General features: G+C 42.8%; 1 protein-coding gene across 1 annotated transcript; it reads right to left on the reverse strand.

The window, feature by feature from the left end:
• Positions 1–17,441: 17,441 nt before the first annotated feature.
• Positions 17,442–118,075, reverse strand: LOC129696502 (transient receptor potential cation channel subfamily A member 1-like). Its single transcript, XM_055634477.1, has 28 exons — positions 117,988–118,075; positions 99,446–99,621; positions 99,112–99,274; positions 86,842–87,017; positions 85,087–85,194; positions 79,170–79,278; positions 78,925–79,070; positions 73,952–74,091; positions 73,783–73,831; positions 72,177–72,276; positions 64,714–64,814; positions 64,318–64,487; positions 63,448–63,612; positions 60,799–60,913; positions 59,465–59,631; positions 54,111–54,201; positions 51,951–52,010; positions 51,765–51,863; positions 47,759–47,829; positions 30,125–30,293; positions 29,040–29,129; positions 27,600–27,769; positions 26,340–26,469; positions 24,218–24,400; positions 21,866–21,934; positions 21,652–21,762; positions 19,624–19,736; positions 17,442–19,535 (listed from the first exon to the last, which is right to left on the reverse strand). Exons 2-28 carry the CDS (start codon positions 99,548–99,550, stop codon positions 19,277–19,279), a joined length of 3,429 nt encoding a protein of 1,142 aa, XP_055490452.1. The 5' UTR covers positions 99,551–99,621; positions 117,988–118,075; the 3' UTR covers positions 17,442–19,276.
• Positions 118,076–144,179: the final 26,104 nt, after the last annotated feature.

Genomic DNA, 144,179 nt, shown 5'->3' on the forward strand with positions numbered 1-144,179 from the left:
GGAAATCAATAACTGTAATGAGAAAATATGGCCCAGCTAATTTAATTTACATTTTGTTACCTCCATATGCAGTAATAAGAATAGATTATTCTAACTTCAAGTGGCCCTTGTTTTCCCTCTCTCTCCATCCTCTCCCCATTCCCAGTTCTCCCACTAGTCTCACTGTCTCCGACTACATTTTATCTCTGTACCGCACACTCCTCTGAAGAAGGGTCTCGACCTGAAACATCACCCATTCCTTTTGCTATGAAAGCCAACATACCATTCGCTTTCATTACTGCCTGCTGCACCTGCATGCCTACCTTCAATGACTGGTGTACCATGACACCCAGGTCTCGCTGCATCTCCCCCTTTCCCAATTGGCCACCATTTAGATAATAGTCCGCTTTCCCGTTTTTGCCACCAAAATGGATAACCTCACCTTTATCCACATTATACTGCATTTATCCACATTATACTGCATGATATATTAGAATCTAATATATTATTCATATATTATAATCTAAACTATCTTTTCCTCTAAGAATCGTTATTGTTTCTAAGAAATTATGTTATCTGTTTCCACAAATTTCCTAGATTCCATACATAGCAATGGTGTTCACCAAAACACTCTCCCCAAAACCTTTTTCATATCGCTTCTGTTACAGAAATGTCCAATGAGGGCCAGTGCTGTCAAAAAGGAGACATGTTTAACATGTATCCACAATAGATACATATAGACTCAATGAAGCACCTGAGCTACTTAGTTGGGAGTCCCACATGGATGAATGTATTCTATTATGACAAGGTATGCTTTAAACTGAAGGTTACACAGAAAAGCTGGAGAAACTCAGCGGGTGCAGCAGCATCTATGGAGCGAAGGAAATAGGCAACGTTTCGGGCCGAAACCCTTCTTCATGCTTTAAACTGAGCTTGGCAATAGCATACTCCAGTAGAGGGCGCACTTCTCCAGCTCAGTGTTTGATCTGCATAAACAGAATGAATGCACGATGGACAAGTGTTCAAAATGATAGGAAATATATGATCACATATCCTTGGAAAATATAACTTGCTACGATTGATCAGTTTTAATACTTAGAAGTGAATGAATTAACATTCCGAAATTCTTAATATTCAACCATATAAAATCATTTCAAAAATGTAGCAAGCCCCTTTGTTTAAGATTTGTATCTAAGGAATCTTTGGAGTACACATTTATATTGCAATATATATCCAATATCACTGTCAAAGGCATTGTAGCTTAATATAAATATCATTGTGAGTGTGTTTACACAACTGAAATACATTTTCAGATTCACATCGTTTATTAAATCTTTGAAGGCAGAGGGTTCTTTAATAGTTAGGATTTATGACTACCCAGGATTAGCTGAGAAAAGTTAATGCCTTTTTGAAATACATATTTCTGTGATTCGACAGAAATGTAAGTTATGATGACAATATAGCTCAGTGGATCTTGAGGTCAGATGAAGGTAAAGTTATTAGGATGGAAATAATTCCCGGACCAAAGAATTCACTTATAGTACAGAATTAATTACCAGGATTACCAAAAATAAATGCTATGAGTTCAACAAACATTTGTGGATCTAGGATGTAATGAGAACCATCCAAACTAGCCAAGTGGCTTTGTTAGTGCTCTAGATTTAATCCTTGTCAAAGAGGCTATAAGTTCAGATGACTTAAACAAAACAGATAGTTTGTTAGTGGCACAGCATCTGGTAATGTCCCTCAGCACAGCTGTGTTAATAAAACATTTTCAAATGCAAGATAAGCAGTTTATTTTTTTAATATTTTGATGTCCTTTCTTGGGAAAATTAAATTAAACATAAGAAATGGGATATTCAGACAGATGCTCAGTGGATGGAGCTTGTCCATATGATGGTGTTAGGTCAACCAAGGCTCTGCTTCTGTAAGCACCTTCACAACAATGGATCACCAAGAGACATTCAATAATATTGAAAAATCTTTAAAAGGAATGAAACTAAAATTATCTTTAAAATTATTGAAATTATTAAAAAGTTTGTAAGGCTTTTGTGGAATTAAAAATATCGAAGCAAACTCAAATAATGCAAGTAGCTTGCTACAAGCAGTAAGTTCTGAATTAGAAGATAGTACCACGGTTGCAAATTAGCCACTGTTAACAAACTGCTTGCTAACTTTCTGAAACAAAATAAAACAGTAAATTGAATCTTATGGTTTATTGCAGAAGAGTTTCCAGAACAAGTTATGTGGCCCCCAAAGAAACCAGAGGCAGATGTGTAAATTAAGGTCATGGTAGGTAGTAGGTAGCTAAGGCACACTATTAGGCACTACAGTTCCTCCTGAACCATGTCCTGATCCTGGCCATGTCTTATGACAAAGCAGTCTCAGGGGGAGATGTAAAAAGGCATTAGCCACCTTATTTGTCTGTGCAAAGGAAGTTCGACTGTTTCAAAACATAGACATTGCATACTAATATTTTAACATCAATATTGTTTGGCAGCACACTGTTGCTTGAAATGCTCAATAACAGACTACACACCCCACTGAAGAATATTATTCCAAAATAGGAGGTTAACAGGTACAAATAAGCCGAGGATGATTAGTCATGTCTTGAGGATTTGTTTTGGTAAATTAGATATTTCGGCTCTGAATTTGTATTGTTTCTTGACTTTATAATGAGGTGAGGCCAAGCTCCATGGGCTTGAGTAATGATTAACAGATGTAAGAATACTAGAACTAGGTGACATGAGGACAAAAGAGACTGCAGCTGCTGGAAACTGGAACAAAAACAGAACACCAGAAGAACTTTGGGGCTCAACCCAAAACATTGACTTGCACATTTTGCACTCTGATTTCTGTTCCTCCGGAATGTGACATAACTCAGCGACAACTTTGTGATAGAACTAAAATATTCTGTACATCGTTTCTCGGTGAAGTTGAGGCAGAGGAGGGAGGGAAGGGGGTACCTTCATGGCCCTCAATGAATAAGATCTCCTGTTCAATCTTCTTTTTCTTTTTCATTTGATAGATTATTTCACTCTATAGATGCTTCATTGCTGCTTGCTTGGTTCCTTGCTGCTTGCTTCCTTGCTGCTTCTCCTTATCCCTTACCTTCTAATCCATAATCCTGCTAACATAACAGAATTGCTCTAAGGGAAGGCTGCGCTAGCAGAAGAACTATATTTCCATTTAGACATTATAATAGCACATTTTTGGACAAAAAAGATAACACAACAGTTATTTGAATCAATAGCAGGGGATTTTGTCTTGCTGTTCCAACCAATACATATCCTTCAGTAAACACCTTTAAAAATCAGATTGTCTGATCATTATCACGTGTAGTTTAGTATAGTTTATTGTCAGGTGTATCAAGGTACAGTGAAATGCGTTTGTTGCGTTCTAACCAGTCAGCAGAAAAACAATACATGATTACAATTGAGCCATTTACAACGTAAAAATAGAGATTTAGGAGTGTGGAGCGATTGTCATATGTAATTGTAGATCTACTTCTGTGGTTAGCATGCAAATAGTCACCTGGGTTAGGCGCCATTGTAGAAGCAGTTCTCTAACACGTTGCTGTTAGAGGTTCGCAACTCTAAACTAATTGCCTGCCATCATGGGAGCATTGCATTGCACATGAAGTGCTTTGCTTTATCTTGAGGTTGTGAATGTTATTTTTTTGTCTTTCCTTCTTTCTTTCTTTGCGTTCTATTGCTCTTTATTCCTTGTCTAAAATGTTATTTTTCTCTTTTACCAAGCAATCTTTCCATTGCCTTCAAGTGTCAAAGAAGCTTTAGGAACTCTTCAATATCAGAGCATATCCTGCTCCTTCGTCCATTTTACTTTTCTCTTATCCACATCCCATTATCCAACATCACTCTTTGTTACATTTCTGTTGTGGAATGGATGGAACTAGGTGGCTTGAATATTGTTAGTACTCAGGGGTTGGAGAGTCCATAGACTTAAACATACAAAGTTATGTGATAGTGAGATGATCCCGATCAATGACTTGAGAAAGGGAATTGTATCAGCTGAGATTCTGTCACAAAGTCACACATGTTATTTGTATTATCCCATGCAGAATCAGAGAGGATATGCACATTGGATGAGTGGATATCCTTGGGATTCATGAGTGTTCCCTTACGGTGGGTAACAGCATTTACCAACAGTTTGTATTTTATAGCTCCTTTACATTATAGCTCCTCTACATTATATAAATATATGTCTTCATGAAAAGCAATAAAATATCCCAGAAGTGTTTTCAAACACAGTTTAATACAAAGCCATGTATGGAGAAATCAGTGCAGAATGAGTTTCACACCGTTTCGGAGCTTGGTAACTGCACATTCACTGGTGAACTGATTGACATCAAGGATGTGGAAGATAGACACAAAATGTTGGAGTAACTCAGCGGGACAGGCAGTATCTCTGGCCAGAAGGAATGGGTGACGTTTCAGGTCGAGACCCTTCTTCAGGATGAGGAAGGTTAGAATTGGAAAATATGGCCAGAAGAAATGACAGAGATATGAAGAAGCAAGAATTTGAAAAATAAGTAGCAGAATTTTACAACTGTATAAGATGATTGAATAGACTCAGTAAGAAGATGTGGAAAAAAATGTCAAATGATCTATTTTTCAAGTAAATGCCACACATCAGTGTGTTGGAATAGTAGTCCAGTGTCAACAAAGGAATGGATAGCTAGTTCATGAAACATTGAGAGATACAGCATGCAAACAGGTCCTTTGACTCATCGAGTCTACACCCATCATTGATCACTCATTCATATTAATTCTGTTACCCCACTGTTTCATTCATTCCCTACACACCAAGGGCAATTTACAGAGGCCAATTAACCTACAAAACCTGCGAGTCTTTGGGGGGAATCCAGAGCACCCAGAAGAAACCCATGCAGTCACAAGGAGAAAGTGCAAACTCCACAGATAGCACCTGAAGTCAGGATCAAACTGAGGTCTCTGGTGCAATGATGCAACCAGCTGCACCTTTGGTGCCGAACTAAATTATGCACCATTGTGCTATCTCTATTATGAATAAAATATTCTGCAGTGCTCAGTAAACAATCCCACTGTTATTCACGTGATGCAAAGGTTATGTTTTCAGCCAAGAGCAAAGATGGGGTAAAGGACAAGGACAGGATAATGAAGATGATAACACCTATATACACCCCCCAACTATGCTGGGGAGCCAGGAGCACAAAAAAATTAACTTTCATTTTCTGTCAGGCCACGTCCACTCCAGGCAAACCCGAACACAGCAGATCCAGTGCTTGTAGATACTAGGCTGGTTGTCAACATTGGGCACACCCCAATTTTTATTTGAAACTTAGAACAAGCACTGCATTGGAATAGGCCCTTCGCCCCGTGATATCTGTGCAGACTGCAATGCCCATTTAAATTGCACATCAGTCTCCACGATGTTGATATCTCTTTATTCCGTCTGCTCATGTTTTAAGTGCCTTTAAAGCTACAATCTGATATGAGGCTACAACATGACACCAGGATTTAGAAGTCACCTCTTATCTAATTTGCTACCAGTTAACTGGATTGGATGAATAATGTAATCATACAACAGAGTTTTAGTCACATTATACCTCATGGCTATTGTCTGTCTATATTCACTTCGTGTCATTGAATAGCATATTTCAAAATACTTTTTGCACAATCTCATGTTTGCCAGTATAGAGTGATAATAAATATTTAAAAACAAGATTATAGCATTCCATGAAACTTAATTAACACGTCACTGTGTGAAATTTCTAAAAGCAAAGTACATTTCTGTGAATGCAAGGAAAATATGTTCTATTTTGAATGACCAAATTATCACATTCAGGGACATATATTGCTTCTCATAAACTAGACACATGCTCGATAAAATGCCATTATTCCTAATTTTCTCCTGTGTTGGGTGCATGTTCAGCAATTCTGCAAGAATTAATGTGACATTTATATGAGTAACTTACCTTTGGAGAAAATGGGCTCTGTGTGAGGTCAGGACTGGGATGAACATTATGAACTCCATTTGTACAGTCTGCCATTAATAACATCTAGAATCAATACAGGATTTGGGTGGATCTGCAACATATCAATATTGACTTCCAAGCTTTTGAGATTATTCAGGAGTCTAATATTCAATGTATATTTTGCACACTCAGAAGCCAAACTGCAAAAGCCATGAAATAGTGAATAAACCATAAAGCAACACTACTCAAACTTGATTACATAAAATAAGGTCGCACACAGAGTAAATTTAAACATGTAATTATATTTTAATAATTTCAGGTTATTTACCACTGATTTGATCCACAATGGTAAAGCCACATAAAAGTTAGGAAATAAAATTTAACACAAACTAAAATGAAGACAACTGAATTAAAACAAAAGTTCTTTGTGGATGGGAAGACCCCATTCATAAATTCCTCTCCACATGCCAAGCCATTTTAGTGACGAAGACGCCAGTGTATAAAGCTAAATTATAATGATGCTTGGCGGCCCTGGAATAAAATAGAAACATTGGTTTTGTTTAGTTTAGTTTATAGATACAGCGTGGAAACACTGAGTCCGCATCAACCATCGATCCCCACACACTAATACTAGTCTACACACACTAGGGATAATTCTTTTTAAATTAATTCCAAGCCAATTAACCTACAAACCCGTACGCCTTTGGAGTGTGGGAGGAAACTGACGATCTCAGAGAAAACCTACACAGGTCACAGGGAGTACGTACACGCAGCAACCGTAGTCAGGATTAAACCCGGGTCTCTGGCGCTGTAAGGCAGTAGCTCCACTGATGTGCACGGTGCCGCCCAATTGGTCTGTGGACGAAATCTGGCCTGCAGCAACTATTGAACTGTCTTGTTAAAGAGCAATAACCGTGAGTCATTGGATTAAATGGGCCATTCGGGTCTCTGGCGCTGTAAGGCAGTAGCTCCATGCTGATGTGCACGAAGTGTCAATGTGAAAGGTTGGCTGCAGACAACAGCAGCAAGGTGGAGTGCAAGCAGTAAGGAAGTTGGAGTAGACAGATAACTGGAGGAAGATGGACTCCTCTCATTCTCTGAAGGTGGCAAAGAAAACGGGAAGTTAATGCTGAAGCAACCATTATTTTTTTGGTTAAGGGCCATCTCACTGTTCAAAGTCTGTCATGTGTGTGCCAGATATTTTGTGGAATTAGTGAGAAAGTACCATAACTTATCATTTGTCACCCCTGCACCTATCCTATCTATTACACATACCTGCTTGTGACGCCCAGAGAGATGGCAGCAATAAATTTGGCTCATAGTTTATACTCCAACATAAAAATAGCATCCATGCGCAATTGATGCAGAACATAGAGGATAAAACAGTACAGCATAATACAGGTCCTTCAACCGACAACATCTGTGCCGAACATAATGCCATAGACCAACTCTTATTTGCTCCACATAATCCATAACCCTCCATTCCCTGCATATTCATATGCCTTTCCAAATGACTCATAAAAGCCACTATCGTATCTGCCTCAACCACAACCCTGGCAGTGCGTTCTAGGCACTCACCACCATCTGTGTAAAAAACTTGCCCAGTATATCTCTTTTAAACTTTGCCCCACTCACCTTCAAGCGATATCCGACAGTATTTGATTTTTCCATCCTGAGAAAAAGGTTCTGAGTGTCTAATCTATCTATACCTCTCATAATTTTATATATTTTTATCAGGTCTCCCCACAACCTCCAGCATTTCAGTGAAAACAATCCACATCTGTCCAACCTCTCCCTGTAATAAGCGAGTTCCGTATCACGATAAACGCAAGGAATCATAGGATTTGTCAGTCATTCGGGATTAAAAATAAGTGAACACAGCCCTGTATAAACTGTGTATAAATTGCTAACTATTCTACCAATGAATTAATCTTGAATTCTGTCAACCCAATAGCTTCCTTTCTTGTTCTGCTGCTCACACACTTCTTACACAGTCCCAGTTCCAGTTCAGTTCATTAATCTGCAATTATGAGATAATCAAAAAGTTAAAGAAATTATTATTATGGAATAAGAAAATATTACTTGTGTTTGAAACATTTTTTAATCTTTATGCACAATTTATGTGTAAAAATATATTTAATCTGAGGCAGGCATCGACTGTGTCACTGTGATGTGGGCTGATACTTTACCTACAGGCGGTGTGAATGTGCCGTTAAGGCAAAGATTCATCTCTGAGGAAAACTGAGTACAGGATTGGCCCTGTGAAGGAGCCGCCAATCCGATATGACATTTAATTGTGAAATGCCTGCCCTTTAGTATTGGGTAGATTGAGTGGAGGGTCTGTGCTGTTCCAAGTTTGCAGTGGTTGCGGTGCGTTTCCCCCCAGTTGCGGTGCCACCTCGCCCAGTGCACATTGGCCAGCACAGTTCACCAGCCCTTGTTAGCAGAGGCCCTTTGTGTAGGTGGAGGTTCTGCGTTAGGATCGGGTATGCAACAAGCTAGCGAGAGGGCTGTCAGATCAGATCAGCCTAGGTTGCCGAGTGACCGAAGGGCGGATTTTAATAGGTCGTTATTAAACTGTTTCTTCTGTGTGGTATCGCCAGCTCTCTCTCTCCCTGAACCCCCACCCCAACTGTCGCCAAAGTCTGACTGAGAAAATGCTCCCACTCATATTACGAGTTGGCTCTGCGTAAGCCCACTCGCTGGGGTGGGCGGCGCCTCCTTCAAAGAGAGTGAGAACAGGTCCCAGCAGCTGGGGAGCTGCGACCCACTCCTGAGTGAAGCCTCTAGTTTGGCTGTGGTTCAAATGACTGCAAATTCTCATAATTATCACCGCTCGGTCACCCAACTGTGTGCCCTGACAGACTGGAACCAAACCCAGAGGTTCAAGCAACAGCATCTTTATTTAAGCCAACCCACCTCGAAAGTTTAACCAGTCTGTTCGAATCCAATCTGAACTTTCCAACCTACCCCCCACACAGCACATTCTTCTCTTTTCCCCCAATCTAGGAAGGTTGTTTAGATAGGAATGTAAGGACTGTCTCAAATTGGTTGACCACACAACTTGTAATTCGTGTAAATCAATATCGAATTTGAATGGCTGTGACTCGGGCTAATGCCAGGGATTTGATAATTGACAGGTTCGTTCCAGACATTCTTGCGTATTCAAGGCTGGTGCTGTATTTAGTCAATAATTTAAATAGATACAATTATGGATTTGTGCAGCTTGCAGTACGATGTGGCCTACTGCTGACATATTTGATGGATACATTTATTTATAATTCTCATTGAAATGAATATGCAGGTCCGTACGCACACAGCGGTTCAGCTGGCGAGAATGTTTATCCCGAATGACCCATGACCTGGGCATGCGCAGTTGTAATACCAAACTCGCTTATTAATACCCCCTAGTCCAGGCATCATTCTGGTAAACATCCTCTACACCCTTTCCAAAACCTCCACATCCTTCCTGTAATGGGATAACCAGAACTGCTCACAATACTCCAAATATGGACGAATCGAAGTTCTATCAAGCTGCATCACAACTTCCTGACTCTTATACCTAATGCCCCGATCTATGAAAACACACATACCAGATGCCTGTTTTACCACTCTACCTACTTGTGCTGCCACTTTCAGGGAGTTACGAACCTGGACCTCAAGATCCCTCTGTATATCAATGCTATCAAATGTCATGTTATCAATTTTAGATTTTCCCATACATATGACCTTGCAAAGTGCAACATCTTACACTTGCTCAGATTAAACATCATCTGCCATTTCTCCAGGGCCAGATAGGCTGCATCCCAGAGTACTTAAGGAAGTAGCCCCTGAAATAGTGGAAGCATCAGTGATAATTTTTCAAAACTCTTTAGATTCTGGAGCAGTCCCTGTGGATTGGAAGGCAGCTAATGTAACCCCACTTTTTAAAAAGGGAGGGAGAGAGAAAAAATAGTATTACAGATCAGTAAGTCTAACATCGGTAGTGGGGAAAATGCGAGAGTCAGTTATTAAAGATGGGATAGCAGCACATTTGGAAAGTGGTGAAATCATTGGATAAAGTCAGCATGGATTTATGGAAGGTAAATCATGTCTGACGAATCTTATAGAATTTTTAGAGGATGTAACTAGTAGAGTGGATAAGGGAGAACCAGTGGATGTGTTATATCTTGACTTTCAGAAGGCTTTCGACAAGGTCCCACATAAGAGATCAGTATGCAAACTTAAGCACACTGTATTGGGGGTTCAGTATTGATGTGGATAGAGAACTGGCTGGCAGACAGGAAGTAAAGAGTAGGAGTAAACGGGTCCTTTTCAGAATGGCTGGCAGTGACTAGTGGGGTACCGCAAGGCTCAGTGCTGGGACCCCAGCTATTTACAATATATATTAATGATTTGGATGAGGGAATTGAATGCAACATCTCCAAGTTTGCAATTGACACGAAGCTGGGGGGCAGTGTTAGCTGTGAGGAGGATGCTAGGAGGCTGCAAGGTGACTTGGGTAGGTTGGGTGAGTGGGCAAATGTTTGGCAGATGCAGGATAATGTGGATAAATGTGAGGTTATCCCCTTTATTGGCAAGATCAGGAAAGTAGACCATTATCTGATTGGTGGCCGATTAGGAAAAGGGGAGATGCAACGAGACCTGGGTGTCCTGGTACACCAATCATTGAAAGTAGGCATGCAGGTGCAGCAGGCAGTGAGGAAAGCGAATGGTATGTTAGCATTCATAGCAAAAAGATTTGAGTATGGGAGCAGGGAGGTTCTTCTGCAGTTGTACAGGGCCTTGGTGAGACCACACCTGGAGTATTGTGTACAGTTTTGGTCTCCTAATCTGAGGAAAGACATTCTTGCCATAGAGGGAGTACAGAGAAGGTTCACCAGACTGATTCCTGGGATGGTAGGACTTTCATATGAAGAAAGACTGGATAGACTCAGCTTGTACTCGCTAGAATTTAGAAGATTGAGGGGGGATCTTATTGAAACTTACAAAATTCTTAAGGGGTTGGACAGGCTAGATGCAGGAAGATTGTTCCTGATGTTGGGGAAGTCTAGAACAAGGGGTCACAGTTTAAGGATAAGGGGAAAGTATTTTAGGACCGAGATGAGAAAAAAAAAATTCACACAGAGAGTGGTAAATCTGTGGAATTCTCTGCCGCCTTCCTCCCTCGGAACATGGATCCGTTGCAGTTCGCATACCGTCCGAACAGAACCACGGACAATGCGGTCTCCCAGGTCTTGCACACCTGCTCTCTCCCATCTGGACAGCCAGAAGGGGGGCTACGTGAGGATGCTGTTCGTAGACTACAGTTCAGCCTTCAACACGATAGTCCCCACCAGACTGGCCGGAAAGCTAATGGAATTGGGGCTCAACACCTCCCTGTGTGCCTGGGTCCTGGACTTTCTCACCGCCAGGTCCCAGGTAGTCAAGATGGGAGGGAATACATCGAAGTCCCTTACCCTGAGCACAGGATCGCCCCAGGGTTGCGTCCTCAACCCCCTATTGTACTCCCTGTACACACATGACTGTGTGGCTAGGTTCAGCTCCAACTCAATAATTAAGTTTGCTGATGACACTGTGGTGGTGGGCCTGACCTCAGACAATGACGAGAAGGCCTACCGGGAGGAGGTGGCTGATCTAGCACTCTGGTGCCAGGATAACAGCCTCTTCTTGAACATCAAAAAAACGAAGGAGCTGATCATGGACTTTAGGAGGGCACATCATCCGAGGACGTACACTCCTTTGAGGATAAATGGGGATCCTGTGGATAGGGTGAACTGTTTTAAATATCTGGGAGTCCACATCTCCGAGGATATGACATGGGCATCACACGCCTCAGCGCTCGTGAGTAAGGCAATTGAGGAAATTCAGAGTGTCTCCGAGGATCCTCCAGTGCTTCTACGCAGCGGCGGTGGAAAGCATCTTGTCCGGGAACATTACCATCTGGTTTGGGAATTGCTCTGCCAAGGACAAGAAGACTCTGAGAGAGTACATGGCAAACGCACTATGAGAGTCACTCGCCCCCCTGCGAACTATACAAACAGGCCGCAACGCAAATAAACTATGGGGAACACCCCTGCAACGGACTGTTCCAGCTGCTACGGTCAGGCAAACGCCCCGTTGCCATGCGGTGAGAACGGAGACTAGAAGGAGTTTCTTCCAACAGGCCATTCGGACTGTAAACGCCTATCTCACCAGGGACTACGCTACTGACGTTTTTCCTTCCATTATTTATTATGTAAAAAGAAGTTGATTGTGTTTATATTTAAGAGGGAGTTTGGTAAGTTGTCTTTTGGGTCCAAATCCTCCACTGCAATCTCGTATCATGGAAGAACTCGGATAAGGACATGGACATTTTAAAAAGACAAATATGCTGGCTGCAACGGAAAAACCCCCAATCCACAAAGAAAGAATCAGTTTCAAGTTTCAAACCTGTCTGGCCTGTGGACTTGGGCATCACACAACTGTGCGAATGGTGTGGGCAGGAAAGGCTGAGACGGAGATAATGAGATTATCTTGGATAAACAAAGGAAGGAACAGAGCCTCAGCAGACGGTGGTAAACAGGCCAGCAGCAAGCACAATCACCATCGTGGATGACCCATCCATCAGGACAATGGGAGCCCATGTAGGCGATGGGATAACGATCAGGCTGAGGGATCATGACATCAGCAAACTCCTTATCATCGGAAGCCTATTGTTCATGCCAGATCGAAACTGGGAATCATCAAAAGAACCCTTTTATCCAGAGGACCACCTGGGGGTTTCAAAGGAAGCTCAGGTATAAAAGCCGGAGCCAAGCCAGAACTCGCTCTCTTTCTGCTCTGCTGGACGGCTCGTGAGCTCAACTGTAAGTATCCCAGTGACCTGGTGAAATTCACGAAATAGGATAGTTGAGAGACGAAAGGGAAAAGGGGGGTAAAATTGTGTAAAGTAAGTTTTACGATGTGCCCGATAGTTTTCCGTCCATAGTCTTAGTTTAAAGCATAAGTTTAGCCACGTATTATGTAGTGTTGGTGAGATTCGATTTCTCATTGTTTAATAAAGCCTGTAAATTTTAGACATGTTTTGAGTGCATCTTGGTTTCTGACCAAGGTTCCCACCATAATTCCGAGGTCTAGAACCTAGGGGAATCCCTTTTGTTGTATTCTCTCTCTTGGGAACCGCTCGAGTGGAGTGGTGCCCGTTTGACCCTCCGACAAGGGAGAGAATAACTCGGGCAGTTGGGCCCGAAGTGGAGTAAAGGGAAACGAAACCCCTACAGAATGGCGACCATGGCAGGACCTCAGTGGTTTGGGATATGTGATTTGCCAGAGGGGGTGAGAGACCGTAGCAAGATGGAGGAGAGAATCTCCTCGTATCTGTTTAAAAAGATCAATCTCACCAAACAATGGGTGATAGCATTGTTGACAGCACAGCAGCCCGCAGCAGCTGCAGCTCAATGGACGGAAATCAAAGCATATAATAAAGGGCAGGAAATGGCAGTTTGGCTAGCATGCCTATCACAGCAGGTAGCCAAAATACAGAGACAGGTAGATAGTCTGGAAGAGCAACTGAGAGAAGCTAGGGCCAGCGCTGACGAAAGCGCTAGAGAAGGGGAAGGGCTATATGAGGAACTCAGTGGAGCCAGGCAGTGTATCTTGCAGGCGAGGGAGTCCCACAGAAATGCCCAGGAATTCCTCCAATGCCAGGGGGTAGAGGCAAAGGAGAGGGAACGGAACGCCCAGGAACTCCTGGCTCAGAGTACACAGAGGTACACGGAGCTGGAGGGAAAGTTCCAAGATATCGAAGCAGCATACAGGGTGGCCCGTAGCGAGCTAGTGGATAGTGATTACGGGCCTTGCCAGGCAAGGATAGTGCAGTTGGAGGAGACCCTGTCCAAGACTAGGGGACGGGTTCACCTGGTAGGACAAGGGGGGTCCCCCGGGGGGCAGAGGGCTTCCCTCAGCAGATGATTCCCCAGGGGCAAAGGGGAATAGACCGCCTCCTGAGGCGCCGGGAATAGGTCCGGGTCGGCAGGTGGGGTTCAGGTTGTCCGGGGAGGGACAGGCCCAAGGAGGGGCGGGAGAGCACCCTCAGTTAGTGGCGTCTGCGCCATGTGTAGCACACCACGAGGTGGTGGGGTTACCGATCATGGTGGGAGAGCCGCGGGTAAATGGGCAACAGCCCCAGGTAGGGCAGATGTGCCCGGTACGGCAAAGGAAATATGGTCCCCCAAAAGGGCAGGCAGATAGGGGGCCCATAGAGAGTGATATCATCATTCCCCATGGGGCACACGTGCTGAGGGGGATGGTGGCTCACGTTCCCAAGTTAACCAGGGCGGGAGACCCGTCATTGCATTTTATGGAGGTGCAGCAGGCAGCTGACATAAACGATTGCGATGAGGTAGAACGGGTAAAGCTGCTACTGATGACCCTGGATTCATACCTATGCAAGGCGGTGACCTCCAGGAGAAAATATAACTGACTTATTTAACTATGTTGCCCATTTTGGGTATGGTATTCCCCCAGTGAATGAAAAATTAAAGGAGTTGCTGGTGGCGGTCGAGTTGTCGCACAAACACTTCTTCTCCCTGGAACAAAAGACACTGGATATCGTCAGGGAGATCGAAGAAATCAAGTCTCCGTTGGTGGGAACTGGAGTCCTGGATCATAGTTCCAGCATGGGTCCGCATCATGTCCCATGTTCTGATCATCTGCCAGATGATAATTGTGATGTATTTGCTATGCATTAATTGCAAATTTAAAAGGCGGAGGAGGATGGCCAAATTACAACAGCTGGTAAATCGAGCCGCCCGACGTCACCGTAACGACACCCCGTCACTGTAAAATGACTGTACTCTAGTGCATTTTTTTAACAGCCATCCCTTTTGTTGTATTCTCTCTCTTGGAAACCGCTCGAGTGGAGTGGTGGCCGTTTGACTCTCTGACAAGGGAGAGAATAACTTGGGCAGTTGGGCCCGAAGTGGAGTAAAGGGAAACAAAACCCCTACAGGAGTTAGATGTGGCCCTTGTGGCAAAATGGATCAGGGGGTATGGAGAGAAGGCAGGTGCAGGATACTGAGTTGGATGATCAGCCATGATCATATTGAATGGCGGGTCAGGCTCGAAGAGCCGAATGGCCTACTCCTGCACCTATTTTCTATGTTTCTATGTTTCCACCCATTTCTGTAGTTGAACTATATCCCACTGTATACTTTGATAGCTTTTCTCAGTTTGTGATCCCAGCAATCTTGGTGTCATCTGCAAACTTACTATCTAACCCATCTATGTTTATGTCAAAGTCATTTCTATATATTACAAACAGCAGAATTCCCAGCATGGACCTCTGCATAATTCCATTGGTCACCGACGTCCAGCCTGAATATTGTTCTTTCGTCACAACCCTCTGTCTTCTAACAATCAGCCAGTTCTGAATCCAAATGACCAAATCACTGTTAATCCCCTGTTAATCTTCTGGACCTGCCTCCCATGGGGGACTTTGTAAGGTTTTGGGGAGAATTGAATAACAGAGGTATCTCGGTGTGCAGTCCAAAGATCCCTGAAGGTGGCAGTGCTAGTTCACAGCATGGTTAAGAAATTATAGGACATGCTGGCTTGCATTAGTCAAGGCTTTGAATACAAGAGCTAGGTTTGTATAAAACATTGGTCAAAAATCAGCTGCAGTATGAAGGATGGGCCCCAACCAGAAATGCTACCTTGACATTCCCTCCACGGATGGTGCTTGACTCACTGACTTCATTTAGCACGTTATATTTTGTTCAATATACCAGCATCTGGCGTTTCTTGTGTCTCTGTGAGTACTATGTGCAATTGTGGTCACCAATGTATGGGAAATATGTGATAGCACTGTCAAAGATGTAGAGTAGATTTACCAGGATATTACATAGGATGGAGTATTTTATTGAATAGGAGAGACTGGAAAGGCTAGGTATATTTTCCCTGGAGTGGTAGAGATTAGGAGAAAATGTTTAAATTATACATAGTTCTGAGGGGTATAAATTGTGTAAACTCAAATAATCTTTTCCAGTTAACAGAGGAGGATAAAACTAAAGGGCATAGAGGGCAACTGAAGGGCAACTAAATGAGGGTAAGTCTGAGGTCATCCTTCTCGGCCCCTTGGATTCAATCAAAATGATAGCAGGCAGCCTTGGAAGCCTTACCTCATTACTCAAACCTCACGTCAAACTCCTTACCGTGATATTTGACTCAGCGTTGAAATTTGACAAACAAGTCAATGCCGTGGGAAAAGCTAGCTTCTTCCAGCTTCGGATGATAGCTAAAATAAAACAATTCCTCCAGTTTGATGACCTCGAAAAGATCATCCACACATTTATCTCCTCCCGCCTAGATTACTGCAACTCCCTTTACACTGGCATCAGCCAATCTTCACTGTCCCACCTGCAACTGGTCCAAAACGCTGCAGCGAGACTCCTGACGAGCACCCGAAAAAGGGACCACATCACCCCGATTCTGGCCTCTCTCCACTGGCTCCCAGTGCGGTACCGAATAAATTTCAAGATCCTTCTTTATGTTTACAAAGCCCTTAACGGGCTTGCCCCCACCTACATCAAAGGTCTGCTTACCCACCACACCACCTCCAGGTCCCTCAGATCGGCTGACTTGGGGTTACTGAACATCCTAGGCATCCTAGCGGTCTAGGCATAAGCTCAGGGGCGACCAGATTCCATGCTGTGTGACTCTAATAATATGGGCACTCATTGAGTCGGTACAGGCCCTTCAGCCCAACTCAACCATGCCGACCAAGATGCCTCATCTAAGCTAGTCCCATTTGCTTGTATTTGGCTCATTTTCCTCCAAACCTTTCCTATCCGTGTACCTGCCTAAGTGTATTTTAAATGTTGTTATTGGACCTGCCTCGACTACCTCCTCTGTAAACTAATTATATACACCCACCACCTCTGAATGAAGAGGCCACTCCTCAGGGTCCTATTAAATCCATCTCACCTTGAACTTTTGTGTTGTGGTTCCTGATACTGCTAATGTGGGTAAAAGACTGCGCATTCACCCAACAATTCTCCTCGTGATTTTAAACACATCTGTAAGATCACCCCTTAGCCTCTTGCGCTCCAAGGAATAAAGTCCTAGCTTGCCCAACCTCTTCTTATAGCCCTCATGTTCTGGCAACATCCTCGTGGATCTTCCTTGTACTCTTTCCAGCTTAATGAATCTTTCCTCAGCAGAGTGACGGAAACAAAACATTCTCATCCTAATCGTTGATACACACCACAAACAGCAATGGGCCCTGCACCAATCTCGGAGGCACCACTAGTCACAGGCTTCAAATCTGAGAATCAACCTTTTACCACCACTCTCTGCTGCATTCCATGAAGCCTATTCTGTATCCAGGCAGTGGTTCTCCCTGGATGCCAAGCGATTTAACCTTCCAGAGAAACCTACCATGTGGAACTCACGTACAAAACCATCTTTACTATCCCTAAACAGCCTCTGTCTATCCAAATGCATATACATTTTATCCTCCCCAGTTTCTTACCTATCACAGATGTTAGGCTCACTGGCTTTTCCTGCAGCCCTTCTTAAGTAGAGGCACAATATTAGCTACCCTCCAGGCACCATACCGGTGTCTAAAAATGATTCATATATCTCAGTTAGGCTCCTGCAATTTCTTCTCTAGCTTCCAGTGTCCTTGGATGCACCTTATCAGTCCCAGGAGATTTATCTACACGCCTTAAGACAACCATAGTAAAGATTGTCCTCATGACATCTCCATTTCCTATCCCAAGTGTCAGAGTAACTCAGCAGGTCAGGTAGATTCTCTGGAGAACATGGGTCGGTGATGTTTTGGTCTTGACCCAAGCTATCCATGCTCTCCAGAGATGCTGCCTGGTCTGCTGAGTTACTCCAGCATTTTGTGTCCTTATTGGCTGTTAAAAAAATGGCTGTTAAAAATATGTAAGAAAAACACATTTCCATTAGTGAGAAAATCTAGAAAAAAAAGAGGCAATCTTAAAGTTAGAATTGGTGCAAAACATTGAATAACTTTTCTGCACATGTTAAGCAGGTACAGGAATTTGGATTAATTGAAATCTGTAGGACCAAAGTCAACACATTTTTGTTGTATTAAAGGACCAAGTGACACCGACTCAAAACAGACAAATAGAGTTTCAGTTAAAGATCAAACTGTGATTTAATAGGTCAACAGTACATTCAATAGCTAACTCAATGAGTAACTCAACGGGTCAGGCGCCATCTCTGGAGAAAGATAATGGGTGGAGTTTCGGTTTGGGACCCATCTTCAGACTGAACATAGTCAATACATTTCAGTACCTGTTTCACATTGGACAACTCCAAAGTTCATTCAAGAACTTGCTGCACCAAATAAGCCAAATGTATTCAGATATATTATTGTGTTAACTTAACATAATGAAACAATTTCCTAATTTAAAGATAATTGTATCTTGTGATGGTCAACTTCCCCTGAGTTGACCTCATCAGATCAATGAACTGCTAGCTACTTTGAACATTTTCTCACAACATTAATTTTGTCTAATTAGTTAATAATCTGTTGCAGTGAAAGTCCCATAATTCTTTTCCACAATGATTCTGTTACTCAAGGAATCAATTTCAGTCAAAGCTGTTTTGTCAAGGTTATGCAGCTTGTGCTGTGAAGCTATAGCCAACAACCTTGGTGGAAAATTATCCCACTGGTCCAGATTTCTTCTCTTTAAATGTCTTCTAAATATCAGTAGCCACAGTATAGAGAGGCCAAATTAGAGTTCATACCAGGCACATATAATATCCATATTCAGAATAGATTAATACTGATAATCTTTAGCATATTGGAATGAATCAATGGAATGAAACTTTATTGTCGTGACATGTCACATTGATATTCTTTGTTCTGCATACCTAAGATATGCAAAGTCGCCACGTTGACTAAGTTACGAAGTATTCCATTTTACACAAGCCATTTTTAACACATTCCATTTGTGGTCCCCCTTAGTTCTCGGAGGTTCCACCATGCCAGGTCCTCCTTTTGGCAATTCTGTTCCTTTTAATTGTTATTTTTAGATGACCTCTTTTACTTGGATGGTTATAATCCCTGAAACTAAATGCATAAAACTGCATGCAGATGCATTAAATATTGTTTACACATTTAAATTGAATATAATAAATAAAATGTATAGATTTAGTATCCTATATCTACCATCAATGCTATTGCATTTTAAGCTTCCTACTTTGATTTTTACTCAAGATGTAAAACACTAAGCAGTTAAATGTAAATTGAAAGACAGAACAGTTGCTGTTCTCTTTCAACTAAAATGTTATTGCACCGCCATCCTACAAAGTGCTGTTGTTGTCAGGTTCATTAGAGTGAGTGAATGAACAAGGTGATATTTGCTTCTGTCTACATTGCATGCTCTTCAATGCAAGATCCCACTTGCTTCTAGCTTTCTTGAATTGCTGCCTTTTGGCTTTGACATAGCTAGAATGTTCATCTTGGTCATGGTCTTCTCCCTCAGAAGGGATTCCCAGTTTCCGAATGACGAGCATCAGCAGCTCATGCTGTTTCTGCATTCCTGCAGAAATGTCCTTCAACCTGCAGGTTTAACAAATGGAAAGGAATAAGCATGACAGAAAATTGTGTAAAGAGACAGAATCTGAATTATTAAAAAATAATTACAGACCTATACTTCTGTTTCTCCATTTGTAATTCAAGCTTCTTCAGATCAGTTGCCTGATTGTTCATTTCACAGTGCGTTTCAGAGTTTTGCGATTCTGTAAAACTGAGGAGCATATCCTACAATAACAATAATGAGTTTGACCAATGGATTTTCTTTGCCCTTCCTGTTTCAGTAACTGCATTGACAGCAAAGTTGCATTACCACTTGATCTGAGAGTCATTAAACATTTCAGCTAAGGTAGACAGAAAATGTTGGAGTAACTCATCGGTACAAGCAGCATCTCTGGATAGAGCGAATAGGTGACGTTTCGGGTCGAGACCCTTTTTCGGACTGTGAGTGGGAGACATAGAGTTATGGAAGGATAAGGTGAAAATGAGAGATCAAAGGGACAAAGGTCAAGGACAAAGATCAAGCCTTTCAGCTCGATGAATGGAACAATATCAAGAGTGTTTATTATGGTACTTTATCTAAGCAGAACGATATACCACTATTTGGACTATTAGGCTCTGAAATTGTATTAAATTGGATTGCAAATGGGCAAAAATGTTGAAGACTAGCATATTCACATGAAGATCAGGCGATAATACATAACTGTTAGTGTAGAGAAACTTTTCCATAAACATATTTCTTTCACACTATGTGGCAGCTTTTGCTTCGAGGAAGTTGGAATCCCTGCTATGGCTCCACAGAGTAATAGGAGATAAATATATACGCTGACAACCCAAAATGATCTTGCTGACGATTTAGTTCTAATGCAATCTTTGCTCTTAAGAACAAAGATATGATACCATAACAACTATCAAGTACAAAGTGCATTTAACATCACAAAAGGTGCTTGAGGGAGCCTCATCAAAGCCTTGACAAACTGTTTGTGAAAAGTTCCCCTTAGAGACCACTGACAAACTCTCAGGGGCATCATCAAGGAGAACATCAACATCCCAGTCTCACAACTATGTTGTCAGCAGGAGTTTCAGCAAGATGATGATGACACATGAACTGTTGTGCAAATGAGAATTGGCTTGGTTTGCAACCTTTTGAATGTTTCATTAAGCTCTGCACAAAACAACACTATCAATTTATTTAATGCAGTTATTTTTTTCTTGATAAGTTTGAAATATGTAGTGTCCAAAAATAATGAGGAATATATTTTGCCTTCTTCTCTTCTTCTAATTTGCAATGCCATTTGCCACTATCCAACATTCAGCATAGTGTGACCAAAATCAGTCCTCTTTTGCCTCCCTCAAAATGTGGTACATGTTCCATTTTCAGTCTATATCAACCTGCAGAGACTTTTTCAATAGTGGGTGTGAATTGCCACAACAAATAATTGCCGGTGATTCACACACTTAAAATCAATGTGCAGGATGTTAATGGTACCCAGATCAGAACAGTTTTACTTTTTTCCATCTTTGAAAGAACAGAGAGAGCAACATGTGCATGTTCATCTGTATGCATCCATCTTAATTTTTTCTCTCCCCCCCCCCATCAATCCCCCCCCCCCCCCCCCCCATTGACACCCTGTGGTTATTAACTGTTGTTAAGTCAACACTATTGAAAGCCACCCCAATGAATAAATAACTCGGTATACCACAGTATTAGTTCACTATGGTGTAGCCATCAAGATTAATTTTTTCAGGCAGTCTCGTAGGATTGACGACATATTGATAAGAGAAAAAAAAAACATTTGATGGTTTTGGTTCTGTGTAACTAACAGTGTGATAATCCGATATTCAGATCATGTACTGCTTAGTGGAATATAAAATACAGCAAATTAAAAAAACCCTGATTTTCTTTCCTAGTTAGTTCACACAGAGGGAATTCAATGGTCAGAAACTCGAATGACTTTCTAAATGATTGAGAAATGTATTCCTCGAGATGAACATCAATGAAGATGCAACAATGATAATTAAAATTCTTGCATTTTCAAAATCAGAAGTAAATCCATTTAGGCATCATTACACTACACCCTTACTTATTTGTCCTGCCAAGTGCAATTATCACCAACTTTGTAGCCATTATTTGCTTACTTACATTTATCATACCAGATTTTCGCTTGTTCGGATATACTGTTATTTTTATTTCATCAACTTTAGTAAGGAACCAATAGGGGAGCTTCTCCTCTAGACTGGTATGAAGATAAATCTGTGGCAACAGAATTGAAACATTGGAAATGTGTTTAAGATAATTCTGAATTTCTTCCCTTTTCAGAAAGGTTGAACATCCTCACTGAACCATGAAGACTAACCTGCATTGCCATTCTCTTTAAGGATGCAGTTCTCTGGACCTCGGCAATATCTCCCACTGCCAAACCAATCTAAATCAGAAAGAGGTCTTGTCAGAAAGTATTTACACCAATAAAGTCATATGAGCAGACACTATCAAAGTCTGCCTTCCAAACACATGCCTTTAATCAACGTTTCCATTTCTGTTGATATTGGATATGAAATTACAGCTTTGCTTTCTCCTTGACTGGACAATTTCTCTATTCTTGCTCCAGGAATTAAAAACAGAAAAAAAGGCACTAAATGTTAGAGAAACTCAGCGAGTCAGACAGCATCTCTGGAGAACATAGATGGGTAATGTTTCTTCAAGTCTGAAGAAGGGTTCTGAACTGAATCATCACTTATCTATGGTTACACAAAAAAGCTGGAGAAACTCAGCGGGTGCAGCAGCATCTATGGAGCGAAGGAAATAGGCAACGTTTCGGGCCGAAACCCTTCTTCAGACTGATCGGGGGCGGGGGTGGGCAGGGACAAGAAAGGGAAAAGGAGGAGGAGCCCGAAGGCTGGGGGATGGGAGGAGACAGCAGGGGGGCTGAGGAAGGGGAGGAGACAGCAAGGACTAACAAAATTGGGAGAATTCGATGTTCATGCCCCCGGGATGCAGACTTCCCAAACGGAATATGAGGTGCTGTTCCTCCAATTTCCGGTGCTGCTCGCTGTGGCCATGGAGGAGACCCAGGACAGAGAGGTCGGAGACGGAGTGGGAGGGGGAGTTGAAGTGCTGAGCCCCCGGGAGGTCAGCTTGGTTATTGCGGACCGAGCGGAGGTGTTCGGCGAAACGATCGCCCAACCTCCGCTTGGTCTCACCGATATAGATCTGCTGACATCTAGAGCAGCGGATGCAATAGATGAGGTTGGAAGAGATGCAGGTAAACCTCTGTCGCACCTGGAACGATTGCTTGGGTCCTTGAACGGAGTCGAGGGGGGAGGTAAAGGGACAAGAGATGCAACACAAAAAGTGCAGCAAGCAACAGCTTCATGAAGAGGAGCTTGTCTACAGTCCCACTCTTTTTGCCATGTTTCTGATCAAAAAGGCCCTCGCATGGTTTAAAAAACTATTGCCTGCAAGCTGTGGATCAGCCTGTTGGGATAGAAAGGCTAGGGCAGAAACAGTCATGGTGGGGGTAAGAAAGCAGGAGAAGGGATGTGCAAGGATGGGACCCACTGGAGCATTTCAGTTTATCCTCGTCCAACAGGAACTTTTAAAGACAACTCTAACTTTGGATTCTAATTCTGGTCCTAATTCCTGAAGTGGCCTGGTGTGGAACATACAAATTATATTATTAGCCCAATATGCATATTTACAAAGAGTCCTGCCAGTTCTCATGATGCTCTGATGCAGGTTTGTCAATCTAAAACATTTATTCCACTCTCCTTGCAGATACCGGCTGACTTCCTGAGTATGTCAAACATCTTATATTTTTTGGCAAAAACAAAGTGCTGGAGAAACTCGGTGGATCACTCAGGAGAAAGGCCACAACTTGAAACACTGTCTGCCCATTCCCTCCACAGAGGCAAAGCACTTTGACACTAAAAATAGCCCTTTATTTTTTGCTCAAGACTCCAGCGTCTGCAGCTCCTTACATCTCTATCTTATATTTTTATTTTGGCATTCTACATGTTTGCTCATGAACCAGACGGGCATTCATCATCTACCTAATTCTATAGTTCTGTGCTATTACTTTCCTGTAAGTTGAGGTGCACTTCTTTAGTGCAATTTCAACATTCCAGTTCCTAAAAACAATGAATTCATCTGGCATTAAAAGCAATGGTGAAAATGTTTAAAACTGAACTACTCCAACTACTGCTGAGGGTATGAACATTTCCAGGAAACAAAAATGAAAAACGAAGAGAAAATTGATTAAATAAAGAGGATAGATGGAAAATAAAAGTCAAAATATATATATGGATGCATAGGCTGAAATGAGCCCATAGACTCACTTCATTTGTTCTCACTTCCTTTGTACAAAAACAGCTTCACGTAAATTTTAACGAAAGTCAGAAAAATATGCAGATGCCAGAAATCTAAAATTAAAATTTAGGAATACTGGAAACAATCAGCATTTGTGGAAAAAGAAACAGAGTTAACATTTCAAATCGAATAACAAATCTTGAATTTGAAACATTATGTTTGTTTCTTTGGCCACAGATGCTGCCTGAGCTACTAATGTGTCCACCATTTTCTGTTTTTTAAATGAAATAAATTTCAATTACATTAATTAAAACTTTGTCCTATCTCTGAGCAGAATCACATATGAAAATGACTTTTTAAGATTTGATGAAATAATTACACTAATTCTGGCAAATATACTTACCAGTAAATTCATGAGGAGGATTGGTATGAACAGCATGAAAGAGGTCAGCATGGTAAATGTCAGAAGCGGGAATGGCATCCTATTTTCATAATACGGGACAAGAAAGTTATCATTGTAGTTAATATCCCCCTGCATCATTGCAAGTATCCTCATCAAAGAAAGAAATGGATTTCTGAATGCTCTCTGAAAAGATAAAATACATCATCAGTATTTTTTCGACTTACTGTACATCTCCTTACATCTCTGAAATTAATAGGGATGGGTTGGATATTAGGGGAATTATATATTCAGTCTGAAGAAGGGTCCCAACCCGAAACGTCACCTATCCATGTTCTCCTGAGATGTTGCCTTATCCGTTGAGTTAATTCCAGCACTATGTGTCTTCTTACATAAATGTCCAAGTTGTTTTAATCTAATAAATATTATGTAATCTATATTTGCCTGATTTCCAGGGAGACACACACATTCTATAACAATCTGCAGTTGAAAACAATTGTTTGCCAAACGGTACAAATGTACATTGTTTCTGAACGTGAGGCTGCATATTTTTTAATACTTATGGATGTATTCATTAATGATTAGTTATGAAAACTAATGTACTAAGGAAGTTGATGCAAGGCGTCAGACTCGTATAAATTAGGGTTATTTTTGAAAATAATATATGTACTATGTACAGCATATATATACTTGACTGCCAGAAAATGTAATATAAATATTTAATTTTATTTAGAATTAGAGCTTTAGGACACAGATAATCAGGAGTTGCTCGTCGCTTGAACTTCATATTGCTTCATGATGTCTAGCCATTGAAAAAAATCATTTAAATTTAATTTCTACTAAAAAGGCATTATTTCCACATGCCAGCATCAGTACAGGTTACCCACGCATTACAGGGTAGAGGATTTCTGGCAAATTTGTATCCCTTTTTCCCCATAACGTGAAGCAGTGGCATTTGTGCAGATGTACTTCAGCGGGTCAGAATCTCTGGAGAGGATAGGTGACATTGAAACCCTTCCTCAGACTGATTCAGTCAGCTTAGTTACTCCAGCCCATCTTCACCGGTTCACATGCTGTTTAGTTTAGTTTAGTTTTGAGATATAACGTGGAAACAGGCCCTTCAGCTCACTGAGTCCGCACCGACCAGCGATCCATGCACATTAAACCTATCCTACACACACTAGGGACAATTTGCAGTTATACCAAGCCAATTAACCTACAAGCCTGTACGTCTTTAGAGTGTGGAAGGAAACCAAAGATCTCAGAGAAAACCTATGCGGTCACAGGGAGAACGTACCAACTCCCTACAGACAGCACCCATAGTCAGGATTGAACCCGGGTCTCTGATGCTGCAAGTCAGCAACTCTACCACTGTGCCACCATGCTGTCCTGTTGTCATGGCTCATGTTATTAGCCCTTGGTTGTCACCCCCTCCTCTTTACTCTCACCCAGTCCCTGTCCCCTCATTCTCTGCCCCACTACCACCGCATGCTCCTTCTCCCCCGCAGTCATCAAAATACTCGACCATAGTTGGAAGCGACGGAGGGCGCACACGGAAGAATGCATTGTACACAGGGGCTACAATGTGAGCAGCAACAACAGCCATGTGAACCGCTGCAAACCTGTGGCATTTTAACTGACACAAAGTGCTGGAGTAACTCAGCACATTGAATCAGTCTGAGGAAGGGTCCTGATGTCACCTATCTGTGTTCTCCAGAGATCCTGACCAGCTGAATTACTCCAGGACAGGTGACGAAGGGCTTACTGGTGCACCTTATGAGTCGGGAGTGGGGTCGGAAGCCAATGCTCTAAATGGCCGGGTAGACGGTGCGAACCGGGGATGGGTTGGCAGGTCCGTCCACTATATCCGGGGGTCATTAAAACAAGAGTTCACTGTATTGTCTTTGCGAAACAGTTAGGAGAGAAGATTCGGAAATTAGTTGATTCTTTCATGATGGAGGGATCGGAAAGAGCACTCGCCACTCGCAATGCCATCTATGGCCACTCAGGGAATTTCAACTGAGCTCTTGTAATTTGGTCCGAAATATAGAGGTGGGCGGACAATCAGTTGCCGGAAAATCGGTGTTCAACCTGTACTTCACTAAGAACCTGACCAGTCACTTACCTGCTCATATAAAAGAATGTAGAATGCCAATCCAAAAGCAAAGATGAGAAAGAAAAATATGCTCATAATATGAAGCAAGGTTTTCAGAATCTCTGCAAACATCACCACATAGATCCCACAAATATCGAATCTGAAAGAAACAGGGACAATCACAGAACTTGCACCAAGTCAATTGCTATTGTGTATATTCATTGCAAATCATCATTGATAGACACAAAATGCTGGAGTAACTCAGTTCTTTGTAACTTTGGTGGCACCCTTTAAAGACCTGGTGACTCTTTGCGTACCTTGGATATGCAAAACAAAGAACATCACTGTGACTTGTCACATGTGACAATAAAGTATTAATTTATTCATTCATTCAGGCAGCATCTCCAGAGAAAATGGATATGTGACGTTTCAGGCCGGGATGCCAATATCATTGTTTGTTGTAGTTCAAAACAATGTTATACCGCCTGGAAATACTGAGTTCCAAGTTTCATGGATTCAGTGCTGAGCTGACTGAAGACCAATGGCCCCATAGGAAAATGTTGGCTTTTAACTGTTTTTGGCTCAATTTACCTTGGACTTCCTCTGAAGTTAATTGTTAGTATAACTCAGAGAAGCCAAGCTAGGCAGAGGATACATCACTTGTAAATTTACTGTCATCATATCCACCTTACACTAATGAAATGAACACCACAAAGTTAATTTCTACTCAATAGTTGTACATACTCCTATGCACTCTGGCTTCACGCCCAGAGCTTTCTACTACAGCAGTGGCCAGATCAACTCTGGAAGCTCTCATGCATTGCCCAAGTTTAGAGATACAGATACAGAGATACAGCGCGGAAACAGGCCCTTCGGCCCACCGGGTTCGCTCCGCCCAACGATCCCTGCACATTAACACTATCCTACACCAACTATGGACAATTTTTACATTTAACAAGCCAATTAACATACAAACCTGTATGTCTTTGGAGTGTGGGAGGAAACCGAAACTCTGGGAGAAAACCCACGCAGGTCAAGGGGAGAGCGTACAAACTCCATACAGACAGCACCCGTAGTCAGGATCGAACCGGGGTCTCCAGCGCTGCATTTGCTGTAAGGCAGCAACTACACCGCTGCGCCACCATGACCGCCTTTAACCATGTTCTCAGAGATTTCTGAATTTACAGGGAAGTACTGAAACATAGACTATAATTTCTTCTGTTATTTCCTAGGAGAAAAGATTTACTAATAAGATCTGATATTTTTGCAAAAACGTAAAATGAGCGATACCTTTGAAGATAAAGTAGGAAGTTCACCCACGACGTATATGCAGAGATCATACCACACTGCCATTGCAGCGGGTGAGAGGCATCGAAAACCCAGGGAATTACAAACAGAATGGATGCCACATACATCGTCCCATCTAGAAGATTAGATGAATCATGGAAGTATTGCCATCGCTGTTTATTAAGACAACAACAAAAAAATTGTTCAGCAGCAATTATTGAGGTCAAAGTAACTTATACTTTATTCTTAACTCAATTAATTACTGTGGGGATTGATCAGTTTGGAGTGTCCGCAATTCACCATCTTCTAGATGTGTAACTTTTCCATTGCAGACTAAATGTCAAATGTCTTAACTTTTCAGATACTTTTTCTTATTTTGCATAATATTCAGACATCTTGGATTATATCTTATTAGGAGTAAGTGAAAAAGACAATATTTTAATACTTTATTTTTTCTATGTTAACACGCTACCCTCAATACTGTGGGCACTTTTAATCTAATCTTGATGTGGCACCTATTAAAATGTTTTTTTGGAAAATACGCCATATTCGCTGGTTCTCATCGATCAACTTTGCTCATTGTATTCTCGAAGAACTCTAGCAAATTTGTCAAACATGGGATCCCTTTTATAAAACTGTCTCGACTTAGTTCGATTGCATTAAGGCATTATAATAGACAAGCCAATTCTTCCTGGATTATAGATTCCAGCATCTTCCCAATAATAGATGTTAAGTTAACGGCCTTATAATTTATTGTTTTTTGGGCAAAAAAAATCATATTCACAGTTTTCTATCCTACAGTTACTCTCCCAGAACACAATCGGTTTAGAGAAACATCAACCAATGGGTCTATTATCTTTGCAGCAGCTTCCTTTAAAACCCTTGGATGCAGGTTATTGGATTCTGACAACTTGTCTGTGGTTGGTCCTGTTAACCTTTCTGATACCTCATCCCTTAAGACTAAGATTGTTACAAGTTATTTCCACTTATTTGACAATAATACATCGACTATCCTTGGGGCAAATGCAATGAAAACTGTTGCAAAATATTGTTTTAAATTAACTCTTCATTTTCTTTCCCATTCACCCTCCCCACAACCATTTTAAAACCACTGGTGCTACCACAGATAATCAAAATGGGGAGTTTCTCTCCTCCTAAAGTCCATCACTAAGTCTTATCGATGTTGAGCTGGAGATGATTCAGACCACACCACTCAACAAAGTAATTGATTACACCTCTGTATTCAGCTTCCCTCTCCTCACTGATGCAGCCCACAATTGCAGTCATCTGAAATATTAGGGCAATCATAGGCCAAGCATGCCATCCTGAAGAACTCTGGCCATGATATCCTTTGACTTCAATGATTGTTTTTTAAAACCCACAGCAGCCTTTCTTGGTATCAGGTTTCTGTTACAATTACTTTACATTTTGTGCACAGCTTACCTGTTGTACAATTTGGAAAGCCTCTTTGCATATGCCTAGGATGCACATGGCAAATACAATTATTGTGCATATTGTGTGGAATGAAATGCTCTGTGGAAGGAAGAATAAATTAAAATAGACAACAATTCAATCCTGTCAATATCCTATCTAACACAAGTAAAAGATAATAATAATTTCACTTTGGGTACAAACTTTGCATAAAGTTGGAATTGAAAAGATTTAGCTACAACCTGTTTATGCTACTATTTTGAAATATTCTAATTGCCTCTAGAGACACAGAACAAGAACAGAATGAGTTGCATACAAAATTGAGCTGAGAACTCCAGGGGTCTACTTCTGTTAAAATACCGCTTCACGATAACCATTCCAGTAATGTTGCATATGATCTGTAGCGGTATTGCCCTTTTCTATATGTTGCTCTAGTAGAATAGAATCTCAGTGTCTCAGTTAATTGTTTGAATAAGGTTTCCAGAAATCTGGGGCTGTTATTAGATAGATTCATTCATTCCCTTGGACCCTCTGTATTTTTCAGAGTAAAGGGCCTGCCCCACTGTACGAGGTAATTCAAGAGTTCTCCCAAGTTTCCCCTGATTCGAATTCGGAGAATTACAGTAATAGCCGCTCGTAGGTACTCGAGGCTCTCGTGGACATTTTTCAACTTGTTGAAAAATCTTCACGAGCTTACCGTGTTTCTCGAGTACCTGCCGTTAGCGTTACAAGGCGCTAAGAGACGTCCCGAGCTCTGACGTACTCGCTACGTACATTCTACGTACTTACCACGAGTTTGATTTTTTTTTTAAACTCGGGTGAGCTCTTGAATTACCTCGTACAGTGGGACAGGCCCTATAGGCTCACTTTCAAACTAAGCAGATTTAGAGAGGTAATGCAAAGTGGTTATATTTGATGATGATACCAAATCAGGAGGAGCTACTAAATCAAGGTGGCAATGAAGAAAGTAAAAAAGGAGATGGAAAAATATTCATAGTCCAATTGCGTGATATTATTGTGTCATAAAAATCTGGACAAAATGAGGTAAAGGGCTCATTCCTATCTGGAACCTGAGAACAGCCATACTGTGCACATACCTGATTTTCTTTCTCAAGCACCACCAGTTCCTCCGTAGCATTGAGGGCATTCTGTGTTTCATTGATGAAAGCAAAGGGTCGTGAAGTAATAACAATGTATGTTATTGGTAGCAGTAGTAATGAAAAGAGAGCCATGTTAAAAACATGTGCTTGTAGTCCGTAGGCTCGCCTAGAAAAGAGAAATACATTGAATTAAGATATAAACAGAATCATCTTACCCCTCCCATATAGATATTCTCTTCCTGTGATAATTAGATAACACATTTTTGTTAGTGAATGAAAAATTAAGTAGTTTGCAGATTGTTATGTAATTAATCATCACTTGCAATTTAAAAAGAACATTCAAGTTTAATAATAAGATTAAACGAGAACTTACCAGTTCGAAGTTTGATCGTTATTTTATGAGGAGTAACGTTGAGGGATTACGTGAAGAACCCGCCAGGACGCATGCGTGTCATTCTTCAAAGCAACGGTGTGAAATCACAGATAACAGTAATGACCTGAACATAGTAAGATTAGAGAAAAAAGGATACCAGTTGAACTTTATGATCGAGGGTGGGAGCTGAGGGCACGTAATCCCTCAACGTTACTCCTCATAAAATAACGATCAAACTTCGAACTGGTAAGTTCTCGTTTAATCTTACTATTTTACTTCGGAGTCACGTGAGTTACTACATGAAGATTTCAAAGCTCTGTGATTTCATGCCGTGGAAACAAGTCCATGCCTCACAACTGCCTTAATTGACTAAGGGAGGAAATAGTGTTAACGTATTCAAACATGAATCCGACATTGAAATTCCATGATGAACCTCCGCCCCAGAGTATTTTGCAGACTCTAACAAGTTTTCTTCCAAGATTGCCCTGTATTTGGCTCCATCCATCTTCCCATCAACTCTGACCAGCTTCCCTGTCCCTCAGTAATGTTGGACTATACTCATATACCATATAAGGAAACTAGTCCTTTGGGGATAATATTAAAAATTCCCCTCATGAGTTTAGTCACCAGGGGGTGAGAGAAAAACATCCCCACAGCATGATGCTGCCACCACCATATTTCACAGTGGGGATGGTGTGTTCAGGGTGATGTGCAGTGTTAGTTTTCCGCCACACATAGCATTTTGCATTTAGGCCAAAAACTTCTATTTTGGTCTCATCTGACCAGAGCACCTTCCTCCACATGTTTGCTGTGTCCCCCACATGGCTTGTGGGAAACTGCAAAAGGGACTTCTTATGACTTTTTTTCAACAATTGTGGAGTGCATGACTAATAGTTGTCCTGTGGACAGATTCCCCCACCTGAGCTGTGGATCTCTGCAGCTCCTCCAGAGTTACCATGGGCCTCATGGGTCTTTTTATCCCTGACCTGTCTGGTGTGTTCCTTGGGCTTCATGATGCTGTTTGTTCACTAATGTTCTCTAACAAACCTCCGAGGTCTTCACAGAACAGCTGTATTTATACTGAGATTAGATTACACACAAGTGGACTCTATTTACTAATTAGGTGACTTCTGAAGGCAATTGGTTGCACTGGATTTTATTTAGGGGTATCAGAGTAAAGGGGGCCGAATACTTTTGCACACCACACTTTTCAGTTTTTTATTTGTAAAAAAAATTGAAAACCATGTATCATTTTCCTTCCACTTCACAATTATGCGCCACTTTGTGTTGGCCTATCACATAAAATCCCAATAAAATACATTTACGTTTGTGGCTGTAACGTGACAAAATGTGGAAAATGTGGAAAAGTTCAAGAGGTATGAATACTTTTGCAAGCCACTGTATGTTCATTCCCGAAACGTCACCTATTTCCTTCGCTGAAGAAGGGTTTCGGCCCGAAACGTCACCTATTTCCTTCGCTGAAGAAGGGTTTCGGCCCGAAACGTCACCTATTTCCTTCGCTGAAGAAGGGTTTCGGCCCGAAACGTCACCTATTTCCTTCGCTGAAGAAGGGGTTCTGCCCGAAACGTCACCTATTTCCTTCACGATCAGTCTGAAGAAGGGTTTCAGCCCTAAACGTCACCTATTTCCTTCGCTCCATAGATGCTGCTGCACCCGCTGAGTGTCTCCAGCATTTTTGTGTACCTACTGTATGTTCATTGTTCGGTTCATTAGTCCCAGGTCCGGAAATGGTTACTTAAGATTCTGCTGACGGACACTTTTGTCCTATTATGGTATGGATGATTTTCCTGCCTGTTACGGGATGAACCAACAATCTGGTTATTTCGGAACGGAGAGCCATGTTTAGTTGTATTTTGCGTAATACTCGACTGATGAGGCAGAAAGGAGGGAATGCATAGAAAGAACAATCCCCCCCCCCCCCCCAATGCAGCGAGAAGGCATCCATCGCTGATGTACCAGTCTGATTCCCAAGAAACACAGATAGGCAACTGGTGATTAAGCCGAGATGCAATAGATCAATCTCTGGTGTTTCATGTCATGCTACAATATCAGCAAACACTTTGCAGTCCAACATCCATTCGATGTTTGTCATGAATTTGCGTGACCTGGTGTCTGCCACTAAATTTGAGATTACCTGGTAGGTAACTAGCTGATATTTAAATTTTTTCTGAATACACCATTGCCAAATTGTGTTAGCCGGATTATCACATGATACCGATTTGATTCCACCCATGTAGTTAGTATATGTCACCATGGTGGTGTTATCAATCTGTAGTCTAACATGCAGGTGATGCATTTCTGAACAGTCTGATTTTAGTCCATAGAACGCACCCAACATTTCCAAGTAGTTTATGACATGTATCTGAAGCAATGATGCTTCTTGTGCATCCCATCTATATCCACAACTAGAGATGGGGTTAGTAACATGCCAACCATGAACACTGGCATCAGTTTGTAGCACCACTGAATGGTTGCTGACAATGATAGGGTTTGAACAATGCCCAATATTTCCCCTATCATTGTAATTCCGTGATTGCTTAGATTGGTAGCCTCATTGGTCTCTACACATGACCAGTATTGATTTTAAATGCTTATACCTTTGTCCTTGTAATTACTGGTAATACAAAGGTCAAACAGTGTGGCTGGAAAGGCCACAGCATTGCCAATTACCCTTGCTAGCAGTCGAATAGGTGGTTTACTGATGTCAATGAGGTTGTTGGCCTCAGTTAAGTCTGTACCTTCCTTTGATAAGTTACCCACATGTAGACTAAATCAAAGGTGAACCCCAAGTAGTCCTTAGTGGTGGAAGGTGTTAGCTTAGAATTAATAACGTCTATAATCCTTCCGCATAGGCACCGTATAGTAAGCATCTTTTAATGGATGCAATCCATAAAGTAGCCTATGGAATTAATTGTTTGGCAGTAACAAAGGTTTCCAATTTTGAATGAATTTACTGCACAATGTATTCAGGTTTGTCAGACCTGAATGATTGGTAACCACATCTTTTTGTTTTTCGTAAAGATATTGACACGAATTCCAAAGAGTCGTGTAGGGATTTCCCCATGATTCCCTAGCATCTAGCCTCTCCAGTTCAGCATGCGCTTCCAGTTTTTCTTATCGTGAAGGCACGAACGTTCAGTTCGGTACATGCTGAATCGGGAAATTTTGTGCACAAATTCAATTGTATATCCCTGAACACTAGGTAGAAAATAAGTGTTAGTAGTTATTGCACTGCATGCCTCCCAAAAAAATGTAATCTACACACAAATTTGTGTTATTTACACCACCTGTTTTTTGAGACCAGACCCCCCTACTTCCATGGTGACCAGTGGAAAGTTTGTTTTCTTCCTTGCAGTCGCCGTAGAGGTTGTGGCGTCGGTTTTTGGATTTGGGATTTGGGGTTGCACGTCTTCCACGAAGGCCGGCCTGGGCCAGGCCTAAAAGACCTCTGTCCTGTAGCCCGGCCTTTGAGCTGTCACCAGCTTCTGTGTGTCTTCCTGCTGGTGGGTGCGTGGAGGTGCTGTTGTCGTGTGTAGGAGATCCTGCCTGTTGCCGCCTTTATGAGCCCCAGGGTATTGGCCTCCTTATTGAGCTCTTTTACCTGTTTTGACAGGTTGCCCCCAAGTAGTAATATTGGTGGTTTTATCCCTCCAGGTCTGCACAGCTCTGCAAACCTAGGGTTTAAAGCTGGGCGGATGGCGTTCTCCTGAGACTATTAATCTCATACTCCGTATTGCAGAATAATGCCACAGCGTCTTAGCTAAACATCCTGCCTTCTGACTCCCGTTCCAATGTGTTTTCAGATGTAACTGTTCACCGTGGGAAATTTTTGAGGGATACCCATTTTCCGGTGCCAAATATTTGGCAGTAGTGTCTATTACAGCCATGTTCCTGTAGTTGTTTTTAGATGTACAAACTTGGACTCCTTTTCCAGGAGGTTTCCTTGTTCTTGCACCCCTTGCACACTGATTTCTTCCTTCAGCAAAACGCCTCTTCAGAGCCAGCCCAGAATTGGTTCCCAGTACTCCCCTCTGTCGAGGGAGATGCACTGTGCAGCCCTGATAAGGTGCTGCCATGGGTGTATTATATACCCATTGTGACCAGACTCCATCTCCCAGAGTCTGTCACAGTGGAGCATGTGCTCCATAAGCCGCTCCATTTGACCCCAGTAACGCTGGTCCCCACGGCATTTCTTTGCAGTTCAACTTATCAGCCAAGTCGGGCACAGCTGATCCCACTAACGGTGATCTGGTGCCTTCAGCCGCTGCTGGCTGTCCACAACTCCGTAGTTCTTCCCAGCCAGTGCAGCCCTTGTGGACTCCTGTCCGTAGTTTCCCCCTGTGAAAAACAGCACGGGAAACAAAGCATGACCGCAGTAATTCCCTTACCTGTCGGTCTTGGTTTTAAAAAACTTGCCTCTGCAGGGGAATACTCCCCCCTGCCTGCCGTTTTGACTTGTCAGAGTCAACGGCTCTGTCTGTGTAGTCTTCCCGCCCGGCCGTGGTGTTGTTCTGGCCAGCATGGGTGCTAAGTCGGGCACAGCTGATCCCATTCATGGTGATCTGGTGTCTTTAGCTGCTGCTGGCTGCCCGCAACGTTGCGGTTTTTCCCAGCCAGTGCAGCCCTTGTGGACTCCTGTCCATATTTTCCCCCTGTAAGAAACAGACACGGGAAACAAACACGACCGCAGTAATTCCCTTACCTGTCGGTCTTGGTTTTAAAAACTTGCCGCTGCAGGGGAATGCTCCCCCCCGCTTGCCATTTCAACTTGTCAGAGTCAACAGCTCTGATCTGTGTAGCCTTCCCTTCTGGCCGTGGTGTTGATCTGGCCGGCGCGGGTGCTAAGTCGGGCACAGCTGATCCCATTCATGGTGATGCTGGTGCCTTCAGCTGCTGCTGGCTGCCCGCAACTCCGCGGTCCTCCCCAGCCAGCTTTAGATGCAGCCCTTGTGGACTCTATTTTTGTCCAGTTTCCCCCTGTAAAAAACAGCGCGGGAAACAAAAAATGACCGCAGAGTAATTCACTTACCTGTCGGTCGCGGTTTCAAATTTACCGCTGTGGGGGAACGTCGTTCCACCCCGTCTGTCGTTTCGCAATGTGTGAAGCGATATGACACGCATGCGTCCTGGCGGGTTCTTCACGTAGTCACTCACGTGACTCCGAAGTAAAATTGATGCTGATGTCATCAATAGATTCATATTTACCTTAGACTAAGCATGCTGGATCTTTCTGGGTGGGACAATGGTCTGTTAATATGTTATTAACAGATCTCCAGTTATATTAACAGATAACTGAAGGTGGCGCCTTCAGTGATGGCAGCCTCGCCAACGGTCTATCTGTCTTTTAATCCTTTTTGTTATTTTTCACGTGTTTTAAAAAGTCTGTGTTAATATTCTCTGCTTTGTTTTATATAGGGTGAGGGGTGGGGGTCGGGGGAAACTTTTTTTCACTCTTACCTTGCTGGAGAAACGATTGTTTTCCGGATCATATCTCCGGTCACTCTGCGGCCTAACGTCATGGACCTGGCATCCTTGCTCGACACTGACTTTGAGCCCCAGCGCGGGGCCATGGACTTACCATCGGAGCCTGCGATCCCTTGCCTGGGATCGACGCTCTAACCGTGGCCTGCGGATTTCAACATCGTGGGGCTCGCAGTCTCGGGTATAGACTGATGTGGGTAGCTGCAAAGTCGCAAGAGGTTTGACTAACCCCGACCCGGGGTCTGATCACCCGGCGCGGGGGAGCTGAGGTCCCCCCAATGTGGGAACTTGATCGCCCCGATGCAGAGGGCTCGACCGTCGGCTACAGGAGCCAAGATCATCCCGTCAACGGAAGGCTCGAGGCCCCTGACCACAGCAGGACAAAGAAGGGAAGAGATTGAACTTTTTTTTTGCCTTCCATCATGTGGAGTGTGGAGGAGTCACAGTGGTGGATGTTTATTTTAAAATATATTTTTTGTGTCTTGTTGCTTTTTATTGGTATGACTGTATGGCAAATCAAATTCCTCGTATGTTGCAAAACCTACTTGGCTAATAAAATATGACTATAATTATGATTATGATTATGATTCATAATCTCTAGAGGAGCCACAAATGTAACAGCTACAAATCTCACAAACATACTGGCATTTGTATACCATTTTATAGTTTGCTTTAAACAGACATCACCTTGCTCTATCCTCACATTACTTCCAAAGGATATTCATTTACACTTTCCATTAAACTTGCCTACAGTAAATGACATGGTAATTAACAGTGTAAACCTTTTATTAAAGCAATGTGGCCATTAATACTGTAGCATTCAATATTTTTGGCTCAGAATTAGAATGTTTTAATCCGTGGAGTCACTATCCTTCCGACAAATTGGTGATAGGGATTTCAAAAAGGATCAACTTAAATATATTACATTTATATCACGCTTTTCCTTTCAGGTCAATTTTCTTTCTCTTTAAATCTTATCCTGTAACTAAATTAAGTCTAATGCATTGAATTCACGCGTTGCCATTCTTTCAATTATTTTATACGATCTCACTGGTTAATGAGATACACAGTCGGGCTTTCCAGTGCCTGAGGTTCCAGATATCTTCATATACAGCATTATAAGCTTGATCCCCCAGTGAACTACAGCTAAGAGCTTTATAAAACAAATTAGCTGACAGAGCCTTCTGGTGATGTCAGGGTCTAAGTAGGCATTTCTTAACAAGGCAATGCATTTACTGCAGTATTAAAGAGTGCAATAAATTGGATAATGGCACTATGATTCTACACAGCTCTTGATAAACAAAACTGCAAGGAATATAAGCAGGAATCTATCGCCTGACCCTTCAAGCCTATGCTGGCATTCAACAAGATCATGGCTGGCCTACCCAGCCAGAACTCCTCTTTGTGCCAGTTTCACATAGCACTCAAATACTTGATCCTTCAAAAGATTACCTCCCTCCTTTACATATCTTTAATTATTAAGCCTCCACAATACTCAGTGGTCGAGTATTCAAGATATTCGCCACCCACTGCAAGAAAACATTTCTATGTACCTCAGTATGAAATTAAACACCTCATCAACAACCCCAGCACCCCACCCCATAGAGTAACTATGTCCCTTTATTCAAGACTTTCCCAATAGTGGGTGACACCATACAATGGCAGCCTCGCCAACAGTCTGTCTTGTCCTTTTCTTTCTTTTGTTGTTTTTAGTCTGTTGTTAAATGTACATATTAGTGTACCTTTAGTGTTGTATTATGTGGGGGGGGGTGGAGGGAAAACATTTTTTTTTCTCTTTCCTCCTTGGAGATGCGACTCTTTCCGTATCGTATCTCCGTCCGCACTGCGGCCTAACGTCATGGAGCTGGCGGTCCCTTTGCTGGGGATTGACTTTGGGAGCTCCAACCACGGGAGCTGGCGGGACTTAACATCTTGGAGCTCGCGGTCCGTTGGTTAGGGAATGACTTTGGGAGCTCCAGGACGCAGGAGCTTTGACTGCCCTGATTGGGGAGCTTTGATCGCTCCGACGCGGGAGCTTCAATCACTAGCTGTAGCAGCTTCGATCGCCCCGACAGCGGATGGTTTGACTGCCCCGACTGCGGGAGTATAGGAGGGACAAAGATAATATGCTATCTCCTTCCATCACAGTCCGCTGTGGTGGATGTTTATGTTACTATTTATGTAGTTGTGTGTCTTGTTGCTTTTTTGGTATGACTGTATGGCAAATCAAATTCTTTGTATGTTCTTCCATACTTGGCTAATAAATCAATTACTATTACAATTACGATTGCAACATCTCAATATTGAACTGGTGATCTTCTTGTGCAGGAATGAACTGCTGATGATAGTTTATAACAAAAATGTTCCTTACTGACCTCCAGTGTTTCAAAAAAATGATCTTTCATTTCTATAAAATCCAAAGAACATAGAACCAATTTGATGAAGATTTGTTAAATTGTTTCAAGGACTGATATGCATGTTGGAATTTTATCCAGCTGGATTTGGTGATATTTAACTTCAGAGTTTGTCACCCACCATTGCACTCCAGGACAAGTGATAAAATTTCATCCTATCTTGGCAGAGAAGAGGCAGTCTGAGTTTGTGGCTGCGTGAGGATTTTAGTTTTCTGCATGGGTATTTATACACACACTGAACTTTTTTTTCTTTCTCGTTTATTACATCGTTTACAATGTAATAAACAAGAAAGCTTCAATATTTTGTTGTGCTGCTGCAAGTAAGAATTTAATTGTTCTATCTGGGATATATGACAATAAAACATTCTTGAGTTGGGTTCAGGGTGCCACTAACGTTCACACCTGATACTTTTAATTTAGTTTAGAGATACAACGCGGAAACAGGCCCTTTCCGCACACCGGGTCCGCGCCGACCAGTGATCCCCATACATTAACACTATCCTAAACCCACTAGTGACAATTTTTACATTTACCAAGGCAATTAACCTACATACCTTTATGTCTTTTTAGATGGGAAAACAAGGAACTGCAGGCGCTGGTTTACGAAAAAAGGCACAAAGTGCTGGACTAACTCAGTAGGCCAGGCTACATCCCTGGAGAACATAGATGGGTGACGTTTCGGGTCAGGACCCTTCTTCAGATTTTGTAAATGGGGCCTGTCAACTGAAATGTATCCCATTTCCTCGCCAAAAAGCTGGCGTGTGACAAGATGCAATGTGAAATGGAAATCAGTGCCCGATAACCAGATAACATTTTACAGAATTACCATTGTTGCTGCTATTGTACCATCTGTATTTGAACTATAAGACTGGGGTGGCTTCAGGTAACAAGATAGTAAACTGATAATATGGCTCAGAATTATACTTTAAATGACATGTTGCCATGTCCAGACACAATAATCCAGTTCCTTGGACCTCTCTGGATGATCATTGCAGCCTCGTGTGGTGAGTGTTTAGATTTGCGGTGATCTGTTATATGGGATGCAATTTTGCCATAAGAATAGTACAAATCAGCCATTAGCTGTAACAAACACATAGGAGGTGCAGGGGCAGGAGGAGGAAGGGAGGAGGGAGCAGGCAATTTCGACAGTTCTTTCTGCCCATGTCAACTTTAAGCAACTCATGCTGCTGATGATATTGGTTGATACACTTGCAATTAACTGTTACATACACTGCAACTTCCTTTTGCTGCTGACCAAATAATGAACATTCCTCCGAGATTCTCATTCACTGCTCCATTTCTGGAAGGTTTTCTGAGTTTTTTTAATTGAAAAATGAATAATTTCTCTTTCATTTCCTTATTCACAAGTACCATTTTTTGGAACAGACTGACTTTAGTCATTCTTTTCTTCTCCACACATTTGCAGTAGCTCTTATCAGCCAATGTTATCTTTCTTGCTAGACTATTTCACTATTCTATGTGCTTTTACTAATTAATGTCTAGATCTTTTTTTTGCTGAATTCTGAAAAGTTCCTAATCTTACGTTTTGCTGCTTCTTTGGCAACTTTGTGTGTCTTTTCATTTGAAATAAACTAATCTTTAATTTTTATTAATAACTACAGTTAGATTGTTTTTATTATCGTATTATTTCTTTAAAATATTTGCCATTGCTCAATTATTTTCATACCTCTTAAAATAGTTTTCCAATCTACCATAGCAAATTCATTCCTTATACCTCCATAATTTATTTAATTCAGATTTAGCACTCCGGTTGAACTAAATAGTTTTCAATTTTCATATAGAATTCTATCATATTATGATCTGATCATTAAAGACCTCTTAACTACTAGATCATTAATCAACACCTTCTCATTACATAATACTAAGACTAAAATAGCCTTTTCCCTCAGTGGTTCCTAACCTATTGATCATGACAATCACACACGCTCCATGAATTCATCCTGGGCAAATTAAATTTACCAATGCTATGTAGATTAACGTCTCATGATTAGCATTGACTTTCTTAACTTGCACTTTCCTCCACATTTCCAATACTACTTCAGATTTTATGGACACCGATGTTTTCTATCCCTTGTCATTTCATAACTCCATCCATACATCTGCTTTACGGCTTTTCTGAAGTGAATTGCTTTCTTTAAATTGCTTGCTTACTGTCTTTATCAAATCTTTATTTTCAGGGCTAAACTTTAGGGCGGCACAGTGACGCAGTGGTAGAGTTGCTGCCTTACAGTGCCAGAGAAGCAGGTTCGATCCCGACTACAGGTGCCTGGCGATACAGAGTTTATACGTTCTCCCCATGACCCATGTGAGTTTTCTCCCATACATCAAAGATGTACTTATTTGTAGGTTAATTGACATGGTAGTAATAGTAAATTGTCCTTAGTGTGTGTAGGATAATGTTAGTGTACGGGGATTGCTGGACAGCGCAAACTTGTTGGGCCAAAAGGTGTGTCGCAGCGTTGCATCTCTAAACTAAACTAAACTTTTGCACCTTTCATTTTGTCCCTCTTTTCCAAAATAAGTCTTGAAATATTTAATTTGCACTCTTGGCCACTTTGTAGCTACATCTCGATATTGGCTGTTAGGTGGTGCCCATTAAGTTCTATTTATGCTATTAATGCTATATCTGCTTTATGATCAATATTTTGTAGTGCATCAATGTGAATGTTGGGTCTTAATTCTGTTCTCCAGACCTGGAGTATACTGTCCCTTTGGCCACTGAGGACATTCACCTCCATCTCTGTCAGTGGTCTCCCTTCCACTCCAAGCTAATGCTTGGAGTGGAAGGGATCATCTGTCCGTACTGCTCCTGCTTCTTATAGACAGGGATTGAAGCGCAAGGTATCGACACACTGAGCAATATGGCAGGACCTCAGGACTGTCTTGTGACTGTGAACTGGAACCACTTCATCCAGCCTGAGTGAATACTCCTCACGTCACCGGTTTCATTAAGAAATACTTTGAAGACTTGTTCCAACAAAGACAATCGGGGTCCATCCTATCTAGAAACCTTGGATAAACAAGGAGATTTACTCTCAACTGATGTCAGCTCCAAGACTTTCAAGAAGATGATCCTGCACTGTACAAGAAGGCCAAATATGAGTAGGAATGACCTACAGATGCTAGTTTAAACCGAAGATAGAGACAAAAAGCTAGAGTAACTCAGCGGGTCAAGCAGCATCTCTGGAGAAAAGGAATAGGTGACGTTTCAGGTCAAGACCCTTCTTCAGACTGGAGTCTGCTTGCACTTTCGCCCCTCCACACTTGAGCTTTAGCCACATTACCCAAAAAATGTGTATTCCACTCTCCTGTGTAGTATCAAGTATTAACATTAGGCTGCATTCAGCACCGTCATGGCACCAAATCAAATGAAATGTGCGAGTTTTAATTATGTATTGTGATCCCAGCACCTCATTTTCTGAACCACCTAAATAAAGTTTCTGCTGCCTCTTGGTTGCAAGGATAAACCCTTACAAATCTCATGGCACTGTTGGACAACAAGAACCCCCCCCCCACCTCTAAATATTCTGGCCCTACCACTATACCCCAACTAATACCATTAAGCCAAATCACTTGATAATTTTTCTAATCTCTCTTCATGGGACCTTGTTTTGCGCAAACTTGATGATTAATTTCTAGCATCACAGGATAATGATATTTCTAAAGAACTTGTGACTGTAAATTTTATTGTAATGTGTTAATAATTCCTATATTGTAGTTCCCAATTTTATTATGAACATCTCAGTTTTTTTGTCTAGTATCCTAGATAGGAATGTATTCTAATTGTTTATTGCTTTTGTCAGTAAAGAGATACATTACTTTATGTAAGTTATTTTATCATTTTTCATTCTCCGCCTAACTTTGACATTGAGTGCAAAAATTGAGTACAATAGTTGGGACATCATGTTGCAGCTGTCCAAATCGTTGGTGAAACCACACTTGGAGTACCGTATGCGGTTCTGGTTGCCTAGCTACAGGACGGGTGTGTCATTATTGTGGAAAGGGTGCAGATCAGAATCATCAGGATATTATCCAGGCTTGTGGACTTGAATTGTAGGGAGAAATTGGATAGGCTAGGTCTTTATTTGTTGTACGGTAGGACCCTGAGAGGTGACTTTATGGGTTGTTCAAGATCATGGGGGACATAGAGAAAGTGAATGCTCACAGTCAATTTCCCTGGGCAGAGGATTTTAAAACTAAAAAGCATAGGCTTAAGCTGAAAGGGGAGAGATTTAAGAGAGACCTCACGAGCAACTTGTTAACTCAAAGAATAGTTCACATCTGGAATGAGCTGCCAGAGAAAGTTATAGAAGTGGATTCAAATATAACATTTATAACACATCTGGACAGATATATGTATTGGACCAGTTTAGAATATTAAGGGACAAATGCAGACATATTGGACTTGCGCAGTATGTAAACCATATGAGTTTCCATTTTGTATACGACTCCATGACTCTAAAACTAAATGTTGAAGCATTTCTTTTGAATACAAATACATACTTAGACTTATGTGGACAAAATCTATCCATTATTGTTTCTGTCAAGAGTTTAGGACATGAAATTATTTTATATCTTCTCAGAGATTTAAATTTCAGATGATCTTTATTTCCACTCTTACCATGAACCTGGGGAAAGGTCACCAAAAATAGTAAGATTAAACGAGAACTTACCAGTTTGAAGTTTGATCTGTATTTTATGAGGAGTTACGATGAGGGATTACGTGAACAAGCCCACCAGGCGCATGTGTGTCATTCTTCAAAGCAGCGGTGTGGAATCACAGATAACTGTAATGACTATACATAGTAAGATTAGAGAAGAGGTACCAGTTAAGTATATGATCAGGGTGGGAGCGGAGGGCACGTAATCCCTCATCGTAACTCCTCATAAAATACAGATCAAACTTCAAACTGGTAAGTTCTTGTTTAATCTTACTATTTTACTTCGGAGTCATGTGAGTGACTACGTGAAGATTTTAAAGCTCTGTGATTTCATGCCGTGGAACGAGTCCATGCATAACGTCTGCCTTGACTGTTGGGAGGAATTGTGTTAACATAATTTGGATATGAATTCGACATTGAAATAATAAAATATTTAACACAAGTTTATAACCCCTTTATATGGGTTTAAATTAATTTACAGAACTTAAATTGATTCTGCAAATGTTCCAGGTTTCATTACTGGTTTATTACAATTGGAATGTTTTCCCCTCCAGACCATCCTGCTGCCTTGAGGGTTTGGTCCATTGGTACATCCAACTGTATCGCTGCCGACGTAGCTGCAGCCCTGGTGGAAAGAGATTTTTAAATTTTAGTATCCACCCCAGCCTGTGTTTAGCAACTGTTTCAGCCATCTTGAGATGGTCTGGACCATCACTCTTGGTGTGGTTTCTAGTGGCTGATAAAAATGTGCCTTTTCATTGCCTCTTAGGATATTCGTTTTCTCCATGTGTAACGACAGATGTTTATTATACACAGACGGTCATCTGTTGGGTATGACCTAATTGTATATTGAGGCCTGCTGATCCCTTTTTCTGTTCTGCTTACTATCTCATAAATATGAACGTAATATTTTCTGTTGAGAAAGTCATGTTGTCCAGTCTAGATTTTTGCAGTAACTGTATCCTCTGTGCCATGACCAATACCATTAGCATGACCGTTTTAATGTCAGTCTTTGTAAGGACAAAACTGTAGCTGGAGACCAATTCCTGAGCATCTTCAGGATTATACTCACATCCCATATATGGGTGTATCTGGTTCTCCTCATAGGTTTTGTACCAGTGGGTCAGTCCCAACAGTGTAATGATCTGCCCCCTGCCATAGGTAAGTCGATAGAGCACTTCTGGCGCAGTTGATGGCACTGTAACTAAGCCCCTCATCATAGTGGAGGCCTGCCAGATATTCCAGCACACATGGGATGTTCATGTCTCTGATTCCATGTTTGATACCACTGGGAACCATGGTTGAGTAGGCCAATCGGGTACTACCAATTCCAGATGCAGAGTCTAGTTGTATTTCTTTGTCTGCCACTGAATTTAGTCTTCCTGGTAAATAAGTGGTTGATATCCAAACATCTCTCGGGATACACCATTGCCAATTTGTATAGCCAGATTGTCACAGATGTCAATTTGTTTCCACCCTGTGGTTAATGTATGCTACCACGGTGGTATTGGTTGCTCCGCACCCAAGGGTACTGGCATCAGTTTGCAGTACCATGGAAAAGGTTACTGACAATGTTTGTATAGGAACAAGGCCAGATGTTATCTATCCACCATTTTAGTTCCATTTTAACCTGATTGGTAGTTTCACAGATCTGTCAAGTGACCTGCATAATTTAGAGTGCTGGTAATGTAGAGGTCCAAATTTGTGTGGCTGGAAAGGCAGCCATCATAATGCCAATTACTTTAGCTACCAATCTGATGGATGGTTTGCTGATGTCAGTGAGGTTATTATAAGCCTATATTAAACTTGTAGCCTTTTCCTTAGGCAGAGTCACCGACATGTGAACTTAGTCAATGGTGAAACCCCAGGCAGTCCATAGTAGTGGAAGACGTTAGTTTAGATTTAACTGGATGAAATTAATCCCAGTTCCCCAAATAACTTTTTTGTGGCTGTTACAGTTTGTTTGGCCAAATCCAAAGTTTTTGCCCATAATGAGTATGTCATCTAAATATGCCATGACCATGTGTATACGTTTCCGTAGAAACGCTTGGGCTGGTTTCAAATTTTTTGTGAACAGCCTGGGCTAATGATAACCCATTTGGCAGTGCTTTGTACTGCTAGTTGTTCCATCCAGTTGAATTTAAGTAACATCTGTGGTCACCTCATATAGGCACTGAATAGCAAGCATCTTTTAAAATTGATGCTGGCCATTGAAGTGACCTTTGGGAATTAATAGTTGAGCAGTAGCAAGGGTATCTATTTTGTCAGATCTATGATGATGCGATGACCATCATCTTTTTGTTTTTGATAGATATATTGGACACGAATTTTAATGGCTCGTGTTGAGTTTTCTCAATTACACCTTTTATGTAAAGCCGTTTCAGTTCAGCTTGCGCTTTTGATTTCCTTTATCAGAAAGCACGAACATTCGGTTCAGTATATGCTGAACTGGAGGGCTGTACTTGTGTATAAACTCCGTTGTATATCCCTGGATACCGCTTAAGATGTAGGTATTGGTTGTTATCATGCTCCATGCATTCAGAAGAGAGTGTAATCTCCACCCCCTGTTTGTAGGGAACCAGACCCACCTACCTCCATGTTACTTGTGGCAGGTTTACCTTTTTGTAGGTTCTTCGCTGTTGTTGTAGCGCTGGGTCTGGATTTACGGTTTGGTTGGCGTTGGAGGTCCCGCATCTTCTAGGAAGGCCGGCCTGGGCCATGGCCTTTAAAAGACTCATGTTTTGAGTACCGGTCCTTCGAGCTTTCACCAGTTCTGCTGGTGGGTGCTTGGGGGTGCCAGTAGGTTCTCTTGTTCCTGCACCCCCTGCACTCTTTCTTCTGTGGACCCCTCTTCCAGGTCAGCCCAGAACTGACCCGCAGTGCTCCCTTCTGATGGGGTAGAAGCACTGTGCAGCCCTGAAAGAGGTACTGCTGTGGGTTTATCATAGGCCCACAGTGACCCGACTCCATCTCCCGGAGTCTGTCTCATTGGAGCAAGGCTCCATACATCGCTTCTTCCCGCTCCAGCGCTCTCGGGCGCTGGCCGCCGGCGGTTATGCAAAGTCGGACTCCTCTGAGTCCACGACCTTGTTTGTTTTGTGTCTAGCCTTTACCGCCCGGCCGCATGGATCTGGCCGGTGCGGAGGCGACATCGGGCACAGCTGATCCCACTACGGGTGATCCAAGTGCCGCTGGCTGCTGCTGGCTGCCCGCTGTTCCACGGTCTTCCTTCTCCAGCTTTGTCCTTCCTTCCGTGGAGTGGATATGGCCGGTGTGGAGGACATCTGGCACAGCTGATTCCATCTAGCCCACCAGCTTTGTCACAGCCTGTTGTTTCTGCACCTGCAATCAGCATAGAAATGCAAAAAAGACCGCAGCTCTTACCTGCAGGTCCAAGTTGTTGCTAGGGGTGAGCGTCATTCCAACCCGTCTGCTGCCGTTATTGACTTGTCAAATCAACGGCCCTATTTGAATGGTCTCCCGCCCGGCTGTGGTGTTCTGGCCGGTGCGGGACCAGGTCAGCACTGCTCTCCTTATAATGGGAGTTAACGTGCCTATGGCGGCTGCTGCTGCCGGCTGCCTGCGACTCCGCTGTCTTCCCCAGCCAGCTTTACTAGCAGCACTATGGAAAGTCCTTTGTCCAGCTTCCCCTCCTGTCCAGACCCAGTGTGGGGAAACATTAGTTTTTGCTCCCTCTCCCACCCGTTGCGGGAGCGAGTCGGGAGCGAAAGTTGGGCACAGCTATTCCTATTACGGGAGCCGACTCCGGTCGCAGCTGTTGTCCCCTGTTGCGCTTACTCCACCTGGCTTAGCCACAGCATGAGCGCGATCTCATTTTGTCCCCTAATTTTAAAAAGGGGGCAGAGCACTAATACAACCCACTGTTTTGTAGGTTGTTGGCTCCGTTTTGCTCCACCCGTATGGGGTGAAGTTGGCACTCGCTCCCGTTATGGGAGATAGTGGTGCCGACTTCCGTTGCTGGCTGCCTGCTGCTGTTCAGCGGCAGCTCGGCAGCCTTCCTGCAAACAAGAAGAAAGGTAATGAAATCTCTTACCTATTCCGCAGCCCCAGACCCATGTAGCGTCGGTCCTTGGGGCTGTTGTCCGAGTTGTCGGACTGTCGGCTCCGGAGTACTCCCTTGTCGGCGTTTTCTCCCGGAGCTGAAGTCGCACAAACTCCCGCTAAGGGAGACTGTCGTGCCACCGGACGTTGCTGGCTGCCTGCTGCTTGCAGACTCCTCCCCCGCCAGCTTTCAACATCATTCTGTAGAAAAAAGGTAAGTATGGAACGATGTTCCCTTACCTTACTGTTGCAGGTTCGAAACCCTGCCGTTCGGGAGGAACGTCCTTCCTCCCGGCAATGACGAGTTGCAATGCGTGTAGCGCAAAATGACACGCATGCGCCTGGCGGGCTTCTTCACGTAGTCACTCACGTGACTCCGAAGTAAAATGATAAATTACTCCAGTTTAAGATTTCAGCAGGCAATATAAATAAATGCATGTATGGCAACATGGTAAAGATTACTTAAGTGCATCTAGAATAGGCATATAATTGTATATATCACAGTAGCATACTAGCATTAAATTTCAGTTATGAATTGAATATGCAGATTATCCATGACATTTTGATAACCAGTTTGCTTAATCTACTAACTGCATACCATTTCATTTTCAGAAACTCTTTGCAAACGGGATGATTCAAAAGTTCAACTTGATTGAAGTGTATCATGGCCTTAACAAAAAGGATAAAATCAATTTTAAAGTGAGGTAAAGAATGGTATGCAAAATTTGTATTTATGTACAAAGAAATAACAAAATTATCTGTTTGCACATTCTCCATGTGACCTCGTGGGTTTCCTCCAGGTGCTTCAGTTTCCTCACGCATCCCAAAGACATGTCGGCCTGTAGGTTAATTGGCCAATGTAAAATTGCCCCTAGTGTGTAGGAAGTGGGTGCAAAGGTGGGATAATAGAGAACTAGTGTGAATGGGTGATTGATGGTCGGCATGGACTTGGTGGGCTGAAGAACCTGTTTCATGCCGTATAAGCTAAACTAAACTAAACTGCTGAAGTCTAATACTATACAAACTTTAATACACACTATTCCAGAGGTGCAGTGCACAGGTGCTTTACAACTTCAGGAATTGGCAGCATCTCAATAGTTTATGAAATGATCTCAGATTGGAAACACATTCCAGTTATTTACAATGCATGCTGAGATGTTGTCTCAGAATTTCCATGATGCCAGTAGGACTGTTGCCACACCACTGTCGTGGTTGAAAATACAGCAACCTAAATATTTTGTTGCATCTTTGGTATCACCTGCTTGTGGACATTTTATGTCTTCCACACAACTCACTTTCTTATGTAGCGTAAAGTCATTCTCTGCTTATATTTGTTGGAGTTCCTGGGCCTTAGCACACAGCTGCTGCGACTCTTCCTCCATTACGATTGCAAAGAGCTTTCTAAATATCAATATAAATGTTGATGTGTGGGTGCAAAAAATTAAGAGTTCCCCAAAACACGATTAATAACTTCAGAAATATATGTGGGAATTTGACAGGCAGATGTTTATTGCCATAATGGGAAAAATGTGAGTAGAATATATGAAAATGGGAAGGCTGCGGCCCAGCGTTTGGAAGTAGATAGGAAAAGCAGATTGGCACATCGTCGGCACAAACAAGAGTTTTAGTTATATAGAGATGACGGGCGAATAAGCAAGTCATGCGTCGTGAATCAAAGAGATCTTTATTGTCAAAGTAAAGAGAACAACACTTAAGCGAATGGGGGAAGGTTGATGCGGGGCTCATACTTATACTAGGGCACATCCCTATACCTCGTGACAACTCCTCCCCGCTATTACCCAGTCACGTGACCCTACCCCCGACTGCCGATAGGTTGCATAGTAAGTGTCCTAACCATTGGGTGGCACCATAGGACTCCCCCCCCCCCCCCCCCCCCCCCAGAACCTGAGGCATGAAACTGAAAGGGTAGACGAACGAGGCGGCCGGACCTTGTGCACACATCCCCCCCCCCCACAGGGGACACTCCCGAGGAAGGCGAAGGCAGGAGTGGGCGGGACCATGGACGCCCCAGACGACGAGGCTGGCTCATCAGTACAGGTTGACTCGGGTCGACATGAGTAGGCTTCAACCAAGCCACTGACACAGTCTAACGCCGACTCCGCCTGTCAAAAAAAAAAGTTGTAAGTCCCCGCTGCAGCACCCAGAAGGGCTCCTCGTATGGCCGCTGCAGCGGCGTGCAATGGACGTCATGGCACAGGAACACACGGAACAGACCTGGAGAGCAGATGGAATGTGGGAAGGTACCACCCCATGGCGAGACATTGGAACAGGAGCAAGTGTGCCCACCTTCTCCCGTAAATGGACCAACACAGAGGAGGGCGGCTCCTGCGACCCACGCGCCGCCGGAACGAAATCCCCAGTAACCATACACCAATAGGGATTGGGCCCGGAGGAAATCTGCACCCAGCAACGGCTGGGAAACGTCGGCCACTGTAAAGATCCAGGTAAAATGGCTGGGGCCAAGGGAGAGTGGGATCAAGCGAACCCCAACGTCCGTATGGAGCAGCCACTGACTACATTCAGAGAAGGTCCCCGCTTTCCAAAACGAGTGTCGACTCCAGACGGGGGATAAAACGCTAACATCTGTGCCCGTATTAACCTAGAACCGTCGTCCTGAGTGTCGATCCCAAGTGTAGAGGCGATGTTTCAGACCGACCGCCGCAGCGACTACTGATGGCCGATCCCGACATTTCCCGGGTACGAGCAGGGTGAGTGGCACTGACGGGCTGCGGGACCCCAGCGCTGGTGGTAGTAGCAGCACTTCCCCTTACAGGAGTTGTTTCGGGACAGGCAGTGCAGCTGAACTCCCGATGGACGCAGGGCCTGGTGTCTGGGCCCTCCAAGGCACCTCCAAGGCACCAAGGCTGAACCCAAAGGTCCGCAAGAGCATGGCTTTCAGGCCATCATATTTGTCCTGATCCGGTGGCATGCATAGGTGAGTGACCAGACGATCGGCTATCTCCAGATCCAGCGCGCCAACCATATAGTAATACAAGGTGTCATCAGCCGTGATGCGTCGAACTTGAAACTGGGCCTCGGCTTTTTGGAACCACACCTGGGGTTGCAATCTCCAGAACACAGGCAGCTTCAGGGAGACAGCATTCTGCTGGGCTGCATTTTCAGCGACCTTGGGCTGTTAAGGTTAATCGTTGGCTGCAAATATCGTTTAAATCCAAAATGCAATGATCCCCAATTGGATCATTGGGGTCACCAATATGGCAGGTGAATAAGCAAACCATGCATGGTGAATCAAAGAGATCTTTATTGTCAAAGCAAAGAGAACAGCACACACGCAAATGGGGGAAGGTTGACCTGGGGCTCATACTTATATTAGGGCACACCCCTATACCTCGTGAAACCTCCTGCTTTCACCTCATGTGACCCTACCCCCGACTGCTGAGGGTTTGCATAGTAAGTGGCCTAACCACCAGGTGGCGCCACAATACACACACACACACAAAAATAAACAATACCAGGGCAATAATATCAATAATAGTCTATGTAGTTCAGAGGTTATTTGAATTTGTAGTGTTTAATAGCTAAATGGCTGTAGGGAAGAAGCTGTTCCTGAACATGGACTTAAAGTTTTCAGGTTCCTGTACCTCTTTCCCCTGGACTCAGAGCTTTAAGGTGAGAAATTTGAAAGTTTAAAGGAGATGTGTGGGGCAAGTATTTTTAATACAGAGACTGGCGGGCACCTTGAACATGCTACAAGGAGGTGGCGGGAGTAGGTATAGATTGTGCCATTTACGTGGCTTTTATTTGGCCAATGGATAAGGAGGAATATTGATCCTGTGCAAGCAAAGGAGATCACGTTAAATTGGCATCATATTTGGCACAGACATTGTGGGCTGACGTGCTAGTTCCTGTACTGTACTGTTCTAAGTACTAAGTTCTATATGCCTGGTTTTGCATACAAAATCTGAAAGGCTTTGCCCACCATGACACTGGCAACGTTTAACAGATCAGAGTATTCAAGAGATAGTTAGATTTAGCTCTGAGGGCTAACGGAATCAAGGGATATGGGGTGAAAGCAGGAACGTGGTACTGATTTTGGATGATCAGCCATGATCATATTGAATGGTGGTGCTGGCTCAAAGGGGCGAATGGCCTACTCCTGCAACTATTTACCATGTTTCTATATTTCTATGTTTCTTAAGTACTATTCCTTGATTGTGGAGGCCAAGTCATTGTGTATTTTTAAGGCAGAAATTGACAGATACTTGTTTGGTAAGGGTGTCAAGGGTTATAGGAAAGCAGGAGAATGTGGTTGAGAGGGAAAGATTGATCAACCAGGATTAAATGGCAGAGTAGACTCAATGCGCTGAATGGCCTACTTCTTCTCCTATGATTTATGAACTTATAAACCACAACAAATGATAACAATCAGATCCCAAGTAAATCCAGAATATTTTCTTTACTATGTATGGAATTAACTATTATATCAACGCAGCTACTTTCCTATTAATTCCATGTTTTTGAAGAGAAACTTATGGTTGAGTAGTATAGAAAGACTTTCTATATATCGAAATCCGTAGAATATTATACTTAGCTACAAAATATCAAATCTAAAATGTACTTACATTTAAAGCTGCAAGTGGTGTATACACAATTTGCTTGTCCTCTTTTACAAGTTTCTTATACGTAAGTGGACATTGTAGATATTTGAAGTTATATTCAATCTGAATGGTAGAAATATATAGTTAGGGCTACAGTATGTCATCATTATAACAAAGCCGATCCCAGATGTAGATAAAATATTCACTTACCGAGAAGTCAGTACTTTTCTTGTCTTCTGAGGATTCTGTCATACATATGTCCAAAAGACCCTTAAAATAAACAGAAAATGTTCCTAACGAAAGCTGTACTTTTTTTCAGGGTAGCACCATACCATTATCACAAAAACGGTAACTTACAAAAAACGTTTTAAAATAATGTAAATAAAAACAATGAAATACAAAGGAATTTAGATAAGTGTGATGTGAGGGGGTAAATAGAACAATAAACTAGGAGTGTTAGGGAAACCTTATGTTAAGAAAGAAAGAAAGATTCTACACAGGCATCTTATGAAACAGTTGACCATTAATGTTAAATCTGTAACATTACAGACTGTGTTGTAACATAGGAAATGAGCGGAATAAGAGGGAAGGGAAAGTATGGGATCAATTACGGCAATGTCACAAAATCCCAAGGTATGTTCATTATCAATTTGTATACAATTTTAAATGTGTTATCAATTTAAAATGCAGAAAAGTATTAAGAGGCTAAAGTTATCTTTAAAATTAGCTGTGCTGTATATCTTCCAAAGTCGCCTTGCAGTAAACATGCATAAAGAAAAAGCTTCTGGCAGATTAGACTTAGTGTGGAGCACATTTTTCTATCCAGCAATCGTATATGAATAGAAAGACAGAGCACATTCTAAAGCAAGAAGATGGTGTTTTCATTCATCAAGGTCACCTCTCTGACCTTCTTTGGTCTAACTTTACCTCTCCATTTAATATTCACATCATTGCTCAGATTCCTCAACATCCTTGTTTCTCTCCATCTCTCGAAGGGTTCTGAGCATGGAGTGAATCGCAAACTCTCTGAAACTCTTCCTCTAACCTTGGCCATGTCCAGGCTCTAATTTCAGGACCTTGTTTTATAAACCTTTTTGACTTTATCTCAAACTCTTCCTTTAAAATATTTCTTCAATTCTACCTCATGATCAACTTTTCGACATCTGCTTTAAAGTGGCTCTATGGAATTTGGTGCAATTTAACAATACCATTAGAATTCAGGTGGTATACAAAAGCAACTTGTTGTTGTTGCTCTCTGCAAGATTCTTGCCAAATGTATCGCTGCTGAGAGCTCAACCCATTTTCCTGTGTTAGGGCAAATTAAATATACAGACTATGTAGTCAGTGGTATCACAGCCTGCTGCAACAGTCTCACTGTAACAGCTTACATTCTTCAGCAACTTCCTTACACAGTTAAGCATTGACGTTGTAGAGATAATAAAATTGAAACGTCTTTTGAAACCCTAACAAGGGAAGTAAGTGGAGCAGCAAAAAGCTGATGTTAATATTGCCCAATAATCAATAGTGAAACGTTTAATAATTTCTCTATCAAACCAGTGATTTTGTGTTGATAAAGTTTACCAAGACCTACTCACTTGCTGTCAAATATATTTGGAGGAGACCGACAGAATGTTATACAATGGTGGCTGATGAATAAGTGAAACATTGCAAAAATGAAAAGTCAGTGGTCACTGTATGTCGTCAGCCTTCATTTTATGTCCACTAACATCAGAAAATGAAGATAAAAACACATTCAAATCTTGACCTCATCGTTGCTTTTGTAGAGTTGATGACTATTCTCATTGGGTATTAAACATCTTCATTGATTTTGCCCTGAACACAATAGATTGTTAAACTTTAATAACACAACTTTATGGATAGATTTTCAATTTGCCATCTGGAATAAAATTGACACTATAGATTTGAGCCTATTATATAAAAAATGGCTAGAAATAATTTATGGTGATCACTGAAATCACCTGCAATTATCCAGAAGAGTCATTATTTAACATCACCTTTATAACAACGAATTGACAAGGAACCTACTCCTTGAACAAACACTCATTTACTAGACTTGTGTATTTGCTAGAAATGGTATTCAGCATACACATACCTCAAAAAACTGTACTCTTTGCTTTTAATTTATAAACAAAGGATTCTGTGCACTAGGTAGAAGATGGTATTTTACCATAGGGAAACTAAAGGTAAACCTATAGCAAAAACATTTAAATGGTTTGATAAAATCAGTGAACAGTCTAACTAATAATACTGCATCACATGTTCATAAGCTTTAAGAGCAGAATTGGGCCATTCGGCCCATCGAGTCTACTGTGCCATCCAATCTCAAGATAAGTGCAGAAATGGACTTACAGCAAAGGATTCTGGCAGGTGTTCAATCATTTCCAATAATGGGCACTGCATTGCAGAGCCATGTATAAAGGCTTGTACAGATTCATCAAATCTAAACAGGAAATGTAAATTTAAAAAAAAATCAAACTGTGAATCCCATGGAAAATATATGGATTGTGACATGCATCTTTGAAGGAGTTATTCTGTACTTGGTCAGAATAATTCACTCTAAAGAAGGGTTCCGACTTGAAATGACATCTATCCATGTTCTCCGGAGATGTTGCTTGACCCACTGAGTTACTCTAGCATGCTGTGCCTTGTTTTATAAACCAGCATCTGCAGGTCCTTGTTTCCACATTCTGATCTTGGTATTCACCCATAGAGAATTACCTATCAAAACCCTCCTCACCCATATCAACCTATCACCTGCCAGCCTTTGTCCTGACCCTCCTCTCCTCCAGCTTTCATCCCCCACCCCTACCCCACCACCCCAAGAAGGGTCGCAACCTAAAACGTTATATAAATGTTCTCCCGAGATGCTCCAGCAATTTGTGTCTTTTTTGTAAACCAGTATCTGCAGTTCCTAGTTTCTACTTAATGTTAATGCAAGTCTCATCCACTCATTCTTGCAGGACCTTAGTTTAGCCAACATTTCCAAATCATCTCTCAATTAATTTTACTTCCTTTGCTTTCACTCAACATCACCTGCATTCAATTTACTACACACAGTAGATCTTACCACCCAGAACTTTCTTTAAGTTTCTATAAAGGTCATAATTTGGACCTGCTGTGGAGGAAAATCTGGCTCAATATCTTGTTTTATCAATGATGACATTTTGGCATACTGCTGCAACATTTAAATTTGTTTTAAACATTTAGGGATGATATTTAACTAAATAAGTGATAAAACGTAGAAACAAGGTAAAGGATCCCGACCCAAAATGTCACTGATCCATGTTTTCCATAGATGCTGCCTGACCTGGAGAGTTAATCCAGCACTTTGTGTCTTTTAATAATAATAATAATAATAATAATAAATTTTATTTATGGGCGCCTTTCAAGAGTCTCAAGGACACCTTACAAAAATTTAGCAAGTAGAGGAAAAACATGTATGCGGAATGAAATAAATAGTAGAGACATGACTAGTACATAAATTAAAGACAGAATTCAATTCAAAACACAATATGAGGCAATTAATGCACAGATGAAAAGGAAGGGGGACGTGGGGCTAAGGATAGGCAGAGGTGAAGAGATGGGTCTTGAGGCGGGACTGGAAGATAGTGAGGGACACGGAATTGCGGATCAGTTGGGGGAGGGAGTTCCAGAGCCTGGGAGCTGCCCTGGAGAAGGCTCTGTCCCCAAAACTGCGGAGGTTGGATTTGTGGATGGAGAGGAGACCGGCTGATGTGGATCTGAGGGACCGTGAGGGTTGGTAGGGGGAGAGGAGGTCAGTGAGATATGGGGGGGCCAGATGGTGGAGGGCTTTGTAGGTGAGGACCAGGATTTTGTAGGTGATCCGGTGGGAGATGGGAAGCCAGTGGAGTTGTTTGAGGACTGGAGTGATGTGATGCCAGGATTTGGTGTGGGTGATGAGTCGGGCGGCTGCGTTCTGGACCAGTTGGAGTCGGTTGATGTAGGTGGAGCTGATGCCAAGGAGAAGTGAGTTGCAGTAGTCCAGTCGGGAGGAGATGAAGGCATGGATGAGTCTTTCAGCAGCGGGAGGTGTGAGAGAGGGTCTGATTTTGACGATGTTGTGGAGATGAAAGAAGGAGGTTTTAATGACATGGCGGATGTGAGGCTCAAGGAAGAGGGTGGAATCAAAGATCAAGCCAAGGTTGCGGGCCTGGGGAGATGGGGAGACAGTGGTGCCGTCGATAGTGAGAGTGGGGTTATTGATTTTGCTGAGTGTGGATTTGGAACCTATGAGAAGGAATTCTGTTTTATCGCTGTTGAGTTTGAGGAAGCTATGTTGCATCCAGGTTTTTATAACTGACAAACATGAGTTGATATGGGAGAGTGGGGGCTTGTGGGGGGATTTGGTGCCAAGGTAGATCTGGGTGTCATCAGCGTAACAGTGGAAGTCCAGGTTGAAGTGGTGGAGCATCTGACCAAGGGGGAGGATGTAGATGATGAAGAGGAGGGGGCCGAGTACGGAGCCTTGGGGAACACCTTGAGTGACAGTGGCTGTAGCAGAGGTGTGGTTGTGGAGAGAGATGAAGTGGGATCTGTTGGAAAGGTAGGAACAGAGCCAGCTGAGTGCAGAACCTTCAATGCCTAGGTCCCCAAGTCTGGTAAGCAGGATGTTATGGTTCACTGTATCGAAGGCTGCACTCAGGTCGAGGAGGATGAGGATGTTGAGGGAACCAGTGTCAGCAGAGGTGAGGAGGTCGTTGAGGACTTTGAGGAGAACAGTTTCTGTTCTATGGAGGGGGCGAAAGCCAGATTGGAGGGGTTCAAGTAGGTTATACGCAAGGAGGTGGGAATGAAGTTGTGCCGCAACGATACGCTCCAGGGTTTTTGAAAGAAACATGAGGTTTGAGATTGGGCGGTAGTTAATGAGAGAGGAGGGATCAAGACCAGGATTTTTTAAGATTGGTGTGACAGCAGCAGTTTTGAAAGCGGAGGGGACAATTCCTTGGGACAATGAGGAGTTAAAGAGATTAGTGAGGTAGGGCAGAGAACAGGGAGGCAGGACTTCAGCAGGGTAGTGGGGAGATGGTCGAGGGAGCAGGTAGTGGGTTTGGAAGAGCTGATCAGTTTGGAGATTTCAATAGGGGTGACCAGGTTAAACTGGGAGAGGAAGCAGTGTGGAGGAGGGGTAAGGAGGTCAGTGGAGATGTTGAAAGGAGGGGCCTTGGTAGGTGGTGGAGTAGATGCTGGGGAGTCGGGTACAGGGGATAAAGATTGATAGATGGTGCTGATTTTATCAGCGAAAAAGTGGAGGAATGAGTTGCAGAGATCCGGAGTAGAGGTAGGGAAAGTGTTGGTTCGTGGCTTAAGGAGGTTGTCCACTGTGGAGAAGAGGGTTCTGTGGTTTAGGCAGGGGTCGGTGAATATGGAGGAGAGGTAGGCAGATTTTGCAGCAATGAGGGCATCTTTGTAGGCAATGAGGTGGGAGTTTGTAAGCTTCATGGTGGACTGTGAGAGATTTCTTTATGAGTCGTTCAAGTCGGCGACCAGTCTGTTTCAGCTTACGAAGTGCAGGTGTGTACCAGGGTTAAGATGTGTTGAAAGTTATGGTTCTTGTTTTGAGGGGGGCCAGAATGTTAAGGGAGGTAGACAAGGTGGAGTTGAGATTGTTTGTGAGATCATCAGGTGAGATATGGGTTGAGTCCAGGGGGAGAGTGGTGTAGAGCAGGTCAGAGAGATGGTGGGGATCGATGGATTTTAGATTACGGAAGGTGATTTCTCAGAGGAAGCGGGGACGAGGTGTCGGAGAAGGGATGGTGAATCGTATAAGCTTATGATCAAAGAGGGGGAAGAGGCATGGATGGAGGTCGAGTACCGGTTGATTTGTGGAGCAGACCAGGTCAAGGATGTGACCTTTGTCATGGGTGGGAAAGGTGACGTGCTGAGTGAGAGAGGAGTTGTCAAGTAAAAAGGCGAATTCAGATGCGAGCTTGCAGGTGGGGGAGTCCATGTGAATATTTAAGTCACCAAGTAGCAGCAGACGTGGGGAGAGGGATGAGGCAAGTGTGAGGAGTTCAGTGAAGTCAGATAGGAAGGAGGGGTTTGGTTTAGGTGGCCGGTAAATGAAGATGACTGTCATGGAGGAAAGGGTTTTGAAGGCGAGGAATTCAAATGATGCTACTGGGGGGAGAGTGAGTTCAGTGATCGGAAAGTTCTGGTTGAAAATAACAGCGAGGCCACCTCCATGGCGGGAGGGGCGGGGTTTGGAGATGTAATTAAATCCAGGTGGGGATGTTTGATTGAGGGAGAAGAAGACATTGGGTTGTTGCCAGGTCTCAGTGAGCAGAAGGAAGTCCAGAGTGTTGTCAAGGATTAGTTCATGGAGGGCAAGGGCTTTGTTGTTGAGCGACCTGGTGTTGAGGAGGGCAAAGTTGGCATTGTGAGTGGGTGGAGGGACGGGGGCAGGCTGGAGAGATCTGAGGTTGTCCCGGTTGGCAGTGCGTGTGGTCAGCTGGGATGGGGGGTGACGCAGTTGAGGAGGGGTAGAGCGTGGTAGTGAGCAGATGGATGGAATAGAATGTCTGTGGTTGAAGTAAACAAGCTTGCGTCGAGAGCCTCTGTGGATGTAACGTGGTCGACGTAGAAGTCTAAGCTGTTTAATGACTGGGATGCAGGATGGGATGTTGAAGAGACCAATCAGTTGCAGAGCATCGATTTGAGCATGATGAGGTTGTCTCTGAGGGTGAGGGTGCAGAGGGGTGTCCAGCAGAGAAGGTGAAGAGGGGTGTCCAGCAGTGAGGGAGCAAAGAGGTTGTCCAGCTGTGCAGATGCAGCGAGGTGTCCAGCATTTAGGGAGCAGATAGGTTGTCCAGCAGAGCAGGTGTAGAGATATTCCAGCGATGAGGGTGCAGAGACTATCCAGCAGTGCAGGTGCGGAGAGGTTGTCCAGCGTCGATGGTGCACAGGCACAGGCAGGTAACAGATAGGCAGGTAACAGACAGGTAACAAAAGGGGGGGGGGGGGGAACGGCGGGCGGAGAAGCGGCGAACAATCAACTCCGGCGTCCTCTCCGGGCAGCGTGCAGGGTTCTAGCGGTTCTAGCGTGTTCTGGTGAGCCACGCTGGCCAAACCCACCCGCCGAACAACTGTGGCGCCGATGACCGGAATGCGCCCCAGTAGGCCTAACTCGCCCCACAGGCCTCCCAGGGAATTGCGGAGAAGCGGGGTGGTGAGGCCTGTCTAGGCCAAAGGAGCCTCAGCGGCAGCGGCGATGGGAGCCTCGACTACGGCAACGTCATCCTCAGCAGTGATGGGACCTCAGCGGCAACGAGGATCTCAGCAGAAACGGAGCATCAGCGACGGGAACCTCAGTGGCGGTGGAGCGTGAGGCATAAGAGGAGGTGAAGACAATGGGTACGTGGCGTGGGGGTACCGCCGTGAAGAACAATGGAGGACCCGGCGTGGGGGGAACACCATGAGGGACGGTGGGAGGACAAAGGGGGACCCAGTGTGGGGGAGGGGGTGGGAGCACTGTAGTTTTAGAATCCTCTACCGAGGGTTTTTGTTTCTTGGTTTGTTTGTTGCGGTTCATTCTGGTGAAGGCGCTGTGCACACGGCAGCCAGCCAACAGTCGCTTGTCCTTTTTTTTCACTTTTTTGGTGTGTGTTGTGACTGTTGGCAGACCAATTTCCCTCTGCGGATGAATAAAGTTTATCACATCATATCGTATTGTATCACATTCATACCTTTCGTTTTGAACAACAACTAAAGTGGTATCCGTTCTTTTATTGTAAATTGCCTCGTGTAGAAAGGAAGCTTCATTCTTGTTCAGTACGATCGCAGCTCCCTGGGCCAGCAATAGGCGTACTGCACTATTATGTCCTCTTTTTGCAGCCAGGTGGAGAGCAGTATTCTTAAAAAGTGAGCAACAAAAGACATTTTTGAGAATCACTTTCTCTAGAAGAAAAGCATAATGCTACTCGTACAACTGGAATGCATGGCTATCTTTACAAAATGCTGATCCAGTGCAGTTTGAAAACTTTATACTCATTTTTTTTCTTTCCAAATAGGCAAATTCTTACTAAAGATAATTAGTTGAAGATTAATTAACAAAAAATAAATAAATAATGCTCTATCATTTCCACAGCAACATTACATATTGACTCCTTACAATTAGTATTAGTGATATGCTGGGTTCATTTACATTTTTAATCAACTAACAATCATCACATTGTTAAATTGTTTGGTTAAGGTGACAATTGGCATGAAGTAGGTGGTACTATAGACTGTATCCAATGTTCCTCCCACCCCATTCCATCCGCAAAGATGAGCTGATGTTTCTTCCTGTATTTCATCACATGGAGCAGCAGAATGCACCATAATATTTGATGCATCTTAAATCAATACATTTGTTAAATTAAATACCCTGTGGTTTTACCCTCGTCGTCTGAAAACCAAACAAATGTAACTTTGTACTAGAAGTGCAGCTGTAGTTTTATCATAAACACTTTGTTATTTGTGGTCAGTGCTTTTTTTTAATCCTCAAAAAGATGCTGATATGACAATTAATAATCATGTGTGTCATGTAGCTGGAAATAGATATAATGATGTTTAACATTTAGAGGTACCATTACAAAAAAAGCATTGTTTGTGCCCATAATGAATCAATGCATTTCTTCCAATTAAAAAATGTCTGTTTGCACATATTTTTACTTTACTTTTACTGAATCAATTACTGGGCTCTTTCACTAATTATGGTACCATCTTATAATTGGTGTTAACTTCTCTTAGGATATCTGGTAACATGATGAAAATGAAGAAGGTGAAGCCAAAGGGGGCAGAGAGAGTTGAACAGGTGGAGCAATGAGGGGAAAATGAGAGCCTAACTTGTGAAGGAGAAGATTTAGATCAATAGGGCCGGGATTGCAAACAACAAATTCAATTAAGGAAGTACTTTTGGTTTACAGAGCAGCAGCATTGTTCAACAAACATATCATCCTGCCTATTGACCAAAATAAACCAAGTAGCATGGGCTAAGTAGATCTGCCTACAGAAAACAAAATAAAATGTATTCACTCACCCCTTTTTCGTCCACTTGATCAAGCAGAGATATATTACCTTGTAGTAATACTTCCATTGTCTGAGAGTGGCCTCCAAGGGCAGCATAATGCAACGCTGTCCAACTCTTGTAGTCACTTCAAAGGAATGAAAAAAAGGAAACATAGGAAGCAAAACTTAGAAATTTCATGAACTGAATTCATACCTATTAAATATATTGATCGTGACAGAGATAGTGCAGGGAACACATTGATCCTACAGGTTTCAACAGCAGAGCGTCAAAACATCTTCTAACATTCCCATTAGGCTTCTGGACAAAGGGATAGGCTTGTTCATTTATGAAAAGATAACGCACACCAGCAGCAGAAGGCTACTCTTCGGTTACTGCATTCTTGGAGAGGAGGCAAGTGGAAAGGACGGTGTACTAGTAATAAGGAAGCTATTGACTAGCAATTGCAACATGAGATGGCAGAGGTCGATAGATGGCCCATTTAGCAATTGGAAGTCAGGGTGGCTTATTTCTGGGTGCACAAGCAAGTGGGTCAGTATTAACCTGTTCACTGCCAAGTTTTTTTTTGACCGTGCCCCGAGTATACTCGGGAGTGGCACTGTACAGGTTAATCTAGTATCTGTTGACACATGTTTCTGTTCATTAAGTAACAAGCATAAAGCTATCATTTGTGGCCCCTTTAATTCACCGATTGATCATTGCCTTGGATTCAAAGGCCCGCACGCCATTTTCCTGGAAATGTTGGTTCTCCTCTCTCACTCCTACCTCCAATTCACTCCATAGTGATAGGTTATACTCAAAGGTGGCCTCAAAGGAACATTACACAGGTGAACTTGGCAATCTCTTCCACTGTCATGGCAAATTATCATCAACAACCTACAACTGAAAGATACCCTGTAGCAAATCTACACAAACTACATTGATGTGCATTATTCAATGGATAATCCAGATGTGACAACAAGATATAGACAAGTTGCCGCCACCATTAGTAAAGCCAACATTATCCCAGGAATTACCTACTACAGTTCAAGGTCCATGATTTCAGAGAAACCCTTGCCAAAATTAAACTTTTGAAAGAGAGTACTCACAGAAAAAATGTCCACTGTCTCTTTTTAATCTGCACAGAATTTCCCATGAAAGATGAGTCCATGCTGACTATCGATCACCTGTTCACATTAGTTCTATGTTATTCCACATTCGCATCCACCCCCTACACATTGATGGCAATTTACAGTCTACCAGGGGCGACGCACAATTGGCAGCCCCGCCACCAGTCTGTTTGTTTTATTGTCTTTTTTTGTTATTTTTGGTCAGTTTAAAAAGTTTGTATAACTGTTTTCTGGCTTGTTTTATGTGCGGTAGTGGGAGGGGGAGGGGGAAACTTTTTTGTCAATCTCTTACCTTGCCAGAGATGCGATTGTTTTCTGGGTCGTATCTCCGGCCGCTCTGCGGCCTAACATCATGGAGCTGGAGGCCTCGCTCGGGATTGACTTTGAGCCCCACCGCGGGGCCGTGGACTTACCATCGGAGCTGACCTCTTGCTTGGGATCGCTCCAACCATGGCCTGTGGACTTTACCATCGAGAGCTCGCAGTCTCGGGTAGAGACCGTAGATGTCGGGAGCTCCAACGACACAGAAGGTTTGACATGCCCTAATCTGGTGGTCCAATTGCATGGATGCAGGAGTGATCGCCCCGACGCGGAGGGCCTGAACGGCGCCAGCTATGGGAGTAAGATCGCCACATCTAAGCCCCCGATTGGGGGAGAACAAAGAAGGGAGCGATTTAACTCTTTTTCGCCTTTCATCACAGTGAGGAATGTGGAGGAGTCACTGTGGTGGATGTTTATGTTAAAATGCATTTTGTGTGTTCCGTTGCTTTTTATTTGTATGACTGACTTGGCAAATGAAATTCCTCGTATGTTGCAAAACATACTTAGCTAATAAAGTATTATTGTATTGTATTGTATTGTAATGTCTTTGGGATGTGGGAGGAAACTGGAGCACCTGGAGGAGACCCATGCAATCACTGTCAGAATGTATAAATTCCAGACAGACAGTACCTGTACAAAATGGGCGTATACATTTTGCAAGTTATGGGCTCACTAAGTAGCAGTCCACAGCTCAGGTTCTCGATTCAGTCACCTTCCATCACTCTAATAGAATCTGGCATAACAAATTAATGAGCTTTCTATTTGGTGAAGGCAACAATGAAAATGCAGAAGAGTCCAAATGGCTCATGAGACAATGATTGACATTGTCTCTGATTATGTACAGAACCACCCTGCACTCCATTACTGAGTTTAACTCCAGCTGAGATGTTGATGTGTTGCCAGTTCAGTTTGATGCGACCCAACTTGGCAGGGCAGGTGAAAGAAGAGTAACCAGGTAGAGTGGATAGAGGTGAGAAATGGAGTGATATTGCCCTGCCCAACTCTGCCAATATCGGGGCCTATATATTTGTTATGTCCAAGAGAAGTGAAAAGTCTTTCTTTCCTCATTCCCAAAGCCAGTAGTTTGCTGCTCGTCTAGTTAATGAGTCGGGGTGGTAGAAGCTGATGTGATGTGATGTGAATGAGAAGGTGCCTCACCACTCACCATATGAAACATGTGAAGGTGCCTCACCACTCACCATATGAAACACAAAGTGGTCTCCCCACTCACCGCATGAAGAGAGCTCCTTTCCTGAGGAGTAGCTGCACCACAGCGGTGTGGCCATGCTGTGCAGCCAGCAGCAGTGGAGTCATTCCTGTCCCATCCCCTTCATTCAGTAGTTTTGTGTAACTTATATCCTGCAGCAGCAGTTTGCATGTGTTGAGCCGACCATAACTGGAATTAAAGATAAATTTGTGTCAATGATTTTATCTTTCACATTTTATTCAAGAACATCGCACAAGGAACTTACTCACTTAGGATTTACCTTGCATGCCCTTGACTCTTCTGACCGACATCACCAGATATCATTCCCAATCCAGCCAAAACACAGACCACTCTAATTCCTGACATTTGAGGCAATCCCATCTTCTCCAAACTATTCCCTGTCTTTTAGTTAAAACCTCTTAATCCCATCATATCCCATTATTCTAAGCCCAATGAACTTGATTACCCAAGTCCAACCAAACAATCAACCATAATCTATTGATTTATTGGCTATTATTATTGCTTATTATTGCAATATGGCAAACCATACCAGACATGTTCTGACCCATAGACCTCAATCAATCAGTATGGATAGGTGGAAACACCTCATCCATAACAACTCTCAACACCAGTGCCCTGCAAGGATGTGTTCTCTGTCCCTGATTATACTTCCTTTACACTCACAACTGTACGGCCAAATTTCATTCTATTTCCATCTACAAGTTTTCAGGCGACATCACTGTGGTAGGCCGAAATATGAATGATGGTGAGCCGGAGTGCAGGAAGGAGGTAGAGAACTAAGTGACTAAGTATATTTATTGCAACTTGCACAAAAATGAGCTAAATATTAACAATCAAAGCGAATGGAGATATGGGAGATATGGGAGAACCTACTTTGCTGCAAAATGCAGTGATGATTTTTTGTCTCTTGTTTTCAAGTAAAGACAGGCTTTTAGTGCCAACATTTTAGCCACCGAATCCGTTTGACCCAGTGTACACACATAGTGCAATGGGGTACAGCCATTATTATCCTTGTCATCCAGGAGTTCATGCACTTCAATGGACTGCAAAGGAATACAAAAAAAATAGTGATCAAATTGGAAATGAATAGGTGGATAAAATTACTTTTTTGTAAAAGCCTCAAAATGGCTGATAAAACTTACCCCAACAAACCTGTAATGTTAGAAAAAACTCTGAATATTTTGCTCCTAGCTGCCTTTTCACTAATAATAAAAAAATATAGTGAGCAGTCTAAAAGCTGTCAATGTGTAAACTTAAGTAAGCATTTACCTTTAAAATTTCTTCACTGAGGTTTTGTAGTCCTTTCGGCTGCAGGACAGTCAAATGAAGGAAGTTACAGCCCATGGAATTCTTTATTTTGACATTAGCTCCTAAGAAAAACATATAGTTATAATAATTATAAATAGTTTTAAAAAGGAAGTGATGTATTAAATAAAACAAAATCCTATAATGTGCAATTTCTACACATCCAAATTCCCATTTAGCTGAAAGATTCATCACCATAACAAATGTAGATGCCGGATTTGTTCCAGAGTTGATGGATATGTGTTGTGACCATTTAGCTTAACTGAGTATATGATATAATTATAACCAGTTACATTTAAATTTTATCTGCCTGTAATTAAGTGGTTGGGATTTACACGTAGCCTAAGGCGTGTTTGCGGTTGGGATTCTCGCGCAGACTCCCTCGTAGTTAGTTCAGTTTGAAAATGAATGAGGGAGAGGTCATAGCTTTCGACCATACACGAGCATGACCACGAGTGAATTGAAATGTACATACAAGAAGAAGTCTGGATGAATATCTTACTGTTTTTACTACTACAGTTTATTAAAATTACCGCTGGATAATTTAATAGTTCGAGTGAAATTATTGATTGATACAAATACATTGATAGATGCTCCTGAACACATCATCAGTGATATAACCTGGGGTCATTGGGTGTTTCGGGTCTTTCAACATCAGACACCCTCACCCAGGCGACCCAGCCGTGGTTGATCAGACCACGACTTGTGTTCAGGTGGCACTCTTGTACTTCCGGTGGCGCTGGTGCCAGCAGCCTCCACCTACAGCCCGGTATCTTTTTGTTTTTTTATTTATTTAGTTATGTTAAAAGTGTATTTTTTTGTGTTTTTTGGTGTTTTTATGTGGGGGAAGAGGGCACGGTGCGGGGGATACCGTACTTCAGCCGCTTCCTGGTGAGGACGCGACTATTATTCGAGTCGCGTCCCCCCCCCCCCCCCCCCCCCACAGCGGCCCTCTACCTGGATTGGCGCGGCCTTTCCTGCCGGGATCGACCGGAGCTCCAGCAGCGGCGGGACAGCGCTGGAACATCGCGGGGCTGGCGATGCCTTACCGGGGGTCGCCGTCTGGAGCCCGAAGTGCTGGACCTGCTGCACCAACATCATGGAGCTGCGGTTTGCGGAGCTCCCAACGCGGGCGGCGCTGACTAACAACGCGGGGTCCTGCGACTCTGCCCAGCTCGGCCTGTGGACTCAGGAGCTGCAGACTCCGGCTGCGGGAGGCGGCTGATCAGGAGGTCCGGGCCGCTGAGGAGGAAGATGCTCACCGTCGGGGTTCGGCGTCAGCGTTCCACCAGCCCGGCGTGACTATGGTGCCTTCCTCACCTGGGTGCCATTTATGTTATGTTGTGTTGTGGACTTTCTGTGTTTGTGCTTTTGTTAAATTTTTAATTCAATTTCAATTTTATTTTTAATATGTTTTATTATTTATTTATTATTTATTTTTATTATTTTTCTTGTGATTTTTTTTAATGATACTGCCTGTACGGGAAATTTATTTCGTTGTCTCAAAGTGAGGCAATGACAATAAAATTTGAATACAAGAATACAATACAATTCGCTCCTCCCCATGGACCTTCTCTCCTGATCCAGAGCCATCCCGAGGCCTTCTCCGCTGCCTCTATGGTGTTCTTGATGGCCTTTCTCCTCGCCACTCCGTTTATGCCCAGTGCACTCAAGGCTTTGTAGAGTGTCCTGCAAAACCTCTGCAGTCAACCTCGATGGGCATACACCTTGCCTTCCTGCCCTGCTTGCGGCAGTCTATGACCAGCTCTTCATACTTGGCCATCTTCCTCTCGTGGGCCTCCTCCAGACAGTCCTCCCACGGCACAGTCAGTTCCAACAAGACGATGTTTTTGGTCGCCTCTGAGACCAGGAGAATATCTGGCCTCAGGGTGGTCGTGGCAATGTGCTGTGGGAACTTCAGCTGTTTCACCAGGTCAACGGAAAGCTGCCAGTCCTCCGCAGTCACCAGGATTCCGGACTGATTCCTGGCTGCTGTAGTTCTTGGCAGCTGCACTCCGGCCTTCACGAAGGTGATCATCTGTGTGGTGGGGCGTTCTCGTCTACAGCTGCTGATCCCCATGCTGATGGCTTCTGCAATGGTTTTGAGAACCTGGTCGTGACGCCATGTGTACCGGTCCTGCCCAAGAGCCTTTCGGCAACAGCTCAGGATGTGCTCCAATGTCCCCTTGCCTGAGCATCGCGGGCAATCTGGAGATTCCGCTTTGCCCCAGATGAAGAGGTTCGATGGGCTGGGCAGGACATCATACACTGCCTGGACCAGGAACTTGATGCGCTGCGGTTCAGCCTGCCAGAGCTCAGTCCATGTGACTTTTCGGTCCATGGCCTGCTCTCACCTTGTCCCGGCTCCCTGCTGCCTCAATCCAACTGCTCTGGTACACCTCTCCTCCTCCACCACTGCCCTCACTTCCTCCTGGACCAGCCTGCGCCTCTCCTTCCCCTTGGCCTTGTCAAACTGGGGAGATGGGAAGATTCATCTTCAAATGCCGTCAACGCTGACAACGGGACGGATCTCACGTAGGGGACAAGACAAGGTATGCCGTTTATTTTTTCATATAAACTTGCTTCTTAGGATGCCTTCAATCAAAATTTCACGTTGCGAAAATGTAATTATGTAAATATACGAACCGGCAGTATTTTTCCTGCCAATATGGGGTTTAAATTCACTGCAACCGCAACGTTCCAAACCAGCGCGTTCCACAAAATCCCACTCACGATTATTTAAATGGCCATTAATTTACAGGAATTGAACACTAAATTCCTTCCATTTGGCTTATAAATTCATGATAATGAGATTTAAAAATCTCGTTATATTGCGAATTCTTGTGTGAATGTTATTTGGACTCTTAGGCTTTTTAAAAATGTTAACCTTTTCTTAAGAAATGGATAGATGTTTAGATCTAGTAATTGAATTTTGTAATTAGCTACAATTGGGTAACTAACTAATTATATGCTTTAATTTCAGGTCATCCAAGTAAGATTGTTTCATATTTGTTTCAGAATGCTTCAATCTAAAATAACTGAAAATTTAGTTCAGTTCTTTTAATTTTTTAGAAAGTTATGGGCTTTTGACTGTCCTTGATCACAGCTTTTGTGTTAAGTCAATCGAAAAGCAATAGGGAACAAGATGCTAATTTCCGAGTATGAATGGCCATAACTTTTTTAATACTGAAGATATGAAAGTGAATTAGGTGTCAAATTAAACTTCTTTTTATGCTTTATCTGATGGGATAAATTGCAGACTTGATTTTTAAAATCTCAAAATGTTGTAACATTGCGAATATTAGACAATACAAATGTCTCTTTCAACTGACGTTATTCGGTGTCAAGCAATGAGTGGCACCCGGATGGAATCCTTCAGTGATCATTCAAGGCCAGATTCATCATTACCTTGGTCCGGTGATGCCGGACCTACACCAGCAAAGTCGATTCTTGCAGATCTATTTTATGGACCCTAAAGATAACATTGAATTGCAAATGGATAGACTGTGAAATGCTGGTATTCAAAGGGAAATTGCTGCAATGCTTGAACGCTTGATAAGACAAAATAATCCTTACATTGAAACGTTTAAAATGGCAAAGGAAACAATTAAGGTTTACCAGAAGCATCAATCATCATAAATCCAGATCATCATGATGATATGGCGAGAATAATAACTGAATTCATGGCATTGTGTTCTCAAGAGCCATTTCCAAGAACACTCTACTACACCGATGTTCCCCCATACCCATGGAACAATAAGAGATGGCAAAGAAGGAAGGTTGGGAGGAAAGTGGAAGATCTTCCAGGATTTTTTGAAAGCCAATGTTCTGGGACGAGTTATATGGTTATATGGTTATATGGAGTGTATACCGTGTCTCGAAGATGTGGTGACCTCTACTACTTGAGACTGCTTCTCCTTCACGTAAAAGGGCCAGTGTCCTTCGATTCATTGAAGATACATGGAGTAATTAATCCTTCCTTCAAAGACATCTGCAGACAAAGATTTTGCTGCAAACTGACGACCATTGACAAAAAGAACAATGGAAAATGCTGACAAGACAAGACTCCCTAGTGCAATGAGAGATTTGTTTGTTGTTTTGCTGATGAATACTGAGTTCAACAATCCTTAATAATTATGGGAACACTTCAGGAATTCAATATCTGAAGATTACCGTAAAAAAGAACGGAGAACAATGTGATCCTAATAACATGATTGAAGATAAGCATCATGTTCAGGCTCTGTTGTATATTCAAGACAAGCTTGAGAATTACAACAAAACAATGGAATGCTTTCATTTGCCACAACCAAGAAATGGAAGGATGCACCTTGATGATGACAATCCAGAATTGATACAGGAATTGCAATGCAATAGAACTGAACAACAGCAATGTGTTGAGGAAAATGAGCCTCTCCTGAATGCTGAGCAGAGAGCAGACTTGATAGACTTGGTTTATACTCTCTAGAATTTAGAAGATTGAGAGGGGATCTTATAGAAACATACAAAATTCTTAAGGGGTTGGACAGGCTAGATGCAGGAAGATTGTTCCCGATGTTGGGGAAGTCCAGGACAAGGGGTCACAGCTTAAGGATAAGGGGGAAATCCTTTAAAACCGAGATGAGAAGAATTTGTTTGGTTGTTTTGTTGTTTGTCTTTTGCACAAAAGTCCGCGAGCATTGCCACTTTCATTTCACTGCACATCTCGTATGTGTATGTGACAAATAAACTTGACTTGACTTGACTTGACTTTTTTTCACACAGAGAGTGGTGAATCTCTGGAACTCTCTGCCACAGAGGGTAGTTGAGGCCAGTTCATTGGCTATATTTAAGAGGGAGTTAGATGTGGCCCTTGTGGCTAAGGGGATCAGGGGGTATGGAGAGAAGGCAGGTACGGGATACTGAGTCGGATGATCAGCCATGATCATATTAAATGGCGGTGCAGGCTCGAAGGGCTGAATGGCCTACTCCTGCACCTAATTTCTATGTTTCTATGTTTCTAGCAGTGTATGTCCAGGTGTGCAACTGCCTGAAAAGGAATCTTCCTTCAATGTTTTACATTGATTCACCAGGAGGAACGGGAAAAACATTTATCACCAATTTGATCCTCTCCAAAGGTAGCGGTCAAGGTGATGTGGCTATTACTGTAGCATCCTCTGGGATAGCAACTACATTCATGCCTGGTGGAAGAACTGCACATTCTCGATTCAAGATGCCCATCTGTGACCGAGGATACATTCTGCAACATTGACAAGAACACAGCACGTTTGATGAGGCAAGTGAAACTAATTGTTTGAGATGAATGCCCAATGATTAGGAGAGAGATCTTTGAAGCGGTGGACAGAATTCTTCAAGATGTACGCAGCAACACTAACCCTTTTGGCGGCATTCTTACCAATTGTTGTGGCGATTTTTGACAACTCCTTCCTGTAGTGAAAAAGGGAAATGTTGCTGTTGTTGAAAATTCCCGCATCAAGAAATCCTACGTGCCAAGTTTCACCAAATTTCAATTGCACACAAATATGCGATTGAGAGAGGGAGAAGGCGACTATTCTCAATTTTTGGTGAAAGTTGGAGAAGACGACATTTTAACGAATGAAGATGATTAAATAAAAATGCTACAAGACATGGTTCTATCAGTAAAAACACTGGAGGATTGTATTTATTTAATCTATCCCGCATTTGACAATCCTGCAGAATTATTCTCCGACAATTGGTTCTTGGTTCCGCACGATGATACGATGAGAAGGATCAATTTTACATGTATCACATGCTCCCCTGGAAACATTAAGGAGTACTTTTCTTTCAATGCTGTCACTGAGGGAACTAATGCTACTGACTTCCCAACAGAATTCCTCGATTCATTCAAGATCTCTGGATTACCACCACACAAATTGGAATTGAAAAAAGGATCTCCAATCATGTTAATGAGAAACTTGGAACCCCCAAAACTATGCAATGTAACGAGGATGATTGTGGAAGAGCTACACAATCATCTGATAATTGCAAGAATCAATGTGGGAACCTCCAAAGATGACATTGTTCTCATTCGTAGAATAATGCTCACTTTGACAGAAGGCAAAGACATTCCCCTTCAGCAGAGCCAATTCCCCATTCAGTCAAGTTTTGCTATGACAATCCATAAAGCGCAAGGACAAGCCATGGAGAAAGTGTTGATATACCTTGAGAAACTGGTATTTCAGCATGGACAACTATATGTGGCTCTTAACCGAGGAAGGATGAAGGAAAATGTCAACGTTTTCCTGAAGGGTGGAACATCGACCCAAGAATGTTGTCATTAAACACGTGCTTTGTTGAATGATGACTTCTGAGGTAAATTCTCAGATTTTCTTCAGGTTTAAATTTGACCACTCAATAATGTCTCTATATTAAAATTGTGTGTCTCTTTTTCCATCAACAGCAAAGAGACATTGAGATGCAGTGAGCAGCAGAACGCAACAAGAGACACGACAAGAAAGAAATGAACTGAATAAATCTCATCTTTAACATTTAAATTGTTGTTATATTTTAAGTGTTATTCATTTTAAGCTTTAATAAATCGCCTTTCCACTTGCCATGTCCATCAGCTGTGCCTGTGCAGTAATGCCTGTGTGTTCTACGTCACAATGGGAACCCAGTGGGCGGGAATGGCTGCGCTGCTGGAGAGCTGCTAAGAATGGATGGGGTAGGGGGTGAGGAGGAATGGAGTGAGTGCATGGGGGACAGGGGAATGGCAAGGGGCAGAGTGGGGGTAGGGTTGAGGGGGGATCATGAGCATCACAACGGGAACACATCAGCCGCGCCTGCGCAGTTGGGGGATATGGGTGAGTGGTGGAATATTGCGTTGGGCGACCAGGCCTCCCATGTGAGAATCACATAGTCTAGTACTAAGTTAAAAGCAAAAATAAAGTTTAACATAAACATCTACCACTGTGTAATCAACATAAGGCAATAAAGTGTGCTGGGGCCTGGAACTCATCAGCAGTAAGGGTGGTGAAAACAGGGACTCTTGTCACACTTAAACACTATCTGGGTGGACAATTCAAGACGTGTAACTTACAAGGCCGCGGATCAAGAGCTGCCGAGTGGAAATATCTAAATTGATCCCTTTTTTATTCAACAGGGATAGAATGGGAATGGGCCAAATTGTACCTTTTTTCCTCTCATTCGGTAATTTTATGTTAGTTAAAATTATTAGGATGATAAATAATATGTTGGATGTCCAACAATATTTAAGCTATTAAATGGATATTTTCCCAATCAGAGCAATATTTGTTTGCAAGGTCGATACTCTCCCTGGGTGAAGGCATTAAGACTGCTGTTAATTTTGTAAAACTCCAATAATCCAGTATCTCACTGTGTGAAAATATACCTGAAGAACTGAAATTGGAATACATGTATAACAAAATGGGCAAATAAAAAGAGCTGACCTTTTATCACTAGGATTTTGACAGAATTCCAGGCTCCACGTGAAGTGGCCCACAGAAGGGGGGTGCGGGATTCACTGTCAACCATATTCATATCTGATCCCTGTCATAAAGAAAAACAAAATGTACTTGCACATTAATTAAATAGTATCATATGTTTACTATTAAACTAATGAAAATTGCAAACAGGTCCTGGTTTAGTATTTTGTTGAAGATATAGTCTCCTTGCTCCAAATCACCTCGTGCTTTCTAGTTAATGGCTTTAGAATTTATAAGAAATCAAAGAAATACATCTAAAATCTAAAATTTAAAATAAAAACTGAAAATGCCAGAATCGATCAACTGATTAGGAAACAGTTAATATTCTAGCACTGAGTCCCTTCATCAGACTTTGAGAGTTTCTCTCTCCATAGATGATTGTGACATAAATTAGTGTTTTCAGTGTTTTCTGCTTTCATTTCTGATTTCCGGTTTTTGCAGATTTGGTTGAATGTATTTTTAAAGTTTAGGCATTATTCAAATCCAGGAAATGCAGCACTGACGCACACAGCAAGGGCACCTCAGAGAGCAAAGCGATGATGATCAGTAAATCAGTTGAGAGAAAATTAACATTTTCCACCGCTCTTCTTTGAAATAGTGCCTTTAGATCTTTCACATCTATCTCGATCATTTCGATCCTGACTATGGGTACTGTCTGTACAGAATTTGTACATTCTCCCTGTGACTGCATGGGTTTTCTCCGGGTGCTCCGGTTTCCTCCCAAACTCCAAAGGCATACAGATTTGTAGGTTAATTGGCTTCGGTAAAATGTGAGTTGTTCCTAGTGTGTAATCCCTAGGGGTGATCAGTGGTTGACATGGACTCAGTGCGCCAAAGGCCCTGTCTCCATGCTGTATCTCTAATGTAAAGTCTCAAGTCTAAATCTCAATTGACAATAGCATACCAAATGCCAAAGATTCTATTTAAGGGCAATGAAGAGGTGAAAGAACTAGAAAGGCAGGAAAATACAAAAAAAGCACGAGACCAAACCTCAGACTCTTCTCACATGATTATCAAAAACATGCATATCCAGCTATGGAACTAGATTATGAAATTAAACACTTTATCTTCTCCATTGAATGGCAATAGGAGCTAATAGTCAAATTATCTTCATCTGTGCAGCTGAGATTAGTATATTAATCGTAGACTTGAGACAATTTGCTGTTCCTTTGTCTTTGTGGCTGAGCCACTCATTGTACTTACACGCTCATACATTGGGGGGATTTTCTGAAAATTATCTTGATCTGAGCATCATTTTCATCTCATAGATAGACACAACATGCTGGAGTAACTCAGTGGTTCAGGTAGCATCTTTGGAGAAAAAGGATAGATGATGTTTTGGGTTGGGATCCTTCCTCAGATCTTATTTGTCCCGACCCGAAATGCCATACATGGTTTATCTCCAGAGATTCTGCCTGACCCGCTGGGTTATTCCAGCACTTTCTGTCCATCTATGGTATAAACCAGCATCTGCAGTTCCTTGTTTCTACACTTTCATCTCATTCTCTCTGGAATAGAGCACCTCAAATTTAAACTTTTTTAATCAGTTAGAAGAGTGATGAATGGATACCTGTTCAATTAAATATTCTAGTAGTTCTGAGGAATCATATGTTGCAGCCCTGCAAGGACAAAGTACACAATATACGTTAATACCACTATCTTGGCATTTAGAAGCTACTGAACAATTTAAATTTTACTAAGTTTCAAGTTAATCTTATCTTACTTTAAGTTTATCTTACTTGTGTATTGGTGTTTGTTTAATGCCATCCAGAATGTGAAGTATATCATTCTCTCCTTTGTATTGAGAAAGCATGAACCTGACAGCCTCAAAAGCCCCCTGCAAGCAGGCGAAGTGAAGAGGAGTTGATTTATCCTTCTGCTAAAATGAAACAGAAATAATGTTGACCTTATTATGAAGTTTTATAGCTTTAAGGTATTAATTTACATAATAATGGATATTCTTTCGAAAGATAAACTTCCTCACTTGCATTGACATACTTATAGTGCTGAGTGAATTTACAAGGAAGCGATTTTCAATCTTTGTATAGCTTCAGGTTGCTACAAGTCCACTGTCCACCAAACCCTGCTGCTCTTCCCCCACTTCCCCTCCAACATTACTTTAGGCTATCAATGATTCACCTCCTAAACTCCACAATGTTCATTTGTGTACCAGCTTCTGCCATCCAGTGGCAGTACATAAGAAATGTCCTGCTTCTGTGCCTCTTCTCCAACTACACAAAAAAAAAACAGAGCAGATCCACAACCATCTGATGGAGAACAAGTGAACAGTCTGACAATTCAAAGCTATGTTTAATGATTACTTGAGCTGGAAAATATATTTCAGTATTTTTATTGCAGTTTTTTTGCTTCGTTCAGCAAATCAGTCTCACCCAAATCAAAAATAGGTATAGATTTCCATAGGAAGATACATTGTGAGGTATAATTATGTTGAAGATGAAGAGGAGAGAGCTGCAGAATCAGACAGCATGGTCAACATCTGTTAGCAACAAGAGGCACCATTCCCCCCCAAAGAATGTGGGGGCAAGCCAGGCTCCAGGTGAAATTTTCTGAGTAACTATGCATCAAATATTAATTCTTCAAACATGCCAGTGGCCAATTTATGACTTTCAGAATGAAGATCTAAAGCCACATTTATTTTCCAACAACATATTTTTATTATCAAAATATCATCTTCTTTTGAATATGTTTGTAATGTAAGAGAGGAAGCAGAAATTTGAAAACTGAACCATAAAAATATTAGGGCTTGTGACTGACATCTTGTTCATTTTGGGAATATTGGTTTCTACAGTGTAGATAGCTCCTATCAATGGCATACATTATCAATCAAATCCAGCTGGCACATTCCAGCAGTAGAGTTGCCTCCTTACAGCGCCAGAGACCTAATTACTGCTGCTATCTTTATTGAGATTGTTCGTTTTCCCCATGGCCTGCGTGGGTTTTCTCCAGGAGCTCTGATTTCCTCCCACACTACAAAGACATACAGGCTTGCAGGCTAATTGGCTTGGTAACATTTTTAAATTGTCCCTAGTGCGTGTAGGATAGTGTTAGTGTGCAGGGATCTTTGGTCAGTGTGGACTCAATGAGTTGAAGGGCCTGTTTCCATGTTGTATCTTTAAACTAAACTCTAGTCTATGTGAAGGGATTCCATTTCTCGAACATGGTCACATTTGTGATGACATTCAGCGGGCTATTTCATGAATGGATGCGTTAATTAGGAACAGTCAGCATGGCTTTGCACAGACTAAGTCATATCTTACTAACTTGAGGTGACAAAGGGGATCAATGAGGGTAGGGGTTGGAAGTTGGCTGCATGGATGTCAGTAAGGCATTTAATAAAGACCCCCAAAGATAGGCTAATCCAGAATATTAAAATGCATAGGATTAAAAGTGTTAAAAGTGTTAAAAATGCACAGGATTAAAAGATTAAAAAGATTCCTAATTGGCTTTCTTATAGAAAACCGAGAGTTCTGGTGGAAAGACAATATTCAGGATGGAAGTCTGGGACCAGTATAGTTCCATTGGGATTCATACTTGGACCTCTGCTGTTTGTGATATATATAACAGACTTGGATGTAAACATAGATGGGTTGATTAGTAAATTTGCAAATTACATCAAGATTTCTGGAATTGCGGACTGTGAGGAAGGCTGTCAACGTATACAGCAGGATATCAGGATGTCAACGTATACAGCAGGATATACAACAGAGAGTGGTGAATCTCTGGAACTCTCTGCCACAGAGGGTAGTTTGAGGCCAGTTCATTGGCTATATTTAAGAGGGAGTTAGATGTGGCCCTTGTGGCTAAGGGGATCAGGGGGTATGGAGAGAAGGCAGGTACGGGATACTGAGTTGGATGATCAGCCATGATCATATTGAATGGCGGTGCAGGCTCGAAGGGCCGAATGGCCTACTCCTGCACCTAATTTCTATGTTTCTATGTTTCTATGATATAGATCGGCAACAAAAATGGGCAGTGAAGTGGCAGATGGAGTTTAATCCGAGCAAGTGTAAGATGTCGTACTTTGCGAGGTCAAATGTAAGGGGAAAATATACAATGAATGGCATGACCCTTAACACCATTGATATACATCGTGATCTTGGGGTCCAAGTCCATAATTCTCTGTAAGTGGCAACACAAATGTACAGAGTAGTAAAAAGGCATATGATATGATTGTTTTCATAGGTCAGGGTATTGGGTATAAGAGTCAGGAAGACATTAGACGGATTTGGTTAAGCCACATGTAGCGTACTGCTTGCAGTTCTGATTATCCCATGACAGGAAGGATGTGGAGGCAATAGAAAGGGTTCAGAGGAGCTTTAACAGAATATCTTGATTAGGGGTTTCTAGCTATAGGGGGAGGTTGGGCAGGCTTAGATTGTTTGCAGGGAGGCTGGAGAGAAGTATACAGCATTGTGAGATGCATAGATTAGACAGATAGCCAAAACCTTCTTCCCAGGATGGGAATTGAAATATGAGAGTGCAAAGCTTTAAGATAAGAGGGGAAATGTTTAAAGATGTGCATTGCAATTTTGTTTTTATACAGAGCGTGGTGCCTGGAATGCACTGTCAGGGGTGATAGTTGAGGCAGATACATTTTGTTGTCTCTGTACTGTACACTGCACAATGACAATAAAGTTGAATCTGAATCTGAATCTGAATCTGAGATACGATAGTGGCATTTTAAGAGACGTTTGGAGAGGCATATGGATAAGCAGCGAATGGAAGGATGTGGAGCAAGATAAGAGTTGGTCTTGGCATCATTTCAGTACAGACATTGTAGATTGAAGGGCTTGTCCTTGTGCTGCACTGCTCTACCTTTTATGTTCTATGTTCTGATGCTAGTTTGCAGGAAACTGCCAGAATGCATTCATCCTCCAACACTCTGTTCTTCCTAGGTGGACAAATAACTGCAGTCTGATTATTCACTTTCCCTGGAAATCTTTCCTCCACTATTGCACATTGTTGATCAGTTTACCAACATTTACCAGAAATGTGTCAGCCTCGATAACAATCAGCACGGGAGCACCTCAAGGCTGCGTGCTCAGCCCCCTGCTGTACTCCCTCTATACTCATGACTGCGTAGCCGGTCACAATGCGAACTCCATCATCAAGTTCGCTGACGACACCACTGTTGTGTGACGTATCACTGATGGGGATGAGTCAGAGTATCGAAGGGAGATCGAGCAACTGTCCATATGGTGCCAGCGCAATAGCCTCAACAACAGCAAAACCAAGGAACTGATTGTGGACTTTGGAAGGAGTAGGATGGGGACCCGCAGCCCCATTTATATCAACGGGTCGATGGTTGAAAGGGTCAAGAGCTTCAAATTCCTGGGCGTGCACATCTCTGAAGATCTTTCCTGGTCCGAGAACATTAATGCAATCATCAAGAAAGCTCATCAGCGTCTCTACTTCCTGAGAAGATTACGGAGAGTCAGTTTGTCAAGGAAGACTCTCTCTAACTTCTACAGGTGCACAGTAGAGAGCATGCTGACCGGTTGCATCGTGGCTTGGTACGGCAACTTGAGCACCCAGGAGAGGAAAAGACTACAAAAAGTAGTAAACACTGCCCAGTCCATCATCGGCTCTGACCTTCCTTCCATCGAGGGGATTTATCGCAGTCGCTGCCTCAAAAAGGCTGGCAGTATCATCAAAGACCCACACCATCCTGACCACACACTCATCTCCCTGCTACCTTCGGGTAGAAGGTACAGGAGCCTGAAGACTGCAACAACCAGGTTCAGGAATAGCTACTTCCCCACAGCCATCAAGCTATTAAACCTGGCTCGGACAAAACTCTGATTATTAATAACCAATTATCTGTTATTTGCACTTCATCATTTTATTTATTCATGTGTGTATATATTTATATTATAGTATATGGACACATTGATCTGTTTTGTAGTAAATGCCTACTATGTTCTGTGTGCTGAAGCAAAGCAAGAATTTCATTGTCCTATCAGGGACACATGACAATAAACTCACTTGAACTTGAAAATCATGCCAAATATTAAGATGATTCTGTTTCTATCTTCTGCTTCCAATATTTCCCTGGTGCAAGTAATTCATCTGTTGTGATGCAGGGGGACTAGCAGATATATATTTGTAGTCTTCCTGGATACTCTCCTTAGATACCTTTGAATTTTTTTCCTGCGTTTCTATTACAGTTATCAGGTAGACTCAACTGTCCGCCACCAGTTGGCCGAGCATTGATAGTAAAAATTCTACTCATCCATAAAAAAAGGTTGTGGCAACAATTATATCAAATGTTAAAATTATACATTTCAGGAAACTTCAGGTCAAAATCCTGCATTTTCTCATCTCTGTAAATTATTTTTCTCTATTATTTCCTATTCCTTACAATTGTCAGACAATGCAACTCATTGCTTTGTGTAAAATTAACCTCCAATCCCTATATATTTGTTTGTCACTTCATTTGCTGCACCGCTGGATCTTAAATTTAAAAAAGATACATATTTTCAGCAATAACAATTCTTTTGATAACACATAATTATCAGCAAGAGAAATACTTATTTTAGAACTTTCCTAATCTAGTAAAGAACTGATTCAAGTATAACTCTTTGCTTTTTATTCAGTTATTATCAGTTTGGCTGTATGATTCCCCTTTGCTACTTCTAACACCCATTTATATTCAGATGATTCACCTTTTTACTGATTTGTAAACACATACCTCTTGTAAATCAATTTTTGCTCCATTGTTAATGCAGGTTTTAATTGTCTCAATTTTTCCGCCAAGTAAAGCCATATGAAGTGGGGTATGGAGTCTTTCATCAAGAAAATTTGTATGCAATTCACGAGAGTAACCCAGTTCCTCTCCTTAAAGATAAATAATGTGTGAGCCATTGCTTAGATGAAGTAAATAAATCCCTAAAGGCAAATGCTTCTTCAATCAATTACATTAATATTTATACCAACCTTTCCGAATTAATATTTCCATTGTCTTGTTTGCTCCTGAAAATGCAGCTTCATGAATAGGAAAACGACCCAGTCTATTCTGTTTGCATAGTAATGCTCCATGCTCCAACTAAAAAACAGTCATAAGGTCATAAAGTCATGTGATACGAACAGAATTAGGCCATTCGGCTCATCAAATCTACTCCACCATTCAATCATAGCTCATCTATCTCTCCCTCCAAATCGCATTTCCCTGCCTTCTCCCCATAACCCCTGACACTTATACTAATCAATAATCTATCTACCTCTGCCTTAAAAATATCCATTAACTTAGCCTCCACAGCTTTCTGTGACAAAGATTCCACAGATGCACCGCCCTCTGACTAAAGAATTCCGCCTTATCTCCTTTCTAAAGGAACGTCATTTAGTTATGAGGCTATGACCTCCAGTTCTAGACTCTCTCACCAGTGGAAACGTCCTCTCCACATCTACTCTATTCAAGTGTGAATTGGAGAGAAAATTTACTATAGTTCTAAAAAAAATTCAGAAAGATAAATCTGAATGCTGCTCTTAATAACAAGCTTCATAATTGTAGGAATGGAGCGAGACATCACAAAGTACTTTACAGTTTTGCATAAAAAACTTTTTTTTTAATTATCCAAATTAGTTGCTAATAATTTTATTCTGATATGAACTCCACTGTTTATAAGCCACAGGAAGCATGATTCTATTTTTGCTATTTTAAGAAAATCCAATTTGTTTTACATTTAGTAACCTATTGAAAACAATAAGAAAGCAAATCTATTCACATCGAAATTCTGGAACATGAAATATTTCCAACATTAAATAGTTTCTCTTTCCACAGATTAAAGCGATAACTGTTTACAGCATTTTCTGTTTTCATTTCACACTTGCTGTTCCTCCACCTTTATGTTCTTATGTGGCCAATCTGCAATTCACCTCCATTTACCCTTGTTAGCTTCATAGCCATTGATACACTTATTTAACAAAATACGTTAATCACAGACTGGAAGCTGCAATGGTCATAGAATCTATAAATGGGGAAACAAAATTCCAGATTTCTTGGGTCTTCCTTGTCAGTTTAAATCAATTTAAAGAATAAAATATTTTATGAAACTGTAGATGGGTTGGTTGGTAAGTGTGCAGATGATACAATACATTTGTGGTGTTACGGACAGTGAAGAAGACTATTGAAGGATACAGGAGGATATCGATCAGTCAGAAACATGGGCAAAGAAGTGGAGGGCAGTGGGATACACTGGGCAGTAGATGTCAACATTTCCCTTCTGTAATCTGGAGGGGAATTAATGATTTATCTGGTGAGGTTAAACATGGTAGGGGACTCCAAGCTGATTATGTATCAGTTTCAAGAGAATGGGACAAATACGCCAATTTCGTTTTAACTTCTCTATACCTTTGTTACTGATAGAGAAATTTAAAATATTTCCCTTTTTAATACTATTTGAAAACCATTACATACAATCCATATACCATGTTTCTGCACAGTCATCAGTTCTCATTTACATTAGTGAGAATATAGAAGTGCATTAGAAGAACTATTGGTGGAGGCACAGATGGTATTGCTGGGTCTACATTAATCACTTGATAAACAAGAAAAGGCTGGGAGTGAATAAAGCATAGAGTTTGACCCTAACTCACTACATATGGGCCTGCCGCCACTTCTTCAATGGTGGGGAACATCGGTGCCTGCACCAGTCCCAAGAAGCAGAGTACACTACGAGTTAAATCAAACTTCCACAGTGCAGTATTGAAACTTGCTTATATTAATGAAGTGGCGGAGCTGCCCTGCAGCTGCGGCTCGCCTGCAGTCCATTTGTTTTTTATTTTTTTGTTTTCTTTTGTCCTGTTGTTTTAGTTTATTTCAGTTTATTTGGTAGTGTATGTGTGGGGGGGGGGGGGGGGGGGGGGGGGGGGGGAGAAACTTGTTTTTAGTCTCTTCCCTCGGGGGTGTGGATGCAACCTTTTCTTGTCGTATCCCCCGTCTCCGTCTCCTTCTGCGCTGAGTCCTAATGACGGAGCTGGCGGCCTCCAACTGGGACCGACCTCGAGGCTCCGGAGGCAGAGCCAGGACTTACCAACGTGAGGCTGGCCGACTTCGGGGCTGTGGTGGCGTTGCGGCGGCGGCGGCCCGACTTCGGAGCCTCGGAGGCTCGGCCGCGGGCCCAGTGAACTTGGTCACGGGACCAGTGGACGACATGGTCAGGAGCTCGCAGGTCCCAGGTTGGTAACCTGTTCTCCGGAGCTCCCGCAACAGCAGCTTCGTCCTCTGGACTGGAGGGCGGCAGTTTTGGCAGCTTCAACCGCCCAGGACCGCGGAGTTTGAATCGGCCCGTTCGCGTAGTTCATATTCAGCCGCGGGACTTACTTACCATCACCTGGTGAGGTCCCAACATCGGAAGCCTGGATCGCCTCGGCGCAGAGGGAGAACAAGGAGGGAAGAGACAAGGACCTTAAGACTTTTGCCTTCCATCACAGTGAGGAGGTGACTCACTGTGGTAGATGTTAAATCTGTGTTTATTGTGTGTTTTGTTATTTTATTCTATGTTATGACTACAAGGCACAACATTTCGTTCAGACTGAAAAGTCCGAATGACAATAAAGGAATACAATACAATTAAAATAGAGCCTGCAGGGTTTCCCGTTACAGAAATGTGTGCTTTTGTTGCAAAAACTATAAGCCAGGATGAGTAAGAGCACACAGATAATTCCTTTATGGGAAGATGCATTAATAGACTATAAAATGACTCATCTAAGGGAAGATAGCAGAGATTTAGTAAATTCTGTTATCAATGCTTTGCTGCAGCTTTGGTCTAATTGAACATCTGAGGTTCTGCGTCAGGTCACCAGTGATCTATTCAATGATCACACTGTTAATTGGGGATGTTATGGTGTCAGATTTGTTTGGGAGCTATCATTTAAATTTGTGTTTTTTTTTTTACAGGTGCAGTAGGTTGCATTGAAAAGAATTGTAAAAGCTCTTGCAGCCTACATGATCCTGTAGCACAGCTTGAGCAAAGAAGAGATGGAGTCGATGCGGAGTTGATGTTTCCACTAGTGGGAGAGTCTAGGACCAGAAGGCACAGCCTCAGAATAAAAGAACGTACCTTTAGAAAGGAGATGAGATGGAATTTCTTTAGTCAGAGGGGGATGAATCTGTGGAATTTTTTGTTGTGGAGGCCGAGTCATTGGGTATATTTATGGTGGAGATTGACAGATTCTTGATAAGTAGAGGGCCTGTCCCCCGTACTTGTCCTTGGCACGCAAATTACATGACCTCGTAGTCGCGTTAAGCCGCGACGGCTGCGCGAAGGTCGCACGCGACTTAATTTGACCGCACAGCCATCTGGAGCGCATGACGTCATTTGAAGATGGACACAAAGCTGGAGTAAATCACTGGAGAGAAGCGATGAGTGATGTTTCGTGTCGAGGCTCTTCTTCAGTCTGAAAAGAAGGGTCTTGATCCAAAACGCCATCCATTGCTTCTCTCCAGAGATGCTGCCGGTCCCGCTGATTTACTCCTGTATTTTGTGTCTATCTTCAAATTTCTTGGCTCCGCTCTGGGAGTAGTAGTGGGGGCGGACCCGGACCGCAACAGCCGTGAGAACCAGGCCGAGCTCGGCGATCGTTTGCCTTCTTCTGCTGCAGCTGGAGGTGAGACGTTGAGTCGCGCCAGGGTCTTGGGCCTGTCCCACTTTGGCCGTCAGTTCCGCGACAGGCCGTTGGCGCACGAAGATTTCGTTCACTACAAAAATTTTGGAGCCCCGCGCGATGTCACGCACAACTCCATACCCCTCCCCGTTCTTCAGTGGGACGGGCCCCACGCGGCCATACGATGCCCATGCGCCTCAACGCGACCACGTGGTTGCGTACTTTGCGTGCCAAGGACACGTAAGTGGGACAGGCCCTTAAGGGTGTCAGGGGTTATGGAGAGAAGGCAGAATGGTATTGAGAGGGAAAGATAAATCAGCCATGATTGAATGAAGGAGTAGACTCGATGGCCCAAGTGGCTTAATTCTGCTCTTATAGAAACATAGAAAATAGGTGCAGGAGTAGGCCATTCGGCCCTTCGAGCCTGCACCGCCATTCAATATGATCATCCAACTCAGTATCCTGTACCTGCCTTCTCTCCATACCCCCTGATTCCTTTAGCCACAAGGGCCACATCTAACTCCCTCTTAAATATAGCCAATGAACTGGCTTCAACTACCTTCTGTGGCAGAGAATTCCAGAGATTCACCACTCTGTGTGAAAAATGTTTTTCTCATCTCGGTCCTAAAAGATTTCCCCCTTATCCTTAAACTGTGACCCCCTGTTCTGGACTTCCCCAACATCGGGAAAAATCTTCCTGCATCTAGACTGTCCAACCACTTAAGAATTTTGTAAGTTTCTATACGATCCCCCCTCAATCTTCTAAATTCTAGCGAGTACAAGCTGAGTCTATCCAATCTTTCTTCATATGAAAGTCCTGACATCCCAGGAATCAGTCTGGTGAACCTTCTCTGTACTCCCTCTTTGGCAAGAATATCTTTCCTCAGATTAGGAGACCTATTATGACATGAAGATACTAAAATACAAAACATTACATTTCACAAGCACCATTAACAAGGGAATAATGTATCATTCATTCATTCATTTATTTATCCATTCATTCATCCAACTCAACAGCGACCATTAAAAAAGAAATAAAAGGGCTTAGAAACCAGAGATAATTTGCCCAGTATTTAAATCATACATTCTGCCATTTATTGCAAACTACATTACTTACACTCTAATAACACGTGGAAAGGTGGAAGGAACAGAGGAAGTAATAAGAATATAAAAGTTTTTCTGCAGCACAGGTTGAAATGCTTTGGATACATCACAACCAATGTTGGGGGTTTATGATTTCAGCAACCTATCTTACAAATTATGTTCCAATTCCACACCCAGTGCTTAAACAATGACACAGGAACTAGCTGTGGATGTACTAGTTCCAATATAGTAAAATCTGTCCAAATCATGCATTATATGAATCTTGCTTTAGAACCACGTGTTCGAGATTAAATAATAGAACTTCTCACTTACATAAAAAGTCAGTAATGAGTTGTGTTAGTGGATCTGGGATCCTCGGGTTGGTGTTCTCATAACATTTTCAGATTCCCATAGTCCCAAAGCTGCTGCCAAATATAATTCTACTGCAAGAAAATCTTCCTTAATAATGGAAATTATTTAGTGATTTGCCATTTTGTCAGGAAGTACGTAATTGACCTTTTTTCCACATTTTTCCTGACTGCTCAGCCAGCATCAGAACCTAACTTTGTGGGAAACAAATGCCTGCAGACTAAGAGCCTGTCACACCAAAACAAACCACTTGCATTCCCAGGCCATACAATATAATTTGCCTTTTTTTTAATGCTCAATATGGTTAGTGTGAGCTGGTGAATGGCAAAGAAGTTTAGTGAGCATTGCAGGTCACATCTGGCAATGAAGTGAGCACAAAGTAACACTCCTTTCATTCACTCCAGGAATGCGGCTCAAACTCAGCTCCAAAAAACACATCCATTGTATTTTTGTGACATTTCTCAAATCCCACTGCCAATATTGTCCGGTCTCTAGATGAAATTTCCAAAAGCATCTCATATTAATGATTGTTTGCAGTTTAAACCCTTGCGAATTTGATTAAAATTGTACAGACTCATTTTACATGGGAACCTTCCAGGAAATAAGTTTGGAGACATTTGTCTAATTGGTCTGGGTTAGATATAAAATCACCTCTCCGAGACTTGCATTACCTTGGAATAGGAATGGGCCAGATGATTGTAGATGAACAAACAGAGTAATGCATTTGCTTTTGTTCTATTTTAACGTTCATGTCTATAAAGACAAAGTTAGTGCGTATAACAAATAGGATACATACCAATATGGACAGCCCTTCAGAATTATCTCGGGAACATGCTAACATCAAAGGTGTATTTTTAAGATCGCCTTGAAGATTCACATCTGTAGATTTGTGTGAGGCTAGTGCCTGGGGGGGATTAATAAAATCATTCAAAGAGAAACATGAAATATGCGAGACACTTCACCATAGATCTCAACTGTGCAATAGGAATAGACAATAGACAATAGGTGCAGGAGTAGGCCATTCTGCCCTTCGAGCCAGCACCGCCATTCAATGTGATCATGGCTGATCATCCACAATCAGTACCCGATTCCTGCCTTCTCCCCATATCCCCAGACTCCCCATATCTTTAAGAGCCCTATCTAGCTCTCTCTTGAAAGTATCCAGAGAACCAGCTTCCACCGCCCTCTGAGGCAGAGAATTCCCTCTCACAACTCTCAGTGTGATAAAGTGTCTCCTCATCTCCATTCTAAATGTCTTACCCCTTATTCTTTAACTGTGGCCCCTGTTTCTGGACTCCCACAACATCGGGAACATGTTTCCTGGCTCTAGCGTGTCCAAACCCTTAATAATCATATATGTTTCAATAAGATCCCTCTCATTCTTCTAAATTCCAGAGTATACAAGCCCAGCCGTTCCATTCTCTCAGCATATGACAGCACCGCCATCCCTGGAATTAACATTGTGAACCTACGCTGCACTCCCTCAATTGCAAGAATATCCTTCCTCAAATTTAGAGATCAAAACTGCACACAATACTCCAGGTGTGGTCTCACTAGGGCCCTGTACAACTGCAGAAGGACCTCTTTGCTCCTAGCAAAGGAAGGGACTGCAGATGCTGGTTTAAACTGAAGATAGACACTAAAAGCTGGAGTAATGGGCCTGTCCCACTTAGGCGATTTTTCAGGCAACTGCTGGTGACTGTCAAGTCATAGCCGGTTGCTGTAAACCCATCGGCTGGAACGTCGACTGGAACGGTGACTGTCAGAGTGGAAACACACACACACATACATTGCTTCCTTCACCAGCCAGTTATGCAGGTGGGGGACAGGGCAAGCAGGGAAAGTGCTGTCTGAGTGAAATTGACAGGGTGCAAAGACAATGTGATACAGACCCCACCACGATGAACAGGAAGGCTGGCGCTGTCCACCCTAGAAAATAGTATTGATCCATTCTCTGGAATGGTTGATGTAGTATTTTGAGGACATTACACGGTGCTGTTAAGTGAGATTTGCAGAACTTTGACAGTAAAGGCAGAGCTTCAAACTATTATGGTATGCAATGCAGAGGAGAATTCACAAGGGGGACATTGTCATACACCACCTGCCTTCTAGGTCGAAAATGTCATGGAATTCAGATGTATTATGAGAGACGCCATGGCAGATGGTCGTGGTCGATATTTTGGAGATTAACAGTGCATTGCTGGTGGATAACCATAAATCATTGAATAGCTGGATGAAATGTAAACAAGTAGGCTGCTTTTTATTTGATGATCTTGGACTTCTTAATTGATATCCACCCCCTACACGCCAGGTGCAATTTACAGAGGCTGATTAACGTACAAACCCACACATTTTTGAGATTTGGGAAGAAACTGGATCTCCCAGAGGAAATCCATGTTGTCACAGTGAGAACATGCAAACTCCACACGTAGCACCCGAGGTCAGAATCGAACACAGTGAGGCAGAATCTCTGCCAGCTGCACCACTGTGCCGCTCTTAGCTATCAACAGGCATAAAAATTATAGTTAAAAATAATAAAATGTGATCTTACCTTCACCACACCGTTATGATTTAAAGACATGGCCACATGAAGAGGAGACAAATATATATTGTTCAGGATGTTGGGGTTCGCACCCTTGTCAAGTAGAGTTTGTACAATGTGTGTTTGATTCTTTTCTGCAGCCCAGTGCAAAGGTGTGTTTCCATTGCTATCAATGACATTCAGAACTGGCCAAGGAAGAACATTCAACATATTGTATTGTCAAAACACACTTCGTTCTTCAGACCAGAGATCATGATATATTACTCAGATTGTATTAGACAATTAATGACTTCACTGTTTTTTCAGAGCAGGTACTGCTCAGTATGGATTAGCTTCATTTTAGATTCCTTCTTTACATAAAACCTGTTTCTTCAACATGAAATAGTAACAGGATAGTGGGGTCATACTATACATACACATCAAGGAGAGGAGCTTTCATAGGTTTGAAGTCATATTTCCTATGTAGTTTAGTTTAATTTAGTTTAGAGATACAGCGTAGAAACAGGCCCTTCTGCCCATCGAGTCCATGTGATCCCCACACACTAGCACTATCCTACACACTATGGACAATTTACAATTGTCTACAAACCAATTAACCAACAAACCTCTATATCCTTCGAGTGTAGGAGGAAACCAGAGCACCCTGGGGAAAACCTACACGTCACAGTGAAAACACACAAACCCCATGGAGACAGCACCCATAGACAGGTTCAAATCCAGGTCTCTGACACTGTAATGCAGCAACTCTACAACTGTGCCACAGTGCCGCCACAAATTCAACATGTAATTCAACAAAAATTAGCCACAGGATAGCAGATAATTGACTCCTAAAATCAAAAAATATTCAGCATATATATGACTTTCACAATATTTTATGCATGTGCAAAGAGCTTGCACAAGTGGCCAGCACAGGCCACAAGACACTGCTCAGATAAAAATTAGCTGCACTGGAGACTAATATTAATTGTATTCATTTGAACAGACCTTAGAGGAAGCACTTAGAATTTGTGTTTTTGTTCGTGGCTAAATACCACTTGTCAATTAGGTTTTAATGGTTATTGAATTTATATTGTTTGTTCTATTAAGAAGCTATGTACCATTGTAAGTTATTGGGGCAAATCCTCCAAAATTATGGAAGAACTCGGATAAGGACATGGACATTTTAAAAAGACAGATTTGCTGGCTGCAACGGAAAAACCCCCAATCCACATAGAAAGAATCAGTTTCAAGTTTCAAACCTGTCTGGCCTGTGGACTTGGGCATCACACAACTGTGCGAATGGTGTGGGCAGGAAAGGCTGAGATGGAGATAACGAGATTATCTTGGAAACGCAAAGGAAGGTGCCAAGCCTCAGCAGACGGTGGTAAACAGGCCAGCAGCAAGCACAATCACCATCGTGGATGACCCATCCATCAGGACAATGGGAGCCCATGTAGGCGATGGGATAACGATCAGGCTGAGGGATCATGACATCAGCAAACTCCTTATCATCGGAAGCCTATTGTTCATGCCAGATCGAAACTGGGAATCATCAAAAGAACCCTTTTATGCAGAGGACCACCTGGGGGTTTCAAAGGAAACTCAGGTATAAAAGCCAGAGTCAAGCCAGAACTCGCCCTCTTTCTGCTCTGCTGGATGGCCCGTGAGCCCAACCGACCGACCTAGCTGTAAGTATCCCGGTGACCTGGTGAAGTTCCCGAAATAGGGTAGTTGAGAGGAGAAAGGGAAAGGGGGAGTATACTTGCATGTAAAATTGTGTAAAGTAAGTTTTACGACGTGCCCGATAGTTTTCCGTCCATAGTCATAGTTTAAAGCATAAGTTTAGCCACATATTATGTAATGTTGGTGAGATTCGATTTCTCATTGTTTAATAAAGCCTGTAAATTTTAGACTTGCTTTGAGTCCGTCTTGGTTTCTGTTTTCTCTCATCAGCACACTCTGGTCAATTCAACCTTTGATCATATCCCATCATAATTCCGAGGTCTAGAACCTAGGGGAATCCCTTTTGTTGTATTCTCTCTCTTGGAAACCGCTCGAGTGCAGTGGTGGCCGTTTGACCCTCCGACAAGGGAGAGAATAACTCGGGCAGTTGGGCCCGAAGTGGAGTAAAGGGAAACAAAACCCCTACAGAATGGCGACCATGGCAGGACCTCGGTGGTTTGGGATATGTGATTTGCCAGAGGGGGTGAGAGAACATAGCAAGATGGAGGAGAGAATCTCCTCGTAACTGTTTAAAAAGATCAATCTCACCAAACAATGGGTAATAGCTCTTTTGAGAGCACAGCAGCCCGCAGCAGCTGCAGCTCAATGGACGGAAATCAAAGCATATAATAAAGTGCAGGAAATGGCAGTTTGGCTAGAGTGCCTATCACAGCAGGTAGCAAAAATGCAGAGACAGGTAGGTAATCTGGAAGAGCAACTGAGAGAAGCTAGGGCCAGCGCTGAAGAAAGCGCTAGACAAGGGGAAGGGCTATATGAGGAACGCATTAAAGCCAGGCAGTGTATCTTGCAGGCTAGGAAATCCCACAGAAATGCCCTGGAATTCCTCCAATGCCAGGGGGTAGGGGCAAAGGAGAGGGAACGAAACGCCCAGGAACTCCTGGCTCAGAGTACACAGAAGTGCAGGGAGCTGGAGGGAAAGTTCCAAGATATCCAAGCAGCATACAGGGTGGCCCGTAGCGAGCTAGGGTCAAGATGGAGGTCCAGGATGTGGTCGGGAGTTACCTGCTGGACACAGGTGCTTCCAGTACCATTGTCCACATGGACAATCCCCGTACATCCCCTCTCTCTAGTTGGGTGCCCTATAGTCCACGGGCCGAGGGAAATCAGAGGGCCAGAGAAGGAGCCAGGAGTGGGAAAGCATGGGACCCCTATGAGGAAGGACAGGTAGCTGCAGCCAGGGAGCAGCCTCGAGAAAAGGAGAGTGCGGGAGTGGTTTTGGCCCCGGACCTCACCACGGTCCAGGCACAAAATCCCATTTTAAAGGCTGCCTCAGCAGCCATTTGCAGGCAGGAGAAGATAGAGGGACCATATGGGGGTAAAGATCAGGAACAGACCCGGGTTGATGTGGAAACCGTAGGGGAGCCAGGCGAGTCCACAGGTAGTCAACCTGAAGTAGCCTGCTGTGTTCCAGGGCGAGGACTGGAAGCAGCGGAGAAGGAAGCTGACCCCAGCCCTCCGCAGGCAGGTACCGTAGACTGCCGAAGAGAGGCAGAACTAGCAGAAGCGGAGGAGATGGAGGTATCACCTCTGGTGTGGGAACCCCCGGTCAGACGTAGGAGTAACAGGGTCACTAAACCTCCAGTAAGGTGGTCCCCATCCCTAATTAAACCTAGGGCTGGGGCCGGCCACAGGAGGGCCGGGAAGGAGAGCGGCCGAAACAGGGCACTAGGGAGTGCAGCTGGAGGGAGCCCAGTCTCCACAGGGAACGTAGGGGTATCTCAAAACCCCGTAGTGCACGGGGAGGTGAGGGGCAGTCAGGCCCCTCGACAGGAGGAGTTCTGGCCTGCACGGGTGGGCCCACCAGAGGGGTGGCCCTAGCGTGACGGGGACCAGTTATGAGTTGGCCACCCGGAGACGGGTGGCGTTGTATATAGCATTGGTTTGTGTGTAATTAGATGTAGTTAGCGTAATTAGATATAGGGTTTTGTATAGCTACAGGGGAGTACAGGGACAGACAGTACGGGATCGAAGGGATGTGCTGTGGAAAAGTAGACCATAACAGACAAAATCAAAACTTCAAATGCCATTTTAGGCGGATAGCTTTGTGGAGGCAAGGAGGTGTTTTGCTTTGTTTTCCAGATGAGTAGCCCCGCCGTATGGATGATGGCAATGATGTGCCTCCGGATGTGCATGGCACGTTGCGGGGACACGGAGGAGCCATCGTATATGGGTGCTCAGGGGACAGAGCACCCCTCGTGTCTACTGGGCAAGAAAACCTGGTAGCGGATAGCCAGGCCGGATACTCCCATGAGGGGAGATGGCCTGGGTGGCTGGGGTCGAACTCGACCAGGTTCTCCAGCCACAGGAGCTTCGCCTACGGGGAAGCATCCATACCCTGTGCCGAGATACAGATGGCTACCGACCGGGTTAGGGTGACTGAGGGCAGGCGGGTGTGTTTAACCTGTAAGGGGGACGTTCCTTTGGGGAGATGGTGGTGGCTCAGGAAGCTGAGCTCGGACATGAGGGATCGATCCTCAGACTGGGAAAGACTGGACAATGATACCTACCGGACCATCACGGGGTCACCGGGAGGGATCACTGTATGTTGGGACAAATGGTGGGCCTATGACCAGGGGCTTTATTTATGTCTATGGGGGTCTACCAAGGTGTGTCCGGTAGGGGCATCAATCACTTTCGTCAAGTGGTGGCAGGACCCGGGAACGGGATAGATTGGGACCGCAGTGGGCAAGCATGTGTGGCCCCCAGGACTGGGATGACAGGAAAAGCCACCGAATTGCTGGTTCAGGTGAAAAAGCCCCTACACACAGCCCAACCGATCGACCCTCACAACTGTCCAACCACCACCAAAGGGCCGGAGAATCGGTTAGCACTTGTCCCAACCAAAAAGGTGCTGTACCAGGGAGTGCATTACGCTGTGGCCTCAGTAGTATTAAATTTGACTGAAGTGCGGTTACCCGCATGGTTCCCCCGTGAGACGGCATTATTATATCAGGCCCTGCTAAAAGACATGTTCCAGAAATTCCACAACCTGGATTTTGGGGACATAGACATAGAAGAGATGTACCGCGGGGGAGGGGATTTCACTTTGGGGTCCGGTAGGCAAAGACGAGGGGTGGTTAACGACGGGTTTACAGCATTTAACATGGGGACGTCTATTATTAATAGCACGGACAACGTAGAACTGATCAATCAGTTGAAGGGCCAGTTACGAAAGGTTCTGGGGGAGGAAAATGCGGTGGTAGGATCGGGACTGCACGAAGAGGTGGCAATGACTATACATCTAAAAGAAATCATAGCACAATTGGAGACACATGCAAAAACGATAAACGCTTTGATTAAAGAGGACCGGAATGCGGCCGATCAGGCTGCACAGAATGAGGTGTGTGGGCCGTATGGTGCGTGGTTGTTGGGGGAGGGGAGGAGCAACCTGGAAGACCTGAGGCAAGGTCGGGTCCCCTCCTGGATAAGCAACCAGCACCTAGCAGTGCTACACTCTTATAACAGCACTTTGAGTCCTTGTCAGCTTCGTGTGGCCTCCGAGGCCTACCAGGTACCGGTGGATTGCGGAAAATCCAATCACACCATAATGGGAATGGTCGTAAGAATCCCGGTGATGGGAACCTCGGCACGACCAGCTCCTCTGTACCGAGTGGAGAACGTGGGAGTTGTTCATGGGGGGGTGCATATTCGCTACGGGAAGGTCCCGCCCTATGTCATAGTGAGGGAGCAAGCTGTGACAGGCATTGACCTTTTGGGTTGTCGGAGCCGGGGAGCACAGGTAATCCAGTGTCCCCAGCACATGGGCGCTGAGGCTAGGCCTCAGTGTGGGTTCAGGGCTGTTGGGGCACAGCCTATAAACTGCACCATGGAGGCGATGGCGGCAGACCATGTCCCTCCACAGGTGGCGTATATAGGCAGTGGGACGTAATGTGTCACCACAAGTGCCCAGTGGTATCAGCACGGATCACAGCTGTGGTGCCCGATACCGTACAGCAGCTTCTGCTTTAAACCCAGGGCAGAAGTCCATGTGGCACAGCAGCGAATATTACCCATCCCGGAACCTTCTTCGGTTCACCTCTCGGTACGAGAAAATGTAACTGACTTATTTAACTATGTTGCCCATTTTGGGTATGATATTCCCCCAGTGAATGAAAAATTAAAAGAGTTGCTGGTGGCGGTCGAGTTGTCGCACAAACACTTCTTCTCCCTGGAACAAAAGACTCTGGATATCGCCAGGGAGATCGAAGAGATCAAGTCCCCAAGTTGGTGGGACCTGGAGTCCTGGATCATAGTTCCAGCATGGGTCCGCGTCGTGTCTCATGTTCTGATCATCTGCCAGATGATAATTATGGTGTATTTGTGGGACGACAGATGGCGCAATGGGCTAAGTGTTCGGCTGGCGACCGGAAGGTAGCCGGTTCGAATCCCGCTTGGAGTACATACTGTCGTTGTGTCCTTGGGGCAAGACACTTCACCCACCTTTGCCTGTGTGTAAATGTAATGTAATTATGTGAAGCACTTTGGGGTCAATGCAAGTTGACTAAAAATGTGCTATATAAATAAGATTATTATTATTATTATTATTATTATTTGCTATGCATTAATTGCAAATTTAAAAGGCGGAGGAGGATGGCCAAACTACAACAGCTGGTAAATCGAGCCGCCCGGCGTCACCATAACAACACCCCGTCACTGTAAAATGTCTGTACTCCAGTGCAATAGTTTTTGTACATATGTTGTAATCCCTGCATTTTCAGGGAATGGTCGTGAGGGTACTGTATGGTTTGTGGGATTGATGTAAAGTAAAAGGTGTATAGTGTAAGTTAATGTGCTTCGAGGGCCTAGTTTAGCAATTAAGGGGGCTTTCGGGGTACATAATTTCACCTTCTCACCAGGAGTGTTTACAGCTCTTGAGGCTGGAGGATTGCCCACTAACTTTGTCAATCGATATGGTCCGTGCAAGCCTGGACGTATCGTATGGGGCATGTAAGTTATTGGGGCAAATCCTCCAAAATTATGGAAGAACTCGGATAAGGACATGGACATTTTAAAAAGACAGATTTGCTGGCTGCAACAGAAAACCCGCCAATCCACATAGAAAGAATCAGTTTCAAGTTTCAAACCTGTCTGACCTGTGGATTTGGGCATCACACAACTGTGCAAATGGTGTGGGCAGGAAAGGCTGAGACGGAGATAACGAGATTATCTTGGAAACACAAAGGAAGGTACCAAGCCTCAGCAGACGGTGGTAAACAGGCCAGCAGCAAGCACAATCACCATCACGGATGACCCATCCATCAGGACAATGGGAGCCCATGTAGGCGATGGGATAACGATCAGGCTGAGGGATCATGACATCAGCAAACTCCTTATCATCGGAAGCCTATTGTTCATGCCAGATCGAAACTGGGAATCATCAAAAGAACCCTTTTATGCAGAGGACCACCTGGGGTTTCAAAGGAAACTCAGGTATAAAAGCCGGAGTCAAGCCAGAACTCGCTCTCTTTCTGCTCTGCTGGACGGCTCGTGAGCCCAACCGACCGACCTAGCTGTAAGTATCCCGGTGACCTGGTGAAGTTCCCGAAATAGGATAGTTGAGAGGAGAAAGGGAAAGGGGGAGTATACTTGCAAGTAAAATTGTGTAAAGTAAGTTTTACGACGTGCCTGGTAGTTTTTCGTCCATAGGCTTAGTTTAAAGCATAAGTTTAGCCACATATTATGTAGTGTTGGTGAGATTCGATTTCTCATTGTTTAATAAAGCCTGTAAATTTTAGACATGCTTTGAGTCCATCTTTGTTTCTGTTTTCTCTCATCAGCACACTCTGGTCAATTCAACCTTTTATCATATCCCACCATAATTCCGAGGTCTAGAACCTAGGGGAATCCCTTTTGTTGTATTCTCTCTCTTGGAAACCGCTCGAGTGGAGTGGTGGCCGTTTGACCCTCCGACAAGGGAGAGAATAACTCGGGCAGTTGGGCCCAAAGTTGAGTAAAGGGAAATGAAACCCCTACACCATACACATATGAAACTAATACAAGGATCTGCATTTATTTTTCAAACATTTTCAGTTTTTTTAAATTGAATCACCTACAGGTGATTGACGAGAAGTATTGACTAATAATATTTATTTTTTGTGCTAAACCTGTTCTTACCTATACTAATCAAAGGTTACTGTTATTAATCTGATAGTAAGGAATAACTTTTTAACCAATGCTTAAGTTTTATATTCTAAACTCTGTCCAATTTACAAATTAAAAAAAGATTTTATGTAACATAATAAACAAATGATTTGGATAAAAGCTTATGATTTAAAATTTAATCAAAACTCCGACATAAACCTGTTAGCTTGTTCAATGGTGGGAAAGATATTAGGAAAAATTGCAAGGGAGAAGTAACAATCACCTGGATAATCAGAGAGAGCCATGATGAGGAGACATAACTGAGGTATCTAAAATTACGAGGGTATGAATATGGAAAATGGCATGAAACCTTTCTACATGTCAGTGATAGGTAAAACAGAGGACATTTGTGTAAGAGGGAAGAGATTTACATTGGTTCTGATGGAAATCTTTTACACTTGGAAAGTGGCAAGTATCTGGACTGCACTGCCCAAGAGAGTGGTTGGAGTCAGGATGCTAAAAACATTTAAGAAGTGGATGAACGAGTAGTTTAATCGGGCGTTGGAACAAATGGTTGGAGGTAGGATTAATATGAAAGGATGCTTTCTTGCTAATGTGAACAAGGTAGGCCAAATGGTTTGTGAATTTATTAAGTGTATGAATTTAAAACCCCATAATTTTGGTCGCTGTTGACGTCCAGATTGATGGAGATTGAAGCAAAGTATAAATGCCACACAAAATATACAGCTCAGTGATCTCCCTTTAAGGAGCATTAATTAATACAATAATTGGGCTACTTTTCTGAGAATAAGTCCTCTTCAGTTCAATTTTCATGCAGGATAAACTGGATGTTCAGCGGGCTAGTGAAATTCTGTGATTAGATGGTAAATTATCTGTATCATTTTGAATAAAGCTGTTGCTCTTTGACACAAGGATTGTCTTTATTGCCATTTTCAAAATAAAGATACAATTGTGTTCTCGCATATTAGGTTGTAATAAACTTCCTTGAAAACAGCCAAGTATCATTCCTCACTTATTGAAGGTGCCACAAATGCTGTTGTCTCCATAATTAATGAATATTTGAAATAGGCTAGATAATATCTATATCACTCCATCAGTATGACAATGATAAGTAGCGGAGAGCTTCTGTGTCCGATTATATAGTGGATATTATTTTCAATCTGTTACTAAGGTGTTCAGCTGAAATTATTTTCGAAAATCATATTCATGCAATATGGTGAGAGAAAATTCCTCTCTGTTCTCACAACAGTGGAAATAGAATATAGTAAAGCACAGGAATAAACCATTCGGTCCATAATAGCTGTGCTGCACATGATGCCAAATTAAACTAATTGCAATTACTTGCACGTGATCTGCATTGTTTACTCCCTGCATATTCATGCACCTATGCACCCTCTGTCACTCCAACTCACCCTGGATCCAATCCCCATGGCCTGCATTCCCATCCCGTGCCATCTAAACGTCCTATCCTCCCAAACTCCACTCTCCTGAGCATTGGCCCAAATTCTCCCAAACAACATCAGAAGTGCCCCCAAACCAAGGCCACGGCTGCAGGCTGCCCTCTCCACTGCCAATACCAAGCTCAGTCCCAATCACAGGCAGCATCTTTTCAATTTTGTAAATGTGTAACCCCCTTGCTGTAGACCCTGAACAGGAGACCCATCACTGAAAAGGTAATTTGTGTACCACTGCAATCCCACTCCAAAACACACATCTGGGTGCACCTATAATTCATATATTCTTGCGGCACAACGTTTTCGAGCAAATATATTTTGCATGTATTACATCCATGAATCAAAGTCACAATGAATGTTGGAAGAAATGGCATCATGTTCGCAACAGTCATTGTGGAGCGAAGGGCCTGTTCCTTTTCCTGTACTGTTCTATTGTCTATGTTCCCATTGCCGTCTTTGTACTCAGTGTTGTTAATATCTTGAACTGACTTCAGTAGGTAATGCCATGAACATAAGAACTGAATTCAATTTAGAGTGCACTGAATGTCAGAGGTAATAGGCTGTGGGCCGAGGAGCTTTATTCCAGTGTTTCATGACCCAAGTCACCAAACTACATGAAATTTTCACTTATTGGTAAAAAAATTATATAAATCACCCCTGAAACTCGTCAAGAACAAGACTTGCACATTTTTTTATTAAATTAGAGAAAAACCGGAAAAATTTTGGGTATTTTTAGTCCAATCAAAGCACGTTTAACATTGAGTTGTCTGCCAGTTGGCCAATCACGCGCTTTGTTTCAGTCTAGCACACAACATAGCTGAGAGGGCTTCACTGATGCCTGTTTTGCTGGAGATTCCGATGAAGGTTCTTTGTCGTGGAAACTTGCAGCAGGGTAATTGAATTTAGTGAGAAAAGCATTAAGAAGTCTAAAAAACGTGCAGCTAAGTGGATAGAAGTGGAAGAAGGTCTTGAAAGCAAAGTCCCTGCTGAGCACAAAGTTGTGAAACTTTGTGAATCACCTCAAACTGAAAGGTAAGATCTAAAGTCTGAATTTATGAATTATTATTATTACATATTTCTTATAGTGCAGTGACCAGAACTGCACACAGTTCCAAGTGTTATTTATATCATGTTTTTTAAATAATATATTATATTATTATACCTATATTGCTATCTGGATTAGATATAGGTATAATAATATATTATATTATTATACCTATATATAATATTATTATACCTATATGATATCTGAAATAGATCTAGGTATAATAATATATTATATTATTAAATTATTATTATATTATTTTATTTATATATTATATTATTATACCTATATTACTATCTAGAATATATATAGGTATAATAATATATAGTTTAAATGGACTGCAACATGGAAATAGGCTGCCCATCATGTAATATGGGCATTGGCCATAGATGGCGCTTACTTTCCCGATCTCATTTTCTAATTAGTTTAATTAATTAATGTGCAACTTTCGGCAATGACGAGTTATGACATCCTTCTCAATTATATTTCATCTAAATTGTGGAAAATTTCATGTAGTTTGGTGACGGGTCACAAAAACTGATTTCTAGACACATTTCTGATGCCACAGCCTATAAACTCCATAGATTACAAACATGAGTGCACACACACAACATGACGATAGGCTTATGACCTTACTGAAGTGAGCGAAACTAGTGTTCCATCAACACAAAGTTAATGTAAATACATTAACTGAAAATAGGTGGTGTCACTTTTACAATGCAGCACCATTGTCAGGAATGGCCTTGGCTGTTGTGAATAACTCATCCTGCTGATCACTGGCCTCTGTAGATTAAAATACAACAATGCCAGCTATCTTTATTTATCTTTTTCTGCTTTAAAATTTTCCCCAGCAGTTGATTCACTGGACTGATGAGGTTAGTATATTCTGAAGCAGAAAAGGGGTGAGGGCCAGCTGGTCTCAATGTGCAGCACTCATTTTAATACTGGATATCCAAATTATGGCTCGGCAAATTATGGAACTGGACACCACGGGTGTCCTTTTGGTTACTATTTTTGCAATGCCGCAGTAATAAGAAAATTGGTGAAGCAGCCTTTTTCAATTACACCCCCAAGCTGTATAATATCCTACCCAGGGCTATGAGAGGCGCCCACTCAATTGACATTTTTAAACGGCAGCTAAAAACTTATCTTTTTAATCAAGCTTTTAACTGACTTTACTTCTTCTGATGACATTGTAAAAATTACCTTTATTCTCTTGTATTTATCTCAGCATATCCATTCAGCAGCTTATGTGCTCATATATTATATAGGACTCTGTATTTGACCTCAGTGTTTTGTCTATGTCCTTTGTATTTTGTTTAGACCTGTGTTATTGTGGAAAGCACTTTGGGTTGCATTCAATTGTATGAAAAGTGCCAAACAAATATATATTATTATTATTCATGTTCAGTTCCCAGGCACAGAGGAAAAAGCAAACTATAACTTTGGTTTTTCTTGGATTATGCAAGCCACAATACTGCCCGTTGCCAGATTTGTTGTAACGTTTGGACAGAGTAAAGGGCCTGTTCCACTTTCCTGAGTTATTCACAAATTCTCCCGCGTTATTCACAAATTCTCCCGAGTTTTCAAACTCGCAGAATGTTCATAACGAGTCCGTAGGAAGCCGTAGGAGTTTGTGGATATATCATAGCGGTTCCTTATGCCAGTCGTAGGTACTCGGGGCTATTTTTTTACTCATGGACATTTTTTATCATCCCGACTTACTTGATGCCCCGAGTAACCGACAGTAAATTACAATTTAAGTAAGGATTCTGTTCCAATGGTTCAGTTGTCCTTTTCATATTTGACATTGTGTAATTTAAGATCTTAAATGGCTAAAAATGCATCCCCAGCAAAAGGTGTTAATGTTAAAATATCTCCATTATACATTCTTTTGCATTGTCATGTAAGCTATGCCTCTTTCGTTTTATCTATTATCACACAATGACCACTTACTTTCAAAGTTAGCATGTTCGATGATCAATGTTAAGATATTAAGGTGACCTGCTCCTGCAGCATGATGCAATGGGCTTGATTTATCTTCATCCATTCTGCTCAGGCAGTCATGGTCTTCTTCCATTAACTTTTCAATCAGTGTTATATCACCACTGTCAACTAGCTAAGAGATAAAATTACACTTATTAATTACCTACTTGCACAAAAAGAGCTAAAACCTTTTCTCCTCGGTGAGATTTAAACATTTGTTGAGATTAAATCTGGAGTATTGCAGGAATATATCTGATTTACTTCAGCAAAAATAAATCATATTTTAACTAGTTAACACATTTACCTTAAATATGTTAATATTCTTCTGTGAAGTTAATTCATCCATATTTTGTATTGATGAATAAAAACAAGTCTTTTTCTGTCCTCTCGCTAAAATATTTTCCATCATTCCTTAGCAATTAAGCAGTTTCCTTCAAGCAGTTTAATTTCTTTTGCACGCACATTAACACGTTCTTAATGCTGGAAAAAAACGGAGAACACTAAAAATTATTAGTTAATCTTTTCAGAAGCAGGTTATTTTGTCAAGAATTTTAACAATAACAAGTGAAATTATTCTCAGCAGAACACAAAGTGCCAAGAGCACAGCAGCTCAGTCTAGATTTGTGAGGGAATGGACAAGGAACGTTATGGGGGTCAGGTTCCTTCTTCAGCTGCCTGATCCTCTAAGTTATGCCCCTGTCCCACTAAGGAAACCTGAACGGAAACCTCTGGAGACTTTGCGCCCCACCCAAGGTTTCCGTGTGGTTCCCGGAGGTTTTTGTCAGTCTCCCTACCTGCTTCCACTACCTGCAACCTCCGGCAACCAACTGCAACCTCTGGGAACCGCACGGAAACCTTGGGTGGGGCACAAAGTCTCCATAGGTTTCTGTTCAGGTTTCCTACGTGGGACAGGGGCATTACTCCAACATTTTGTGTTTAGCTCATGATTCCAGCATCAGCTGTCTATTGTGTCTCCACACTCCCAACATTTTGATGAGATATCTTGCAAAATGATGTTCACAGAATCGCTGAATTATTGCAGCATGAAAGAAGGCTACTCTACACACTAATTCCATATTTGCCTTAAGTAAAATAAATCCTGCTAACTCCACTCTACACCATCTCTCCATCACCCTGCAAACCTTTCCATGCTCATAGAAGGCTTAGGAAGTTCGGCATGTCCCCAACAAATCTCACCATCTTCCACAGATGCACCATAGAAAGAATTTTATCAGGATGCATCGCAGCTTGGTTTGGGAACAGCTCCATCCAAGACCGCAAGAAATTGCAGTGAATTGGACATAGCCCAGACCATCACACAAACCAGCCTCCCTTCTATTGATTCCATTTATACCTCATGCTGTCTCGGTAAGGCCAGCAGCATAATCAAGGATGAGTCGCACCCTTGTCACTCCCTCCCATTAGGTAAAAGGGATAGAAGTATGAAAAGGCACACCACCAGTTTCGGGGCCAGTTTCTTCCCGGCTGTTATCAGGCAACTGGATCATCCTACCAAAACCAGAGAGCAGTGCTGAACTACTATCTACCCCCTTGTTGACCCTCGGACAATCCTTGATTGGACTTTGCTGGCTTTACTGCACTAAACGTTATTCCCTTATCATGGATCTATACACTGTAAATGGATCAATTGTAATCATGTGTAGGAAGGAACTGCAGATGCTGGTTTAAATTGAAGATTTAATTGAAGACACAAAATGCTGGTGTAACTCAGTGGGACAGGCAGCATCTCTCGAGCAAAGGAATGGGTGACGTTTCGGGTCGAGACCTTTCTTCAGACTGAGTATTTCTGGAATTGGAATTTGAAAGGCGACCCATGTAGATTCTGATTAGTCTGAAGAAGGGTCTCGACCCGAAACGTCACCCATTCCTTCTCTCCAGAGATACTGCCTATCCTGCTGAGTTCCTCCAGCATTTTGTATCTATCTCTGATTGTAATCATGTATTGTCTTTCTAATGACTGGTTAACACGCACCAAAAGCTTTTCACTGTACCTCGGTACACATGCCAATAAACTAAACTAATAATATAACTCTCTTTTAAATGTCCCAATTGAGTCTGTCTGCACTGCTTCCTGTGGCAGTATATTCTGAGCCCAACCACTCGCTGAATAAAAATGTTTTCCCTCATGTTACATCTTGTTCTTTTGACAATCACCTACATTTTATTTCTTAACATTCTTTTGCCAATTGGAATGATCTCTCTGCATTGGCTTCTCCCTATATCCATCATAATTATAAATACCTCTGCGAGATATCCTCTTAAACTTTGTTGTTCCAAGAAGAACCCCAATTTCCTGAGTCTATCCACATAAATTAAGTCCCTCATCTCGAGGCTCATTTTATTAAATCTGTTCTACACTCACTCTGAAGTTATTAATCTATCTGATAGTGTGGCACCCAAACAATATGTTGTCAATGTTCATTAAACTCCTGTCCCATGGTGCAAAGCAAATCAAACTTGTGGTAATCACGTAGGATGAACGTAGTGGGAACGTCGGAGCTCGTGGACGTAACTTAGCGACTCGTAACGCAAGTACTCGGGAAACGTGTTAACTCGTGAAAATTTTTCAACATGTTGAAAGATTTCCACGAGTCAAATATATTCTTGAAAGAAAATTTTGATACCTTTAAACTTGTTGTAATACCGTGGTAGCCCGTGAGTTTAACGTAGTGACTCGTGAGTTTACCGTATTAACTCATAGAAACATAGAAACATAGAAATTAAGTGCAGGAGTAGGCCATTCGGCCCTTCGAGCCTGCACCGTCATTCAATATGATCATGGCTGATCATCCAACTCAGTATCCCGTACCTGCCTTCTCTCCATACCCCCTGATCCCCTTAGCCACAAGGGCAACATCTAACTCCCTCTTAAATATAGCCAATGAACTGGCCTCAACTACCCTCTGTGGCAGAGCATTCCAGAGATTCGCCACTCTCTGTGTGAAAACTCATGGGTTTGGCCTGAGTGCCAGAAGTGACATGTTGAAGATTAGTCAGATCTTAATAGAAAATTTTACAGTGATCTAACAATTCATTTTCAGAGAGCAGTGCTGAACTACTATCTACCCCCTTGTTGACCCTCGGACAATCCTTGATTGGACTTTGCTGGCTTTACTGCACTAAACGTTATTCCCTTATCATGGATCTATACACTGTAAATGGATCAATTGTAATCATGTGTAGGAAGGAACTGCAGATGCTGGTTTAAATTGAAGATTTAATTGAAGACACAAAATGCTGGTGTAACTCAGTGGGACAGGCAGCATCTCTCGAGCAAAGGAATGGGTGACGTTTCGGGTCGAGACCTTTCTTCAGACTGAGTATTTCTGGAATTGGAATTTGAAAGGCGACCCATGTGGATTCTGATTAGTCTGAAGAAGGGTCTCGACCCGAAACGTCACCCATTCCTTCTCTCCAGAGATACTGCCTATCCTGCTGAGTTCCTCCAGCATTTTGTATCTATCTCCGATTGTAATCATGTATTGTCTTTCTGTTGACTGGTTAACACGCACCAAAAGCTTTTCACTGTACCTCGGTACACATGCCAATAAACTAAAGTAATAATATAACTCTCTTTTAAATGTCCCAATTGAGTCTGTCTGCACTGCTTCCTGTGGCAGTATATTCTGAGCCCAACCACTCGCTGAATAAAAATGTTTTCCCTCATGTTACATCTTGTTCTTTTGACAATCACCTACATTTTATTTCTTAACATTCTTTTGCCAATTGGAATGATCTCTCTGCATTGGCTTCTCCCTATATCCATCATAATTATAAATACCTCTGCGAGATATCCTCTTAAACTTTGTTGTTCCAAGAAGAACCCCAATTTCCTGAGTCTATCCACATAAATTAAGTCCCTCATCTCGAGACTCATTTTATTAAATCTGTTCTACACTCACTCTGAAGTTATTAATCTATCTGATAGTGTGGCACCCAAACAATATGTTGTCAATGTTCATTAAACTCCTGTCCCATGGTGCAAAGCAAATCAAACTTGTGGTAATCACGTAGGATGAACGTAGTGGGAACGTCGGAGCTCGTGGACGTAACTTAGCGACTCGTAACGCAAGTACTCGGGAAACGTGTTAACTCGTGAAAATTTTTCAACATGTTGAAAGATTTCCACGAGTCAAATATATTCTTGAAAGAAAATTTTGATACCTTTAAACTTGTTGTAATACCGTGGTAGCCCGTGAGTTTAACGTAGTGACTCGTGAGTTTACCGTATTAACTCATAGAAACATAGAAACATAGAAATTAGGTGCAGGAGTAGGCCATTCGGCCCTTCGAGCCTGCACCGCCATTCAATATGATCATGGCTGATCATCCAATCAGTATCCCGTACCTGCCTTCTCTCCATACCCCCTGATCCCCTTAGCCACAAGGGCAACATCTAACTCCCTCTTAAATATAGCCAATGAACTGGCCTCAACTACCCTCTGTGGCAGAGCATTCCAGAGATTCACCACTCTCTGTGTGAAAACTCATGGGTTTGGCCTGAGTGCCAGAAGTGACATGTTGAAGATTAGTCAGATCTTAATAGAAAATTTTACAGTGATCTAACAATTCATTTTCAGAGAGCAGTGCTGAACTACTATCTACCCCCTTGTTGACCCTCGGACAATCCTTGATTGGACTTTGCTGGCTTTACTGCACTAAACGTTATTCCCTTATCATGGATCTATACACTGTAAATGGATCAATTGTAATCATGTGTAGGAAGGAACTGCAGATGCTGGTTTAAATTGAAGATTTAATTGAAGACACAAAATGCTGGTGTAACTCAGTGGGACAGGCAGCATCTCTCGAGCAAAGGAATGGGTGACGTTTCGGGTCGAGACCTTTCTTCAGACTGAGTATTTCTGGAATTGGAATTTGAAAGGCGACCCATGTGGATTCTGATTAGTCTGAAGAAGGGTCTCGACCCGAAACGTCACCCATTCCTTCTCTCCAGAGATACTGCCTATCCTGCTGAGTTCCTCCAGCATTTTGTATCTATCTCCGATTGTAATCATGTATTGTCTTTCTGTTGACTGGTTAACACGCACCAAAAGCTTTTCACTGTACCTCGGTACACATGCCAATAAACTAAAGTAATAATATAACTCTCTTTTAAATGTCCCAATTGAGTCTGTCTGCACTGCTTCCTGTGGCAGTATATTCTGAGCCCAACCACTCGTTGAATAAAAATGTTTTCCCTCATGTTACATCTTGTTCTTTTGACAATCACCTACATTTTATTTCTTAACATTCTTTTGCCAATTGGAATGATCTCTCTGCATTGGCTTCTTCCTATATCCATCATAATTATAAATACCTCTGCGAGATATCCTCTTAAACTTTGTTGTTCCAAGAAGAACCCCAATTTCCTGAGTCTATCCACATAAATTAAGTCCCTCATCTCGAGACTCATTTTATTAAATCTGTTCTACACTCACTCTGAAGTTATTAATCTATCTGATAGTGTGGCACCCAAACAATATGTTGTCAATGTTCATTAAACTCCTGTCCCATGGTGCAAAGCAAATCAAACTTGTGGTAATCACGTAGGATGAACGTAGTGGGAACGTCGGAGCTCGCGGACGTAACTTAGCGACTCGTAACGCAAGTACTCGGGAAACGTGTTAACTCGTGAAAATTTTTCAACATGTTGAAAGATTTCCACGAGTCAAATATACTCTTGAAAGAAAATTTTGATACCTTTAAACTTGTTGTAATACCGTGGTAGCCCGTGAGTTTAACGTAGTGACTCGTGAGTTTACCGTATTAACTCATAGAAACATAGAAACATAGAAATTAGGTGCAGGAGTAGGCCATTCGGCCCTTCGAGCCTGCACCGCCATTCAATATGATCATGGCTGATCATCCAACTCAGTATCCCGTACCTGCCTTCTCTCCATACCCCCTGATCCCCTTAGCCACAAGGGCAACATCTAACTCCCTCTTAAATATAGCCAATGAACTGGCCTCAACTACCCTCTGTGGCAGAGCGTTCCAGAGATTCACCACTCTCTGTGTGAAAACTCATGGGTTTGGCCTGAGTGCCAGAAGTGACATGTTGAAGATTAGTCAGATCTTAATGGAAAATTTTACAGTGATCTAACAATTCATTTTCAGTGAGTAATGCCTTCCTATGATTGATGCCAGACCTTGAACAAATGTAGTTCAAATGGACACCCGTTGCCTTAGCACAGTATGGCTTTTAGTATTACTAACTCCAAGGGAAGGGCATGGATTAGTTAGTGATGCAGCTCAATCAAACCAAACATTCAATGCAGGATAATGTTGAGTTGATGCAGCTTCATTGAGTTGTCCTGGTTTTCTTTGGAAAACGAGTAAAGCCTTTCTCAGATGCAACCTTAATGTGGTTCAAGTTAAAGAGGCAAATGCAACAAGTTTGAGCAATTTTTGAAGGATTGTTTCTTGAAACAAACTGCTCTAAAAGTTTGAAGGAAGGAATTGCAGATATTAGTTTATACCAAAGATAGACATAAAATGATGGACTAACTCAGCTGGTCAGGCAGCATCTATGGAGAAAAGAAATAGGTGATGTTTCGGGTCGAGAGCGGTCTTCAGGCTGGGTCTTAGCCTGAAGAAGGGTCCCGTCCCGAAACATTACCTACTCCTTTTCTCAAGAGAGGTTGCCTGGCCCGTGGAGTTACTCGAGCATTTTGTGTCTATCTTTGGTTTAAACTAGCATAGAAACATAGAAACATAGAAATTAGGTGCAGGAGTAGGCCATTCGGCCCTTCGAGCCTGCACCGCCATTCAATATGATCATGGCTGATCATCCAACTCAGTATCCCGTACCTGCCTTCTCTCCATACCCCCTGATCCCCTTAGCCACAAGGGCAACATCTAACTCCCTCTTAAATATAGCCAATGAACTGGCCTCAACTACCCTCTGTGGCAGAGCATTCCAGAGATTCACCACTCTCTGTGTGAAAACTCATGGGTTTGGCCTGAGTGCCAGAAGTGACATGTTGAAGATTAGTCAGATCTTAATGGAAATTTTTACAGTGATCTAACAATTCATTTTCAGAGAGCAGTGCTGAACTACTATCTACCCCCTTGTTGACCCTCGGACAATCCTTGATTGGACTTTGCTGGCTTTACTGCACTAAACGTTATTCCCTTATCATGGATCTATACACTGTAAATGGATCAATTGTAATCATGTGTAGGAAGGAACTGCAGATGCTGGTTTAAATTGAAGATTTAATTGAAGACACAAAATGCTGGTGTAACTCAGTGGGACAGGCAGCATCTCTCGAGCAAAGGAATGGGTGACGTTTCGGGTCGAGACCTTTCTTCAGACTGAGTATTTCTGGAATTGGAATTTGAAAGGCGACCCATGTGGATTCTGATTAGTCTGAAGAAGGGTCTCGACCCGAAACGTCACCCATTCCTTCTCTCCAGAGATACTGCCTATCCTGCTGAGTTCCTCCTGCATTTTGTATCTATCTCCGATTGTAATCATGCATTGTCTTTCTGTTGACTGGTTAACACGCACCAAAAGCTTTTCACTGTACATCGGTACACATGCCAATAAACTAAAGTAATAATATAACTCTCTTTTAAATGTCCCAATTGAGTCTGTCTGCACTGCTTCCTGTGGCAGTATATTCTGAGCCCAACCACTCGCTGAATAAAAATGTTTTCCCTCATGTCACATCTTGTTCTTTTGACAATCACCTACATTTTATTTCTTAACATTCTTTTGCCAATTGGAATGATCTCTCTGCATTGGCTTCTCCCTATATCCATCATAATTATAAATACCTCTGCGAGATATCCTCTTAAACTTTGTTGTTTCTCCACAACAATAATTTCCACAGATTCATCCCCCTCTGACTAAAGAAATTCCACCTCATCTCCTTTCTAAAGGTACGTTCTTTTATTCTGAGGCTGTGCCTTCTGGTCCTAGACTCTCCCACTAGTTGAAACATCAACTCCGCATCGACTCCATCTATTATTTTCTCAAGCTGTGCTACAGGATCATGTAGGCTGCAAGAGCTTTTACAATTCTTTTCAATGCAACATAGAAACATAGAAACATAGAAATTAGGTGCAGGAGTAGGCCATTCGGCCCTTCGAGCCTTTACCGCCATTCAATAAGATCATGGTTGATCATCCAACTCAGTATCCCGTACCTGCCTTCTCTCCATACCCCCTGATCCCCTTAGCCACAAGGGCCACATCTAACTCCCTCTTAAATATAGCCAATGAACTGGCCTCAACTACCCTCTGTGGCAGAGAGTTCCAGAGATTCACCACTCTCTGTGTGAAAAGCATCTGCAATTCCTTCCTTCCAAACTTCCTTCCTTCAAACGGCACCAATTCCTTTTATCCAGAAATGTTGCGTGACCCGTTGAGTTAACTCGGCAGCTGGACAGAGAAAAAAAAGTGAGTAAAAAAAGGTGAGTGAGTGCATTCCTGTTTGAATAAGTGTAGGAAGGAACTGCAGATGGCGATTTACACCGAAGACAGGCACAAAAAGCTGGAGTAGTCAGTGGGTCATGCAGCATCGTTGAAAAAAGAGACTTGACCTGATGCGTCGCCTATTCCTTTTCTCCGGAGATGCCGTCTGACCTACTGAGTTACTCCAGCTTTTTGTGTCCATCTCTTGTTAGAATAAGATTATTTGAAAATGAAATGATCCACACCCTCTCTTAAAAATAAATCGCCTTTATGTGAACAATGCACTACCATCTGCAGTCACGGATAAAGCAGTGCAGGATATGATAACATGGCCACTGATACAGGTGTGAGGCAAGATCCCCAAAATACAGTCTGCAGAGTGATGAATAAACAGGGGTGAGAAATGTACTAACCATCAGCTTACAAATTAAAAAACCCCCAACACTCGGATTCAGTGAGTTTACAAAAGTACATTAGACAAAAAACCTTTACAAATAGCGAAGCTTCGCATATGGCAGCGCACACACCTGGTGAAAATGTCCCAAAGAGCAGAAACAGGCCCTTGGCCCACTGAGCCAGCCGTCAAACACTCATTTACCTCAAACTCATTTCTGCCCGCATTCACATCAATTTCCCACCTGAGCCCCATTCGACCACTCACCGACACATCGGGGGAAGGAAACAGTCCTTCATACAACACAGCAGGCGTTGCGGGGAGCATTCATACAATAAAGCGTGTGTGGGGAGCGAAGGGAGCACTTAGGGAAAACTCCATAAAATAGTACCGGAGGTTAGAATCGAACCTAGGTCCCTGGAGCAGTGACACACGCTGCTCAAGTGAACGTATAATGAAATGAATGAGGACAGACAATAATCAGATTAATTGAACGCATCAAAGGGCATAGATTTAACTTGAGCAGCAGGCGGAATAGAGGGCATCTGATGATTTTTTTCTCAACCCAGTAAATACTGTAGTCATAATCTGAGAACGTGACGGAGGCAGGTTTACAAAGTATATGGGCCAGAACTCGAATAACGGTCAGGAAGGCTATGGTTGGAATGGACATGGTGGGCGGAGGAGCCTATTTCTGTGTTGCATGAACCCATGACTCGATGAGAAATGAGTGGCAAAAACACCTGAAGGATTGCAAGATAATGATCATGGATGACTTTTAATGGAAAGTCCACACATACAGATAGACAGCCAAGAAGAACTTCATATCTACACTCAGATAGACTGGCAGATGGAGGAGATAGGAGTTGGGAAAAGAGAGGAAAAGCCCAAGAGAAATACAGGGAAAGGGATATTGGAAATCCTGAAACGCATTTTAAAAAATTTAAAAGGTATAAACACATAGCAAATAGGTGCAGGAGCAGGCGATTTGGCCCTTCGAGCTAGCATTGCCATTCAATATGATCATGGCTGATCATCCAAAATCAGTACCCCGTTTCTGCTTTTTCCCCATATCCCTTGATTCTGTAACCCTGAGAAATTTAAACATGGGAGGCTTTTTATAGTGAAAAAAAACAAACTGCATGACATCATTTTTACCATGTGATGATTTTTCCACACGTCGGTAGACGTTGTTGGCTCAAGAGTAACTCAGGAGAGGAACTTGGTGCATCGCAGAAATGAGAAGTAAACGGCAAACTTAGACATACACATGGGAACTCGTTTAAACTTGTGAACATAAACTTGGAATCTCGTAGGAAACCACGAGTGTGATTTTCGGGATCACTCGTGGGTGGACTCGCATCGTGGGACAGGGCACTGTGTTCTTGTACTCTGTGTCTTTACTTATAAGTAAGGATCCTGCATGTTGTTCTAACTACTTTCTCAATCTCGTTTGTAACTTACAATAAATTAAGTGCATTTAACTCAAATCTCTCAGTACTAATACTCCTTTCAGTAGTTTATTTTTTCCTTTCCTTCCTATCAAAATGTTACACTTTGCATTTCTCAGCACTAGGTTTCATTTTACAACCTTTCCTTCCATTCTACCAACATATCTACATCTTCCTTAAATCCATAACCATCCATAGCCATCCTCCCAACTGTTCATTACACTTCCAGGTTTTGTGTCATCTGCAAACTTGTAAATTGTGTTCTGTATAACCAAGTCCAAGTTATCAGCATATTCAATGAAGAACAGTTGCCCCTAATTCTCAAATGTTTTCCAACTCTGAGGTTAAGCTGCTTGCCATGTAGTAACAGGGTGTTTCTCAACAGTGTTATTTTAATCAATGGTGTAACATTTGTCATTTTATAGTCCTCAGGTACCACACCTGAATCTATATACGTTAGGAAGATTAAGGTTAAGGTTTTATCAATTTCTTCAGTTGGTTCCTTCAGAGTGCATCCCATCTGGAACTGGTAATTTGTCCAATTAAAATGCCATTCTAACACCTTCTCTTTCACAAAGTTTAGTCATCCAGAATCTCAACTGTCTTGCTCAAGAAAATTTGATGTAAAATATTAATTTATCTCTGCCTTCATGAGTAACGTTCATTTTTAGTTTCTGCTTGGTCCAATCTATCTTAAAACCTTATCAATTGTTGCGCCACCGCAAAACATATTTGGAATAGATTTCACATTGGCCACCAATCCTTTCTCATGCCCTCTCTTTGCCTCTATTAATTGGTTTTTACTACCTCTCAGAACTAATAGTGTTGCTCTCAGACTCCCAATTTTCTGAAAATACGTTTCAGATTTGTGTATATCTTTGGTCTAATCCACAGTTCTTTGTTTCTTCACATGAACCTTGCTGGGACTAATGTCCTAGCAAATCAAGAAAACTTGTTTGTAGATAAACTTCAAACTAAATAGAAAAAATGTTGGAAAAATGTTTCAACATAGGGTCTACTTGAACTATAAATGATAATTCTGTTTCTCTTTGACCTGCTGCATCAAGCTTTTCTGTTTTTATTTCGTCATATGCAGTTTTATTATTTTCCTTTCAAACTAAATACTCGAGCAAAGAGTTAAGGTGAGGGGAAGTTAAGAAAGTTAAGAGTGAAAGCAAGCATTTAATGAAGGATAGGAAAACTAGTTCTGATAACCAATCAATCAAAATGTGATAGAAATACGACCATAAAAGTATACCTCCAGGTGGTGTTAGAATGGAGAAATGGCAGAAAGATAAAATTGAAGACACTTTATGTGAGTGCAGTCAACAGTCACAAGATAAAACAAACTGATGCCAGAAGGAAGGTAAGAAGTGATTGTGTGCTTCTGCAGCAATCAATAATAAGGTCATATATCATTTTGATTATGTTTGTTTCCGTGTAGTGGAAGGGGTAGAAACCAAACTTTCCCAAAGGGATATTGAAAAGAAGGAGGGTGAATCTAGGAAGTAACAGAACGTATCCCCAAGATGAAAGAGAGATTAGTAACAGGAAATATCGAAGGAGTTTAAAGAATTCAAAAGCATAATGGAAGGAACACTTCTGAAGAGGGGTTCTTAAGAAGATATGTACAAAACGTGGTAAATTTTTATTGAAGAAACCTCTCAGTGACTGAACTTAAAAATATACTGCGCTACTTTTATTGCAACGTTCACCAGGAATTTCAGCCACATTTATAAAATGAGACCAAGCCTGCATAAAATGCCATTAATGATAACCACACATGCCTAAAGTGCATACCTTAAAACAGCTCACAGAACAGTTGTCACTAAATTTTATAAACTCCATCAGACAAATATATGAGCCAAACTTTGTAAATGCCACTTCCAATATACTCCATGAGGTTGGAGGAGGTGCAAATAAAACTTGTTATCATCTATTGTGTTTGGTGCCCTTGGCGTGGCCTTCTTCACATTGATGAGGCCAAGCATAGACTAGTTAACATTTTTCTGAATATTTCCGCTCTGTCCACCAGGGCCTGCTAGATTCCCAATTGCTGGATATTTTAATTCCCATTCCCATTCCGGTAACAACCTCTATGTCCTCAGCCTCCTCCACTGACAAAGTAAGGCCACACACAAACTAGAAAAGCAGCCCCACATATTCTACTTTGGTAGCTAACAATCCAATGGTATGAACATTGTTCTCCAACTTCAGGTAACCACTCCCTTCCCAATTACCCAATCGCCCCACTTCCTCCACAACTTTCATTCCATACACCTCAACACCTTCATCCAGTTCCATTCCCCTCCTCTATCCGCTCATCTACTATCCGTCCCTAGTCCTGGTCCCCCATTTTTCTTCCCCCCACCGCCGCCATCCCCTTCCACCCACCATCACTCCCTCTGGTTCATCATTTCTTTCCCCATCTTCCGTCTTTATCAGATTCCACTCTCTGCACCCTTTTGACTGCTCCACATCATCTCCAGCTTTAGTTACTATTGCCCTCCATCTCTTCCCCACTTGACTGATCCGTCAGTCAAACCCTCTTCACCTAAATGTACATATTACTTGTTCTTGCCTCACCCCTTCCCCTCCCCTCTCCCCACCCGCTGTCCCCCCTCTACTACATCACTTTGAAGAATTTTCCAGGTCTGCCTATCCACTTCCCTGCACAGATGCTGCCTGACCCACTGAGTTCCTCTAACACTTTGCTTTTAGTCCAAGATTCCAGCATCTGCAGTCTCACATGCATTCATTTTAGAAATTAATAAATTTCTGAAGAAGGCTCTTTGACCTGAAATGTTAGCGCTGTTTCGCTTTGTAGCCTGTGCTGCTGCGGGATTCCACCATTTTTTATTTTTTATCGAAGAATGTAAAAGTAACTATTCAAAAATGGCCTCAGAAGCTGTCTAGTGATTTGTGAGGCAAGATTTTGCTAGATTGACATTGAAGCTTCGATTTAACCAGTCACCCCATTGTCACTTTACCTATAATCCATCTTCCAGATTGGGAATCATTTTCAGATGGAAAGTGAATGATAGATGAGTCACTGGGGACATGTTCTGTGCAGAAACTCACAGAGAATTGTTGTGACCCCTTGATGCATTGTCGTAGGTCCAGCAGCAATGAGCTAAGACTATATTATTTTTTAATGTTCAGCTTTTTAATTAATTGCCTTGGGAGGAGTAACCATTTCATTTTATAGGGGACACAAACCTGCCTCAATATAAGCTGTGACGGTGCACTGAAAACATACTGGAGGAATGACAGATTTCTAATTCACTGAAGAATAATTTTGATGCTGAAGGTATGATTCGCATGGCCAAGTTGGATGATAAATTAAAAATGTCAACTATTTATTTGCTGCATTTTAGAATCTACCTCAGGTTTTTCCTGAAATTATTAAATTATTTTGGAATGAGGCAAATACTGTGTGTATTAAAATGAATGTTTTTGTAGCACGGAAAACAAATTTGCCAAGGAACCAAACCCCAGCAAACTGCTGGAGGAAATCAGCAGTTGTGTCAGGAGGAGCTCAGTGGCCTTCTGCAGTTTATTGGGTCCCCAAACAATTATCTTATGAACTGAAAGCATTTTGAAAGTTTTGTGACCGCATTGATCCCAACTAAAACACTGCATTCAGAAAGCTAATCTGGTTTATTATCACAGCTCTTCCTGGTGCCAGCACAAAGTGGAGATTAGTTGAAACAAGAGAATGTCAATTTAATTATGTTAAATAAACAAGCTATATTTCCAAGTAGTTTTCAGCTGGATAGTAAGTCAATAATAGCAAAAACAAATGCTAAAAGCTAAGCTCTGATGATAAAACCACATCCAAATATTAACCAGGTTTTTCTGCTTCGCTCCATTTTCAAACGTTATTTTAGAATATTGAAATAATACGATGGATTGCATTCGAGATGAATATTTATTACAAATAGCCACTGGTCTGTTGTCTGGAATTTTGTCAAATAATATTTATGATGAATGCGTCATGACTTAAAGTAATAAAACTAAAGCAAGTTCAATTAATTGTCAGCCTTCTATTTAATCTTGCTAATTAATTTGTTTTATGCAGAGGACGTCCAGTCTCAAACTCACACTGAACAAGTTGGTTGTCCCTAATAATCTCCCTGCTTTTCTTATGAATCATTAAGGAGCTGAGAAATGGATTTAAAAACTAATGTCAATACACAACCTGCAGTTAAACTTAAAAAAAAAATTATTGTCAGCACACAATATGAATATTATCGTGAATTACTGTTTGGGTTTGAATTTTTTTAGTTTTAACCAATAAGGACTGAAATAGCTGGAATGCAACTAGTGCATGCAAGCCACCTTTATAGCATCGAGCTGTTAGATGCTTTTGAAAATGATGCACAATGCATTTAAAATAAGATCATTGAGCCATTATCCTTGATGAAAATCTTTAGCTATAACAATACCTTGGTTTGATTATGTTGTTTGATGATGACAAAAATAATAATGGGAAAAGCTGACATTGAACTTTCCCAATGCACGGCACTGGTAGATCGCAAAATAAACTGATAGCTTATTATATCGCATCTGCCTCCATCACCATCCCTGGCAATGCGTTCCAGGCACCCATGCTTCTCTGTGTAAAAGACTTGCCCTGCACATCTCCATTAAACTTTCCCCCTCTCTCCTTGCAGCTAGTTATGCAATTTACTGTTGGAGATTTCCACCCTGGGAAAAGGGTTCTGACTGTCTACACTATCTATGTCTCTCATAATTGTATATAGTTCTATCAAGTCTACTACCGACCTCTGATGTTCCAGAGAAACCAATCCAAGTCTATCCAACCTTTCCCTGTTATTGAAACCCTCTAATCCAGGCAGGATACTGACAAACCTCCTCTGCACCCTCTCTGAAGCTTCCATATCTTTCCTGTAATGGGGCGACCAGAACTGCATGAAATATTCCAAATGTGGGCTCAACAAAGTCCTGCAGAGCTGCATCATGACTTCCTGACTCTGTGCCCAATACCAGGTACGGGATACTGAGTTGGATGATCAGCCATGATCATATTGAATGGCGGTGCAGGCTCAAAGGGCCAAATGGCCTACTCCTGCACCTATTTTCTATGTTTCTATGTTTCTATCTACATTTTTGTCTAGGTCATTTATATATATCATTGAATCAATAGACAATAGGCAATAGACAATAGGTGAAGGATTAGGCCATTTGGCCCTTCGAGTCAGCACCACCATTCAACGTAATCATGGCTGATCATCCCCAATCAGTACCCTGTTCCTGCCTTCTCCCCATATCCCCTGACTCCACTATTTTTAAGAGCCCAACCTAGCTCTCTCTTGAAAGCATCCAGAGAACCTGCCTCCACCGCCCTCTGAGGCAGAGAATTCCACAGACTCACCACTCTCTGTGAGAAACTATCTTACCATGAAGGTAACTATGTTGTAATACTTCTTTACTACTCTACCTACTTGTATTGCTGTTTTCATGGTTTGCAGATAGTTGTGAACTTATATCCCAATATCCCGCTGCACATCAATTGCTGTTAAGTGTCTCGCCATTTACTATATACTTTCACTTTATATATGACCTCCCAAATTTCAGCTGACATTGAACTTCTTGCCATTTAGATAATGGACATCAAGTGGTTGTATGTTTGATGCACGGGTAATGCAGTGTTCCAGTCACAAATATATATTAATTTCTCTATGCATCAATATTTATTATTGTACAAATATTACTGTATTCGTAAATCTCAAGCCTTGCCAATTTTTGATTGCATATAATGTTGAATGAAATGCAAATTCTGAGCATGCAGAAAATGATATTGGGAAATGTGAAATAATCTGCACAATTTTCAAAGCTTTTTATCATAATATTTTTAGTGATAGCAAATTCAAATTCTTCCCCGTAGCCTCCCAAGTGGACCCGCTATGATGCATTTTCTGAGTTCAACTGTGAGAACATTTAGCTCAATACTCACATTGCAGAAACAAGAGCTAAGTTATTTTCAACTATCTTCGATCAGAGAATTATTCCGAGATGCCAACCATTGGAAATGGAAATTTTAAATGGAAGCAGTTTTGTATGCATTAATAATTACACACTTATTCTAGTGCTTTCTTCAAGAATTTAATCAAATAGCTATAAAATGTTGAATATTCTATCTCAACCTATGATGCTTATAATGGATCTCTAGTGGACTTCCAGTTCTTTTGAGTCTTTAGTTAAACAGGTGTAAAAAAAAGTGATTTATTTGAATACTGAGCAGGTAGGATAGTCTGTGTTTCAGAAATATGTACGATTGGAAAGGGCATTCTTTAAAAAAAAGTGTAATTTCCCTTGCTATTAACTATAAAGAGCCTGTCCCACTTTCACAACCAAATTCACGACCTTTTTTTACTTGTGGACATTTTTCATCATGTTGAAAAAACGCCCTGACCTACTTGATGCCAAGAGTACCTACGACTAGCATCACGACCTACCTACGACCTCCTATGACCTCGTGAAGACCATACTGTGAGTGGGCGGCGCGACTCTGGTCAGCAGCGGCCTCTGCAGTCTGTCCGCGTTTTATTATTTTCTGTCTGTGTTTTTATGTAGTTTTTGTTATTTTTTGTTGGGGTGTGTGTGTGGGGGGGGCGGGGGGGGAAAACTTTTTTAAATCTCTCCCTGCACGGGAGACCCGACCTTTTCTCGTCGGGTTTCCGTTGTCGTTGGGGCCGCAACGAGGAGCGGCCTCCAACAGGAAGAGACCGGGGACTCTGGTGCTACGACTCACCGTCGCCGTCGCGGGGCTGGCCGAGTCCGGAGCGGGTGGAGCGGTGGAGGAGCGCTGCTGCTGCTGCTGCTGCTGCTGCTGCTGCGGCCCGACCGGAGAGTCGGAGGCTCCAACGGCAGGTCTGTGGACGGCGACACCGGGAGCCCACGGCTCCCTGGAGGGAGACGGCTTTTCAGGGCTCTCGCAACGGCGACTTCCCCCGCCCGAGTTGCGGGGTCGAAGAGCTCTTGGAGCGGGGCCTAAATCACTGCCCCGCGCGGCTTGGAATGGCCGCGGGACTCTGCGAGCGCACACCGGGGGCTCTAACACCAAGACCCGGTGTGCGACCTCGCACCACCCGGCGTGGCTTTAATGGCCGCGGGACAATCGCCATCGCCAGCCGGGGGCTTTGACTTTGATTCTGACATGGGGGGGGGGGGGGGGGGGGAGTGCAGTGGAGAGATAAGTTTATTTGGCCTTCCATCACAGCGATGTGATGGATGTTTATGTAAATTATGTTGTGTCTTGGGTCTATGTGTTTGTAATGTATGGCTGCAGAAACGGCATTTCGTTTGGACCTCAAGGGGTCCAAATGACAATTAAATGTATCTTGTATCTTGTATGAGTCAAGGGCAAACTCGGCAGAGGTCGTGAATTAGGTCGTGAAAGTGTGACAGGCCCTTAAACCTGCCTCAGGTTACCAGGCAGGTCTGCTTACAATGCTACAGTGTTTTGTTGAATCAGTACGGGTAAAAGAGAGCAAATGTAGGAAGGAACAGCAGATACTAGTTTAAACCAAAGAGAGACACAAAAAGCTGGAGTAACTCAGCGGGTCAGGCAGCATCTCTGGAGAAAAGGAATAGGTGACATTTTAGGTCGAGACCCTTCTTCAGATGCACCCACTAGGCATTAAATGAATTGACACATTAACATTTAGAAATTAAATTTTGTTGGAATCATTATTTAAAATTTTAGTAAAAGATACCAGGGGAATACGAGACAAAAAAAGTCTTATTGTGAGAACAATTAATTGCTACCTCTAAGAGTGGGGAAAACAGAATCAATGAGTGCCTTCAAAAGGGAATTGATATGTTGGAAGAAAACATAAATGTTGGGCAAGAAGCCATAAATTCATTGAATTGAATTGTCTCATTTGTGTTACAACTAATCTATGATTATTTTACTTAACATGATGTGCCTGCTCACCACAAGCATCAGGTTGCTACCATAAATAAATAATTAAAACAACCTTATTCAAACGTATAATCCTCCTCGCTAGAACGATAGACACTTAACATTTCCCATCCGTTGTGTGACAATTAAAGAAACATTGAAAAGCAAAATAAAAAGTTAGACGAATAATCCTGCCAATTTTACTGATGAAATGTCTTTCAGCATGGTTGAAAAATAACCAATTTTTCATCGTAGTTATTAGTTTACAACTGCAATTGTTTTAACTTACACTAAAAGCATTAATGTACTTAAGAGCTCATTTCCAAACATCAATTCACATTCAAATCTATTTTGATCAACCTTCCACTGAATTGCATTGCTTAGTTTACATGACATAATAAAAATGGGTGGCTGAGATGTTTATTTTGCTCAAAATTATGTTACAGTGTGCAAGTGGCTCAACGAAACATATGGTCCGCTAATCAGCATTCTAAAATAATTTATTATTTTGATAAATGATAGTAAGTGAAATACACAGTCAGATTAGAAATTTTCTTTAAATATTAGGATCTATTTATTACACACATTTAAAATCCTGAACCACTAAAAGAAAATAAAACACTCACATAACAGTCATCTTCCAGCATCTTGGGTTATGTTGAGTTCTGATGAGGAGTGAGTCTATTTATGCACAGCAGTCACAAATAGGCTTGCTACATTTCCAGTTATTCGTTGTTTGCAGAAGGTAGACCTATTTAATACTGGTGGGTGGTGCCAGTGTTACAATTCAGCACCGCCTACTTAGTCCTAATAATATTACGCAATTCTAACAAGTGAAACCAAGTGGAGTTTATTATCATGTGCACAAGTACAGTGAGGTGCAGGCACAATGAAAGCCTGAAGAAGGGTTTCGGCCCGAAACGTTGCCTATTTCCTTCGCTCCATAGATGCTGCTGCACCCGCTGAGTTTCTCCAGCTTTTTTGTGTAACCTTCGATTCTCCAGCATCTGCAATTCCTTCTTAAACACAATGAAAATCTTGTTTGCATTAGCATCACAGGCACATAGATTCCTACAGCACACACAAACAAAATTATTCATAAATAATACAAGACAGTGAAAAGAAAGAGACTACAAAAACACGACATTAGTGCAAAAAACCATTAGAAATCAAGTCACCAGATTGTGGTTCATTGTATTATATTGCCGAGGTAGGATTAGGGTTGTGCAGGTTGTTTGAAGAACCTGATAGTTATAGGACAGTAACTGTTCTGAACCTGGTGGTGTGGGACTTCAGGCCTCAGTACCTCCTGCCTGATGGTAGCAACAGGAAAGGGCTTACTGTGGGATCCCCGATTTTTTACAGTACTTCTGCAGACGTTTGTTAAAGTATTCAGTGACGTGCAGAATATCTTTACAATTCTAAGAAAGTAGAAGCACTGACATGCTGTTTTTGTGAATTGATCTATGTGCTGGGCTCAGAGCAGGTCGTCCAACATCACCAACTTCTACAGATATGCCATAGAAAGCATAGAAACATAGAAACATAGAAATTAGGTGCAGGAGTAGGCCATTCGGACCTTCGAGCCTGCACCGCCATTTAACATGATCATGGCTGATCATCCAACTCAGTATCCCGTACCTGCCTTTTCTCCATACCCTCTGATCCCCTTGGCCACAAGGGCCACATCTAACTCCCTCTTAAATATAGCCAATGAACTGGCCTCAACTACCCTCTGTGGCAGAGAGTTCCAGAGATTCACCACTCTCTGTGTGAAAAAAGTTCTCCTCATCTCGGTTTTAAAGGATTTCCCCCTTATCCTTAAGCCGTGACCCCTTGTCCTGGACTTCCCCAACATCGGAAACAATCTTCCTGCATCTAGCCTGTCCAACCCCTTAAGAATTTTGTAAGTTTCTATAAGATCCCCTCTCAATCTCCTAAACTCTAGAGAGTATAAACCAAGTCTATCCAGTCTTTCTTCATAAGACAGTCCTGACATCCCAGGAATCAGTCTGGTGAACCTTCTCTGCACTCCCTCTATGGCAATAATGTCCTTCCTCAGATTTGGAGACCAAAACTGCACGCAATACTCCAGGTGTGGTCTCACCAAGACCCTATACAACTGCAGTAGAACCTCCCTGCTCCTATACTCATATCCTCTTGCTATGAAAGCCAACATGCCATTCGCTTTCTTTACTGCCTGCTGCACCTGCATGCCTACCTTCAATGACTGGTGTACCATGACACCCAGGTCTCGCTGCATCTCCCCCTTTCCCAATCGGCCACCGTTTAGATAATAATCTGCTTCCCCCGTTTTTGCCACCAAAATGGATAACCTCACATTTATCCACATTAAACTGCATCTGCCAAACATTTGCCCACTCACCCAGCCTATCCAAGTCACCTTGCAGTCTCCTATCATCCTCCTCACACCTAACACTGCCCCCCAGCTTAGTGTCATCCGCAAACTTGGAGATATTGCCTTCAATTCCCTCATCCAGATCATTAATATATATTGTAAATAGCTGGGGTCCCAGTACTGAGCCTTGCGGTACCCCACTAGTCACTGCCTGCCATTGTGAAAAGGACCCGTTTACTCCTACTCTTTGCTTCCTGTTTGCCAGCCAGTTCTCTATCCACATCAATACTGAACCCCCAATTCCATGTGCTTTAAGTTTGTATACTAATCTCTTATGTGGGACCTTGTCGAAAGCCTTCTGGAAGTCCAGATACACCACATCCACTGGTTCTCCCCTATCCACGCTACTAGTTACATCCTCGAAAAATTCTATAAGATTCGTCAGACATGATTTACCTTTCGTAAATCCATGCTGACTTTGTCCAATGATTTCACCACTTTCTAAATGTGCTGCTATCCCATCTTTAATAACTGACTCTAGCAGTTTCCCCACTACCGATGTTAGGCTAACTGGTCTGTAATTCCCCGTTTTCTCTCTCCCTCCCATCTTAAAAAGTGGGGTTACGTTTGCTACCCGCCAATCCTCTGGAACTACTCCAGAATCTAAAGAGTTTTGAAAGATTATTACTAATGCATCCACTATTTCTGGAGCTACTTCCTTAAGTACTCTGGGATGCAGCCTATCTGGCCCTGGGGATTTATCGGCCTTTAATCCATTCAATTTACCCAACACCACTTCCCGACTAACCTGGATTTCACTCAATTCCTCCAACTCCTTTGACCCGCGGGCCCCTGCTATTTCCGGCAGATCATTTATGTCTTCCTTAGTGAAGACGGAACCAAAGTAGTTATTCAATTGGTCCGCCATATCCTGGTTCCCCATGATCAACTCACCTGTTTCTGACTGCAAGGGACCTACATTTGTTTTAACTAATCTCTTTCTTTTCACATATCTATAAAAACTTTTGCAGTCAGATTTTATGTTCACTGCCAGTTTTCTTTCATAATCCATTTTTCCTTTTCTAATTAAGCCCTTCGTCCTCCTCTGCTGGTCTCTGAATTTCTCCCAGTCCTCCGGTATGCTGCTTTTTCTGGCTAGTTTGTACGCATCATCCTTTGCTTTGATACTATCCCTGATTTCCCTTGTTATCCATGGATGCACTACCTTCCCTGATTTATTCTTTTGCCAAACTGGGATGAACAATTTTTGTAGTTCATCCATGCAGTCTTTAAATGCCTTCCATTGCATATCCACCGTCAACCCTTTTAGAATTAATTGCCAGTCAATCTTGGCCAATTCACGTCTCATACCCTCAAAGTTACCTTTCTTTAAGTTCAAAACCATTGTTTCTGAATTAACAATGTCACTCTCCATCCTAATGAAGAACTCAACCATATTATGGTCACTCTTGCCCAAGGGGCCACGCACAACAAGACTACTAACTAACCCTTCCTCATTACTCAATACCCAGTCTAAAATAGCCAGCTCTCTCGTTGGGATGCCTCACAGCCTGGTTCATCCAAGACCACAACAAATTGCAGAGAGTTGTGGATGTAGACCAGACCATAACACAAATCAACCTCCCTTTCATTGAGTCCATCTACCCTTCACATTGCCTTGGCAAGGCCACCAGCAAAATAGAGCAGTCCTGACCTTCCATCTACCTCACAGGAGACCTTTGAACTATCATTCACCGGATTTTATTGGACTTTCTTGCATTAAATGTTATACCCTTTATCCTATATCTGTATACTGTATGCTACTCGATTGTAATAACATTTTTCACTGCATCTTGGTACATAATAAACTAAACTAAGTGGTTTGGATGGGAAGGGATGAGTTAACCAGGGAGTTGAGGAGGGAATGGTCTCTGCAGAAAGCAAAAGAGGTGTAGATGGAAAGATGCAACTAGTTGTGGGATCCCGTAGGAGGCGGCAAAAATGTCAGAGGATTATGTGCTGTATGCGACGGCTGATGGGGTGAAAGGTGAGGACAAGGGGGACACTGTCCCTGTTGCAACTGGGAGGAGGGGGAGCATGAGTGCAGCTGCAGGGAATCAAGAAGACACATGTGAGGACCTCATCTATCATAGAAGAGGGGAACCTCCATTCCCTAACGAAAGAGGACATCTCGGATGTCTTGGGCGCAGATGCGGAATAGACAGAGTAATTGGAAGTAGGGGATAGAGTCTTTGCAGGAGGCAGGGTGGGAAGAAGTGTAGTCTAGATAGTTGTGGGAGTCAGTAGGTTTATAATAGACATCAGTTGATGGTCTATCTCCTGTTATGGAGATGGTGAGAGCAGGTGATATGAGGGTCATATTCAGATGAGTTCTTTTGTAGACCTGATTGATGTAGTGTATTCAAAGAAGGTGAGTATGAATTATGCAACCCATTGTATAATGATTGGGATGATCTGATGAAATGCTTAAAATAATTATGTCCAAATGATGCTCAGAGTTGAGTGTCCGGTGAGATGAGTACAAGAGGATAAAGTCATGGAAAGTGGGCTGTAAAAAAGAGTAAAAGGCTTTAACAGCCAAAACCACAGGATGTGGTTGCTAGAGTTGGGTCTACATAACAGACGGAATCATCCACCACTTGAAATGTGGGCAATCTCCTTAGCTTTTAAAGTTAAACTTGGCATCATTACAATGTACCCCCAGAAATTAATGGAAATAAATAGCTGTCCATATAACAGGAAGTATAATATTTTTGTTGATTTAAACCAGTTAATTTAAATGTGCCTAATTATATTTAAGATGTATTCAGACTTTAATTTAATCTAAAAAATAAATACCTTTTAAAAATATTATTTTTGAATATTTTTTCAAAGGCCTTCACAGACATTTAATCACTGTGCCACCTTTAACAATGATGTCGCATGGCCCAGTGCCTTATGGCTGTCTAACCTATTCTGGAGATAATCCTGTCCACGTGCACATAGAAAAACTCTGCACCATTCTGAGCCTTGCCAATCACCCGATCTCCCAACAAAATACATCTCTGTTAGTCTGAAACATTCAAAACCAACCAAGAAATCTCACAGCAGATTAACATATAAAAATAATTACAAATTAAGTAATACAGCACAGTGGTGCAGTTGGTAGAACTGCCGCCTCATGGTGACAGAGACACGTGTGCAATCCTGAGCTCGGGTGCTGATTGCGTGGAGTTTGCACGTTCTCCCTGTGACTGCGTGGGTTTCAGAGAACATAGAACATAGAACAGTACAGCACAGGAATGGCCCTTTGGCCCACAATGCTTGTTCCGAACATGATTGCAAAAGGATTTGAGTATAGGAGCAGGGAGGTTCTACTGCAGTTGTACAGGGTCTTGGTGAGACCACACCTGGAGTATTGCGTACAGTTTTGGTCTCCAAATCTGAGGAAGGACATTATTGCCATAGAGGGAGTGCAGAGACGGTTCACCAGACTGATTCCTGGGATGGCAGGACTGTCTTTATGAAGAAAGACTGGATAGACTTGGTTTATACTCTCTAGAATTTAGGAGATTGAGAGGGGATCTTATAGAAACTTACAAAATTGCGAGGGGATCTTATAGAAACTTACAAAATTCTTAAGGGGTTGGACAGGCTAGATGCAGGAAGATTTGTTCCCGATGTTAGGGAAGTCCAGGACAAGGGGTCACAGCTTCAGAATAAGGGGGAAATCCTTTAAAACCGAGATGAGAAGAACTTTTTTCACACAGAGAGTGGTGAATCTCTGGAATTCTCTGCCACAGAGGGCAGTTGAGGCCAGTTCATTGGCTATATTTAAGAGGGAGTTAGATGTGGCCCTTGTGGCTAAGGGGATCAGCGGGGGTATGGAGAGAAGGCAGGTACGGGATACTGAGTTGGATGATCAGCCATGATCATATTGAATGGCGGTGCAGGCTCGAAGGGCCGAATGGCCTACTCCTGCACCTAATTTCTATGTTTCTATGTTTCTATGATGCCAAGTTGAACTGATCTCTTCCGGATGCTCTGGTTTCCTCCCACATCCCAAAGACGTGTGGGCTTGTAGGTTAATTGGCCTCTGTAAATTGCTCCTGGCGTGTGGGGACTGAAGATGGGATAATGTTGAACTAGTGTGAATGAGTGATTGATGGTGTGGACTTGGTGGGCTGAAGAGCCTGTTTCCATGCTGCATCTCTAAATACACACTCAAACACATGAAAACAAATAATGCATTTTCAAGAATAGAGCATGGAAACAGGTTATTTGGTCAATAATAACAATTGATCACCCATTCATACTTGTTCTATGTTATCCCACTTTCTGACTCACTAGAGATCAATTTTAAATTAGCCAATTAATCTACAAACCCTCATGACCTTGGGGTGTGGGAGGAAATTGAGCACCTGGAGGAAACTCACACTACAGGGAGAAGGTGCAAACTCCACACAAACACCCAAGGTCAGGAACGATCCTGCATCTCTGACAGAATGAGGCAGCAGCTCTAGATTAATCCTAGTCCTTTGCAGCCAAATTTAGTCATATATTGTGGAATCAGGCTCTTCAGCCAACTTACCCATGCCGACCACCAAGACCCATTTACGTTAGTCTAGATGTTCCTTGAAAGTTGTAATAGTTCCTGCCACAACTATCTCCTCTGGTCATTTGTCCCATGCACCTACTACCCTTTGTATTAAAAAGTTGCTCCTCAGGTTCCTATTAAATCTTTCCCCCCTCACCTTAAACCTATGTCCTCTGGTTCTTGATTCCCCTAGTCTGGGAAAAGACTGTGCCTTTACCCTATCTATTCGTTTCATGATCATGTACACCTCTGTAAGATTACCCCTTAACCTCTTGCGCTCCAAGGAATAAAGCTCTAACTTGCTCAACATCTCCCTATAGCTCAGGTCCTCAAGTCCTGGCAACATCTATGTAAATCTTTTCTGCAATCTTTTCCTGCTTAACTAAATTTCTCCATTGAAATGAATGAGTACCTGAATCAAGCCCAAGTTGCCACATGGTGTTTGAAAGGATTCTCCATTTGAGGTGCAGGAGCACTGGCAAACATCTGTCTAAAATCTGACTCACACATTCACACATTTCATAAATATCAGTATTAACGTCTTCATTTTAAGGCAATCAGTCAAGATTATTTAAGCTATTTCATTTGGATGAAGTTGGTTATCAGCCTGAAATGTTAATTATTTCACTCTTCATAGATGTTGCCTGGCCAGGTTCCAGTGTGTTCTGCTTTTATGGCCTGCCTCGTGATGCTGACATGATATCATAACTAGGCAACCACAAACAGCAGCAGAGCATGTACACAATGAGACCATGTATGCACTAGATGCATTGCTAAGAAAACACCTCAAAAGACATTCTTTGCAGCTCACAAGACTGGCTAAGTCTAACCTTCTGTGTCATTGCTACATGCTTTTTGCTGGTCAACTTCAGCACCAGAAATGTGAAAATTGTAACACATATTGAAGGTGTTTGGACAGAAAATAGTTTCATTAGTTTCTAGTCTTAAAGGGCTTTCTCACGGTGCGACCTGAAGCAAGACTTAACAAGAGTTTAACATCGTGGGAACCTTCTGCGATAGCAGTACGGCATTCGTGGACCACCGAGGACCTCCGTGGCGCTAACGGCAGGTAGTCGTGTAACTTTGTAAGGTCGGTAGAAAATTCAAACATTTTTGAATTTCTCCAAGAGTGACTTGAGCAGCGTTGCAACATTGTATGAACGCAGATGCCAGTGCGATATCCGTGCGATATCCGTAATGACTCTTGCGGGTACCGTGGGAACTCCTGCGAATGGTAAACCCGGAAGCTTGACAGAAGGGACATAAGGTGAGTAAAAAAGGTGGTCTCAATATCGCCAATGGACCATGTGTCCATCGAGGACGTCCCACCTAATTGTCATTGTTTGAGAATCTTTTTCACAGTAAAAAGACTTGCAGAGATGCCTCTCAGAAAAGCGCAAAGAAAGGGGTCAAAGAAAGTCAGAAAGTTTTTAGCCATGCAGGTAAATGAGGAGGAAAATTCAGCAAGAGAGACAGGTGGAGAGGCAAGAGGAGATGCCAGAGATACCACTGCCTGTGGGCTCCTTGGAGCAGGGAGAGGGGTGATCAAGGTGGATTTGAGATTGCCTCCTCAGTAGCTGTTGCCTCCCCAATATCCTCAGCAGACGATAACATAAAGGTAAGATGGCAGAAGGTAAGGCCATATAACTTCAACAGGGAACAAGAGGGGGAACTGGTGGAGTGGTACCAATGCAATGAGATTATCTATGACAAATCCAGAGAGGATTATAGAAATAGGGAGAGAAAGCGCAACCTGCTGGAGACGAAGGCTGCGGAGTATCCCCGGTGCTCATGTGAGTATCTATAACAATATATTAGTTTATGTACAGGAGAACAATTTAATGTTATCCATGATTTAAAAACATACAATGCTACAGATGTAAAAGTGCTGTTTTTGCAGTTACCTTTAATTTATCTTATAAGTCTGTCTGTTCCCTGCAGCTGCAATGTAAAAGTAGTGGCAGACAGACAGACAATGAAAATAACAACCAGCCTGTACGCGAACCAACTTTGTATAGGCATGTCTGCAAATGAGCCAATTCTACGAACGGAGGATATTTATATAGTGTGTGAAAAAAAATGACATCATTTGTGCCACGTGATTAACTACACTACAGTCCACGATGGTCATTCACGATTAACGGGAAAGATCGGGAGACGGACAAGTCACTCGCACAAATGACAGAATTGCCGAGTACCGTGGGAACTCTTTATCTACCCCCCCTTATATCGTGCGGAACTCGTGCTGGACCACGACCACTTCACTCTGGTGACATCTTGCGTCAGGTCGTACCGTGAGAACCAGCCATTAGGCAGGTGCAATTTATCGGAAGGAACGGTAGTAAAAAGTTGGTAGTAAAGAAAGCAAACTCAATATTAGCATTATTTCAATAGGGCTTCTATACAAAAACAGGGATGTAATGCTGAGGCTCTATAAGGCGCTGGTAAGGCCGCATTTGGAGTATTAGGAGCAATTTTGGGCACCGTATCTGAGGAAGGATGTGCTGGCTCTGGAGAGGGTCCTGAGGAGGTTTACAAGGCTTGAATGATCGTTTAAGAATGATCCCAGGAATGAGTAGGTGAACCTATGATGAGTACTTGTCAGCACTGGGCCGGTACTCGCTGTAGTTTAGAAGAATGAGGGGGGACCTCATTGAAACGTACAGAATAGTGAAAGGCTTGGATTGAGTGGATGTGGAGAGGATGTTTCCACTAGTGGGGGAGTCTAGAACAAGAAGTCATAGCCTCAGAATTAAAGAACGTTCTTTTAGAAAAGAAATGAGAAGAAATTTATTTTGTCAGAGGGTGGTGAATCTATGGAATTATTTTCCACAGAAAGCTATGGAGCTGTCAGTTGATATTATTAAGGCAGAGATAGATATATTCTTGATTAGTACAGGTGCTAGAGGTTATGGGGAGAAGGCAGGAGAATGGGGTTAGGAAGGAAAAATAGATCAGCCATGACTGAATGACGGAGTAGACTTGATGGGCCGAATGGCCTAATTCTACTCCTGTCACTTATGACCTTATGACATGAATGAGCGTTGAGAAACATTTTGGACCTCACCATTATTGCAAGAAAGCAGGAATTCAAGTGCAAGTACAATATTATTGAAGAGACCCATTGCCTATCATTCCTTGTTTCAACTTCACCATACTTTACATTGACGGTAATAATTTCATCACCAATTTTATAATGAAATGCGTGGACGAATATATGCCTACAAAAACATTCCAATTCTTCCCCAACCAGAAGTCCTGGATGAACTAGGAGATTTGTAATCAGCTGAAAGCTAGATCTATGGCGTTTAGTCCAGGTGTAATCTTCTGAATGCCATAGTGAGTCTGAAGAGCCAATTCAAGACTAAACTGGAGTCACAGACTCGACACTTGACAGGATTTGCACAGTATTATTACTGACAAGGTGAAACTGGGCAGCATAAGTGGCAGCAATGCATCACTTCTAGGAGAGCTCAGTGCCATTTGTTCAAACTTAAAAATGGAGAACAATGACACATCTACACAGTCACTCATAGCTCCGGATGACTATTACAAACAAACAAAAAATGGAGGAACAGCGTGTATAACTCGTTATCACCTGTCCCACAGCTAACAATTGACCATTGTGGATGCCACCTTTCCTTGATCATTGTTGCTTTTTGCACATTTTTCATTAATTGTCCTATGTACCGACTGCATCTCTCGGTTCCCTTTCACCTGACTCTGAAGAAGTCACAAACCGAAACGTCACCTATTACTTTTTCCCAGAGATGTTGTCTGACCCGCTGAGTTACTCCAGCTTGTTGTGTCCATCTTCGGTTTAAACAGCATTTGCAGTTTCTTCCTACACATCCCTCATAGATCTTTTTTGTTTCAGGCTTTGTGGGGGAAATCTGTGATTTTAAGCCATCTTCAGTGTCAGTGGCAACAATGTTGATGGATACTCCACCCTCCTCCTCCTCTACATCCTTCTTATATATTTTCTCTTCATGCAAAGATGATTAAGGTGCATTTTCATCTTGTCATAATACATGTGCCTCTCTCTCCCCTCTAACATTGTGTTGTACATCCCCTTATTCTGTACCTGCCTGTTCTGTACCTCTCTCCAGATCCATTTGTTGTTACCACCTTGTTCTGCATCTTTTGCATTTGATTCTCCCCTCATTACATACAAACTGATCAGTAATCCCCAAAATGTCTAGGTGTCAAACTGGTTTTAACCCCAGTTAAAAAACAATTAATATTTAATCCTGCGGTTGCAGTAGAGGTTACCTGGGGAGGGGGTGGGAAGGGTGGGAAGGGATGAGCTAACCAGGGAGTTGCGGAGGGAACAGTCTCTGCGGAATCCCGTAGGAGGTTGCAAAAATGTCTGAGTATTATATGCAGTATGAAATGGCTAATGGGGTGAAAGGTGAGGACTAGGGCAACCCTGTACCTGCCTGTCTGCCTTCCGCAAAGACCGCTCCCTCCGCAACTCCCTTGTCAATTCTTCCCTTCCCTCCCGCACCACCCCCTCCCCGGGTACTTTCCGTTGCAACCGCAAGAAATGCAACACCTGTCCCTTCACCTCCCCCCTCGACTCCATTCAAGGACCCAAGCAATCGTTCCAGGTGCGACAAAGGTTCACCTGCATCTCCTCCAACCTCATCTACTGCATCCTCTGCTCTAGGTGTCAACTGATTTACATCGGGGAGACTAAGCCTAGTTTGGGCGATCGTTTCGCCGAACACCTCCGCTCAGTCCGCAATAACCAACCTGACCTCCCGGTGCCTCAGCACTTCAACTCCCCCTCCCATTCCCAATCCGACCTCTCTGTCCTGGGTCTCCTCCATTGCCAGAGTGAGCAACAGCGGAAATTGGAGGAACAGCACCTCATATTCCGCCTGGGGACTTTGCGTCCGGATGGCATTAACATTGAATTCTCACAATTTTGCTAGCCCTTGCTGTCTCCTCCCCTTCCTTAACCCTCTAGCTGTCTCCTCCCACCCTCCTATCCGCCCGCCCTCGGGCTCCTCCTCCTCCCCTTTTCCTTCCTTCTCCCCCCCCACCCCCCATCAGTCTGAAGGGTTTCGGCCCGAAACGTCGCCTATTTCCTTCGCTCCATAGATGCTGCTGCACCCGCTGAGTTTCTTCAGCAATTTTGTGTACCTTCGATTTTCCAGCATCTGCAGTTCATTCTTGAACACTTTGACAACCCTGTACCTGTTGTGACTGGGGGGTGTGGGTAAACCTCTATTCAAATTGGTAGCAGTGTTACTACCAACTCATACCACTAGGACCATGTGACCAAAACCTACCACTGCATCTCGAAGCAGAATGATATTCGGATTAAAAGTATCCATGCATGAGGATACTTTTTATTAAGTCAATATTAAGTCCTCATGCAATGCGCCATCACCAACAGCACTGAGAGGCTAAGTGTTTCAATAGATTGCATACTTGAGTCTTTTAACAAACCTCCGGATCCCACAAGAGATGTTATTTCAATTTTCAGGGAAGTTATCTGGGCTGATGCAGAAGTTGACCACAACCATCCTACATTAAGTCTGAGTGGCTATTAACTCCAGTGTTATAAATAATTGGTCAAACCACACTCCATCTGGAGAGCATGAAAACCAGGCCGCAGAAGGCTGGAGATGTGAATGAAGACAATGGGGTCCAACACACAACTAAATGTCGGGAGGGAGTACTGAGTCAGCCCATTGCAGACAATACCACAGTTCACGCTGCCTCAGAAAAGCAGCCAACATAATCAAGGACCATTTACACCCTTACCATACCCTCTTCCCGCCTTTGCTGTCAAAAATAACATACAAAAGCTTGAAAACTATCCACCAAATTCTGGAACAGCTACTTCCCCAGTGTTATCAGACTGATAAGTGGTCATCCCGGAAGATAATGATGTAGTCCTGATCTACAAAATTACCTCATTGCAACCTTTGAACTACTTACTTGCACTTTCCCTGTAGCTGTAATGCTATATTCTGCAGTCTAGTATTTTCCCTGTAGATTGTGCAATCTATTGTACTTGTACATGACTTGATTTACTCACATACAATATGATTATTGAGGGAGTGCAGCGTAGGTTTACAAGGTTATTTCCCGGGATGGCGGGACTGTCATATGCTGAGAGAATGGTGCAGCTGGGCTTGTACACTCTGGAGTTTAGAAGGATGAGAGGGCATCTCATTGAAATGTATAAGATTGTTAAGGGCTTGGACACACTAGAGGCAGGAAACATGTTCCCGATGTTGGGGGAGTCCAGAACCAGGGGTCACAGTTTAAGAATAAGGAGTAAGCTATTTAGAACGTAGACGAGGAAACATTTTTTCACACAGAGAGTGGTGAGTCTGTGGAATTCTCTGCCTCAGGTGGAGGAAGATTCTCTGGATGCTTTCAAGAGAGAGATAGATAGGGCTCTTAAAAATAGTGGAGTCAGGGGATATGGGGAGAAGGCAGGAACGGGGTACTGATTGGGGATGATAAGCCATGATCACATTGAATGGCGGTGCTGGCTCGAAGGACCAAATGGCCTACTCCTGCACCTAATGTCTATTGCCTATTGTCTATTTGACTGGATAGCATGCAGATAAGGTTTCTCTCTGTATGTCATGATAACAAACCACTGCCAACGCCATCATGAAAGAAACATCACCAATGTCACAAAGCTCACGGAAAAAGTTCAATTTTCTTGACTTCTCAGAAAAGCATGCTCAGGGTGGGACAGCCACATCAGATGGTCACCTACACTTAGCAGCCTCTGGCTGCTATATTGTGTTTGCACAGAGAACACTTTGATCTTCTTGTTTCAGGCCTGATATTAAAAATGCTGACAAACCATGTTGACATAATTGAAACCCAACCATAGAGTTGTGGAGTCCATGCAGCCTTCAGCCCAACCCATCCATGCCAACAAATTTGCCCATTGTTGCTGATTTCCATTTATCCACGTTTGACCCAAATCCCTCCAAACCTTTCCTATCCATGCACCTATCCAAAATGTTGTTTACATGTTGTTATTGCACTTGCCTCCAACACTTCCTCGGACAAATTAAAAATAAGTACACATGATCTTTAAGTGGCAGTACTGCGTGCATCATGAAAATGACTGGTTTAAGTTCCAGCAGTGATAAGCAGTGGATGAGATGGCACCCTATGGCTCAGGGCACTTTAAGACACTGTGAGAATATTAACATGCAAATTGTATTTAATTCATTTTTTCGTCACTAAATTTGGTACAGCACACAATGGAGTATCATGCAAAATAAAAATGCACCAGCTTAGACATTCCGGCTTTAAGCAATCTCTATCCTGGTTGCTCCCATTTAACAGCACAAGAACCTGCGTTATGTTCACAGTCAACAGCTGCCCGCAGAGCTCTCAGCTGCCACCTCATTCCTAGCCTGTCTGGGAAATAGGTTGGTGCTGTTAACAAGCCCGTCATGTGGCACACTGCACACACACAGGCATTAGAGAGGAAAGGAAGGAAGGGGAGGGCCATTGTGACAGGGAAGGTGTAATTTTTTTAATGAAAAAATAAACCTTATTTACAATAAAAAATACAAAAAACCCATGTTTTTTTTGCGGACCTCTTTATAACGGATTTCCAATTGATTGGACTGACCGACTGACCTTCCCTGCCCAGCTGGGCTTCCGACACCACCCCGGCCCATGCAGCTTCTCTAGCCGCTCCTGCCACTGCACCACCCCGGCCGCTGCCAGCACGACCACTACCAGAACCACAGCTGCCCTGGCCGCTCCTGCTATCACCATCACCACCACCACCACCACCATCGCCCAAACAGAATTTGAGATGCCGTTCCTCCAGTTTGCACGTGGCTTCACTCTGGCATTGGAAGAGGCCCAGGACTGAAAGGTTAGTGTGGGAATGGGAAGAAGAGTGAAAATAGTTAGCAAGCAAGATATCCGGTAGGCTTTGAGGGACCAGCGGCAGTGTTTGCTGGATCAAATGCCAATTCTACGCTTCGTCTCGACAATGCAAAGGAGGCCACATTGGGAACACCAAATGCAGTAAATGAGGATAGAGCTGGAAGGACTGCTAGGGCCTCTGGATGGATGTAAGGGAGAAAGTATAGAGACAGGTGGTATATCTCCTACGATTGCTGGGGCAAAGTACATGGGCAGGGCATGGTTTTGCTGGAAAGGGATGAGTGAACCAAGGAGTTGCTGAGGGAACAATCTCTGCAGAAGATGAAAAGGGTTGGGGATGGGAACCCACTTGCCATATTTTATCCTGTGCCCACCTCGTTTCCAGATTTCTCCGCCCCCCACCACAATCAGCCTGAAGAAGGGTCCTTAACGTAACCCAAAACATCACTTATCTCTGTTCTTTGGATATGTTGCCTGACCCACTGAGTTATTCCAGCACTTTAGTCTGTTTTTGTAAACCAGAGTGTGCAGTTCCGTGGTTCTCTGTGATATATATTCCATTTCTCTGACTTAATGGTTCAGAATTCTGCCGGCTTTCATGAATGCATTCAACACCCAATCTGCAATGGGCCCACTTGCCAGGGGGCCTTAAAGTAGTTGCATCATGTTTTATTTAATTTAATGAAAAACAGAATGTAAAATTTCATACCACCTACCCCAGATAAATTGAAAATAAACCAAACAAAGTTTTACACTTCATCTTCCGCTTGGGTAACTTACAACCGAACAGTATGAAAATTGAGTTCTCCAATTTTAGGTAACTTCTACGAACCCCTCTTCCCCCCCCCCTTTCTCCTCCAACAATCCCCCTCCCCCCGCCCCCCCCCCCCTCCCCTACCACCCACCCCCCCCCCCTACCCACCCCCCCCACCACCCCCCCCCCCCCCCCCTCCCCCACTCCTTCCCCCTGAACCCTGGCTGACTTTGCACCAGTTTCTCCCTCCACCCCTTCTACTAAAGGACCATTAAATAGCTTCATAGGTTGCAACTATGTAACCCTGTTGGGATTACACCTGTTTCTATATCCAACCTTTGTCCAACAATCTGCCTATCAGGTAACCCCACGCCTGAGATCATCTGTTCCCGACTTTGATTTCTCCTGCCTCTTTTCACTTCCAGTTCTTTTTCCTCTCCCCCTACTACAATCAGTCTGAAGAATGGTCCCGACCCAAAACATCACCCATCCATTTTATCCAGAAATGCAGCCTGGCCCGCTGAGTTACCCAAGCATTTTGTGTCTATCTTTGGTTAGACTAGCATCTGCAGTTCCTTGTTATTACAAAAGACCTTAGAAATAGAGCTCTGGTCAGGTCACACCTTGAGGACAGCATCCTGTTCTGAACATTGTGAAATAAAAATGCCATATACTGGAGTTAGTGTGCGGAAATGTTATAAAGTTGATCCTTTATGTCAGGAATGAATAAGATTTGAGATTGTGCAGTACTGGGCGGCTGCAGTAGAGTTGCTGCCTTACAGCATCATAGACCTGAGTTTGATTCTGACCTGAGTTTGAGTTCAGTGCTGTACCGAGTTTGTACGTTCTTCCCCTTTCCTTCCACACTCCAAAGACATACAGGTTTGTGAGCTAATTGGCTTGGTAATATAGTATATTGTCCGTAGTGTGTGTAGGATTGCATTAATGTGCGGGGATCGCTGATCAATACAGATTCGGTGGGCCGAAGGGCAGTTTCTGCACTGTATCTCTGAAGTAGACTAAACTAAACTAAAAGACTCACTAAGATTTTAAATTCCAAGTAATGCAACCCTGGATTATGTAATCACATTGAGTTTTCAACCTTGAAAAAACTTCTCTTAAAATACCAAAGAATTTTGTTCCACGTGATTTATCTTTCAACTTATTACCCATGTTCACTTTTTTAAGCCCTCTAGTTTAACTTAGTACATTATTCATATCCAGCCAAAAATAACTGGGCTGGTATCCACTTTTCCAGGCATGCTACTGGAAGGGCTCATCTCCTCTGAGGAATTATCATCACTGATTTCCATCAACATGAAGACAGGAATACTGATTTAGTATTGGCATGGTTAGAACGATGCAACCTATCATTTTTAAGTTGATTATATTTCACTCAAACCAGTCAAAATGATGAAGTATTGTATGAAATGAGAGGTCCTGGTATTAATTGAATCACTGTGAGCTCCTTGCCTCCCAATCTGCAAATGCCAGGAATGCCAGCATTTTCCTGATATCTTTTTCTTGCTACTTGTAAGATTGGAAATCTATGGAGGCACAACTCCAGTTCTCTCTATATTGCTGATGCGCTTTGATCCCCCTCCTGCCATTGGGGAAAGAACAAAGCAATGAATATGCGTTGTAACATATATTCTTCTGATAATTCAAAAGTATCAGGTGAAGGCAACACATTTCAGAATGATAAAGTCAAGTCAAGTCACTTTTATCTCTATAGCACATTTAAAAAACAACTCTTGTTGGACAAAGTGCTTTACATTGGTGGAGGTACTAACGTTATACAACATTGGTTGATAGATTAAGTACATACATAAATACATACATATAGCCCTCACTAAGAGGACGTCAAGAAAGGCTTGAGAGTAAAGATGAGTTTTAAGTCTAGACTTAAAGGAGTCGATGGAGGGGGCAGTTCTGATGGGAAGAGGGATGCTGTTCCACAGTCTAGGAGCTGCAACCGCAAAGGCGCGGTCGCCCCTGAGCTTATGCCTAGAACGCGGGATGTTCAGTAACCCCAAGTCGGCCGATCTGAGGGACCTGGAGGTGGTGTGGTGGGAAAGCAGACTTTTGATGTCGGTGGGGGCAAGCCCGTTAAGGGCTTTGGAAACATAAAGGAGGATCTCGAAATTTATTTGGAACCACACAGAGAGCCAGTGGAGAGAGGCCAGGATTAGGGTGATGTGATCCCTTTTTTGGGTGCCCGTCAGGAGTCTCGCTGCGGCGTTTTGGACCAGTTGCAGGCGTAACAGGGAAAATTGGCTGATGCCAGTGTAGAGGGAATTGCAGTAATCTAGGCAGGAGATAAATGTTTGGATGATATTTTCGAGGTCATCAAACTGGAGGATTGTTTTATGTTAGCTATCGTCCGAAGCTGGAAGAAGCTAGCTTTTACCACGGCATTGACTTGTTTGTCAAATTTCAATGTTGAGTCAAATATCACGCCAAGGTTTTTGACGTGAGGTTTGAGTAATGGGGTAAGGCTTCCAAGGCTGCCTGCTATCATTTTGATTGAGTCCGAGGAGCCAAGAAGGATGACCTCAGACTTACTCTCATTATAAAGGTAGATGGAGGTGTATACAGTGGATGTATAGCAGCTGGTGATGTTAAGATGTTTACAGAAAAAGGATGGATAGCAATGTATGATAGGTGGGTTTGATTTGAAATAGGAAAATGGTGTTGACAAAACCAAATGCAAGACTTTCAAAGAGGAAGACCGATTAATAAAATGAGGGTCCTTCCTATCCAATGCAGTACAGTGGCACAACTGGTAGAGCAGCTGCCTCACAATGCCAGTGACCCAGAGTTTGATCATAATGTCGAGTACAGTCTATGTGGAGTTTGCATGTTCTCCCGTGACCTTGTGGATTTCCTCCGGTTTTCTCCAACATCCCAAAGACGTGCGAGTTTGTAGGTTAATTGGCCTCTTTAAAATTGCTCCTAGTGGGTAAGGAGTCAATGAGAAAGTGAGATAACATAAAACTAGTGGGAATGGATGATCGATGGTCAGCATGGACTCGATGGGCCAAAGGGCCTATTTCCATGCTGTATCTATAAAATTAAAACTGGAAGGTGCATTATCAGAGTTTGAGTGTACTGTGTAGATGTAAGTGTACTGAACCTTTCTGATTTGGTTAGATCATTGAAGCAGTTCCCGTGGTAAAACATGGAACAAGCCTGTTGCTGAACAAATCCCAGATCAACTTTAGACATATCTGGCAGAAACAAAACATTGTAGATGCTAGTAATCAGAAAAAAAAAATCATAAAATGGTGAAGATATTCTGTGTCAGGCACCACCTGAAAGAAATAGGTACTGAAGAAGGGTCACGACCCGAAATGTCACCCATTCCTTCTCTCCATAGATGCTGCTCATCCTGCTGAGTTACTCCAGCATTTTGTGCCTAGCTTCGGTATAAACCAGCATCTGCAGTTCCTTCCTACAGAAATAGGTACAATTACCATTCATTTGGTCAATGGTAAGATCAAAGGTCTAAAGTTTTATGCTGTTTCTCACTTTGCAGATGGTCACCTGACTAGATTATTTCTTGTTTAGTTTAGAGATGCAGCATGGAAACAGGCCCTTCGGTCCACCGAGTCTGCTCCTACCAGCGAACCCCGTACACTTTAACTATCCTACACACATGCTGGTGACAATTTATAATTTTACCGAATCCAATCAACCTCCAAACTTGTACTTCTTTGGAGTCTGGGACAAAACTGTAGAACTCAGAGAAAACCAATGCAGTCATTGGGAGAACGGAGCAACTCCGTTCAGACAGCATCAGCGGTTCGGATCAAACCTGGGCCTGTGACGCTGTAAGGCAGCAACTCTCCCACTGTGCCACCCTTTGAAGGGAATTTTTAAAAGGGAATCCTAGCTGGCTTGTTTATTTCGTCTGCCGTTTTCTCCCCTCCCTTTGTTGATTATGGCGCAAATCAATTCCTATCTCGACAAAAACCTGGACCCACTGCAGTTCGCTTACCGCCACAATGGTGGATGCGATCTCGCTGGCCCTTCACTCCGCTCTGGACCACTTGGACAACAAAGCCTCATATGTCAGTCTGTTATTCATTGATTACAGCTCGGCATTTAACACGATCATCCCCTCCATGCTGGTTACCAAACTCGCAGAACTGGGTCTCTGCGCTTTCCTCTGCAATTGGATCCTCGACTTCTTCATTCACAGACCACAGTCTGTTTGTATTGGTGGAAATGCGTCAGCCTCATTAACAATCAGCATTGGAGCACCTCAAAGCTGCGTGCTCAGCCCCCTGCTGTACTCACTCTATACTCATGTCTGTATTCTTTTTTTTGTGTGCTGCAAAATGGCAAAAAGCATTTCACTTCACTACACCTGGGTGTATGTGAATGTGACTAATAAAATACCTTTGATACCTTTGACTGCATAGCCGGTCATAGTGCGAACTCCATCATCAAGTTCGCTGACGACACCACTGTTGTGGGGCGTATCACTGATGGGGATGAGTCAAAGTATAGAAGAGAGATCGAGCGACTGACCAAATGGTGCCAGCACAATAACTCAGCCCTCAAAACCAGCAAAACCAAGGAACTGATTGTGAACTTTGGCAGGAGTAGGATGGGGACCCACAATCCCGTTTATATCAACGGGTCGATGGTTGAAAGGGTCAAGAGCTTCAAATTACTGGGCGTGCAAATCTCTGAAGATCTTTCCTGGTCCGAGAATACTGATGCAATTATAAAGAAAACACATCAGCACCTCTAATTCCTGAGAAGATTACGGAGAGTCGGTTTGTCAAGGAGGACTCTCTCTAACTTCTACAGGTGCACAGTAGAGAGCATGCTGACCGGTTGCATCGTGGCTTGGTTCGGCAACTTGAGCGCACTGGAGAGGAAAAGATTACAAAAAGTAGTAAACACTGCCCAGCCCATCATCAGCTCTGACCTCCCTTCCATCGAGGAGATCTATCGCAGCCACTGCCTCAAAAAGGCTGGCAGTATCATCAAGGACCCACACCAACCTGGCCACACACTCATCTCCCCACTACCTTCAGGTAGAAGGTACAGGAGCCTGAAGACTGCAACGACCAGGTTAAGGAATAGCTACTTCCCCACAGCCATCAGGCTATTAAACTTGGCTCGGACAAAACTCTGAACATTAATAGCCCATTATCTGTTATTTGCACTTTATCAGTTTGTTTATTCATGTGTGTATATATTTATATAATGGTATATGGACGCACTTATCTGTTCTATAGTAAATGCCTACTATGCTCTGTTGAGCTGAAGCAGAGCAAGAATTTCATTGTCCTATCAGGGACACATGGCAATAAAATCTCCTGAATCTTGAATCCTGAAAGTGTATCACTCTGTAGGTCCACAAAACGCCAGCACCACGTCAAAAAAGCAGTTTGAAAAGTGGGACTCTCTTGCTCATAGAGTCATCTAGAGTCAATCAGCATGAAGCAGCCCCTTTGGCCCAATTTGTCCATGTCGACCAAGATGTCCCATCTACACTAGTCCCACCTGCCAGCATTAGGCCCATATCCCTCCAAACCTCTCCTATACACGTACTGCATGTATCCAAATGCCTTTTAAATGCTTCTATAGTATCTGCCTCAAATACCCCCTCTGGCAGTTTGTTCCATATACCCTCTGTGTGAAAAGGTTATACTTCAGATTCCTATTAAACCTTTCCCAACAAAGCTTAAACCTTTATCCCTCAGTTCTTGACTCTCCTACTCTAGGTAAAATACTCTGTGTATCTACCCTATCTATTCCCCTCATGATCTTATAAACCTGTATAAGATCACCCCTCATCCTCCTGCACTCCTCACCTGCCCAATCTTTCTCTATAGCTCAGGCCCCCAAATCCTGGCAACATCCTCGCAAAACTTCTCTGCACTCTTTCCAGCTTAATGACATCCTTCCTATAGCAGGGTGAATAAAACTGAACTCAATACTGAACACAACTGATTCCTAGGATGTCAGGACTTTCATATGAAGAAAGACTGGATAGACTCGGCTTGTACTCGCTAGAATTTAGAAGAATGACGAGGGATCTTATAGAAACTTACAAAATTCTTAAGGGGTTGGACAGGCTAGATGCAGGAAGATTGTTCCCGATGTTGGGGAAGTCCAGGACAAGGGGTCACAGTTTAAGGATAAATTGGAAATCCTTTAGGACCGAGATGACAAAAACATTTTTCACACAGTGGTGAATCTCTGTAATTCTCTGCCACAGAAGGTAGTTGAGGCCAGTTCATTGGCTATATTTAATTTAATTTAAGAGGGAGTTAGATGTGGCCCTTGTGGCTAAAGGGATCAGGGGTATGGAGAGAAGGTAGGTACGGGATACTGAGTTGGATGATCAGCCATGATCATATTGAATGGTGGTGCATGCTCGAAGGGCCGAATGGCCTACTCCTGCAGCTATTTTTCTATGTTTCTATGTTTCTAATAGTCCAAATGTGGCCTCACCAACATCTTGCATATCTATAATATAACGCCCCAACTTCTATACTCAATATCCTCCTGATGATGATACCAAAAGCCTTCTTGACCACTACAACTATCTGTGAAGCCACTTTCCCTATGTACCTGCACTCTTAGATCCCTCTGCTCTACAATACTCCCCAAGCCCCCACCATTCACTGTGAAGCCTATGCCCTGGTATGAGTTCCCAAAAAGCACCACCTCGTACTTATATGCATCAAACTCCAATAACCAGTCCTCAGTCCACTTACCCAATTAATCAAGATCCTGCTGAATTTTTGATAACCATCATCGCTATCTACGATGCCCCCCACTTTATTACAATTTACAAACTTACTAATCATGCCTTCTACTTTCTCACCCAAATCATTAATATAAACTACAAACTGCAATGAGCTCAGCACCGATCTCTGAGGCACACTACAGCTCACAGGCCTCCAGTCAGAAAAATAACCTTCCACTATCACCCTCTATTTCCGTCCATGAAGCCAATTCTCTATCCAACCAGCTTGCCCTCCCTTGATCCCAGGGAATATCTCAAAATCATCACTGTACTTCCTTTTTCTTTGTAGAATTCAAACTGGTCCAAATTGCAACTTTATAATATACTACACCAAGGGGAACCCGGTTGTGTGTGGGGGGGGGGGGGGGGGAGGGCACGATATTATATTAATATCACCCCCCTTAATATTATATTAATATTATTAATTGGCTCCTTTTACCCCATCCCCGTCCTATTTCGAGGGGCAGAGAAAGAGAGAGAGGGGGGGGGGAGAGGGGGTTGGAGGGGGGGAATGGAGAGGGAGGAAGGAGGGGGGAGAGGAGAGAAGAGGGGGGAGAGGGGAGGGGGAAGAGAGGGGGAGAGAGGGAGAGGGAAGAGGGGGAGGAGAGAGGGAGAGGAGAGGGGCCCGGGACCATTGGAGAGCAGTGGAGGGGGGTCAGGGCGGTGAGTACTTAAATCGGGCGCGGGGCTTGTTTTCACAGAGGCCCAGGACCGTTGGAGCAGTGGAGGAGGGTCAGGGCGGTGAGTACTTAAATCCGGCACGGGGCTTGTTTTCACAGAGGCCCGGAACCGTTGGAGAGCAGTGGAGCAGGGTCAGGGCGGTGAGTACTTAAATCGGGCGCGGGGCTTGTTTTCACAGAGGCCCGGGACCGTTGGAGAGCAGTGGAGGAGGGTCAGGGCGGTGAGTATTTTTTGAAGAGGTTACTAGGGAAATTGACGAGGGTAAAGCAGTGGATGTTGTCTATATGGACTTTAGTAAGGCCTTTGACAAGGTTCCTCATGGAAGGTTGGTTAAGAAGGTTCAACTGTTGGGTATAAATGCAGGAATAGCAAGATTGATTCAACAGTGGCTGAATGGGAGAAGCCAGAGGGTAATGGTGGATGGCTGTTTATCGGGTTGGAGGCAGGTGACTAGTGGGGTGCCTCAGGGATCTGTGTTGGGTCCTTTGTTGTTTGTCATGTACATCAATGATCTGGATGAAGGTGTGGTAAATTGGATTAGTAAGTATGCAGATGATACCAAGATAGGGGGTGTTGTGGATAATGAAGAGGATTTCCAAAGTCTACAGAGTGATTTAGGCCATTTGGAAAAATGGGCTGAAAGATGGCAGATGGAGTTTAATGCTGATAAATGTGAGGTGCTACACCTTGGCAGGACAAATCAAAATAGGACGTACATGGTAAATGGTAGGGAATTGAAGAATACAGTTGAACAGAGGGATCTGGGTATAACCGTGCATAGTTCCTTGAAGGTGGAATCTCATATAGATAGGGTGGTAAAGAAAGCTTTTGGTATGCTAGCCTTTATAAATCAGAGCATTGAGTATAGAAGCTGGGATGTAATGTTAAAATTGTACAAGGCATTGGTGAGACCAAATCTGGAGTATGGTGTACAATTTTGGTCGCCCAATTATAGGAAGGATGTCAACAAAATAGAGAGAGTACAGAGGAGATTTACTAGAATGTTGCCTGGGTTTCAACAACTAAGTTACAGAGATAGGTTGAATAAGTTAGGGCTTTATTCTCTGGAGCGCAGAAGGTTAAGGGGGGACTTGATAGAGGTCTTTAAAATGATGAGAGGGATAGACAGAGTTAATGTGGACAAGCTTTTCCCTTTGAGAATAGGGAAGATTCAAACAAGAGGATATGACTTCAGAATTAAGGGACAGAAGTTTAGGGGTGATATGAGGGGAAACTTCTTTACTCAGAGAGTGGTAGCGGTGTGGAATGAGCTTCCAGTAGAAGTGGTGGAGGCAGGTTCATTGGTATCATTTAAAAATAAATTGGATAGGCATATGGATGAGAAGGGAATGGGGGGTTATGGTATGAGTGCAGGCAGGTCGGACTAAGGGAAAAAAGTTGTTCGGCACGGACTTGTAGGACCGAAATGGCCTGTTTCCGTGCTGTAATTGTTATATGGTTATAGGGGGGGAGGAGCGGGTGAGAGGGAAGGGGGGGAGAGAGAGGGGAGGGGAGGAGAAGAGGGGGAGGGGTGAAAGGAAAGTGAGGGGGAGGGGGGGGGGGGGGAAGGGGGAAGGGAGAGGGACGTGGAGTGGGGGGAGAGGGGTGGAGGGGGATAGGGAGGGAGGAGGGAGAGAAGTGGAGAGGGAGAGGGGGAGCAAGAGGGAGAGGGGGAGAGAGGGGGTAAGGGGGGGGGAGAGGAGGTGGGAGTGGGGGAGGGGGAGAGGGCGGAGGGGGGGGAGAGAGAGGGAGGGACCGGGCTTGAACTCGGCGAGCTGGCGGCGCGTACGGTGCTGACTGCAAGCAGGCAGCTATAAGATCTTTGGGCAGCGGGGCTCGGCAGCTCTCGGGACCAAAGATCTGTGCTCGGGACCTCGCGGGACTTCTGAAGCCCAACCAAATTACTGCGTGTTGAGCGGCTTCAATCCAGAGCCCTGGAGGGGGGAGTGTTGGCAGAGGTGCATTGTGCAGCGATTCTTGCAGCCTACCCAGTGCTAGACCGAAGATAATTCAGAGCAGTAAAAAACACAGTGGGGCATCCATCTTGTTCAAACTGGAAGAGAAACTTTATTTACACACTTGCTCACACATCAATTACAGTACCTCTCGTTGGCTGTCAATAACAGCACCTCTCTTTGGCTGTTATCATTGTCAGTTACTATTGGCTGCTATCATTGTCAGTCATTCACCACCTGCACCAAGATTGTCTGAGTAACAATACAACATTAAGATTAACTTCTTTACAATTGAGAGCATATTTTTCATATATGTCAACACCCCCACTTGCTCTCGCATTGTTATCTTAACTCAAAATAAAACATCCTAAGGTTTTCTACCTTACATCATGTAGACTTTTACATACATGGTTACTCTCCAAACATAAACTTTGCAAACTCCATCAACTTAAATTTTGTTGCAGGTTTTGTCATCACATCTGCTACCATCTGGTCTGTTGGGCAATACTCCAAACTTATTTAGCCATGATTCACAGTGGACCTCACGAAGTGATATTTTATGTCCACATGCTTACACCTCTGTCTACTTACAGGATTCTTTGCTAACGCAATTGTACCCTGGTTATCCTCATAAACCTTGGGTGTTGGGTACTGATGTCCATCAATACCTTCTAGTAATTGTACTAGGTACATACACTCTTGTAGTGTTGCGGCTAACGCCATATACTCAGCCTCACAAGTTGACAGTGCAATGGTGGGCTGCTTTTTGGTTTTCCATGAAATCTCGCAATCTATTGGTGCATGTAGGTAGGCAGTTTTGACATCCATCTGATGTAAAATCAGGTTTTCCTGTGCTGCTTTTTGCTTCATCACTCTGATACTGGTCAGGTTAGCAGTAGGAGAAAATGTATCCTCATAGTCTACACCCCATATTTGACTGTATCCTTTGGCTACATACCGTGCCTTGTATTTATCAGATCCATCCTCATTGTTCTTGATTGCATATACCCATCTACCCCCCACTGCTTTCTTACCCTCAGGCAAGTTGGTTAGGGTAAATGTGTCATTTTCTCTCAGCGACTGCAGTTCCTCATGCATTGCGTTAACCCATTCCTTTGAGTTAGTTGAGGTTACAGTTTCCCTGAATGTTAGGGGGATGTTACACATCAATCTGTAGCAATAATCTATGTTAATCATTACATGATCATCACTCGCCTTGCCAGTTACATATTCACTTAAGTAACCTGGTTTCTTCCTCAATCTAGAAGGGTAACATGCAGGCTCATGCTTGTTTTCACCTATCTGTGCTTGGCTATTCACCTCAGGCCTAGTTACTGGATCTTGGCCCTGAGTATGTCCTGGACTCTCATCAGTATTTTTTCTCATCCTATTCTGCACCTCAAAGTCATCGTCACTGGGGATCATGTCAGTCTGTGTCTGCCTCTCTATAATTGTTTTGGTCACAAACTTCACCAGTCTGTGCTTCTTTACTTTCCCATTGTCAGGATAGTAAACCATGTAAGCTGGGCTATTCTTGTCGTACCCGACAAAGATTCCCTTCTCACACTTTGAGTCCAGTTTTCTCTTGTCCTGTTTATAGGCATAACACTCAGACCCAAACTTATGCATCCTAGACAGGTTGGGCCGTTTTCTTGTCAGCATCAAGTAAGGCGTCTGCTTTGTGCGCTTGTTAAAGCATCTGTTCCTCACTACAGCTGCTGTCTGCACTGCATAGGTCCAAAACTGTTTAGGTAACTCACTCTCTATTAGCATACACCTGGCCATGTCAAACAGGGTGCGCCAATTT

Source organism: Leucoraja erinacea, chromosome 4 (assembly GCF_028641065.1).
Source record: "Leucoraja erinacea ecotype New England chromosome 4, Leri_hhj_1, whole genome shotgun sequence".
NCBI lineage: Eukaryota > Metazoa > Chordata > Chondrichthyes > Rajiformes > Rajidae > Leucoraja > Leucoraja erinaceus.

Coding starts and splice junctions, on each gene's coding strand:
- LOC129696502 (XM_055634477.1), bottom strand. CDS start 99,550: ATGATGGAAAATATTTTAGCGAGAGGACAGAAAAAGACTTGTTTTTAT. Junction 51,864..51,950: donor AGAAAAGTACTGACTTCTCG/GTAAGTGAATAT, acceptor TCTACCATTCAG/ATTGAATATAACTTCAAATA. Junction 30,294..47,758: donor GAGTTTCTGAAAATGAAATG/GTATGCAGTTAG, acceptor TCTCTTTTCTAG/GCGAGCCTACGGACTACAAG.